We start from the raw sequence: 109,276 nt of genomic DNA on the forward strand, positions 1-109,276 counted from the left end.
TTGGGGGTAGGCAATCCTCCTCCTGGAAAAGATACCAGCTTTGGACAATCCTTGATCTCTAAGGCATCAAGAGATGTGAGCTTTGCCTGACTTTCTTCTGGCATTGAAAGGGATTCCAGATATGCACAATTCCAGATAGAAAGACTTCTAAGACTCGGAAACAATTGTAATGGGAGGTGTATCATGGAATCACAGCTACTCCCTATGCACAGACGTTCAAGTTTAAACTCGAGTCATCTCTACACATGGGAGAAACTCAAATTTCTTGCAGTTTTGAATATAAAGAATTTTCAAGACAGTATGTAGATGGCCCTGAGGAATGGACTCGAGAGAGCAACAATTAATGATATATAAATGTTGTAGCAAACGGTTTCTGCCCATCACTTCTTCAGGTATGAACTCCAGAGCATCACATCCTTCAATTTTAAGGCTATGTAGCCCCGTTACTTCCATCAGTTCTGATACATCTGAAACTTTCATGCTTTTGAAAGAGGATAGTTCTTGCAGTGCATCTTGGTTGGACCAATTGTTGGAGGGAAGATCAGCTTCACCTCCAATGTTTGGAGTCATGTGCAATGAGGATTCCGCACCACCAGTCTTGGGCAATGAAGATTCTGTAGTACCTTCATATTTAAAGACACTCATTTGCTCAGAGAATGAGGCAATTTTATTGTCAGTTATGAACTGAATCTTTTCATGGTAATCTAAAAGCGTTTTGTTTAATGATGCCTCTGTCATAAGTGTAGTCAGAAGTTCCTGAGATTCAGAAATCTCGACTTTTACTACATTAACAAGTCGCTTGGGTAAGTTTCCCTTAAGCTTGGGGCATCTTCGTATACATAGCTCTCGCAAGCAAGGGAATTCTTCACCTGTATCAGATGAAACCCATTCTTCCCATTCTGGCATCCCCTCAAATGTTGAGTCTCCAAAAAATTAAATGGTAAGCTATAGCCATACGTCCCAGAACCCACCCTCTCCACTGCATCCATCATCACGAAGAATTCAGAACCCACCCTCTTCACTGCATCCATCCTCCCCAAGAATTCAGAACCCACCCTCTTCACTGCATCCATCCCTTCAATAATGAGCGCTTTAAGAAATACTAGATCCCCGAGTGGTGGCAAGTCTAAGCAATGCTTGCAATTGCTAAGACGTAGGAAAGTCATGTTACCTAATACACGATCCCCCAGCCATTCTGGAAATTTTGTACCAAAATAAAGATCAATGTGGAGCTTCTTTAAATTTGCAGGAGGCTGTAGCTTTTCAGACACATCTTCATCCTTTTCTGGATCAACGATATCACCACCCCATTCTAACACAAGCTCATCAAGGTAAAATTTTTTTTCCATTCTGGCCTTAGCCGCATCTTCAGCAGAGACCATGTTCTGTAACTTTGAAATGCGAAGTGTTCGAAGATGCAAAAGCGCCCCCAACTCTTGTAGTGCTGAGATGCTTTCTTTGCCCACAACAAAGCCAGACAGTGTTTGAAGACTTTCTAATCTGCTCATTTTTTTTGGCATCTCATTTAAGTCAGTTCCACAAATGTTGAGATGACGCAAGTTAATAAGCTTCCACATGTTTTGTGGCAATTCAGTTAGAGAATGACAATTTGACAATATTAAAGTCTGTAGATTGCAAAGGTCACAAACTGATTCAGGTAACCTATTAATTAGGGTGTCAGAGAGATCGATATACCGTAAATGTTTCAAATCGCCAATGGAGACAGGTAACACAGTGATATGATAACGGGATAAAGAAAGCACTCGTAAGAATCGCAGTTTGGACAACAAATTATGCAGCTCATCACTACTTAAATGACATGATCCATGACCCAGTGGCAAAAAGGTCCTTAAAAAATTGGATTTATCAATGGCCTTAAATATCACTGTGGAATCATATTGGCTTCTGAAAAAAAGTGACAAATGCCTGATACTTACAGAGAATTGAGAAAAAGAATCATCCCCCAATCTGAAGAAATATCTAGAAGAGAATTGAGCAGAAAAGCTTTCCTCCAATCCGAAGAAATATCTAGAAGAGAAACTACGGTCCTCCTTTTCATTGAACATCTTGAAAAGCGTATCAACACCATCACGAGCAGAGCATGATGAAAAATGTTTTTTCGAGAACAATTGATCGAAGTATTCGTAACCAGTATTTTCCATTCTCTGTCCATCTAGAAGACCTTCTGCCATCCATAAAAGGACAAGGTTCTCTTTCTTAAACTCATAATCGTTGGAAAATAATGAACAATATCTAAGGCATTGCTTCAGATTTGTAGGAAGATCATCGCCCGGAATCCTTTTATCGTAAAAACGAGAAGTCACAAGTGTTTTCTGTACAGTCTTCCAATCCTCAACTTGTAGCTTAAATCGCAAGAGAGACCCTAGTGTTCTTACTGTTGAAGGCACACCGTGACAGCGACGCACAATTTCTCTGCCAATAGGTTCTAGATCTGGATATGAACTAGGGATTTGGTTGCCAAAAGCAAACTTTGCAAACAGCGACCAAATTTCATCATATAATAATGGCTCCATTCGATAAGCATTGACAGTACTGATCAATGATGCATAATCTTCCTTGCGTGTAGTTACAGTAACACAACATTTATTGGCAGCAGCTCCTATTAAAGTTGATCGAAAGACTTCCCAGTCTTTATTAACAGAACACACATCATCTAGAACGAGTAAAAATCTCTTTCCCCTAAGGTACTCTTGCAATTTTACTTGGAGTTGGTCCAAATTTAGTCCTGACTGCAAATTTAATACCTTGAGATCAAGAGACTGCAAATTGAAGGACTCAAAGATTGCTTTTGTCACTCTGACCAACTCAAAATCACCAACGCGAAACCAGGCCTTGAGATCAAAATGTTGGCCTACGATGGGATCGTTGTAAATGATCCGAGCAAGTGTGGTCTTGCCCATTCCAGGCTGACCCTGTATCGGAATTACAGACAACTCTTTATTACATGTATCATCGGACAGCAAGATATTCATAAATTCTTCTTTCTTAACGTCCATACCGAATACTTCAGACTCATCCACAAAATAAATAAATCTTCTCGGAGACTCGCCATCCCAGATGGGATTGAGTCGGATCTTTTGTAATTTCATACGGTATACATCGTATTCTCTGCCTCCACTCAAATCGAGCGCATCTCCTACCTTCAAAAAGAAATCTATTCTGTAAAGGATCTTCTCCATTATTCTTTCTTTCTCTTTCGCGTAGATCCATACTGGACTTGACTTGGTCTGAGATTCAGCAGCCAACCTGTGTTGCAAACATTGTTATTAATACCGTTTTGGAGCCCGTTTCGGTTTGTCCAGTGGAATGGAATATTTCGGTACCGACCGATTTCGGTGTACCGTTTCAGGGTGTTTCGGAGTTCTTAAAAAATAATTTATATATATTCTTGTAGAACATAAAATTGTCAATTCTAATAAATAAATAACTAAATATCAAATAATACAAATTATTTAGTCTTAAGTCTTAAGTCTTAAACAAAAAAAACTCTTAAGTCTTAAACATCAATAACTTGAAATATAATATCAATTTAACATCACACAATAAGAAGATTACAAGACAATAACTAAATATCAAATAATACAAGATTTACTCCTCCTCTTTATCATCATCATCCATGAGAGAAGGATCAAATTCATCATTAAAAGAACTCTCAAATATAACTTTTTTATAAAAAAAAAAAAAAAAAAGTTAATAATAGGCCAAATCCGGTACCGGCCGAAATTTGCATCTCGGCCGGAATTGACCGGAATGGACCGAAACGGCCCGAAATTTGACCCGAGGTGGAACGTGGGGTATTCCGGTACCAGTTTGCATACCGGTACGAAAAATTTCGGCCGTCTAACAATGGTTGCAAAGCTTCAGTGAAGATCTCATCCATGACATCCTCTGCTTGATAGAAAGCTTCTTCAACCTTGTACAGCCCAAGATCAACGACTACGCGTACGCTGTTCCTGTTCCATCCCTGGCTCCATTTCTTGCTTTCTAAATCAACCACCATGAAAATTAGAGCCCTAAGCATTATCTTCCACTTCTCCAGAAAGTCATCATTGCGTTTCAGACTTCGAAAGAAGTTTTCGAGTTCTTGTTCTTCAGAATCAAAATAGTCCAACAGCACCCTAAATCGCCCTTTGATCCCCTCGCCAGCCATGTTGCCTTCCTCCGGGATTAGATGTGCTTTTAAAGCCTTTCGCAGATCTCCCAGCAGATTCTTGAAAGCTTTCGTTCAGAGATCCCAAGTTGTTATCTCGACTTACTTTGGTTGCGTTAACTAGCGGGCTAGTAAAAATTAGACGAAGAAGTTGAAGGACAATAGTTAACTAAGAAAGACAACGGTTCTCCAATCTGAAAGCTTTTTTGCAGACTCATTTAGTTGGTTCTTGTAACACTCAAACATAGGCGGTGTAGAAACTAGAAACTAGAAAAAAATTTGGCTGTTTGATAGAGTAGTTTAACCATATATATTTTCAGTTTTTAAATAATATTAGTAGCAGACTCACGCGATGCGTGAAAATTTACAACTATTTTGTAAAATTTTATAATATATGATTTATTCTATAAAATGTACTAAAAATATTATTTCTAAAATTATTTTTCATCTCTCCATTTTTACAAATATATCATTCTATTATTTTGAGTTTTTTTATTATTTAAAAACTTTGGTGCATTTGATTGATATTAGTCTATTATATTTTTTGAGATGAAAGATAGAAATACTATTTTTTTTTTCTAGTAATCTATTTTATTCAAACTTTTGTATAGTGTGTTATGGTTTTTTTTCTATAACTAAAATTTTTAAGTTCCAAAATTAATTATTTGAATTTTTCATTCTCTTAAGAAGATTATCATGATAACCAAACCTCATTGCAAATTTACAATTGATATTACTCAAATAATTTATAGAGACATTCAAATATATAATCATCTCACTTCTTAAATATCTAAAGATTAACTCAAACCAAAACTATAAGATAGAGAGTACATGTGATAAATAACTCAAAAAACACACCACCAAAGTGTATCATCCAAAAGTAGACACAAAAAAATTCATTAATCTAAATTTACAATTGCAAGAAAGAATTAATAATTGAGAGAGAGAGAGAGAGAGAGAGAGAGAGAGAGAGAGAACAATCACCTTTTTTGGAAGAGAATGTGAGACAAAAAATAAAATTATATAAAATAAGATGAGTAGAAAAATATTTTTAAAGAAAAGTGTATAATTCTAAACACCAAATTATCCAAGTCATACTATGTAATAGAATAATAGTAAATCATTATATAATTTCAAAGGATAACATGTAACAAATAAAGAAAATAAAATTAAAAAGATAATAAATTAAAATATAATCAAATCATATCAATCTAAAGTAGAGTAAAACATAAAAATTTATCAATCTAAAGAATCAAACATCCACCAAAATAAAGAATATATATATATATATATATATATATAGAGAGAGAGAGAGAGAGAGAGAGAGAGAGAGAGAGAGAGAGAGAGTATTCACCTTTTGTATGAGCAAAATATGGATTGAATGGAAGAGAAATAACAAACTTTTATAGTAAAAAAAAGGGGAGAAAAAAAGTCAAAATAAAAGGAAGATGAAGGGATGAAGAAAGTGTAAGGTCAAGGTGTAGAGTAGTAGGGAGATAAAAAGGTTAAAATAAGTAAATGTTGGAAAATGTGTAATTGTAAAGTGGCAAATTAATAAGGAGAAAAAAAATTAAAAATAAGAGAGAGAAAATATTGAAAATAGATTAATGATGTGGTGTTGGTGTGGCGCTGATGTGGCTCAATAGGAGCACAACAATATTAAACTCTACGCTTCAGCTTTTAGATATATATAGATTACATGCATTTCCACACATTTTTTCACCTATACGTATTTCAAAAAAATATAAACAACGTTACTAGAACAGCGTTACCAAATGGCTCCTTAGTAACAAGCTACAATAGAAGTGTAAAAAAAAAATGTAGAAAAAAACAAATAACGTTCATTTCTCTAGAAACCTACTTAAAATTTTTTTCTCTTTTTTCTTGTCTTCATAGAAAAAAAAATAACGTTCATTTCAATGATTCTGTCTAAAAAAAGACCGCGTTAATTTAAATTTTAATGTTCACTTTAGAGTAAAATAAGTATAAAGTTGTAATTTACAACTATGTGTTTTGTTTACTTTAATTCCGTGCTAAATTTGATTATAATTTTATTCAATCTTTTGTACCCTGTATTTATTGTGAGATTTGATTGTAAGGGTTGTGTGATAGAGAGAGAGAGTGTGTGAAGACTTAAGCAATTGAAGACTGAAGAGTTTTCGCGGGTAGCTTGTGACTAAGCATCCCGCGAAGTGACCCATGTGACTTGCACATGTTGGAATGCGAAGAGTTAGGACAAAATGGAGATAGCTATGTTTTGCAAGTATCTCGCGGGTAAGGCCTTCCCGCGAGACATTCTGTTTTGCCAGACTGTCAATTCTGATACACACTTTCTATGCCTACACTATTTATACCCATATTACCCACAAATGTTGAGGAGAGCTTCTGAAAGAAAACCCTAGCCACAAACCTTAGGAGTTAGAGATTATTATACCCACAATCCTCTACACAAATGCTTGTATTTTCCTCAACTCCTACCTCTCCATTTCCATACTATTGAGAGGTTGATAGCTCCAATACTTACCACACCCTTTCAGAGTGTCAAGTGAGGTTTTGTTGCTGCTGGGAAGTATTGGAAGAAGCTAAGGATGGTAGATGCAACATGGAGCTTGTTGCGGGATTCGGAGAGCTAGACAAGACATGGTTCCAAGAAGCCTTGTTGGAGTAGGAGCTTAGAGGGTTTAGGTACATTGGGTAGATTAGGCTTGGAGGGTCTCTTACTAATCCATGTATCCCAACTGACTGTCTAGTGGATCGACTACCGCTTGGAGGGCGGCGGAGAGGTTTTTCGCCGAGTTTTTCGATTTCCTCTTCGATAATACATCGACGTGTTATCTTGTATTTGCATCTCTCTTCCCTACTCTTTTACATTCCATTTTACTGCTGTGTTGTCTTGATTATGGATTAGAGTAGCTTATTTGTTTATCCGCTTGCTTTTACACTAGTCCGCACTTAGTATTAAGTTAGGGTAAAATCTATCGAGCCGTAACTTTAATTTGAGGGTCTAAACAGCTCTTGTGTTTTCAACACATTTTCGAACATACAATAAGAAAAAAAAAAAAAAAAAACTCTTAATTTTGTCCCGCGTTATCCCATGTATTCTTTTTAATAAGGATATCTGTTGTCGTTAAAAGAAGAGTCTTTCTAAAAAAAATAAAAATAAAAAAGTGTTATATTTACAACATTTTCATAACAAATTACAAGTGTTTAGTTATTATTGGTTCAAATTTGAACCTACCACTGAGATTACTTTTTTGCCCCATTAATAACAACTAGTAACAATCTGCTACTTAAAATTTGTTATGAAAATGTTGTAGATGATTTCTCTTAGAAGAATATCTAATTATCATCCACTTTTGTTCACATATCTAAGTAAAATTATTAAGAGAAGTGCCACATCTATAATATTTTCACAATACTTTTACAACAAATCATAAATGGATAGTTGTTATTGGTTCTAATTTGAACCTATCATTGAAATTATTCTTTTACTCCACCAATACCTGCCACTTAGAATTTGTTGTGAAAATGTTGTGAACGTAGCATTTCTCAATTATTAATTTTATAATCCTAAATTTTAGGTTATTTATAAAATCTTTCTCCTCTTTTTCTCTCACTTTTTTAAGCACTTCAATTCTATCAAAAATAAACCCAAGTTGATTTATTTTCCTTAAAAATGGTTAGAAAGTCTATCCCTGCTTTGTCAATTTGAGTTAAAAAAAAAAAAAAAAACTTATCCAAAGCAGTTTTTTTGCCAAATCATCCCATGCAGTTACTGTAAACACCGAATTTTGTACCCCTTATAACTCAGGCCCCTATTTCCTAATGATGCTGAAATTCTAAGACCCAAGGTTGGTTTAGGGCTCAATCAGATGTTAAATTGACTTGAGAAATATTAAAATGAAAAATATAACTTTTTATGAGCAAATAAATTTTTTTTAGAAAATAAAAGGCCACGGAAACCTTAGGCCTACGCATGCAGGCACAAACTTGCGCACGCATGTAAGGTTCCAGAAACTATGAAAGACAAGTTTTTTTTGCATTAAAGTTGAGGTTTGGAACAAATCCCACATCATCTAGGAGCCATTCTAAGTCCCTATTTTCTCAATATAAAAAGCCATACATGGTACCTTTTTAAAACATATAGAAATCCTAAGGGAATGCACAAAGATTCACTAGAAATAGTGAATCAAAGAGGGAGTTTTTCACAAAATACCCTAAAGTCAATTTTCTTTTGATTGGGGTCTTTTTTGGCCTCGATCTTTGAGTTTTAAGATTACTAATTAATATTGTATTTGATTGTGAATAGATTGACTAAGGGGAACAATCAAAATCAAGCTTGGAAAGCTTTGTGTTTGAGGTATTGAGTTCTAAACTTTTCTTTTTATTTCTTAAGTTTAATTCTATTTTTGATCTTGTTTCTTTGCTTCTTTATGCTTAAATATGTTTGTGTAGCTTAGTTTCAGTTAGCCTTTATGTTTTTAAGCATGTTAGGTTGTTAGTTTCTTCATTTTGAAACTCTGCTCTGTTTTTTTTGTTTGCTGTGTTTTTGGGCTTGGGTTTTTGAGTAAGCTGGCATATGCATGCATCCTGCATGCGCACGCAAGTTGAAGTATGCGTATGCATACATCTGGCCTGCGCACATAGGCCTATGCATGCACTCGCATGCTCCCATCCAGAAACCCTAGTTCAAGTTTTTTGCCTTTTTTTTTTAGGTTCCTTTCACATGATATGCTTTTGTTTTGACCCTTTTTTTTTTTTTTTTGTAGATATGAGTCTATGTTTCACTATTTATTTGTTTGTCTTCCACATGCTAGATTAGGGTTTCTATTTTCTTGCTTTGATATTATAAACATGCATTTACATGTCTATCCATTGATGCATAGTTGCTGAGATGCAACAAGGTAAGTGAGATAAATCATGCATTGACATGAACATGAATGGGATAGATGTTTAATGATAAATATGAACATACTTGCTTGGATGAGTTGTTCTTGATGTGTAGATGCAATCACATGTTTGCTTAGATCTTTCCATGTTTGTGTTTCTACCATGTATATTTGCTGCTATGATTTGCTTACTGCCTTGGATGAGATAAAATGACATGTGTGATAGATGTATGCTAAGATATGATATGCGATGCCATGATAGATGTTTGTTAGGGTTTTGGGATGATTGATGTCATGTTGTATGCTTAGATGTATGCTAGTGTATGTGTAAGTATAGAGTACAATGTTGGACATTCCTTTAATAGGATTAAGATGTAACACACAATGACTGGAAGTCAACCCATGGGTTGGGCGGTTTTGGGTGCCTAACACCTTCCCAAAACCGTCCCTAAACTCTAAACCCATATTCTGGTAGTAAGACTTAGTCCTTTCATGTAAGAGCACTATGAACATGGTTCCTAGGACATAAAACTAGGTGGCAACTCCAAATCTCTTCTCCGCCCCGATCCACTCAGCCGAGGCATAGTCCTCTTTCCCTTTCCTTTTAGGAGGGAAAAGCCCACTGCGCTCATAGTTACAACTTAAAAAAATAATCACCACTGGTCTTCAATTATCCTTTATTTCTAATCAAAACTTTAGATTCAAAGAATCAAGATTAAGCCACAAAATACATATCTTCACCTTTCTTCCTCTCTCAATATCTCCCTAAAGAATTTTGAAGAATAAGATCTATAATACATAATAAATTTTTCAAATACTTTTTTTCTTTCATTTTATGAACAAAATCCCAATTTTCATATTAGTTTTACTTTTAATTATTTCTTCAAATCATTGCTACTATTCTTACAATCAGCCTATTATTCATCATATTTAACTCTCGATTAATTATTCTTAAAAATAAAAATAAAACTCTTGATTAACTCTTATTTTGCCTTATTTTTTTAGTCCATCTAAGTAAGCATGTGCTTATCTTGCGATGTCATATAAACGAGTCATACCAACTAGAGAGTACCACTGCCTTTATTTTACCTTTGTTTAATTATCTATTTTCTTATATTTATTTGCTTTATATTTGGTGGGAAAGTTCTAGATTTTACTTTTGGTTTGTAGTAAGGGTGTGATGAGATTTATACATTTGTAGGTGAATTTTTTTTTTTTTTTTTTTGGGTATAAATCTCATCAAACCCCTATGAATTTTTGTAATTGAAAAATGTAGCAACTCCTAATTATGATGAATAAAAACTTTTAACCTTTCAAAAATAATAGAAGAGCCTCCTTTGCGTTCTTTGTTCCTTCTTTGAATGTTCTTCGTGTTTTTCGTGTGTTCTTCATCTTCGAAGATTGAAGTGGAAGTTCTTCGAGTCTTTGAAGGCTTGAATCTATGGATCTTCACTAAGTTGCAATCTTTTGAAGTTTCTGGACACTTTTGGACTTGATTCCAATGCACTTTGAAATCTAGAAAGATGACTTGAATGATTTTGCTTCGAATGTTGTTAAGATTCGAAGGTTGAAGTTCTTGGAGGTTTTGGAACTTAATTCCGACAAAGCTTCAAGACTTCTAAATCTCTCCCCATAAGACTAAGACGGGTCTCTATTTATAGGAGTTTTGGGGAGGTGTGATGACACATAATTGGCTATCATTAATGACGTGTCATAATTTAAATGGAGGGATTTTATATCTTGTTCTCCAATGGACACATAGTATTATTTGATTAGCCATAGTGCTTTAATTCAAAATAGCACATGGCGACTTTTAATTAGATTACTTATGTCATTTAAATTAACATGTGCCAAGATTTGATTGGTTCTCAAGTATTCTTTGTAATTTTTATTCTTTGACACTTGACATATTGTCATTAGTCTCTGAATAATGATAGTGACATCGACTAAATAATACGTGACTTCTTATAATTAGCCACATTAAATATACTACATGGATTTAGTGGTCCGACGTGGCAATTTATGATTGGTAGAAAATTTTGCTCTCTATAGAGACAACATCATGAAAAAAGACAAAAAGGAAAGAAGACATAATGTTGTGTAAAACTCCTTCCTAGACTTGAACTCCAACCATCGCTCCTATACCCCACAAGCACTTATACTTATTAAGTGACCATCACACCAAGGGTAACAATAGGTGGGTAAGTTGTAATTTTCTCTTAAATTTATACAAATTCACTTTTCTTATCTCTCAATTTTTCCACTCCCAAAAAAAAAAAAAAAAAAAAAAAAAAAAAAAAAACAAAGCACTATCACACCCACATTCACCCACCCCCCCCCCCCCCCCCCCCAACTCCCCCAAAAAAGAAAGACGCAGCGTCCTAAAACTAAGATAAGAAGAAATTGGCGAGCACAAAATAAAAAATAATGGCAATAATAAAAAGAAGGAAGAAACAAATGAGAGCATGAGACAACATCATGAAAAAAGACAAAAAGGAAAGAGGGCATAATGTTGTGTAAAACTCCCTCTTGAAAACTTGAATCTCGACTATCGTCCCCCACACCCCACAATCACTTATACTTGTGAAGTGACCATCGCACCAAGGGTGTGCGGTGGAAAAGAAGGCATAATATTGAACACTGTTATGAATTCCATTCCGTTCCGGCCGGAACGGATGGAATTTCTCGTATCGGTATATAATCCGGAACCAGAATACCCTTTGTTCCACCTCGGGTCAAAATCCGGCCGGTTCCGGGGCATTTCGGTCATTCCGCTGTGTTTCGGCAAATACCGACCGAAACTAAAGATTCGGCCGGTATGTGTTTTGGGTTTGCTTCACACTTCACAGTTCACAGAGATCGAAGAAAAAAAAAAAAAGAAGAAGAAGAAGAAGAAAAAAAAATTCAAGTCATGGACAAAGCTTAAGTTAAAACTAACTTCTTCAAGCTTGTGTCTCTGTCACTTCCAAAGAGAAAAAGAGGGAGTGTGAGACTTTTATGAGGCATTGAATAAAAAAGCTTTGGAATGTTTCTAAACTCAAAGCCATGGTTTCTCCTTTAGCTTCATCCTTGTTGCTTTGAGCCACCATACTTTCTATTGTTGACATTTCCTTTGCTGGAGAACACTTACCTATTGGGTGTGTTGAGCTCCAGCCTTTGTTTGTGTGAGGAAGACTTAAGACTTAAGGATGCATTTAATAATTAAAAAAAAAAAAAAATGCACGGAGAAGTTTGTGAAGTAAAAGAAAGGAGGAGATCAGATGAAGAGGAAATGGTAAGTGGAAAAATACGTGTGGGCTAATGGAAATGGTAGGGAAACTTCTAGGAAATTTCCTACTTAAAAAACTATTCATAGATACTTAGTTATTTACAACAATGCCATAAGTAAAAAGTTAAAAAATATTTACAGAATTTTTTTATTCACTTCACTGAATTTTTTTTAAGGTGAAAGTTTATACACTTTATTTATTGTATTATTTGAAGAAAAATTATAAATAAAATTTTTTTTAATCCCACTTTATTTAAGATTTTTTAAAAATAAAATAAAATTCATTACTTTATGTAATAGTAATAATATCTAGTTATATATATATATATATATATATATATATTTTTTTTTTTGGAACCCCGAAACACCCTGAAACGGTATGCCGAAATAGGCCGGTACCGAAGTATTTCGTTCCACTAGACAAACCGAAACAGGGTTCGAAACGGAATTAATAACATTGATATTGAACATTGGTGTAGCCTAGGGATAGTTTTGTTCGAAAATGAGTGACTTGTTTTCCTTTGTGTTTTCTCCCCAATTTGGGGTGATAGAGTTTTGGTGGGTTGGAGGGAAAATAGTTGGGCTCTAACAATTTTCTCTTCACCCTCCCAACCAAACACCACTCTCATCCATTTTCTCCTTCTTTTTTTTTTTTTTTTTTTTTTTTTAAATTATCCTCCCTAAAATCATTCCAACCAAACATACCCTAGTTCCTTGTAACTTATTGTCTCAAAAAGTTTAAACATTTAAAAAAAATAAATTTATCAAACATACCCTAGTTCCTTGTAACTTATTGTCTCAAAAAGTTTAAACATTTAAAAAAAATAAAATTTTTCTTAAACGACAGTAGAATAATATTGAAAACAGTTGAGTAACATATGCATTCGAAAGGAGCAGAGAAGCAATACAAGGAGGACACTTTTCCTAAAGGAGCAGAGATGAGAATGATGAATTAATTTATTGAACAACTATTTTAACAAATTGCAATAATCATGGTTCTAAAGTTAAAGTTTGAAAATACTCAAAAGACCCAAAACGCACGGTCAACAATAATGAGTCGGAAACAAAAATGGAAAAAAAGAAAAAAAATTAATGCATTAGTGTACCATAAAATGTATACAGAACTGTGTGCATTGTCTCCCTCCCTTTCACCGGTGTCAGCATCGGCGTGGTCTTACCCTTCGAGCTAACTCCTCCTCTTGGTCAGTAGATGCTTGTGGTTGTACCCTTCGAGTCAACTCCTCCTCCTCTTCAAACCGAGGACATCCAGAAATCTCCCGATTCGTTGAGAAAGGGTGCCTTGGTAAGCTTCCAATGAATTTTGGACATTGTTGTATTTGAAGCTCCTGAATGGAAGGGAAATCTTCACCTCCATGTGCAGAATGTATCCAGTGCCTCCAATGTCGTAACTCCGTAAACTTCAGAGATTTTAGAGACCGAAATGGCTGGAATCCAGTTTGCCCAGTCCCGTAAAATTGATTATCCTCCAACCTTTCTAATCCTTCCATCTTTGTGATGAGGAGTTCTTGAAGAGAAGATAACTGCCCCAGTGGTGGTAAGGACGTGCAATATTTGCAATTGTTAAGTCGCAGAACCACCATGTTAGAGAAAATAGCATTACCTAACCAATTGGGAAACGCTGTACCACCGTAGTTTTCAATGGTAAGCTTCTTCAAATTTTCATGAGGCTGAAGCTTGTTGAGTACTTCATTTACATGATGAGTCGTGGTAGCAGTAGTCCATTTGAAAACCAACTCTTTAAGATATTTCTTACTTTTCAACTCGGCCTTTGAAGCATCTTCAGCTTCGACGACATTCTCCAACTTTGAGATGGAAAGAGTACTTCGAAGATATGAGAACTTGCCCAATTCACTGATATCTGACCCACTATTACTATTTTTGCACACAACAAAATCAGTCAACAATTGGAGACTCGTTAGGATTCCAAATTTAGGCGGCATCTCTTCCAACCTGGTTTCACTCACATTTAGATGACGTAACTTAGTGAGGATAACAATTTTTTCTGGTAACTCAGTGAGGTTAGTACAACTAGACAACAACAACGTCTGCAAATTATACAAAAAACATGTCGAGGAGGGTAACTTATTGATTAAAGTGTGAGAGAGATCCAAGTAGCGTAAATGTATCAATTTGTCAAAAGACTTATCATGCAGACCAGTGAGTGTAGGATAAGAGAAAGAAAGCACACGCAGGTGTTTCAGTCTTGGCAACCACACATCAGCATCCATTCTGCATACGCTGGAGCATTCAATAGTATCTGAAATGCTTAGTGAAAGGAAGGTTCGCAAAAACTCCGTCTCTGAAAGGAACACAAATTTCTCATTGTCATCAAACTGATCCATTAAGTATGCAAAATACCGAGCTTTTTTGAAATTCCATGATGCTTGCCATTCTCAAACTTACAAGAAAATTCTCCAGATGCAAATTGAGCTAAATCATTAAGAAGGTCATGCATCACAAAGCATGACTCGTCAGAACTTGATGGTTGAAAAAATGATCTTGATAATAGCTCACAAAAATACTCATACCCAACCTCTTCCATTGAGTTCTTAATGTTTGGGTGCTCTAAAAAACCGTCTGCCATCCATAGGAGTACCAATTTCTCCTTTTCAAACTTATATCCCTTGGGAAATATGGAACAATAAACAAAGCATTGTTTGAGATGTGAAGGGAGATGAAAATAGCTCAAATACAAAGCAGGAAGAATGCCACTGCAGCCACCCTCATCATTATCAGGTAAATCCCAAATTGTGCTATTGAGTATTCTATACCATTCCTCAGCTTCTACTTTCGAGTGCAAGAGGCATCCCAATGTTTTTGCAGCTAGAGGCAGCCCTGCACACTTCATTACAATTTTCTTACCAATCTCTGTCAAGATTGGATCTTCAGAGTTGCTAGTCTGTGAATTTACTACTCTTTGAAGTGGCCGACTCAAAAATTATTTGAGTTAGCTTGAAAACATCATACTCTTCTGTAACATGAGCCCATGCCCTCGCTTTAAAATGTTTAGTCACATCAGGATCATTATACACAAGCTGCGCAAGGGTCGTCTTGCCAATCCCACCAATCCCAACTATGGCAATCACAGGGACTCCGTTTTCTTGTGAATTATCATCAAGCAAAATTTTTTTTAGCACTGCTTTATCGTTTTCTCTACCAAACATTTCGGATATATCTACTACAGAAGTTGAGGGTAACAATGGTGATGGTTTCCCTCTTACATTTTTCAACTATGTCTTTGAGTTTGGGTTCTATATCTTTATCAAGTTTGGGCATAGAACTTAGATCCAAGAAGCGTAAGAGTAATTTCAGTACCTGATTTACCTTGACTTCAGCTTCCAGCTTGCGTATAGTGATGATCTCGTCCAACAGATCGTCAGCATGGTAGATAGTATCTTTGAGCTCATTGACCCACCACTTTCTCACCTTCAAATTCATGATCTGCTTCTCCTTTGCATCACTGAGCACCACGTCAACCTTCTCCAATACAGTCTTCAGCTTGTCAAGTAGTGTCTGATCGAAACTCTTATTTTGGAACAAGCCATTGAGCAGGGGATCAGCCAACCTTTCAATCACCATTCCAAATAACGCCGAAAGCAATGTCTCCCCCATCATATTCCAATTCCAACCCATTTTTTGTTTTTTGTTTTTTTTTTTTTTTTTTAAATTTTTTAATTTCCTGTTTTGCTGCGGAGGAGGGATTCAAGGAAAGGAGTGAAAAGAAGAGATCGGATTGAGAGGGACGATGTGTGAGAGCCTCTACGCAGTTTGCAAATCGGCTGTTTGCTCTAGTCCACAGAGTATTCTTTGTTAAAGTCTATGGGATGCCATAATGGGGTATTGCACTGTCCCATTAATCCCCCTCCCTTTTATAAATTTTTTTTAATTGATAAAATTTAGTTACAAAATTGGTAGTAATCTAAAATTATATTTTTACTTAATAAAATAAATATTACTATATATTTTGAAAATTTAACTGTTAAATTGCATGTTATTTACTCTCTTAATATACATATCAAATTTTGTGACAATCGGATAATATTTATTATATAATTTATATGATTATATTTTATGCATAATTTTAAATACAAAAACTTGCAATTTAAACAAATGACATAACTATTGATTTTTAATTTTTTAGAAATTTTGCAAGCATGAAAAATATAAAAAGGAAGTTGTAATCTAATGGTGAATTTGTCAAAATTCACATCCAATAAAAATATATTGAGTAAAGTTGTAACCTTAGGCTACAACCAATTTTGTAACTAAATTTTGTCATTTTTTTTTAAAGTTTTAATCTTTTTTTTTTTACTTTAATTTTTATTTTTTTTAAATTTTTCCTAACTCTTTTCTAATTAATGGTCGAAAATTAGGGATAGCAAAATTAATCCGATTTGCGGGTATTTGACCCGACCCTAATGGGTTGGGTTTTACCTGATCCGTGTAACAGTAGGGGTGGGTTTGGGTTTTTATAATCCAACTTGAAGTGGGTTCGGGTTGGGTGCGGGTATTAGTAATACCTGCCCTAAACTTGAACTCAACCCGATTATAGTTAAATTACTAAAATGCCTAACTATATATATAATCCTATTTCTAAACCCTAAACCTAATCAATCTCATCTTAGCTACCTCTCCTAACTCTCAAGCTCAAGCTTTCACTTTGACTCTCTCCGTCGCTGGCTAGTTGGCCACATCCTCACACTCACTCACTTAGCTGGCCACCGGCCATGCCCTCACTCTCACTTTCTCAGTCTGTTGCCGTCTCTCATAGGTTCATCGTTCTCAGCTTCTCATTGTCCTTTGTTGTTTTTTTTTTTTTTTTTTTTTGGTTCGTTACTTGGTTTCCTAAGACCTCTACACGTATATTCTTATCTAAGAACTCTGCTTGGTTAACTTTGATATTGTTGTTGGGCAAAAAAAGTTCTCGTAAGATATTTGTGATTGTTCAAAATTGCTTGATGATGGGCCTGATACCAGTTCCATAAAATTTGTGATATTTGTGCGATGGAGTGTGAGATTGGTTTAACATAAAATTGATTATTTATTTATTTTTTTTAGATTGGACCATAGTTTAGGGGCCTTTATATTGGGCCATGAAGAGGGCATGGCCTGGTGGGGCCCGTGGGGGCTCGTAGGGGTGGGTTTAGGGGTTAAAGAAACCCATTAACTAAATGGGGCAGGTTCGGGTTTTGGGTGGCGTGGTGGGTTTAGGGATGAAGAAACCTGCCCCAAACTTGACCCTTTGCCACTCCTAGTTGAGATTGAAGTTTGTTTTTTCGACTATCAATAAGAACAACCCCTCTCCTTTTTTTCATTTTTTAAAACACTAAACATATTTTACATTATATTTTTATTAAAAAAAATTTTCTTGATTTTTTTAATTGTTTCTATTTCTTCATAGACAACACCAATGTCTACTTTTTTTCCTTCATTCTTGAGAAGCACAAAGAAATTAAAAAAAAAAAAATTAAATGCAAAATATATAGTGTCAGTGTAAATTTACATAGTTTATTAGAGCACTCACATCAATGATGTATAATAGAAAAATGTGTAAAATTTACACATTTTTATCTAAAAAATACCACATCAATCTGTGTATAATTGTGTAAATTTTACAAATTCGCTACTAGGTAAATTTACACTAACACTATTCATTGGTATTTAGTTTTTTATTTATTTGTTACGTATCTTGAAAATGAAGGAAGAGAGTGAATGATGCTTGTGTGTGTGCAGAAAGAAAAACAATTATAAAAATCAAGAAAAATTGAAATTTTAATAAAATGTAGTGGAAAGTAGATAATCATGTATGTGGTGTTTTGAAAAGTGAGTATGTAAAATAATTAGAAAAAAGTATGTTCTTATGTTAAAATATACATGAATTTTTTCACAAGCGCATTTATATTGGTCTTTGTAAAATTAAAAAAAAAAAATTCCATATTTTGCTCAACCAACCCCTAAAACCTCCCAACATCAATATATGTATAATAGTGCAAAATTTATCCACAACTACAGTAACTATGTAAATTTTCATTGACATTATTCAATTTGCATATAGTTTTTTTATACTTTCTTTACATATTACTAAGATGAAGGAAGTGAGTGAACGGTAGTTAATGGTAGCAACTAACAGATTATTAACGAATGACTTAATTGCGAATTAATGAAACTTAAAGGTCTGAAATGACAAAACCTATTAAGGTTTTAGACCCCAATTGAGTCAGATTTTATCAAATGTTAGCCAAATAATTAATTATATTAATTATGCAATATATCTGAATCAAAGTAAACTGTGGTTTCAAAGTAAAAAACTTGGAAAGGATTTAACTTGAACAATTCTAATGCAACATTTCACTAATAGAATAGAAGTTTTACAAAAAAATTAACCCTAAATCTTTTGCATGTTTATTACTAGCATTTTTTTTGGAAAGAGGGTCATTGATATTGTTTATCTCTTTCAATTTGTAACCCAAAAAACATGCCCTAAACTATTCGTTTTTCACTTAGCATCTATTCCCTTAAAATTCTATTGTACTACGACTTAACAAAAATGATTGTCCTATTAAAATAACATTAAGAATTATTCAATTTTCTCCAATACTTCTTAGTTAGTAGCTTAATTGGAAAAAAAAAAAAAGAAAAAGAAAAAAAAACCACTTTTCCTCTCTCTCTCTCTCTCTCTCTCTCTCTCTCTCTCTCTCTCTCTCTCTCTCTCTCTCTCTCTCTCTCTCTCTCTCTCTCTCTCTCTCTCTCTCTCTCTCTCTCTCTCTCAAACGTTCAACTTTTCAATTCTCTCATTCATGACCTCTTAAAGATTTCCTTTACATTTTGTCTAACATTTCCGCTTCTCTCATTTTCTTATTGCATTTTCAAAATGGACCTCAAATAGTCCATTACTCAAAAAACGTATTTTATTGGGGTAATTCTACAAATGACAAATTTTGACTACAAAATTTGTTGTAACTTAAAGTTACAATTTTACTCAATATTTTTTTATTGGATATAAATTTTGACAAATTCACAATTGAATTACATTTTTTTTCTTATATTCTCCATTCTTGCAAAATTTTCAAAATATCAAAGATTAATAGCTAAGTTATCAATCAATTATTTAAATTACAAGTTATTGTAGTATAAAGTTATGCATAAAAAATAAGTTTATGAATCATATAGTAAATAACATGGGCGGTGTTCCTTTATGCTTTGGGGGTTCAATTAACCCCCTGACTTGAATTTTTTTATTTTAATTTTATAAATATAATTTTTTTTATTAGTATAATTTACCTTGAAGATATGTTTGTACACTTTGGTTTAAATCTTGCACACCTTAACCACATATCAGCCCAGCCCAAAATCAAACAACAACATAGATCACAGGTGTCTCTAAGAGTAAAAAGAGAATGTTTGTAAGTCGTAGATGTCTCTCTTTATTATAACTTTATATTATATGTGTGTGAGTGTATGTCTAATACCGATTGTGTGTGTTATTTTTTATTTTTTATTATGCTATTTGTGTGAATTGTGATGTATGTGAATGTGTGTTATGTACTACAAATATAATATAACTTTATATACTTTAATAATTAGAAAATACGGAGGGTTTGTTAAATATGTGTATATTATTTTCATGTTATAATAACTTTTTGTTATAAAGTTAGTGATTCAAGAACCAAAAATAATAAAATTAGTAATTGTTTAAGCATTTTATTAGTTATATAAATACTTATTAGTGTATTATTTATGTATGGATGAGTGTGGCTGTGTAGGCCAATTTAATACAGTGACAATGGGTTGAGTTTTTTCATTTAATTTAAAATATTTTTTATAAAAAAATGACAAATAGATAATGACATATTCATAAAAATTAAAAATGTTATACAAGCTTAATAAAATAAAATGGTTACACTTACCAACATTGACAATAAATAATGACAATTGATAACAAACTATCTTGTAATGATTTTAAAATAGGAAAACTTAGAAAAAAAAAATTATAAAACTTCATATATTTGCGTTTTTTTTTCTTGATAACTCAATATATTCAAATTCTTTTTTTAATTAACTTTTTTTTGGTTTAAGTTTTTTAATGACTCCCTCTGAACAAAATTCCTAAAGCCGCCACTGGTAAATAATATCCAATTGACACAAAATTTGACATGTGTGCTAAGTATGTAAATAACATGTAATCCAATAGATAGATTTTCGAAATATGTAACAATATTAATTTTTTTAAAAGAAAATTATAACCTTATGCTATAACCAAGTTTTTTAAATATGTAACAATATTAATTTTTTTAAAAGAAATTGTAATCTTATACTGTAACTAAGTTTATCAAATCTTGTTATTTTACAAAAAGAAGCATAATTCAACATGAGATCCATACAATAGTGAGTCTCACACTCCCACGCACTAGTGAGTCTCACACTCTCACGTGTTGTGAGAGGGACAGGTCACCTTGCAAGTTGCATAAAGTAAATTGAAGCCTGTATCCTTTATACTCTGTGTGAGTCCCACTCTCTGTCTAGAATGAGTTGTTCTAGGATCACCAAAAATGGCACAATTTTGTGCTTGTTTGCTTCAGGTTTCGAGATTCTTATCTCATGTATGACATATTTCTATCGTGCCATATGAGCCACTTATTGTTGAAGAAAATCTCCATTGTCTTGTCCCTTTCTTGTACTGCAAGCCTTCAACCCCATAATCCATGGTCAAATTTTAGGGGCGATGGTTTCAACTTTCGAGTCCATCCCGCGTTCGGTACTTAGTATCAGTGGCAAAATTTAATGACTCGAAGTTTTGCCTATTGGTATACCTAAGTCAATTTTCTTGCGTGTAGTAGGATCAGGATAGGAAATTTTTGCCACCTTGAGTAGGTACTGTTCCACACTATTCAAACCAATATGGAAAATTTTCCCTCGACCGCTGTCCACATTGTTCACACCAATATCTTTTTGCACAATTTGGGTGGCAAAATTTTCAAATCCTGACCCCGCACCAAGTAGATTTTCTTTGACTCAAATGTGTATTTTTATGTTTTTATTTAGTATATTTAAATAAAAGTTATAATTTAATCCTTTTTATACCTATCCTATTTATAAATTTTTTGGGGAAATTTTATTACCCTTTTTCAAAACAAATTCTTTCTGATGTTGCAGAAACCTGAAGAAAGCAAACATGATACTTTTTTTAATGGACAGAAATTAAACTATTAGTTTCTGGGTAATAAACCTCAAGTTCACGAGGGATTCCCTGAATTCACAAGGAGATAAATTAGAATTCACTAGAGAAAGGTTTGAGAAAAACTCTGCAATTTTATTGATAATAATCTGATTTGCCTTTGACAACTATAAAACATATAAATACTAAGAAAATTAATTCCTATGATGATTAGGAAACATCTGAATCTCTAATTCGCATTAATTATGAGATCAGGTGGCAAAATACCGAATTTAACCAAAAATAGTAAAATTTAGTAAAATGTAAAATAATAAACTATTGGCCTTAAGGGCCATCCTAAAATAGACGAGACTTTATTCCGAATTTTAAATTAAAAGTTATTAAGAAAAAACAAATATTACTATAAATAGCAAAAATACTGTTTTCTAGGCTTTAACAAAGTAATTTGCCTAAATTTAGGCGACGCTTGAGATATCTTGAGTCTAAATCAGAATGTCGTTTCCCTTTAACCTGCTAAAGTTCATGCAATTCCAAGATATCTAGTAGCACCCTCTCTTGATGTTGTGTTGTGACTTTTGGTGCCCCTGCTGCTCCAGGAAGATGTGTGCTGTCTATTCTACATCACTTTCTTAGTACTCTTGCAATTGTCTCCCCCTCCTCAACTTTTTTTTTCTCATCATCTCTACCTTATTAATATCTAAGCATCTTATTAGAGACGGAAAAAACTCCATTTGCCAAGCTCATGCCTCGCATGAGTTTTCCCCTTCGCAAAAAGGCTATTAGCAACACCCTAGATCTGACTCTGCCCTAACCTATTACCATCCCTACACAGCCTCCAAGAATTTTTTTTTTTTTTTTTTAAATCTTGATGGGAAAAATGCAAAAATGCCTTTGAACTTTGAGGTAGTGAACATAACACGCCAAATTTTTATTTTAGTCAATTTACTCCTTAAACTTCACACATTTGCCAAATTAAGACATCTATTTGTCTTCTGTTTAAACTGACTAATGCCCCTAATGTGCATGTCACGTGAAGAAAAAAAAAATTCTCAAGCTAGTAGGGGTGTAATTGGTTCGGTCGGTTTTTTTGTGTTTGACCAACCAAAACCAAAAATTTTGGTTTGTGAAATTCTCAACCGAAACCGACCGAAATAATAGGGAATCAATCAATTTCGGTTTTATTGCAGTTTTGGTCGGTTTGAAAAGGAAGCAAGAAAACTTAGAAAAGTGAAGTGTACCCATTTGAGGTGTTGGAATATGCAACGTGAAACAAAGAAATTTAAGCAAAATATTGCAGAAGAAGAAGCCCTAGCAGCCCAGATGGTACTCTCATGATATTTAGAGACAGACAAAGAAAAAGAAGGGATAGAAATAAAAGAGAAGAATACCATGAGAGACGTAGAGGCTGGCATGAGGAGTAGTCGTGGAGGTCGGAGTGTGGAGGCCGGCGGCAAATGCGGACTGATGAAGGCCGGTGTGTGTGAGAGAGAGAGAGAGAGAGAGAGTGATGGAGGTTGTGTGAGGGAGACAGAGAGAGAGTGATGGAGGCGTGAGTGTGAGAGAGATGGAGGCATGATGGATTGATAAGGTTTTATTAGGTTTTTTTTTTTTTTTTTTTTTTTTTTGTTTTTTGATAAGTTTATTAGTTTTTTGATAAGTATTAGTTTAAAAAGATAAAATCATTAAAATGAAAAGCCAAGGCCCGATGGTTTGATGATCTGATCAGATAAAATGAAAAGCCAAGGTCCAAATGTTTTAAAATAATAATGATGGAGGCCCAAAGCACATATAAACTAAGGGAGGCCCAAAGCAAACCATATGTAAACTAACAGAGGCCCAAAACTCAATATATTTACAAACATTATATTATATATTTAATATAAAATATAATATAATAATATATTCGATTCAGTTTCGGTCGGTTTGGTACATGAAAGTCTGCCACTGAAAACTGAATCGAAAATTTTGGTTTTTAATATAATAAAATCGAAACTTAACTGATTTGAAACCGAACTGAAATTTTGGCAATGGTTTGGTCGGTTTGAAGCGGTTTTTTTGATTCCTCGATTTTTTGTACACCCCTACTAGCTACAACTTGCAACGATTAAGAGAGAGAAGCTGAGAGAAACTAGAGTTCAAAATCTTCAGATAGAGAGAGAAAACCCAGAGGAGATTGAACCATGTGATAAAACCGTTCGTGGACCCACTGCCGATCTCACTGTTCGTGGTTTCTATACATTCTGCTCCCTCTCTATCTCTTTCTTTGTGTTTGGTTATTGAGAAAAACTTGAAGGAAAAGAGAAATTTTGGACTTTTGGGGCTTTTGTATGACCTTGATGTCCATATCTTTTTATGGGTTCAATTTCATGAATGGGTTTCTCCAAATCCTTGCCAATTGTGATATAAAGAAACGCTCTTTTGCTTTCTCACCATGCATTTGATTATTATTTCAATTTGAAACTCATTTGGGGCTTTCAAACCTAGAGTCATTAATTTTGTTTTTAAGCTTATTTTTTAATGCACTATGTGTGTTAGGTGATGCACTAAAAACTTTCAGTGTAAATCAAAGACAAAGCACACTGATTGTCTGCCTAGAAAAAAAAAATTGTTAGTTTGCCAAGAAAAAAAAGAAAAAGAAATCAAAGGGCCGTTTGTTTGCTGAGAAAATGAAAGAAAAAAGATGAAAAAAAAAAAAAAAAGTCTCATCAGCATGTTCAACTAGTGGTGGCTGTCAAATGGTGAGTTCACGAGTGGCAAATCTAGACAGAAGCTTTCCTCTATCTCTCTCTCTCCTCTCTCTCAATCGGTTGCAAGTTGCAGTTGGGAAAATTTAATTTTCACGTGTGTTACATGAGGGACGTTAGTCAGTTTAAACGACAGACCAATAGATTTTTCAATTTGGTAGGCGTGTGAAGTTTAAGGAATAAACTTGCTAAAATAAAAGTTCAAGGGGGTGTTATGACTACTACTTCAAAGTTCGGGGGTGTTTTAGCATTTTTCTCAATCTTGTTTGGTGTGTTCATGCACTCAATTTGAATCCACAATCCTCCTCGCTAGTCGTCTTTTGAGCTTTCTTTCAATGAGGTGTGGTTTGATCTTTTGTAGGCTATTTAATACAAACTCCTCATAGTCAATGACTATTCCATTCTTGTTCCCCAATAATATTAGTGTATCAATGCATATTGAATTCAAATCTTTTGTGTGTCTCTCCATGCTCCACCAATAAAAACTTGTCAAACGGTGCACCTATTTAATTTAAATCATAATTTTCTGCTTTTTCTTATTTTAGTTTCTAAAGACAAATAATAAAATATGAAAAAACCCAACACATTTGACATTCCTACTAGCCACCATCACAACGTTCACTGACACCGCCGGGAAGAGATCCCGACATCATAAGACACGATCTACCATTGACCAGTTACCAAAAATAAATGAGAGGACTGAGTTTGAAGAGAATGCCATGATAAAGGGAACCCTATATATATTGTAGAAATTACTTTGTAGTAGCCATATGAAGATATAGGACTATACCATGATCTTACACACGTTCGCCCTCGCACACTCAGCTCATGGCATGACACAAACTTATGACGTACATCGGTACATGGCCTTATCAATGAGTCAGGCAATACTCTACTACGATTTGTAACTTTAGGCAACCCTTCTTCAGCTTTTTGTGCTTGAAGTGCCTACCATTTGTAATACAGGCCTTATCAATGAGTCAGGCAATACTCTACTACGATTTGTAACTTTAGGCAACCCTTCCTCAGCTTTTTGTGCTTGAAGTGCCTACCATTTGTAATACAGGCATTTCAAGCCAAAAGGCTAATCCAATGAAGAAGGGTTGCCTGAAGTTATAAACTTTTCAATCTTTCAATCAAAATAGTTAACGTGGAACTTCATGATGTTTCTACATAAGTGCACCCTAACGAGTTCAAATTTTCTGTTCCCTTTTCCTGTACCACTCTATGTCCCCTAAATAGAAACTTGCCATGTGTCAACATATTTAATTAAATTAGTAATTTTTTGCATTTCTTTATTTCAGCTGCTCAAAATAAATATTAAAAAGGAAAAAAAAAAAAATCCCAGACTCAACAACAGATCCCCATTGCTACCGCCACCGGTTCACCAACACCAATCCTCACCGGCGGAACTAACAAGAGGTCTTTGGCGTCATCAACGCAGTTATCCTCTGCCAGTAGACCACACAACCAGCTCATTGTCTTCTTCGAATCTATAACCCATATCCACTGCCTCCTTGTCTTCTTCAAATCTCATACAAGTTTTAGCAAGTCAAAAGACCAAAAACCCACTAATGTTTACAATAGATCTCCACCAGAAAAATGACCAACCAACATTTTAGCCCACCCAACAAACCATAAAGAGCCAAACTTCCAGAGAGACCCATTTCACTTTGTGGCCTGAATTTGCAGATCTAGATAAAAAAAATAGGAGCTAAAAGCTTAAGAGCCTTGGAGATCAGACAAAAGAATAGGAATCCAAATGAATGTTGGTGGTGGTGGTGGAGGATGGTCGGCGTTGATGTCCCCAGCGATCTTTTGTTAGTGCCGCCGGCGATTGTTGGTGGTGGAGGATCGGTAGTGGGATGTTTTGGGTTTTTTGTTTTTTTAATATTTATTTTGAGCAACTGAAATAAGAAATGCAAAAGAGTAAAATTTAATTAAATAAGTGGTTATGTATCAAGTTTTAATTTGTGGAGCATAAAATGGTATAGGAAAAATAGAACAGAAGATTTGGACTCTACCCTAACACCCTAACATGCATAACTTATGACGTGAAGCACAGATACCTATAATACGGATTTGAATCATTTCTATTTCAAGGAGAATGGAGAGGGTCCATTTAATGGACGTGATTCAAAATGAAATAAATAGGGTATAGGTTTTGTGAAATCATTAACTCTAGTTTAGTTTAACTATAGTTAAATTTTAAATGAGTTCACAAAATCTAAACCCTAAATTTATTTAACTTTGGATCCAAATACTAACGTACTGAAATGGTTTACTAGGATAAAGTTTCAAAAAACTGGCTACTGGGCTTACAGGCTGATTGGACTTTCAAAACTTGGGCCTTGCACTGTTAAAGTTCGGGGAGGACTCACTGTTCCTACAAGTTGGTCTGCCAAACCTTCTGGGTCTTCAATATTTTTGTGACCCAATTACTTAAAAGTGGGTCTTCAATATTCAAAAAATGTTTCCAAGACAGATGAGCAGCCAAATCATCCACAAGATCATGCATCAGAAAACGTGAATTATTGGCACTTGATTGTTGAAAAAAAGACTCTGATAACAATTCATCAAAGCACTTGTTACCATCATCTTCCTTTCCACGATTTTGCAGAAGACCTTCTGCCATCCATAAAAGAACCAACTTCTCTTTATCAAATTCATAACCCTTGGGAAATATTGAACAATATGCAAAGCATCGTTTTAACTGTGCAGGAAGTTCATCATAGCACTTTCTTAATTCATTTCCATCTCCACTCATTCCTCTAGATAAAGAAAAATGCTTTAGGCGGTCTAATACAACTCTCCAGTCCTCAACTTGTGGCGTAGAGCGCAAAAGAAGCCCAAGTGCTTTTACTGCGAATGGCAGGCCCAAAAAATCCTGCACAATTTGTCTTCCAGTGGTTTCTACTTCAGGACATGAAATAGGCATTTGGTCTCCTAAAGCAAATTTTGTGAACATCAACCAACTTTCTTCATTTGACAATGACTCTATATGTTAAGTACATACAGTGCTAATCTTGGATGCAACTTCTGAATCGCGTGTAGTTACAATAACACAACTTCCATTTGCAACACCTTTCAAAGTAGATTGTAAGGATTCCCAGTCTGCATAGTTAAAACTCCCCACATCATCCAAAACAAGAAGAAATCTCTTTCCCTTAAGGCTCTCTTGCAAAGACTGCAAACTAAACGACTCAGAAATTGCTTTTGTCATCTTATGATTAACGGGGTACCAAGCTTTGATCTCAAAATGTTGACTAACTCTGCAATCATTGTAAACCAGCCGAGCAAGAGTGGACTTACCAACCCCAACCTCGCCCACGATCGGGATCACAGACAACTGTTCACTCTTTACATCATCAGACAGCAAAAGACTAATAATAGCATCTTTATTAGCTTCTCTACAAAACACTTCATGATCATCTACCAAAAAAAATGAAGTTATGGGCATGCTAAAACGCTTTTGTGGATCAGATATTATTCCTAATCCCTTCAAACCAAGTACATCTCCTTGCCCCATAAAGAATTCTAACCTGTCAAGCAACTCCTCCATCTTTTTTATCACCTTTATATTCCATTCCAGACTTTAATGACTTGGTCTGAGATTCAGCATCCAACTTGTGTCTTAAACTTTCAGTGCACATCTCATCCACGAGATCCTCTGTACGGTAGACAACATCTTGAAGCTCGTCCAGCCACAATTTAACAACTGGGTTTTTGTTCTGCTTCTCCTCAGCTTCATCGACCATCACAGTAAGATACTGCAGCACGATCCTTAAATCTTCTAGCAATCCAATTCTGAATTTATTTGTTCGAAAGAAGTTGAGTGAAAGCAAACTGTATAATAGCTCCTGATTCCTGAATTGCGGCTTTCACCGGCGAACCAGCCATGCTACTTTTTTTTTTTTGTCACGAAAGAGTAACGGCAGAAACGGTGAAATGAAAAGCAAATGGTGGACTGGATCGTGGAACAGTAACAAAGATGAGTTCAGGGGCACAACGACTTGCTGAAGCACCACCCCTGTAGTTGTAGTTAGGTGGGTCAAAAAAATCTAAGTTTGATTAGATTTAAAATAAAAATAAAAAATTTGGATGGTTGGGAAAGGGGATTGAATATAAACTAGAATATTTTAACCAGAAAAAAAAAAAAAATTGAATATGCATTGAATTTTTATTTTTTTTAGAGAAAATAAAAAAAAAGGCATTGCATGTGTAATCATCATCCCACATTACCACAATTTCTACATATTAGGAATTATGGGCGAATACTAGTACTTCAACTCACCACCTCTTAGCACTTGGTTCATAGAGATGGATCTCTCCGAAGGCTTCCTACCATTGCACCACACTCACCAATGGTGAATATACATTGATTTAATAAGCTAGCTAAGACCAAAAACCTCGTAACTTAATTGTTTGATACCTTCTGATATTTCTAAAGAAGACATCTAGGATCCAAGTCCTTCAAATTCCAAGTATTAATTTATCAAAAAAAAAAAAATAATAAAAGAATCAAGTTAAGGTATATAATAGTTGACTTAAAAAAATAACAATAACTTCCTCAAAAATAATAATAATAATAATAATAAAGGGACCTTTAGTTGAATTTTATATAATAAAATATATACATATATTTATATGTATGTATGTATATATTCTGTAGCAAATTTGGTGGAACAAAAACATAAAATTTAAGAACATCTCCAGCAGTCTCTCTAAATTTTTAGAGTGTTAGAGGGTAAACTACGAATTTAAGATAGATGGACATTAATGGATAAACTATGTTAAAACCCATTATACCAAACAATTTAACCCAAAAAACTAGGCTAATTAAACAAAAATTATCATTACCCTTTACCTTAAAAAAATAATAATAAACCTATTAATACTTAAGTCCTAAAGTTTAAAACCCAAAACACTCGGCTAATTGAACCCAAAAAATACACCACTAATTAAACCCTGCCCCTTTTTAATTGGACCACACACCAAATGCCTCATCTTATCTAAAAAAAATTTTAAAAAAAAAGGCTGACTTTGGTGGAGCTAGTATATGGTGTACCCAGCATATATGGCAGGTCTCACACACTGTAGGGCCCGCCTATGTGTGAGAGACCCAACATATATGCCGGGTACAACATATAATTTTCGGACTTTGGTGATTGAAGAGTCAAAGCTCATTTAAGAACTTTGACAAAGTGTGTGGGGACTGAACCCCACGGTGCAGTGGTGGCTTGGTGTAGAGCAACCAACAACAATTACTTGCGGAAAATGTTAGGAACATCGAAAATGGCACAAAATTGTGCTATTTTAGGTGGTCCTAACACAACTCATTACTAGCCAATGAAAATAAGCCAAGCCGCCTATATTACTATTGGAGACGTTACAGAATTTCAAGTTTCAACGCTTATTTATTTATTTATTTTTAGAGAGTCTCAACTTATAGTGTTTATTATTGGAGATAACTCTTTATCATCAAATTAAGATAGTAATCAGTTTTTGATATAGGAGAGAATTAAACTCAAGATTGAATCACAGGTCCTTTTATCGATCAAAACTTTGTTTATTAACCATCGCGCACCCTTGATGCGGTAGTCACTCCACAAGTATAAATGCTTGTGGGGGCAAGGGTTAGAGTTTAAGTCTCCAGAATGAACTTCAAATACATATACACTTAGATTAGATTAGAGTATAAATTCTATATTAAAAAAAAAGAATAAAAAAAAAGAGAGAGATAATGTTAACTACTGTCGGTAATTATTAATTTTTTTCTTCCGAGAATGTTGGTAGTTATTAATAAACAAAGTTTTTTTTTTTTTTTCTTTTGAAAAGAGTTAACATTATCTTTTAAATAATATTTTTTAAATTTATAGTATTATTTAATTTTCAGCCACTATCTGGGCTATCGACTACCACACTCTGTGCCTATAGTCAACGAAATAATTAGCCATGGAAAAACTGACTGCTTCTCAACCCTATATCTCTTCCTTTTGAAACCTTTCTTTGCAAAGCAGAAAAAAATGGTTTTGGAAATTTTGGGAGAGTCATTGCTTTCTGCACTCTTTGGAGCTTTGTTTGAAAGGCTGGCATCTCCCCTGGTCAGAAACTTCTTTGGAGACAGGGATTTCGATCAGACACTCTTTGACAAGATGAAGACAGTTCTGCTGACTGTTAACGCAGTGCTGAGTGATGCAGAGGAGAAGCGGATCACAAACATGGCGGTGAAAGAGTGGGTCAATGAGCTCAAAGATGCTGCCTACCATGCAGAAGATTTGTTGGATTAGGGGTGTGCAGAAAACCCACCGACCCGCCAAACCAGACTCAATCCAATCCGACCCACCAGGTTGGGTCGGTTTTTAAGGCTTGGTGGGTTGGGTTGGGTTACAAAAAATATTTTAATGGCGGGTCGGGTTGGGTTTGGGTCATAAAATTACAAACCCGCGAAATCCGACCCGACCCACCCATATTTAATATATATTTAAAATATATTTTATATTTAATAATTTTTTTTAAATCAATTGTAGGGCACTTTTATATATATTAAATATATATTATATATTTAATAATTTAAAAAAAAAACCAGCTATAGAGCAGTATTTCCTCAGTTCCTCCTACTAATACTAATTTAATATATATACATATAATATATATTATATAATTAATAAATTTTTTTAAATAACTAGTTCTTCCTATCCTATATAAAAGCCAATTAGTTCACACAAATCTTAATAAATTACTATTGTTGTTTAGTTATTAGTGTTGTTTGCCTTTAAGGAGTTACATTGATACTAATCTTTAGGTTTTTTTAATATATTAATATATATATTTTTTTCTACTCAATTTAATAATAATAATAAAAAAAATTTGTCAAACCCATGGGTTGAACCCAACCCATGTGGGTTGGGTTGGACTTATGTGATGGATTGGGTTGGGTTGAATTTTTTTTGACCCACCATGGTGGGTTGGGTCAAAAAATCCCCTCAACTCGACCCAACCCGACCCATGCACACCCTAGTTGGATGAAATTGCCACCATAGCTTTGCAATGCGAGTTGGAAGCTGAGGCTAAGGTCAAGGGAAAACAGGTAATGGGTCTATTCTTTACTCATAATCCTAGATTCCTAGTAAAGAAGATAAAGATTCCAGTCTCAAGCTTGATAAAGATATAGAATCTAGGCCCAAAAACATAGTTGAAAGGCTGGAGTTTTTAGTACAACAAAGAGATATCATGAATTTCAAGGAAAGTGTAAGAGGGAAGCCATTGTTGGTTTTGCCCACAACTTCTTTAGTTGATGAATTTGAAGTGTTTGGTAGAGATAAGGATAAAGAGAAGCTAAAAGAATTTTTGCTTTAAGTAACTAGAAGCATTTTTGAGTCGGTTGCGTCAAGGAATTGTAATGTGAAAGACCTGAATGTTCTTCAAGTCAAACTAAAGGAGAGATTGAAAGGAAAGAGATTTTTCCTTGTTTTAGATGACATTTGGAATGACAATTTTATTGATTGGGATTTGCAGTTAAGCCCCTTAAAAGCTGGAGCCTGTGGAAGTAGAATTATTGTGACAACTCGTAATCAAAGTGTTGCATCAATGATGCGCGCTGTAGTTACTTATCGTCTGTTGCATTTGTCAGATGAAGACTGTTGGTCACTATTTGCAAAACATGCATTTAGGACTAGCAACCCTGAGGAACATCCAACATTAAAAAGGATTGGTGAGAAAATTGTGCAAAAGTGTAAAGGCTTGCCTTTAGCTACAAAGTACTTGGAGGCCTCTTGCACCCAGAAGTGGAAGCTGAGGAATGGAATAGAATACTGAATAGCAAGATATGGGAACTTTCTATTGATAAGAGTAGCATACTCCGTGCTTTAATGTTGAGCTATTATCATCTACCTCCAAATCTCAAACAATGCTTTTCTTATTGTTCGATATTTCCCAAGGGATATGAGTTTGAAAAAGAGAAATTGTTGGTTCTCATGTGGATGGCAGAAGGTTTCTTGCAGCATCGAAAAGGTAAAGACACCATGGAAGATGTTGGGTGCAGGTATTTTCATGAGCTAATATCAAGATCATTTTTTCAACCATCAAATCGCAACAAATTGTGCTTTGTGATGCATGACCTTATCAACAATTTAGCTCAATTTGCATCTGGAGAATTTTGTTGCAAGTTCGAGGATGACAAACTGAATGAAATTTCAGAAAAGGCTCGATATTTTGCATGGTCAATTAACCGGCTTGATGGTCCTGAGATCTTTGTGGCCATACAGGAAGTAAAGTCTCTGAGAACCTTCCTTCCACTAGGCTTTTCAAATACCAGTCAATGCTCTGCCTTAAGTAAAATAGTTAGTGATAAATGGTTGCCATTTCTAAAACACTTACGTGTGCTTTCTTTTGCTTGTCATGTGATCACTGATCTACCTGAGACTTTGGGCAAATTGATTCATCAACGCTACTTGGACCTTTCCCAGACTTCAATAAAAGAGCTACCTAGTTCAATATGTTCTTTGTATAATTTGCAGACATCGTTGTTGGCAAGTTGTATTGAACTCACTGAGCTACCAGCAAACTTTGGAAACCTTATTAATTTACGTCATCTAGATGTGAGTGAAACCAACTTAAGAGAGATGCCACTTGAATTTGGAAGATTAAAGAATCTCCAAGTGTTAACTGATTTTTTTGTGAGCAGAAATAGTGGGCTGAAAATCAGTGAATTGGGCAAGCTTGCACACCTTCGTACAATTTCCATCTCAAGGATGCAGAATGTAGTTGATGCTACAGATGCATCAGAGGCTGACTTGAAAAGTAAGCATTGTCTTAATGAATTAGCTTTCGCATGGACCTCTAACACTCATGAGGTACAAAATCAAATAGACATACTTGATAATCTGCAACCTCATAAAAATTTGAAGAAGCTTACAATTGAAAACTATGGTGGTTCAAGGTTTCCCAATTGGTTAGGCAATGCCATTTTCTCTAACATGGTGTTCCTTTGTCTTAGCAAGTGCAAAATTTGTACGTCGTTACCACCACTGGGTCATTTATCGTCTCTTCAAGGGCTCTACATCATAGAGATGGAAGAATTAAAAAGGTTGGATTCTGGATTTTATGGGAATGGCCACTTTGGAGTCAAGCCTTTTCGATCTCTTAGGACTTTGTTGTTTGAGGAGTTGCCAAGTTGGACACACTGGATACATTTAGCAAATGAAGGTGAACATTTCCCCTCCCTCCAACAGCTTCATATACGTGGATGTCCAAAATTGATTGGGACCTTACCAAAGCACCTCCGTTCCTTGAAAGAAATGATGCTGCATGATTTGGATGCTTTGACGACCCTGTCCCAGGAATTGTTTGAAGGCAACTCTAGTTTCCAACGACTGGAAATAGTTAATTGTCCTTCTCTCAGCTCCTTTCCTGGAGGTGATTCTCTCACTAACGTAAAAACACTTTCTATTTGTGATTGTCGAAATTTAAAGCCCTTTCTACTTGAGCATACGATGCACCCATTTAGAGTCCTTGAGAGTTTGCAAATAATGAGAAGCTGTGATTCTCTTCAATCTCTACCATTAGGTTTACTTGCCAAGCTTCAAGATCTTCATATTGAGGACTGTAGGAATCTCAAGTCCCTTTCAATTCCAAACAACCTTCACTTTGATCTCACATTTCTTCGAAAAATGAAATTCAAGGATTGCCCAAATCTGGAATTCTTTCCAGAAAAGGGGTTGCCTCCTCCCAACCGACAATCTCTTTTGATTACCAATTGCAACAATCTGATGCCTCAGAAGGAGTGGGGCTTCCATAGAATGGTGTCACTAACTTTTTTTGAGATTGAAGGTGGATGTAGTAACTTGGAATTGTTTCCGGAAGAGGGGCTGCTGCCCAACACCCTCACTTCTCTTCGTATCAGCAGACTTCCACATCTCAAATTCATAGGCCAAGGGCTTCAGCACCTCACGTTGCTAGGAAAGTTGGAGATCAATTGCTGTGAGAAGCTTGAGTTGATGCCAGAAGAGGGGTTGCCTGCCTCCCTTTTTTCTCTTCATATCCAAAACTGCTCTTTGCTAGCCGATCCTTGCCAAAAGGACGGAACTAAAAAGAGGTTCTGCTCCAGCATATTTTCAAGCAGCAGTCAAAACAAAAAACTTACTATGAATAGTGCACTATCCACCGCCTTCCCCCGTCCCTAAAAGCCCTCCTCTCACCAGCAGCTAAGGAATTCCTGCAGTGGCAAGAAATGTAGTTGATTTGTTGGACAAATTGGGGCTAGAAGGAGCTTACTTTTATCTGGATGACCAGGGGCTTCAGCATCTTACTGCTCCAGTCCATCTCGAAGAGGGTCTTCCATCCTTTTCTTTTATCTGGAGCAGAAAATGCTCTCTGCTGAGACCAAAACTCCAAAATGAGACAATATATTGGTCCAAGATAGCTCATATCTCTTGCATTGAAACTAATAAGGAAGTATAGAAGAGTCCTTTTCTGAAGCAATAAAAACACTATCACCTAGGTAATTTCATTACTCAGTTGATGAATAGCAATTTGACCTGCTAGACATCAATTTAATTTACTGTACATTGTGAAATGATTATTGCACCTACTAAAATAATCTTTTCTTTCCATCATGTATCATAATATATCTAGGCTAATTTTGAAGACTACTGGGGCCACCAGCAAGTGCTCAAATTTATGTGGGTTCTTTTGCAGATATTCACTATCCCTTCCTTCTTTATGTTATGTACAGCAACTGGAGGATTTTTGAAGAAGTCTGGATCCACTTCTGAAGTTTTTACGCAAGTTAGCTGGGCAGTAGTTTTTGTTTTTGTATTCTTATTTTCTGTAATTATGTAATATGTTAGTCCTGAGGTTATTATCATGTATACTGATCAGTTTATCATTGCATCTAACAATTCTGTAGCATCGGCCCAAAGTAGTTTTCTTATATGGGGAGTTATATGCTCAGAAGAAGGCTCTTAAGCAAATGTGCAGATGTCTTTAAAGAATTAGTTTGGTTTATTTTGGAGCTGGAGTTGAGATTGATTCAGTCACACAACAACCCCACAAACCCCCCCCCCCCCCCCGCGGAGAAAAAAAAAGAAAGAAAAACAACAACAACAACAACAAAGAGTTGAGGTTAAAGTGAGTAGGGAGTAATCTGATATAAGTTGATTTTAGTTTGTGAACAGGGTTTTTTAATGTGTCATATAATGGTTAATTAAATGTTTATAATTCATATAATTGATACTAGCTTTTTGGTGCGTATAGTGGGTGTCCATGTTTACATCTTTCATGTTTTTTCTTCCACTGAAGTACTAATAAGAAGAGGAGCATAGAAATATGCCACAAGTATGTCTCCTTTTCTGTGCAAATCTTGTTCAAAAAACAGATACTTAGAAGACTGTAACAAATAATTGGTGACTATGATCGATTATATAACTGTAGTCAATCGTATAAGTCCAGTAATTTTTGTTTGGGCAAGTATGAGTTTCATCTACTTCCCAAAAGAAAATGAGTCTTGAGGTTTTTCCTCCAGTTCTCATACCCAAGCATACATTAGAGCAGATCTACATTTTAATTTCATTTTGCATGACTGTTCAACTGGTTTCCTTATGTTACATGATCTTTTAGAAGTAGGTTCAAGTTTTCTGAAGCTGGCATATAGAAACTTCGCAAATTTTCAGGGTTCAGTGTCAGGCATGTATGTTAAGAAAGTCACTGAAGTTGATACAGATATGTTGTTTTAGCTGTTATTTTTGCACCATTATCCTCTGCACTACTGTATTACCTTTCCTAGCATCCAGAGACTTATCACTTCAAACTATATCTGATAAAATTTAAATCTTCTCAAGGTGGGGCTGCCAGCTTCTCATTCTAGTCTTAACAATTTGTTATTATCCTCATCTAAAACTGCAACATGAACTAGATAAAGGAGAGGATTGGCCCAAAAACATATTTGGTCTATGGATTTTGAGATTTTGTTTAAGAAAAGATAACTGTTGTTAGGTTTGGCTGCTATAATGAAATGCAATTCCAATTTCAGCTATCTACTTACTTGTTCACCAACAAGTACAGCGCTAACATGTGCATTGGAGTCCCCTTCGGCTGCTATTAAGAACTTTCAGGTTTCCAGTTTCAATTCTCTCTGAGGGAATTTTAGGGTTAAGTTGGGCTTCCATTAATTATATTTTATGTTAGTCAAAACAGGATGAATGAAGCTCAGTTTATGTTCCTGGAAGCCTTATTACAGTTTATGTTATTTTATTTGTGCTTTCTTATGTAAGTGAAGAGTGTAGAGCTTTGATATGTGATCCACGATAGGTGGATGTTTCCCTATACAATATGCTAAGAAGCTATATTGGCTTGCCCCCAGCCCCATCCATAGCTGTGCAGTTTCTCTATAGATAATTTGTTAAAAATTTGCTCATGGTGTCTAGAGTTACATATCTAAACATTAATATTTTATTGATTGCTCCTTAAATCTTACACTCTGTTGGGGACTTGAGGTGGAGAAAATTTCATTGGAAAGTGCTCAGCAATTTCACCAACACTATCATCCTGGGAACACCATTCCCCCTCCTCATGTGGCTAATCTCGATTAGTTTGTTGAGAGTACATAGCCGACCCCAAAAAAAATTATATATATAGAAGTATTGTTAACTATATATGCTAACTATGTTGAATCATTTGTTGCACGTTTTGCATTTCACTTGTTCAAGTGTACTCATTCTCAAGGACCTGTTCTAAGCATCTTGGCTACTCTGCTATGTGACCGTGTTTTGGTAATCCTCCAATAAACATGTTTGGACTGTACAACTGTTGTCTTTAAGGGAAATTCACGTTCCCACGGACAGCGGCAACTATTGATGCAATTGGTTGCATGCACAACTTGCTAATGATTCTTGCAAAATCAAGAAGTGAATCTGGAAGACTAGTGTGGTCTCAACCATCCACTCTTCGAAGCTTAATGTCAAAGACAAGTTTTTCTTTGATAAAAGGCCGTGGAATTATCTATTTTTTAGGAGATTTCTTATGATACCTTGTTACTTGATTTTCCTTCATTTAAAGGACGTTTTAGGAGGTTATTGATGGAAAACCATTCCTTGAATCCTGTAACCATGATAGATGATAAGTAATGGTTTGTAAATGTTGAGATGTAATTCATGGAGTGTGGTTGGATTATTGCAAACTTAACTATGTAATTATATCCAAAAACTTTATTTGCAAAATTGAATCTAGCAAATGGGGACTCTAAGCCATTTTAAGTTGCAATGCTACTACAACCATACTATCTCTCAGCTTTGTACTTAAGCTGAGCTTGCCCATTGGAGATATCAAAGAATTTTCTCCAGATTTGGCGGGTATGGTAATGAAAGAAAATATGTGCAGGATTTTTTTTTTTTGAAAGTGAAATCATTGATATTTCATTATAATAAATCAAAATACAGAGCTTCCACCGCTGGTGGGGGGATTCCTCCAACCAAATAAATCCATCCTCAACTCCTCTAGCAAATTTGGCCAACGAGTGAGCAGCTGAATTTGCTGATCTACCTACACAACTAGCAGACACAGCATGCAACCCCGACATGAGGCATTGGACATCACGATACAAATGACCTAGGCGAGACAGAGTACCCCTTGAAGCTTCTAGATTCCGCATAACTAATACGTTATCCCCTTCCAAAACCAACTCCGCGAAGCCTGCGTCCACTGCGAACTCAAGCGCTTTCTGGCATGCTAACACCTCAGCTTCCTCACTGTCATGCACTGGTGGACCCTTTGCAGCCAAGGCAGCCATTACTTCCCCCTTCTCATTGCATAATATCACTCCAAAACCAGATGCGTTAATGTCCTTGAAAATCGCCGCATCGAAGTTAAGCTTGTAACAATCCTCCGGTGGAGTAGTCCATGTTGCGCTTCTCGTTATTGTCGTCTGGACTCCCAAAAGCTGTTGTGCTTCCTTGAATTCTTCCAACAGTTCCACTGCCCTTCTCACCAGCTGAGACAGTTCCTGTATACCTCCTCCATGTGTAACAGAGTTCCTTTGGTTCCAAAGCAACCATGCTTGGATAAGGAATAATTCAAACTCCTCCTGCGTAAGCTTATTCAATAACTCCTTGTCGAGCTGCATAACATCAGATTGTCCACCCGTACTTTTCTGCACTCTTCGTGTACTCTCTGCCTAAACCCCACGAGCCACACTACATTCCCAGAGTGCGTGAATCGCTGTTTCTTTTGTTCTTGTGCATAACCCGCAGGTATCATCGTCCAGAACTTGTTGTTGGACCAAATTCTCCCGAGTAGGCAGGATATCATGACACGCACGCCACCCAAATACCTAAATCTTATTTGGGATGTGCAAATGCCATAGTTTGGTCCACACCGTAGAGTGCACCTCTACCTGAGAGCTCGCCACCCTCATGTCTTCAGCTTGATTGAATTGCCTAGCCACGTGATACCCTGACTTGACTGAAAATTCTCCCTTTCTTGTGTGCAACCAGAAAATTCTGTCAGGAATATTATGACGGCTCAAAGAAATCTGCTTGATGGCTTCTGCATCCTCTCTATGAAATATACGGTCTATCAGTTGACAATCCCACATTTTGGCCGACCAATCTATCAGCTCACACACCCTCCATTCCCACTCTTCTTCCTCCGGTGGGTGAAACACCCTATTGGTTGTATAGTTAGGGATCCATTTGTCTTTCATGACCTTAATCTCAACCCCATTTCCAACCCTCCAGCAACATCCATTCTTCATATTGGATGGGCCGCCATTAAGCTCTTCCACATGTAGGAACTGTTTGGTTTGTCCATTGCCTCCAAGAAACTACACCTTGGGAAATATTTTGCTTTGAAACACCTATAAAGCAGTGATTCCTTTTCTTGTAGTAACCGCCATCCTTGCTTGGCTAGCATTGCCAAATTGAAACTTTGGATATCTTTAAACCCCATGCCGCCTTCTCTCTTTGGTTGAGAAAGTAAATCCCAACTCTTTCAATGAATCTTCCTTTCACTATCCGTCTTACCCCACCAAAATCTTGCGCACATAGTATTTAGTTCATTTCAAATCTTCACAGGCAATTGAAGCACACCCATTGTATAGGTTGGAATAGTTTGTGCTACTGCTTTTATCAGCACCTCATTTCCAGCTTTGGGTAGCATGTTGCCTTTCCATTCCTGTAATTTTTTCCAAACCCTATCTTTAAGGAAAGCGAAAGTTTAATATTTTGAGCATCCTATTAGTGTAGGTAAGCCCAAATATGTCTCAAACCTGTCCACTTCCTTAACTTTCAGCTTATCTTTTATCCAATCCCTTCTTGCACCATCAATGTTACTACTAAAAAATATAGAGGATTTTACAAGGTTTATAAGCTGACCCAAAGCCTTGGCATAAAGCTGCATAATGTCCACGACTTCTTGCACCTCATCTTGCGTGGCCTGGCAAAAAAGTAAAGAGTCATCCGTGAACAAGAGATGAGAAATGCTAGGTGCCCTCTTGCAAACAGCTACCCCATGCAACCTATTATCAGCCTCTACCTTTGACAGAAGTGAAGAAAAGCCTTCTGCACATAACAAAAAAAGATAAGGGGACAACGGGTCTCCTTGTCGAAGCCCTCTAGATAGCTTAATACTACCATAGGCTTTACCATTAATACGGACTGAAAATGTGGGTGTAGTAACACAGCTTATCACCCGGTCAATCCACCTTTTCAGGAATCCCATCTTTTCCATAATACCCTTGAGGAATGTCCACTCCACCCGGTCATAGGCTTTGCTAATATCCAGCTTCAATTCAAGAGAACATGTTTTACCCTTTTTACTGCAGTGCATGGTATGTAGGGATTCATATGCCAATAGTACATTATCAATGATAAGGCGACCTGGTACAAATGCATTTTTGGGAGGGAGAGATCACCTGTGGTAGAATCTTTTTTAACTTGTTTGCCAAGACCTTTAAAATAATTTTGTACATTACATTACAAAGACCAATAGGTCTATAGTCATATATTTTTTCTGGTGATTTTATTTTAGGGATAAGCACAATGTGTGTAAAATTAATGTCAGGCTCCATATTTCCTGTGTTCAAAAAATCTAGTACTGCAAAAATCACATTATCACCAACAATATGCCAAAATTTTTGGTAAAAGAGAGCATTCATACCATCAGGTCCATGTGCCTTTGTTGATCCCATTTGGAACACCACTGTCTTGATTTCCTCTACACTGTAATCCCTGGACGAAATTTCCTGCATATTTGGATCCACCTTGTGTTGTACTGCAACTAGACATTCCTCCACCCGGTCACTATCACCTGCTTTAAACATATTTTCAAAATAACTAAGTGCCACATCTGCCACCTCTCCCACCTCCTCTACCCAAACATTGTCACTGTTCCTTATCCCTTTGATGAAATTCCTCCGCTGTCTTTGTAAGGCTTTTGAGTGGAAAAATTTGGTATTTCTGTCCCCATGTTTAAGCCAGAAGTCCCTTGAATGTTGCGCCCAAAATATCTCTTGCTTATGTAATAGATCATCCAACTCTTTACTGACTTCCAAGAACTCAACTTTATTTTCTTGTGTGCACACCCCTATACCCAAAGTTTCAGCCTTCCTCTGAAGTGCCATGATTTTTTCAGTATCAGGATGGATTTTAGAGGAACCCCATGCATGCAACTCCAACCCGCAGCAAGCAATTCTATCCTTTATTCTTGACAAACCTGACCTTATTCCTTCCCCTTTATTCCATGCTTCTTGGACCACAACATCACAATCTTCCCAAAGTAACCAAGATTCCTCAAACCAAAAGCTCCTTGTGCTCCTAGTATTGAGATTTCTAGTGGGCTTAGTTTGTAAAACAATCGGAAAGTGGTCCAATGCGTGGGAATGAAGGTGCGTAACTATGCACTCTGGATACTTTTCCTTCCAATCCTCCGTTGCAACGGCATGTTCCAGGCGCTGCCTGGTGTTTGCAAGCCCCGGTCTTTTGTTGTTCCATGTGAATGGGTATCCAATAAAACCCAAGTCTACTAAAGAGCATCTTTCAAGCACCTCGCGAAAGTCATCCATCTAGTTGTAGGGTGGAGGCCGACTACTAAGCTTTTCAACGGAGTGCAATGTGGCGTTGAAATCGCCTATGCACAACCATGGTCCATCCACAAACATTGCCAAATGAGATAGCAACGCCCATGATTTCACTTTCTAACTCGACTCCGGCCAACCATAAAACTTCGTCAAAAACCATGCAACCCCATCTTCCTCTACCACCTTTGCTAATATATGATTCTCCGTAAAGTTGATAACATCCACTGCTACTTCCCTCTTCCACAACAAAGCCAGCCCACCCCCTCCATCTGGCTTCTTTACTATTAACTTGTTTGGGAGTGGTAAATTCTTATAGTGTTTTTCAAACCCTCTCTTATCCAAGCGAGTTTCCATCAAAAAACAAACCGTGGGACCTTGATCCTTCAACAATTTTTGAAGGCTTCAAACTGTCCAAGGGTTCCCAAGCCCTTGGCAGTTCCAACTTAAGAGCATCATTGTGACCGGCAAGGGTGTTCCGATACCCCCGCCGCTTCATCGTTTGGTGACCCATCCTGTTTCTTCCCTCTTTTAGTTTTCCTTGCTACTGTGCCAACGTTACTATTTTCCTCCAAACTCAGTAAACACCTCCTTTTCCCCAACACAGTCTTGGCCATATCCTTACTCTTCTCCACAGGCCCACATTCCATACGCTGAATCCTAGTCCATTTGGGCTTTTGTTTATTAGCCCATCTTATGAATAAGTTGTCACATGCTTTGCATCGGTGTGTAGGACCTCATCTTCTTCAAAATTACTTGATATCCCCGATTCAATGACACCGCAATCAATGGCCAAAACTTCGGTAACTCCCACGTCCACCTTGGTATTTTCTGCATTAACTTCTTGAAAATCCGAACCCATTGCTGAATCTCCGCTTTTATCATTATTGCATGTTTCTTGGACAGTAGGGTTTGCCATTGCATCGATATTTGCCAGCACAGTTTGTTGTTTGCCACGTTCGCCTTGTTTCTCCGTCACCCCCTCCTCACCGATTGGTGAGTGGGATTTTCCACGCTTTGGTGGTGACCAGGTTTGAGTTCCAAACGATTTCAACCAGTCACCATATTGGCAAGTCACATTTCCTCCATTCTTCAACACCACGAAGTACCCTGCACAATGGCGAACATCGTGTCCAAGAAGGCCGCAATAGTGGCAAAATATTGGGAGTCGTTCATACTTGTACGTGACCCACATGCGATCACCTTCAGACCTTGTGATAACCCCCCCCCCCTCCGAATTGGTTTTGATATTGGGATAGCAACCTTAACCCTCATAAGCAGATTCTAGAGCTCCTGTTTCTGCCTCGTTTCAACTTCCTCCACCACCCCCAGCCTACACCCCACCTCTGCTGCCACTTTCGGAGAAACCATGTCGAATGGAGCGCCCCAAATCTAAACCCATAAGGATATTGTCTCAAACTTCACATTTGTAGCTATCGTACCCCTCTACCAACGACGTAGCATAAGAGCTTGATTATCAAATGTCCAAGGGCCTCCTTTAAAAACCCTTTCCTTGTCAAATTCAGTGGAGAATTTAAACTGAAAAAGGTTGGACCCAACCTCCACGATCTGAACTTCACCTTACAATCCCCATGCCTTCTTCAGTGTAGAAAAAGCCGCCCTCTTATTGTAAGATTTGCACGTAAGAAACTTCCCAATTAAGCTTTGCGAACATCTTTCAATCTCCTCCTTCCTTCCTTCGTCTAGGACTTTTATGATTTCTTCTTCTTCAGTTGTTAGTTTCATGTGCTCGAGTCCTTGAATCACCTCTTCAACCATCACCCCTAGTAAACAAAGAAAAAGGAAATACAAATCCTCAGGTATACACCAAGGGAGAGAGTGAACTCGTTGAGTAACCAGAGAGAGAAACTCCTACCTAGAGGAGACGTTGTATAAAATATGTATAGGATTGATTCAATGGTTGTTTCACGTTATTACTATGATAGAGAGGATTTTCATAAGTGAGAATATTATAAATTTCTGAAGTTTTTTTTTTTTTTAATTTTTTTTTTTTACCTATCATCTTGTATTCTCACAGCAAACTTCAATTAGTTTATTATTTGTACAAGTAAGAAGCAACTTAATTAAGTGAACTTAATTAGTTTTTGTCAAGATCCTTGTATCTCTATAGATTGACATCTCCTAGTGTCTTCAACAAAGACATTTAGGATTCAAATCTCCTCACGCCCAACTCTCAAATCTTTTTTTTTTTTTTTTTTTAAATCTAATTTTTGAACCTATTAGAATCCTTTCTAACCGAAGTTGAATGCCGCTCTACATAATAAATCTTGGACCAACTCTTGATATTGAATTAATCAATATTGCTACCATATAAAAGCTAGCAATATTCCCTATAATTTGAACCAGTCCAAAGATCTTATTATTGTACGATCCACTCGAGGCTCTAGGAAAGATATGAGAAGCTTAAGTAGGAAATTGTATTGAGCCTAAACATTTGCTGCACCAGTGCAACCATTAGCAGTATGTTAAGGTGGATTAAGTTTTAACTAATGGTCTTTTCCTATATAAAAAAAATTCATTCCTTTTTTTAGATAAAAGATATTAAGAAAAAAGTGCTTGTTGTTATATTGCTTTCAACGTAATGCAAGCTCTAAATAATGAATTGACGTAAAAGCCTTTTGGTTTCACTATTTTTAATGAAAGTATGAATTTCTCTCTCTCAAGAAAGGGGAAAAAATTACACTTTTTTACTCTAAATTATGCACCCATTTCACACATACCATTTGTACTACGAAAATCTACGTTCAGCTCCCCAAACTAAAACTCATGTAAGACTTCGTCCCATCACTTTCTTAATTAAGTCTAACAGAAAGTAATATTAAAAGACCAATTTACCTGCTACCATACGTTTTGAAGGGAAGGGTAAATTGGTTTTTTGATACTAAATTCTATTAGACTTAATCCCCAAAACAGACGTAGGAGCAGGGAGTTATGTGTTACATAATTATAACTTTAAAAGGTTACCTGTGCATTTTGATGGTTGAGTGGACAAAATGTAAAATGAGATATAGTTCAAGATGAAAAAGAGTAATTTCCAAATTAAAAAAAAAAATAAAATCAGAGCACTCAAATTCTCTTATTTTTTTTGGCTTGAATCCAAATATCTCAAGAAAAAGAAATTTTGATTCACACTAGTAGTGTTAATAAATTTTGTCACAATCGAGCTCTTCTAATAATATCTAAATACCACTGAGTCCTGTTCCTGACTCCTGATGCATAAACAGTGATGATTTAAACACTGCCGTTTCAAGCTTGGGCTGTGAACATATTAAAGAAACAAATATTGCTTTGGATCCGTGTCATACACAGCCCAAGCCAAAGTCTAATCCACCAAACGACACCACTTAATAGAGGGAATCAGTTTTTACTTTTTAACCGATTCTAACGGCTAGTCATAGTCTAACTATATTGAGTTATTAGAATCTCTCTCTTTTGCACAGATTTTGTAATCTGTATATACTGTCTTGTATTGATATTTCATATTTTTTTTAATAATAAAATCAATACAAGACAGTATATATATAGATTACAGAAATATCTCTTTGTTATGTCTTCAATCTCCAGTTTCTTAGGAGCTTTCAGCCTTTGTTTTCACAAATTTCATTAAGAATAAGCTTGTGAATTTATGAGTCTAATTTTCTTAAAGTTGTTTCTGAATTCTAATGCTAAACCATAATAATTATAGGGGCATTTTCATTTTCATTTTATTTGTTCTAAATTTCAATTTTTCTTAACAGAAAAAAGTCTAATTTCCTTAGTTTTTTCGAATTTTTAATTCCTAATGCGTACCCTAATAATTTTGTAGGACAATTTCATTTTCGTTTATTTAATTTAAATTTCAATGTGTCAAAAGGAAAAGAAAAAAAAAGGCTGCATTTTGCTACTTTATAATCCACTTTCGCATAGAAGGTAGGCTGCTCTTCCTCTAGCAAACACTCGTTATTCATGACTCTTGAAAGAAACGAACTAGATATAAGATACTTTTATTTGATGGAGATCGAATTTGGAATTGACTGGGTGCAAAACTACAAAAGATGTACAAGAAGAGTAAGCAGCAGCTTGTCCAATTTCCAAATTTAAGCATGATGTGTTAGAGGGAGGGGGCTTGTATTTGAATAACAAGATTTTACGTTGGTTTGGCCAACTACAAGTTTATATCCACAATCAATGCCAATCAAAATTCACTATTAGTTTAGAGTTTCTAACATGAATAGGATACACTCAAACCAACTTTTGTAAAACACCTTTAAACCCTAACAAACTCAAATCAATTTATATCTCATTACACTGAATTTAACACTTTTTTTTTTTTTTTGGTATAGCCAAGTCCATATAAATACAATGGCCAACTCACAATAGAAAAAATAAACAGTTTCTCAAGTCACATCCAGCTTACATACATGTGCATCGTTTTAACCCCAAAAATATATCAAAGTAGTTGCTAAAAGAAATACACTCCACATTCTTTCAAGATTCTTCTCCTAAACATATAAGCCATGCATGCATCTTCAAACTTGTTCTGAATGTTAGAATTGGAAGACTGCAAAACGATTGATAACATAGTAGGAGGCAAATGTAAATTAATAACGGCAGCACCCACGTTGAAACTTAAGCAATTCCTGGTGGCCCAAGAAGTCTACAATATTGGCCTAGATTATGCAAGATGGAAGAAAAGATTATTAGTAAGCGAAATCATTATTTCACAACATACGGTAAATTGAAATGATGTCTAGCAAGTCACAAGATTATTAGTACCTCGCTGAAAGCCCCGCTCATGAGATTACTTCCTCATCAATTTCAATGCAAGAAATATGAGCTATCTTGTACCAATCTTCTCCATTCTTATTTTGGAGTTTTGGTTCCAACAATGGACACTCCTTGATGCAGAGGAAAGAGAGGGAGGATGGAAAACCATCTTCTGGCAAGGACTGGAGTTGGCGACAGCTGCTAATCTCCAGTGTTTTAAGAGACTCAAGTTTCTTTAGGCCCGTGTTGTCCAACTTTTTGAGATCCAAAAGTCCACTGATGCATAGAGAACTGAGATTGCTGGGCAGTAATCCTTCCACTGGAAATGACTCCACGTTTTTACATTCACCTTCAATCTCCAAAAGACACAGACTGGCAAGCCCATGCAACCCCCACTTCTTCCCGGAAATGAGTTTGTTGCAGGAAGAGATCCTGAGTAAACTAAGTTTCGAAGGCAAAACCTGTTTTGAGAGTGATTCAAGTTCTGGGCAATCATTTATAAACATTGACGTGAGATATTCAAGAGTGCCCAACTGATCAGGTAGTTTCTTGAGACTCTTGCAATTAGAGCACCAAATGGACTTCAAATTGGGGGTAGGCAATCCTCCTGTTGGAAAATATTCCAGATTAGGACAATCCCTGATCTCCAAGGCCTCAAGAGATGTGAGTTCTATCTGACTTTTTTCTGGCATTGAAAGTTTCTGCAGTTTTGCACAATCCCAAATAGAAAGACTTCTAAGTTCTGGAAACAAGTGTAAGGAGAGGTCTGTCAGGGAATCACAGCTACTCCCTACACTCAAATCTTCAAGTTTATCCAGCTGTATATTCTCATTTGTGAGGGGAAAATATAATTTCTTGCAATTCCGGATATAAAGAATTTTCAAGGCCATTCCTTCATAGAAAAAGGACTCGAGAGAGCAACAATTAATGATATACAAATGTTGGAGAGAAGGGTTCTTTATCACACTTTTAGGTATGAACGTCAGATTATCACATCCATCAATTTTGAGGCTATGTAATGGCGTTAGCAGTGCCATCAATTCTGATATTTCTGATACTTTCATGCTTTCAAAAGAGGAGTTGGACCAGGTGTCACTCAGAACATCAGCTTCCTCACTTTCCCCACTTTCTTTTGTTTCTGACATTTCCTTCAATTTCTTATTAAGAGTGGCTGACAGTACTCGACCAAAATAGCAAGCACAAGTAATAAATAAGAGAAGTTGTAGCCTAAAACTATAACTTTACTCAATAAAATAAATATTATTACATATGCTGAAAATATAACCGTTGAATTGCATGTTCTTTACACTTTAAATACACGTCAAGCTTTGTTTCAATCGGATATTATTTACTATATGATCTATAAAATTATATTTTATGTATAATTTTAAACTACAAAAACTTGTAATTTAAAAAATTTATTGATAACATAGCTATTGATCTTTAATTTTTTAAAAATTTTGCAAGCATCTAGGATAAAAGAAAATGATGTAGTCTAATGGTAAATTTGTCAAAATTCACCTCTAATGAAAAGAAATTGAGTAAGATTCTAGCCTAATTTTGTAGTTGAACTTTGTCATTTTCTAAAGTTACAACCAATTTTATAGCTGAACTTTACGCATAAGGGAATCCTAAATATTCAAGCTATAGACTTTCTCATCTTGCCACAAGGAACTTATTAGATCCAGTAAGTACAATAAATCAAAAGAATTTTTTTTTTTTTTTTTTTTTTGTATCTACTATGTAGTCTAAAACCAATCCAACACATTAAATATATAAAATGTAACCAATTAATCAACATCAAAACAACTTGTTACAAATAATATATAGGAAATTAGGATTTTGTGGAACCTTGAGTCAGGGCAGATGAGAATTCTGCCTCACCTTGAGCCAAGTGAATTTTTCTTCAATAAAAAGAGAACCAAAAGGATCTTCATCAATGGATTCCTTCGTTCCTGTTTAGTCTCTTTTGTTTTGGAAGTTATTTCTATTTCTATGTTCTTTCTTCCTCACTTTCTCCCCATTCATTTGTTCCTAAGATATCTTTTAATTACTTAATAACTTTGCCTATATAGTAAATAGTAGACATAAGCAATAAATATCAGAGCTACAGATTCAAGCTATAGAATTTCTCATTTTTGAAGCAATGTACTTTTAAAGTCCACATGTTTAGGCTGGCAACCATGAGCAAATTGTAACTTTTAGAACTTAGTTTTTGTCAAGTGTTTAGTCTAGAAATATTCAGAAAAAAGACAAATTAAGTTCTGCACAATTGAAGACTCAAGAAAGTAGGAAAAGATAAGTGTAAAAAAAGTCTCACTTATCTCGACCAATCGAGATGCACGCAGATTAGATTTCTCACTTTCTTTCTCCGCCATTGGATCTAGGGTTTTGATGGATCTTAAGGATATATAAATACAAACCCTAAAGCACGTTTTTACACATTCAAGAGGGCAATGTTTTGTACATAGATCTGATTTTTTTTAAACCCTTTTGAAGCTACAGCTGGAAACCTTTTGCAAACAACAGATTTGGCAATAGAGTTAAGTTGCTGCATCAAATCAATCACAGTTGATGATCTAAACCTTTGAATGGAGTTCTCAAAGTCACAAACAGGAGTATTTGTGTGCAAAAATTTCACAATAGAAGAATCTGTGAATTCGGAGCCACGTTTGGTCACGTGAGTAAGTATTACATGAGGTAGCAATAGATTTAAGGTTAAGTATATTGTACAAACTTTCATTCTATTAGTGAAATGTTGACTTGAGGATTGTTTAGGTTAAATCCTCCCTAGGCTTTTTACTTTGAAACCACAATTTTAAAAGTTTTCCTGGACCATCATTCTTAGTGTTAATGTGATTTGTGATTGTGTGATGTTTATTTAATTCAGATCTAATTGCATAATTAATCACTTTAATTAATTGGCTAGAGATTTGGTTAAATCTAACTAAACTGGGGTCTAAAACCCTAACAATTGGTATCAGAGCAAGTTAACTCCTTGTTCGACTACCTGTCGTGAGTTGATTCTTGACCCCAGATTGTAATGGATCATGGTCATTCTTTGATTGTGCCCTTATGTTTGATGATAACAACTATGCATACTGTAAAGTAAGAATGAGAGCTTTTCTTAAATCTTTGGATGAAAAAGATTGGTTGTCTGTTGAAAATGGGTGCACTAAACTAGCTACTCCTGTAGCTCAATGGACTGATGAAAAAATTGCTGTAGCTAATTACAATAGCAAAGCCATGAATGCTATATTCAATGGTGTTTCTCCTGAGCAATTTAAGAAAATCTCAAATGTTAAGGTTGCTAAAACTGCATGGACTATTCTATTACTCATGAGGGAACAAAAGCAGTTAAAATTAACAAACTTCAACAACTGACCACAAAATTTGAAAACATAAAAATGTCAAAAGATGAATCTTTTGATGATTTTATGCAAAACTTAATGACATTGTAAACTCAGCCTTTAATTTAGGAGAAGTTTATTATGGTCCTAAGATTGTCAGAAAAATTTTGAGACCTAAGGTCTGATGATTTCAGACCTAAGGTCACAAGCATCACTGAGAGTACAAACATTGACTCTTTTTCTATAGAAGAGTTGGTTGGATCACTTTTGACTTGTGAATTAGATTTTTCCTAGACCTAATAAACAAAAGTCTATTGCATTGAAATCTGTTGATGAAGTTGACTCTTCTGATTATGAATTAGACTCTGCTGATGCTGCTTACCTTGCTAAGCAGTTTAAGAGATTTATGAGAAACTCTGGAAATAGGGGATTTCAAAAGAATTCTAAAAGACCTGAACCACTCAAAAAGGAACAAACAGAAAATTTGAAATCTTCTAAAGAAGAATCAAACAATCTGTTAACAATTCCTTGGGTCAGCAATGTTTTGGTTGTCAAGGCTTTGGACATTACAAGTATGAATGTCCCACCTACTAGCTCTTGCAGCTACACTTAGTGATGAAGAGTCTGCTGACTTTGGCAGTGACCAAGAAGGAAACTTTATAGTCTTTATGACTATTTCTAATGAAAATGAGAAAAACAACTTTGAACCTAAAGTTGAATTTGATGTTATTCTTGATGACGATGCAGATCTACAAGATGCTTACAATAGGCTGTGTATAACTGCTAAGTGCTACTCGTTCTAAGAAGAATGCAAGTTGTTCAGTCTAAATTAAATGAATTGAAAATTGAAAATGATGATCTTGTTGTGCAATTGAGTGAAAAGACTACATTGATTTCTGTGTTGAAAAAGAAAAAAAAAAATGTATCCTTGTTTGAAAAAGTAAAAGATCTTGAAACTCATTTGTTGTTGACCAGAGCAAAGCTAGATAGAATTTCTGAGCCAAAACTTGATGATATTTTAAATTCTAAAAAATTGGTTTAGGATTTGATAAGAGTAATATTTCTTCTTATGCTTTCACCACTGGTTCTCGTTTTGTTCCTCAATCTGTGAAAATTGCTTGCCTTAGGATAAAGGAACCAAAAGTTGAAAAACAAGTCAAGGTGCTTGATGGAGGACCATGGTAGCAACCATTGAAAACATATAAAAGGCGTCCTAAGACTTTTAATTAGTTTTTGTGCTAGGGGTATTTTAGTAATTTTACGTTTTCTGGAATGGACTGTGCTATTAGTCCATTGGGTTTTATTTAGTTTTATTTAAGATTAGTTACTTAATTTGGGTTAAGTATTAAAGCCCAAGGGGTCCAAGTTCTAGTCTTATTTGGTTTCCTAGTTGTATTAGGATTAGGTTTCCTGGTTGTACTAGGATTAGGTTTAGTCTTCTATTTAAAGAGTTGTGGTGTTTTCTATTGATGCAGAGATTAATGAATGTTTTCAGAATTAAGAGCTACGCTTTCTTTTATGATTTGTGTGATGCAACCTTCTCCGAAGTGTGATGCCAAGGAACCCTAGGTGTGATTCTTAGGATTTTATCTTTTATTTACTGTTCACGATTACTATTCACAACACTGTTCACAGCAACCCAAATCTTGGAAAAAATAGTAGAACAAACCATTACATCTAGCATATCATCAAGTCGGGGAGTTGGGAATCGATACTTGATTGTAATCTTGAAGAAGTGCTCCTTTATGAAGTCGAGCGTCCTATTTTCGGGCTTTGTTGTTTCTTCTAAAGTTGTGGAGGTAGATTCGGATAAAGTCCAAGCCATTCGAGATTGGCCAATTCCTACTACTTTGAATGAAGTTCATAGTTTTCATGGGTTGGCTACATTCTATAGGCACTTTATTAAAAATTTTAGCACTATCATGGCTCCAATTACTAGTTGTTTGAAGAAGGGTCAATTTGTTTGGACAAAAGCAGCATTGAAGGCTTTTGAAGAAATCAAGCAACAGATGATTGAAGCTCCTGTCCTAGGCCTTCCAGACTTTTCTAAAGTTTTTGAGGTAGCTTGTGATGCCTCTCAAGTGGGTGTTGGATGTGTTCTCAGTCAAGGACACCCAATTGCATACTTCAATGAGAAGCTTGACGATGCAAAGCAGAAGTATTCTACCTATGATAAGGAGTTTTATGCTATGGTTCAAGCACTTCACCATTGGCGTTACCATCTGATCTCAAAGGAGTTTGTGTTATACTCAGACCATGAGGCACTCAAGTACATTAACTCTCAAAGAAAGTTAAACTATCGACATGGTAAATGGGTTTCTTTCTTACAGTCATATAGTTTTGTTATCAAACATATGGCTGGCACAGAAAAGAATAGCTGATGCACTTAGTCGAGTGGTATTCATTCTTTCTTCAATGGCGGTCCAAGTTGTGGGTTTTGATTTACTAAAGAGGGACTATCCTTCTTGCAAGGATTTTAGCATTATTTATGCTGATTTGGTAGCTGGACAGCATGCTGAATATTTGGAATTCTCATTGCATGATGGTTACCTCTTTAAGGGTACTTGTCTTTGCTTGCCTAATACTTCTATACATGAAGAAGTTATTCGAGAGCTACATTTTGGTGGAGCAGCAGGACATTTTGGAAGAGATAAGACCATAGCCACGGTTGAAGACCAATTCTATTGGCCAAGCTTAAAGAGGGATGTGGCTAGAATTGTTCTAAGGTGAAGGGTTTGCCAAGTATGTAAAGGAAAGAAGAAAAATACAGGTTTATATACACCTCTTCCTATACCACATGAGCCATGGCAAGATCTAAGTATAGATTTTGTCTTAGGCTTTCCTAAGACTCTTTGAGGCCATGATTCCATCTACGTTGTCGTAGACTGTTATTCAAAAATGTCTCACTTCATTGCATGTTCTAAAATTGCAGATGCTGTCCATATTGCTAAACTCTTCTTTAAAGAGATAGTCGTCTTCATGGGTTGCCTAAAACCATTGTCTTAGATCGAGATGTGAAGTTTATGAGTTACTTTTGGCGTACTTTATGGAAAATGTTGAATACACAGCTGAAGTTTTCTTCTTCGTTCCACCCACAAACTGATGGTCGGTGATATTCTTTGCTGTCTTGTGGGAGACCAAGCTGCTAGTTAGGACCAGATTCTTCCTATGGTTGAGTTTAGTTATAATAGCTCAGTAACAGATCCACAAGCCGTAGTCCTTTTGAATGTGTGACAGGTGTACTTCCTAGGAAGCCAATTGACTTGGTTCCTCTACCTAACATCGCCCGTCCTAGTGTTGAAGTTGATGCTTTTGCTAAGCATATTTGTGACATACATGATGAGATTAGAAGAAGAATTGCAATGAGCAATGAAAGTTATAAGACACATGCTGATTTGAGGAGGTGGCTTGTTGAATTTGAAGGAGGAGACATGGTTATCGTACAGATCAAGCCTGAACACTATCCTAAAGGCGCCTACAAAAGTTTCATTCAAGGAGTGTTGGTCCATATAAGGTTCTTAAGAAAATTAGCTCTAATGCCTATGTCCTTGACTTGCCAAACAACATGGGAATAAGCAATGTCTTTAATGTTGAAGATCTTACTTTGTATCAAGGTCATGATGATGATGAATCTGCTGATGCAACAATAGTTCGTCTTCCACCAGCCCCAAAATTGAACTAAAAGATTGAAGATATTGTCGATCATCAGGAGGTTTCTACTAGGAGTGGGGGTTACAAAAAGTATCTTGTGAAATGGAAAGGGCATCCAATTTTAGATTGTACATGGATCACAGATGAAGAACTTCTTGCACTTAATCATGATCTTTATGACAAAATCCATGCTTTTAACTTGTCGGGGTCGAGTTCTTTTAAGTCGGGGAGAGATGATGGAGGACCATGGTAGCAACCATTGAAGACATATAAAAGGCATCCTAAGACTTTTAATTAGTTTTCGTGTTAGGGGTATTTTAGTAATTTTATGTTGTTTGGAATGGGTTGTGTTATTAGTCCATTGGGTTTTATTTAGTTTTATTTAAGTTAAGTTATTTAATTTGGATTAAGTATTAAAACCCAAGGAGTCCAAGTTCTAGTCTTATTTGGTTTCCTAGCTGTATTAGGATTAGGTTTCCTAGTTGTACTAGGATTAGGTTTAGACTTCTATTTAAAGAGTTGTGATGTTTTCAATTGATGTAGAGATTAATGAATGTTTTCACAATTAAGCGCTATGCTTTCTTTTATGGTTTGTGTGATGCAACCTTCTTCAAGGTGTGATGCCAAGGAACCCTAGGAGTGATTCTTAAGATTTTATCTTTTATTTATTGTTCACGGATACTATTCACAGCACTGTTCACAGCAACTCAAATCTTGTTTTTTTTTCACCTTTGTTTCATTCCTAAAACCCTATTAAACCTAGTTTCCCCTTGTCCTACGTCAGTGCTATTTAAGTCTAAACCTATTGTGACTTCAACACCTAAGAAGAGGGAAAATGCTAAGAATCCTCACTTTTGTCACCACTGTGGTGCTTCTAGACATACTCGTCCAAATTGCTTCAAGCTTCATGCTGAAAAGAAGGTTGCTTTGAAAGAAAAAGTCACCAAAAGTGAATTCTCAAAATCCCATGCCTCTTCTTGGTGAACTTGTTAAGGCATTGAACTTGATTGTAAAAAATCCAGGTTTTAAAACTGCCTCTTCTGGTCTAAACCTAAATCTAGGAAAACTAGACCTATTCATACTCCAACCAAAATTTGGGTGGAGAAAACTCCAGAAGTTTGAAGTTTGATTTCTTTTGGTCCTGTGCTTCTTTGCATATTCTGTTGACCTTTTTGTTTTCTTTATTTCCTTAGGTTCCATTGCATTTTGCATTTTTTTTCTTAGGTTGTTTTTAATTCCTTAAAAAAAATTTGGAAAATCAAAAAATACCACTTTTTTTTTTTTGAGTTGTGTACTTGAAAGTACATGTACTTATGGGTTAGTTAAGAAATTGATTCTTCTTACTTGTGTAACCTCTATAGCTTGGTTGAGCACTTTATATGCACACACTATGTCAATTAACCAAGTGTTAAATTCTATGTGATATGTGGCAAAAAAATTATGATTAAATTATTTGAGTCTATCATCACTCTCTTTGATGGAAATGACTAAAAAATCTAGAGAGAACGGCATAAATAACTATCTCACCACTTGTCTTTGCCAATCAAAATACCCTAGTGCTAAAATGAAAAACCCGTGCAAATAAGGGATGCACAACACTTTAGAAAATGTAAAAAATAAATAAAATATATGGACTTGATAAAAATTTTCTCTAGAAATTTATGCCCTTGACTGTGCTAATAGCAAAAAGCTCATTTGTTTTTCACGTCTTGGATTGCAAGCAATCATTTAGGAGATGTGGGAGTCATGATTGGTGATGGTCCCCATCAAGTAGATGTGATATAATTCATTTGATTATATTGTATGTTTTGCAGTAATTTATCTCATAATTGATAGCACTTGTACATTGACTAGTGTTCCACACACAAGCATATTCCTTGCTAAATTGGGTACTCAATTTGATTAATTTTTTGGTTATTTAACTCTTGAGTTCATTATTTTTGAGTATAAGAAAATTGGTAATTTTTTGAGATTATATTGTATGTTTTGCAGTCGTTTATCTCATAATTGTTAGCACTTGTATATTGACTAGTGTTCCACACACTCAAGCATATTCCTTGCTAAATTGGGTACTCAATTTGATTAATTTTTTTATTACTCAACTCCTAAGTTCATTATTTTTGAGTATATGCAAATTGGTATTTTTTTTTTTAGTGGAGTTGTGAGAATGTTTGACCAAACTTGTTTTGAGCACATAATGACATATCATGTTCATTTTGTGCATTTTTATGCATTTTTTTTTCTTCATGTTTTTAGTGTATTTTTGCACATATTTCATGAAAATTAGCTATTTTAATCTTTTTCTGGTCTTTGTGCACTCGACTCCTAAGCACAACTGCTTTGATCAATCGAAATTTGCCTAGAAAAACTCCCTCAAGGTTCTGCTAGATCAACACCAACTTGACTGATCGAGCTTTGGAGTATAAAAAGCTGCAGGTCAATCCATGGGTCATTTTTTCACTCTCTTCTCACTTCTCTTCTACTCTCTTCTCTTGCCTCCAATCTTCACATGCGACAAAATCCTCCTTTTCAAGTCAAATTTCTTCAAGGTTTTGTCGTCTAGTGCTTGGTAAGTCATTCTAAACTCTCTTTTTCTTTTCATTTATTTCATGCATTTCATGTAGAAATTAGGGATTTGGGGTTTGAATATTCTTGGAAAATTTTTTTATTTAAAAAAGGTATTTATTAGATCTAATACATACAATAAATCTAATATTATTTTGTTGTATCCAATGTAGTAACAGTCCAACCCATTTCATGGAAAAAATAAATGGTGACCAACTAAGTAACCGAAAAAATTTCTTGTTACTAATAATATACCTTGAGTCATTGGCAATTAGGTACCTAGGAAGGACTGAGGAGCAGTGGTGATTCTGTGGCACCTTCAGTGAGGGGCTGGAAGGCCGAGGAGTCCAAGCCCAAGTCTTATTAAGAGTTTAAATAAAGTCAAATTTTGACTAGGAATAGGTATTAGTGTTCTATTTAATGGGATGTAATGCTTTCTATTGGAAGAAGGATAGGAAAGTTTTCAAAATTTTATCAAAGCTATGAAGTTTTGTTTAGGTTTGTGTGCTGCAACCTTTCTCTAGGTGTGATGTCTAGAAATTTATCTTGTCCTTTTTGTTCTTAAATCCAGAACTCAAACACTTGCTAACAAAGATGGGTTTGTCACCCTTAAACCCTGAAATCCAAAACTTTAAAACCCTACAAAACCCATCCATCAAATAACCCCAAATTACACCCAAACAGCCCGTCACTGTTCACAGGTTACAGTTCACAGCTCCGGAACTACATCCCAAATCTTGGGTCTTCTCCTCTGTTTCATATCCAAACCCCGATATCCCTTCCCTCCATTAAAAATCCAGTTATCCCTTATTATTTTCCAACCTTTTTCCCACTAAACACTAACCCTAATTCCTCAAACTTGAAGCTACACAAGCATTCCTAAATACGATTTTACTTTGCTCCCCTTGACCTACGCCGATAAAGTTTCTTTTAGTTTCTGACTAACTTTGCCAAAATAGTAATTAAAGCACACAAGTAACAAGTAATAGAATGCTAAAGATTCAAACCACAGAATTTCTCAATTCTTACAAAGGTACTTATTAGATATTAGGGACGGACCCAGGTGGTTTCCTGGTCCAATATATATATATATATATATATATATATATATATTATTATTATTATTATACATATTTCATTTTTGTTGTTGGGCCCTCCTTCCAAAACTTTAGGGCCCCTTCTTTTCAATAAGCCTAGTTAGCATCACCCAAATAGCAACTATCCAACCCAAAAACTTAACAAAAATAATAAAAACATTCACAATGGTGATTGTATTTTAGCAAAACAAATTATTTTACCAACAAAGAACCAAAAAATCATGTGTTATTGGATAATCTAAATCTAAATTTTTTGCAACTACAGTAAATTAGAATAAATACCAGTTGACTGTAGCAAGTTGTTAAAAATAAAATACAATATTTTATTAAGATTATATCTCTTTCTTTAATTAAAAAACTCAAAATCTCTCTCTTAATTTATTATTTTAATAAGTTGTTTATATTATTTTAAATGAAGTGATAAAAAAAAAATATAGAACATTTGATATTGGGTGTATTGTAAAGTGAGGTGGTAAAATAGATAAGGTTGTTTTTTGAGGTACTAAAAGCTAAAATTTTTAGCAATACCATTGTGAATGCTCTAACTTCTAAAAAAAAAAAAAAAAAAAATCCCTAGCCAACCTAGTATTAAGAAAAACATTATTTTGTTTTTGTTTTTGTCTTTATTGGTAAATAATTGCATTTTAATGTATTTAGAAACAATGATTTTGTGTATTTATAACTTTTTAATACTATATGAATGTCTATTTAGAGTTTCTTTTTCGATTATAATCCGCCCCCTGCTAGCTTAAAATTTTGGGTTCATCTCTGTTAGATATAGTATGTGCAATAAGTCTAACAGAATTATTTTGTTGTATCAAAAGTATAACCAGTCAAACCATTTCATGAAAAAAAAATTTAACAAATTAACTAACCAAAATTTTTTTTTGTAACATATAATATACCTTAAGTCATGGTCATAAAGGTAATGAAATATTTATGGATACCTTGAGCCACAGGCAAAGAGGATTGTGTTGCACCATCAGTTAGGAGCAGCAGTGATGATGCTGCAGCAACTAGAGTCGAGGGCAATAAGGAAATTTCACCCAAAAAAAGAAGAAAAACAAAAACAAAAACAAGTTGTTTTTCTAAAGTTGCAATTTCTAAAGTTGTTTCTTCCTCACTTCCCTCCCCTCCCCCCCCTCCCATCCTTCTATTTCTAAGGTTTGTTTGTGCCTTAACAAGTTTGCCTACATAGTCAACACAAGCAATAAATAAGAGAGAACTAAAGATTCAAGCCAGAGAAATTATCAATTCCAAGAAATGTTACTTATTAGATCTACTGCCTACAATAAACCTAATATTGTTTTGTTGTATCCAAAGTAGTACCAGTCCAACCCATTTCATGAAAATCAAATGTGACAAATTAATTAACCAACAAAATTACTTGTTAAAAATAAATTACCTTGAGTAGTTGGCACTGAGGTATCTACGACACCTTCAGCCGAGGGCAATAAGGATTCTGCGGCTCCTTGAGTCAAGGGAAATGAAGATTTTTCATCTGAAGAAAGAAAATGATAAGTATTTTTTTCGATAAATTCCTTTTGTTAATACCTATCCAAAAATAAAAATTTGTTCTTGTTTAGTTCCTTTTGTTTCCAAAGATGTTGCTATTTCTAAACATATTTCTTCCTCACTTTCTCCCATTCCTTCTGTTTTTAAGGTTTCTTTTATTGTCTTTGCAACTTTGCCAAAATATTAGACAAGCAAAAATTAAGAGAATACTTAATGTTTCAAGTCATAAAAATTATCAATTCTAACAAGAGGTACTAATTGGATCTAATTCTTACAATATATCTAAAAGAAGTAATTTTTTTCTTCATCAAGAGTAGCACCGGTTCATCCCATTTAACTAACCAACAAACCTGCATGTTAAAAATAATACAACATAAGTCATGGAAAGGAGGTACCTACAACACCTTCCGCCGTTGGGAATGAGGATGTCGTGGCACTTTGAGTCAAGGGCAATGAGGATTTTTCATCTGAAAAAGGAGAAGGAAAAGGATCTACTTCAATAACCTCCTTTCGCTCCACTTTAGTCCTTTTTGTTTCTGAAGTTTTTGTTATTTCTAAACCTGTTTCCTCCTCACTTTCCCCCCTTCCTTCTGTTTCTGGGGTTTCTCTGAGTCTCTTAGAAACTAGCAATAAACAAGAGAATACTAAGGAATCAAATCATAGAATTTTTTTTATTCTAAAAAAAGGTATTTATTAGATCTAACGTACAATAAATCTAATATTATTTTGTTGTATCCAATGTAGTAACAGTCCAACCCAAGTCATGGAAAAACAAATGTGACCAACCAAGTATCCGAAAAAATTTCTTGTTACAAATAAAATTCCTTGAGTCATCAGCAATTAGGTACCTACAAAAGACTGAGCCATGGGCAGTGGCGATTCTGTGGCACCATCAATGAGGGGCTGGAAGGCCAAGGAGTTTGAGCCCAAGTCTTATTAGGAGTTTAAATAAAGTCAGATTTTGACTAAGAATAGGTATTAGTCTTCTATTTAAAGGGATGTATTGCATTCTATTGGAAGAAGGATAATAAGTTTTTAAAATTTTATAAAAGCTATGAAGTTTTGTTTAGGTTTGTGTGCTGCAACCTTTCTCTAGGTGTGATGCCTAGAAATTTATCTTTTCTTTTTTGTTCTTAAATTCACAACTTAAAACACTTGCTAACAAAGATGGGTTTGTCACCATTAAACCCTAAAATCCAAAACTTCAAAACCCTACAAAATCCATCCATCAAATAACCCCAAATTACACCCAAACAGCCCTGTCACTGTTCACAGGTTACAGTCTAGGATGCATGGACACTTCATTTGGGGTGTCGTACTTGTGTCATACCGGTATCATACATACTATTTCATATTATAATTTTTCAAAAATTACTCGTGTCACTATGTCGTATCCGTACCCGTATCTTTACCCGTGTCCGTGTCCGTGTCCGTGCATCCTAGGTTACAATTCACAGATTCAGAACAGCATCCCAAATCTTGGGTTTTCTCCTTTGTTTCATACCCGAACCCCAATATTCCTTCTATCCATTAAATATCCAATTATCCCTTATTATTTTCCAAACTTTTTCCCACTAAACACTAGCCCAAATTCCTCAAACTTGAAGCTACACAAGCATTCCTAAATATGATTTTACTTTGCTCCCCTTGTCCTACGCCAATAAAGTTTCTTTCACTTTATGACTAACTTTGCCAAAATAGTAATTAGTGCACACAAGTAACATGTAATAGAATGCTAAAGATTCAAACCACAAAATTTCTCAATTCTTACGAAGGTACTTATTAGATATAGTATGTGCAATAAATCTAACAAAATTACTTTGTGTTATCAAAAGTATAACCAGTCCAACCCATTTCATGAAAAAAGGATTTAACAAATTAACTAACCAATAAAAATTTTTGTAACATATAATATACTAAGGGTCCGTTTGGATACAGCTGAAAACTGAAAACTGAAACTGAAAACTGAAAAACACTGTAGCGAAATAATTTTTAAATGTGTGAATAGTATCGTGGGACCCATTTTTAATGAAAAAGTTGCTGAAAAGTGAAATTTGTGGGTCCGTAAACAGTACACGATGTGCTGTGATTGGTCCAAAAAAATTTTGAAAAGTCAAAGTTTGCGGCTACTGTTCATTGAACAGTGCATGAACAGTAGCCGCAACACCCAAAACGCTCCAAAACGCGTGGAAAAAAAAAAAAAAAAAAAAAACCAGACAAAACGCAAACGCAACAATTTTCAGTCGGATCCAAACGCGCTCCTAGGGTCCGTTTGGATACAACTGAAAACTGAAACTAAAAACTGAAAAACACTGTAGCAAAATAATTTTTAAATGTGTAAATAGTACCGTGGGACCCATTTTTAATATTTTTTTCTGAATAAAGTGATTGTGGGTCTCATGAACAGTGTACAAACAGTATATGCACAGTAAAATTTGTCTCCCGCACAGTGCATAAACAGTAATTTTACTGTTCATTCGCTGAAAAAAAAAAAAAAAAAAAATCTTGAAACGCACTCTAAGTCATGGTCATAAAGGTAAGGAAGTATTTACGGATACCTTGAGCCACTGGCAAAGAGGATTGTGTTACACCATCAGTTAGGAGTAGCAGTGATGATTCTGCGGCACCTAGAGTCGAGAGCAATGAGGAAATTTCACCCAAAAATAAAAAAACAAGAGGGTTCATTTTTGATGAATTCCTTTTGTTCCTGTTTAGTCCCTTTTGTTCCTGAAGTTGCTATTTCTAAAGTAGTTGTTTCTTCCTCACTCCCCCCCACCCCCCCACCCCCACAAAAATCCTTCTATTTCTCAGGTTTGTTTGTGTCTTAACAAGTTTGCCTACGTAGTCAACACAAGCAATAAATAAGAGAAAACTAAAGATTCAAGCCAGGGAAATTATTAATTCTAAGAAATGTTACTTATTAGATCTACTGTCTACAATAAACCTAATATTTTTTTTGTTGTATCCAAAGTAGTACCAGTCCAACACATTTCATGAAAATCAAATGTGACAAATTAATTAACCAACAAAATTACTTGTTAAAAATAAATTACCTTTAGTAATTGGCACTGAGGTATCTACGACACCATCAGCCGAGGGCAATAAGGACTCTGGCGCTCCTTGAGTCAAGGGAAATGGAGATTTTTCATCTGAAGAAAGAAAATGATAAGTATTTTTTTCTATAAATTCCTTTTGTTAATACCTATCCAAAAAAAAAAAAACTTTTTTTCATGTTTAGTTCCTTTTGTTTCCAAAGATGTTGCTATTTCTAAACATATTTCTTCCTCCCTTACTCCCATTCCTTCTGTTTTTTAGGTTCTTTTATTGTCTTTGCAACTTTGCCAAAATATTAGACACAAGCAATAATTAAGAGAATACTAATGATGCAAGTCATAGAGATTATCAATTCTAACGAAAGGTACTAATTTGATCTAATTCTTACAATATATCTGATAGAACTATTTTTCTTTTTTCTTTTTTTTCTTTTTTTTATGAAGAGTAGTACTGGTTCATCCCATTTAACTAACCAACAAAACTACATGTTAAAAATAATACAACTTGAGTCATGGGAAATGAGGTATCTACAACACCCTCAGCCATCGGGAATGAGGATTTTGTGCAGGGGCGGCTCCACTTGTAACTCAGGGTGGTCACAGGACTACCCTAACTTGCCAAAAAATGTGTATATATATATATATATATATATATAGACACACACTAAAATAACCTATTTTGACCACTCTAATGAAAATATTGACCACCTGACTTGAGAATTACAAGAATTTAGGTTCAATAAAAATAAAAGTAATGCTACATTCAAAACATTTTTATTTTAATTTCATAACAAATAAATTGGTTACTAATACTAATTTGGGCCCAATATTGACATCACTTTTTAACCTATTAATAACAAATTTTTGTGTAAGATTTGTTTTTAAAATGTTGTAGATAATATAATCCTTAACATAATCCAAAAATAATTCTAGCCCCTTAAACATAATCCTTAACAAAAAAGCCCAAATAAAAACAACAAAAAAGCCCAAAAAACAACAAAAATAATCCCAAAAAAATAAACAACAATGAGTGAACAAATTATTTAACCAAAAAAACCTATTCAAAAAGAAAACTAATCATTCAAATTTGTAACTTTTTCAACTTATTACATTAAAATATTTTTATTTTTATTTTTCCTTGAAAAAAAGACGCAAGAAAAATATTGTAGTATGAATTCTCTTTAGCAGAACCGACAGTTATGTTCTTTTTGGCTATGCAATTGCAATAATTTTGCTCTCCTTAAGTCCATTTTCATTATATGATTACAATATCCACAATTGGGATTGATATACCAATTTTATTAAAATTAAAGCTCAAAAAACCAAAATAAAACAAACAATTTTAAAATGTCTAAAATACAAAATAAATCAAAGTAATAAAGTCAATACATATATTTTTAGACTCTAGAGGTAGATTAACGTAAACTAAATTTTAGCACAACCAAAAATTAATAACATTTGCTATCAATATTTTTTTCCTTATAGAATCATTATTATATACAATTAATGGTTGGACAAGTTAAAAATTTTAAATTTCATAGATAACAATTTAAATGATTTTTTTTTTTTCATTTGTTTCAAATAAACTTATATTTATTTTCTAAGTAGATATTTTATATTTTTACATAAATATAAAAAATTATATATATATATATAGGCATTTAGTTATATAAATATGTAAATGTATTTCATGTATATGCATGAAATTACAAACTAGTAAATACATTAAATCAAATATAGTTAAAAAAGTTACTGAAGGTAAGTCAAACCCTTATTTTGTATAACCCTAGTTTACAACTACAAAGGTTAAGTCATTTTGTAGTTGTCTTCTGGTTATATAATATATTATAAATCCAGTTTAAAACACTAGAATTACTATTTTCGTGTGTGTTCTAATAAATATTACTGATTACTCACTCAAAAAAAAAAAAAAAAAAAAAAAAAAACCCCTATTACTAATCAAAGCCATTTGATGAATAAATTATGACCAATTAATTAACCAACAAAACTTGTTACAAACAATATACCTTCAATCATGGGCGATGATGATCCTGTGGCACCTTCAGATGTAAAAGAAGTCACTTCATCGTCACTTAAGAACACAATCTTTTCACGATAATGTAAATTGTTCAATGATGCCTCTGTTGTAAGTGCAGTCACAAGCTCCTGAGATTCAGAAATCTCAATTCTTTCTACTGAAGGAAGTTCCTTGGGCAAGTTCCCCCTCAGCTTGGGGCATCTCCGTATACAAAGCTGTTGCAGGCAAGGGAGCACATTTGATGGAACCCACTTTGTCCATTTTGACATCCCCTCAAATGTTAGCCTCTCCAAATACCTAAACCCCCTATGCATCCGCGTAGGTGGCTCAGTATTGAAATCAGGACCCACCTCCTCCACTGCATCCATGCATTCAATAATGAGGACTCTAAGTTTTTGTAGTTTCCCGAGTGATGGCAAGGTTGAGCAACTATTGCAATTGCTAAGACGTAGGAAAACCATTTCGTTGAATATCTCCTTACCATCTAACCACGAAGGAAATTTTGGACTACAGTAAAAGTTAATGGTAAGCCTCTTCAAACTATAACTAGGTCTTAGCCCTGCAAGCACCTTTCTAGCATTTTCTGGATCAGCAGTATTTTCATCCCATTCCAACACTAGCTCTTCAATAGAACGCTTGTCCACCAAGGGGGTACCATGTGCAACGTTCTCAGAGGTCACGTTCTGCAACTTCAAAATGTGAAGTGTTCCTTCAAGACAATTAATATCTTTTAACTCTATAAGAGAGCCACTTTTTTTGCCCACAATAAAGCAAGGTAGTAATCGGAGATTTCTTAATTTATCCATATCTCTTGGCATCTCACTTAAACCGCTTCCACTAACATCAAGATTAAGCAAGTTCACAAGTTTTGACGTGTTTTCTGGCAATTTAGTAAGAGAATGACAATTCGACAATATCAATGATTGTAAATTGTGGAGTTCACAAACCGATTCAGGTAATCTCTTAATTGGAGTGTGAGAGAGATCAATGTACCGTAAATGCTCCAAATTGCCAATTGAATCAGGTATCTCAGTGATATGGTAATGAGATAAAGATAGCACTCGTAAAAATTGCAGTTTGGACAACAAATTCTGCAGTTCAGTAGCACGTAAATGACGTGATTCATGATCAAGTGGCAAAAAAGTCCTTAAACGTTTGGCTCTATCTATGGCCTCAAATATCACTGAATTTTCATATTTGCCCCCAACAAGTGACAAATACCGAGTATTTAAAGGCATTTCAGAAGGATGATTATCCTCCAATCTGAAACAATACCTCGTAGACACATAAGCAGCCAAGTTATTCATACACATCCGGAAACTTGATTCATTGTGACTTGATTTCTGAAAAAAAGGCTCCAATTCAATGATATTACTAACCTCTTTCACTGTTTCCCATATTGAGTTTGAGTGCGGTTTCAGAAAACCTTCTGCCATACATAAGAGGACTAACTTCTCCATCTCAAATTCATAATCTGGGGGAAATATGGAACAATATGCAAGGCATCGCTTTAGATCTTCAGGAAGTCTTAAATTAGGTACAACGTTAACATTTTCCCTTGAATCTTCCCTTGAATCTGACGAAGGCTTCAGGCGCTTAAGTATAGCTTCCCACTCCTCCTGTTGTAGCTTAAAGCGCAAGAGAGACCCAAGTATTCTCACTGATGAAGGCAAGCCATGACACATCTGTACAATTTCTTTGCCAATAACTTCTAGTTGTGTATCTGGAGTAGGGTTTTGGCCTCCAAAAGCATATTCTGCAAATATCGACCAACTTCTTTCCTCTGATGGCTCCATATGATAAGTATTGACAGCATCCATCATTGGAGCAATATCTTTGTTGCGTGTTGTTACAATAATACGACTTCCATTTGCGGCAAATTGGAAAGCAGATCGTAAGGCCTCCCATCCTTTAGAACTAGGAATCCGTTTCACACCATCAAGAACAAGTAGAAATCTCTTCCCCTTAAGGTAATTCTGCAATTTAAATCCAAGTTGTTCCAACTCTAGTTTGTCGAGATCATTATACTTTTCCTTGAGATCATTATTCTGCCAAGTGAGGAATTTCAAAATTGACTTTATCACCCAGTCGAAATCATCTGGAACGTCAACCCAGGCCTTCCTGTGAAAATGGTCGCTTACTCCCTGCTCGTTGTAAACAAGCCTAGCAAGAGTGGTTTTCCCTATCCTACCATTGCCCACTATGGAAATCACAGGCAACTGTTTATCATTTGCATCATCTGACAGCAAGATCTTAATAATTTCTTCTTTATCACGATCCATACCGAATACCTCAGACTTATCTACAAAATAATTATAATCTATTGGATCTAACTCATCTACAAAATAAATATAGTCTGTTGTACCTAGAAGTTGCCTTTGACTCTCCAGTTGCTCGATTTTATATTTTCGTCCAGCCAATCCGAGTACATCTCCTGCCTTCACATAGGATTCTATACAGCGACGGATGTCCTCCATCTTTTCAGATAATTGTCCATAAGCTACAGTGTGAATCTTATCCACGAGATCCTCTGTATTAAAGACAGCTTCCTGAAGCTCCTCGAGCCACAGTTCAAGCACAATTCTCTCGTGCTTCTTCAGTTCAAGCAAACTTCTCTCATGCTGCTTCTCCTCATCATCAAGCGCACCTCCCTCGTCCTGCTTCTCCTCATAATCAACTTTGTACCGCTTCTCAAAATTATCGACCATCTCAGCAAGTGTCTTCAACAATTTCTCCCACTCCACCGACTTCTTCCGCAATTGTACTTCCAATATTCTGGAAAGATGTTCGTCCTGTTCTCCATGGATTTCTAATAATTTGGACAAAGAAGATATCCGAACTGTACAGCCTTGGAATTTAACAATTTTCTGTTTTCCAAAGATTTCGGATAAAGAGGAAAAAAGCGATTCCAGCCGCTCAATATGCCATTTCACCAGGTTCCAGCTGTAATCCATTTTCGTGAAAGAGGGTTAGCAGAAATAAGACGGCGAAGTAAAAGGCATATACGACCACGAATGAAAGAGACGGTATTCAGCTTTTCAAGTATCTCGGCGGATTCTTGAAAGATTCAGGCAAAGAAGGAAGAAAGCTAACTTCCGGGATCAGAAGGTGTTCTGTCGACTTTGACTTCGTTACATAACGTAACGGAATAGCAGAATTATGCGGGAAGTGAAGGGCAAATAGTGGAACAAAAAAGAGATTCGGTTCAAGCGGAGATGGTTTCACATATCCGAAGTCAAGAAAGAGAGATAGTAGAAGGTGAAAGCCAAATAGTGGGGAAAGAGATCGGTTTTCACCTTGGGAAGTTTTGGACGATCGCTCTCAGCGGATTCTGACATAGGATTCAAGCAGATATGGAAGAAAGGGAAAGAGAACCGGTGAGAAGAGAGAAGAAAAAATAAGAAGATAAAAACGGCACAGGATAAGAAAAGAGAGGAAAAATAAAAAACTGAGGGAGAAACGGCGGAAAAGAGAGAAGACATAAAGATGCCGTTTGGAGTGGGCGGTCAGCGTTTTTTCAGTTTGCGTTTTCAGATTTTTTTTTTTTTTTTTTTCCTGTGCGAACAGTAATATCACATGGATTTACTGTACAGGGACAAAATTGCTGTTTATTACTATTTACAGTACTGTTCACACATTAAAAAATATTAAAAATGGGTTTCACGGTACTATTCACAAATTTAAAAATTATTTTGTTACAGTATTTTCAATTTTCAGTTTCAACAACAATAAGTTCAATCCAAACGAATCATTTGGTGGGGTTTGGATTAGGCGTCTACGTTTACAAGTTTGCGTTTTTTTTTTTTTTTTTTTTTTTTTTACATGTTTCAGGGAGTAATGTGGCTACTGTTCATTAACAGTAGCCGCAAAAATTGACTTTTCCACAGTGAACAGTGCACTCGTGTACTGTTCACAGACCCACAAATTTCACTTTTAAAAAATGGATCCCACAGTACTATTCACATATTTAAAAATTATTTTGCTACAGTGTTTTCAATTTCAGTTTTAGTAAAAATAAGCTCAATCCAAAAAGAGGGAAAGGGAAAAGATTTTTTAAAATACAGGAAGAGAGAGAATAAATAAAACATTATTTTTAATTACAAATTTGGAGGTGGTTAAAGATGACAACCTAGCTCACTAGCATATGGGATGAAAATGTATATATATAAATATATATATATATATATATATTTATATATATACATTTTGCATCTTTAAACACTATTTTATCAATTTACTCTATATTTTTATTTTTATTTTTATATGCAACTCAATAAAATAATATAAATTACTTAATAAAATAATAAAAAGTATTATTCTCTCTTATTTTTCTCCCATTGTCTTTTTCTCTTCACGCATAACTACAAGATTAAAAAAAAATTTTCTTGTTGCATATATGCAACCTCACTATTCATAGGTAGCAAGTTTTTTTAAGCATAGAAACTTGCATGGAGTGGGTTTTTGCTGTTTTGGATTGTAAAATAGCAATTGGGGGTATTTACACCCCTACTGTTAGTGCTCTTAGCTCTATTTCTAAATTTTTTAAGTATAGCTTGTTTGTAGCTTGCATTTTTTTAGTATTTTAGTTGCTAGCATCTTTAAATGCTTTACAAGAAGTGATAGTCGATATTTTAATTTTTTTGACAAAACTACACTATTTGTATTTGATGTATATTTGAAGTTTACCTTACGAGCGTAATTGGTTCCTCAAGTTCTAAAAGTGCATTATTAGTCCCTTTAGTTTTAAAGATGAGCAGTATTAGTCTATCTTTAACTACTATTAGAATTATTTATATGGCTAATTGAATAGTGACCCAAAATTTTTTTAACTAACAAAATTACAAAAATTATTTTACACGTAACTGACCCTGTTCCAAAATCAAATTTTTATCCTACTCGGTTCTAAATCAAACCCAGCTTGGCCATCCCCATCTAATTCTAAAACGCAGGAGATAGAAGATCTCTCTTCACCTTAATCAAATCTTAACCCTACAGCAAAGCCCTCATCGCCTCAAACAATCCAATAAGAAGAAGAAGACATGATGGGCTCCGTTGTTGGCTGGCAGTGCACTTGTTTCTCCTTGCTCCTCTAACTAACGCTACACCAAAAAAGGGTGGTCCAAGAAGGACTTCCCTCTTTCTTTCTCGAAGAGATCAACGACATTGTACCTTGTTATTATCTCGTATAACATGTGCTTTGATTGTTGATTATTTAATTCCGCTCCTTATTCATTTGAAGATTGTTGGAATCTGGATCTATATTCTTACTTTGTCTACTGTTTTCTTTCTTGATCATTGTATAATTGAATTGCAAGCCAAAATTTTTCTTTATAGTTTGGGATCATTTAGAATTACTGCATTGTGAAGACTAAAGACAGAGAAATTCATAATGCATAAGCCCAATCTCAAATTGAGTCAGTCGGCATTGAGGATTGCACTATGGGATTCGATTTTTGGGCTATCTGAGTTTAATCACTTTCTCTCTCATTTCAGAATCTGATGGCTGTATCAAAAAAAAAAAAAAAAAAAAAAAATCTGATGGCCAAGTGGGGTTTTGATTTGAAACCAGATAGAATTAAAATTAGATTTTGGAACCGGATCAATTTGCTTCTTTGTTTAATAATTTTTGTAAATATTTTCATTAAAGAAATTGATAAGTTATCATTCCGTTAGCCATATAAGTAATACATTAATAGTAGTTAACAGAATAACTAATATTGCTCATTTTAAAAACTTGAGGGACTAACAGCACACACTTAAAACTTGAAAGACCAATTGCACTTACATTATAAACTTTAGGGATTAATAGTATAGTTTCGCCATTTTTTTTTTTACTAAAAGTGGTAGCCAACATCCTTGTCACCGTGAACTACAACTTATTATTGTGGTATCAACAAAAAGAGGCCAGATAAAAAAATGATAAATAGTTAAATATTGTGTTTATAATATTGGTTTACCTTGCTAATATAATGTAAATTAAAAATTACTCAAACAGATAATTACAAGGGGCCGTGATCATTTCTTTGCATATAAATTGTACAAATGACTAATAGGAGAAGGCAATCAATTGCACTTAAAAAAATAAATAAATAAATAAATAAATAAATAAATTCAACTTATCATTTTTTCCCTCCATTGTTATCTCACGTTAAAATATTCTATCACTTTTTAAATTTTTTGATCTAGTCTTAAGTTACAATAGTCCTCTTTTCCCAAAATATTTTTTAAAAAAAGTCATACAATAGTCCTTATCATTAAAGGATATGTGAAAAAAATTTAACAAATGAAGTTGCCACGTGGATGCTGCTCGATCATTGTTCAGCTTTTAAAATTTATCTTCCATTGATTTCTATTTTGGTGATTAAAGAGAATATTCGCGTGTAATTTTAGTAATATGGCTTTTTAAATAATACACATAAATAGTTTTATAAATCAACAAATATATTTGATAACTCTTATTTAATTGTAACTAAACTTTTTCTTTTATAAAAAAAATTAAAAAAGAAGCTCCAAAATAACTCACTTGTACTCATTCTCGTCAACTTGATAAAGGTCTAGTTAATGCACAGTGGGTGGGAGAGGAGTTTTGGATAGGGCCAGGTGTTTTCTACTTGGGCCTATTGAAAACTTATCTCTCCAATTTGGAGATATTTAAGGAGAGAAAATAAAGGACGAGAGGGGTTTTAGAAAACACCAAAACTACCCCTCCCACCCATTGTGCATTAACTTCATTACTCTTTTCTTCTTCTTCTTCATTTTTTTTTTTTTTAAATTTTGGGATGAATCAAGCAGTAGTTTTTTTTTCCTTTTTATTTTTAATTTTGTCAATGTGTTTTTTAAAATCAAATAGGCAATGGTTTTGGCTTTGTTTTGATTTTTTTAAATCAAATTGTAGGTTTTGGTTTTAAACAAAAATTCAAATGGTGGCTTTCACCTCTAATACAATATATTTAATATCATGGGAGTAATATATACAAACAATGTTTTTGTCCTCTTATTTTTCTTTCAACCAAACAAATGAGTTTTCCAACTCTCCACTTTTCCATCCTTCCAACCAAACACCATGAGAAAAAACTAAAATATTTTCAATCCTCTCACTTCTCCATTCCCTCAACCAAATGGATCCTTAATGATACCTCTACTGAATTTGCTCGTTGTGTTGGAGGTTGAGTAACCTAGCTTTGGATAATTAATTTACTCTTTTTTTTTTATCATGCATTTTCCTCAATTTGATCTCGAATCCCCAATTCTAGGTAAAAATGTAGGTGTGGGGAATCAAAAGACTCTAGAGTGGATGACGATGAGGCGACAATAGGTAGAGTCCATTGACAAGATAAAATTTCTCAAATCCGTTGTCTGAGTTGTGTCTTATATAGTGATGTAGCTTCAATTAGTTATAAAATTATAATTTTATTTCTCCACTTATTTTTAACTTTCTTGGTTGTTGGTATATGTATCAAGGTTTCTTTATGTTCAATCTTTTTGAGCTCAACTTAAGTTGTCAAGAGCCTCGTAACTCAATTGGTTGATACATCATTGTGTTTCCAACATTAACATTGATGTGACATTTATTCAATCTATATTACTCCCAGCATCCAGATTTCTAGGAATTTAATGCCTGACAATGTAACTATTTTTATGTTTGGTTTGATTAGAAATCTAATAAAATATTGAGAATACGAAATTCTTATATTTGATTTATTCATAGGAATCTTATAAGTATTATTTATTTTTCCCAAAATATCTTTTGATTCATATCAAGTCTCTTTTTTATCTCTCCAAATAAATCACAATTAAAAAAATATAAACTATAAATCTTGACAAATTCAACAAAATTATAGTACAACATTTTATAAATGGCATGTATAATACAAAAATAATTATTTAAAATTGTAAATTTATAATTATTATTAGGCAAAAATACCATTTTGTCCCTATATTTGGGGTCACAGTCAATTTGGTCCTTAGATTTTAGTAGCACTCAATTTAGTACTTGTTATTTCCAACTTACAAATTTGGTCTCTACTATTAATTCACTAACAAAAAATGTCTATGTGGCTAATGGATTGAACAGTTGGCAACTTCAAGCTTATGTGGCTTATAAAAAAAATAATATAAAACTAGCCTCTGAGCACATGCGTGAGAAAACGTTAATAATTTGTATCCATTATAATTTGTGATTACTACATTTTCCAATCACAAAAAAACCTAGGAGTGTTTTTTTTTTTTAAATAATAATAAAGTATTAGAAACATAGGTTTTTTTATAGGATAAAAAAAACAACGTGGGTTGTTTAACTTATTTTTCTATTTAAAAAAGTATATTAAAAGTAGAGTTGTTTTGAAAAAGTGGGTTAGTGGGAGAGTGTTCCTATTTTATAAGCAATGTTTGTTGGCAACTTTTTTCGATTGTATGAAAATGCCAATTTCAAAAAAGGCCAACAAAACATCACCATGAAAATGTGCAATCATTGAAAATGGTCTTTTATCCTAGTTTAAAATAAGAGGTTAAATAGTGGCACAAAAATCATGAATTGATGCATAATTCAAATGTAACAACAAAACTCCAAACAATCATTCTCCTCCTAGCCAAAGCAAAAATTATTCTCCTCCAAAACCCCAACTATCTAACATAGCCAATTTGCTTCAAAATAAAGGATACCATTTAACCACATATTAAAACAACTTTAAATATAACAACTTGCTAAGCATGGCCTCCAAATTATTTGAAAATTAAAGATTTATCAACCAACTAATTATCGCCATAGTCTCCATATTCACACATCCATTTCTTGATAAAAAAATAAAAATAAATAAATAAATAAAACTTTCTATTCTTCCCATATGTTTCCACTTGCATTTCCACGAATTAGGCTTTATGTAATGCTACAAAATAAGTAAAAATTCTTCAAATCCCACGTTCAGAAATAAAACATTTCATTCATATAGCAAATTTCAACAAAACCCACAAAAAAGAAGGAGTTTTGATCTTTGGGGGGATTTTTTCGCCATTTAACACCAGTTTAGGAACAATTTTGTTAGTTAGCAGGTTTTCGAAACCATTTAGAAAACTAGCATCTCCAGTCTAAAAGACTTGAGTTCAATGTAAAAATCGAGCCTGTAACACTCGAGTCCCAAGCTGATGTGGAAAAAATTTTCCACATGGAACTCAAGTTCCATATAGCTGAAAGAAAAGAAGAAGGTGTATAGACTGAGTGAAGAAGAAAGAAGGCATCCAATAAAAGTTATGGTGGTTTTGGTGAAAATAACATTGACGGCGTTGATGTTTTTGTCTCCGACAGAATGGTGCTTCCTTTGTAGACTGAGATGAAGTCCAAGGAATTTTTCCCTCTTTAAGAATGGAGGCAGTGAGGATTTCATTTCAATCCATTTGATTCATATTTATTCAGTTTTTCATCTCCAATACTATCTCTCTTTCTTTTCTCTCTGTTTTTCATTTTTCCACCTTTGTTACTCTAAGCTCTTCTTTTAAGCTTTGCCTCCTGTTTACAATTCAAAATTAAAATTATCTGAGAATTTATTTTTCTCTCTATTTTTACTTTTCCACCATTGTTAGTTTATGCTCTTCTTTAAGCTTTAGTTCTCGTTTTCTAGGTTTCTTTAAGCTTTGTTTCTTGTTTTGTTATTATTTTCTGGGTTTCTTGAGAGAAGATGTGAGCATGTTTATTTTTGGGTTTGTTGAGAGGAGATGAGAGCAAGTGTTTTATGGGTTTTGCTAAGGGAACTTAAGTCTTAAAGACTTAAGTTCCATGTGGAAAAAATTTCCACCTAAGCTTTACTAGCACATTGAACTCGAGTCTCTGAGACTTGAGTTGCTATAGTGAACTCGGGTCTGACAGACTCAAGATGTTTTTTTCCTAAATAGTTTGGAAATGATGCTAACTAATGAAATTGTTAGCATTTTGGTGTTAAATTGCAAAAATCCTCTTTCGGATTATAAACATGTTGGGCAACCTTTAAATCATTGTGTAGGACGACCCAGTCTTTTGGGTTGGAGAAACGAACAGCCTAAGAGGCGATCATCGAGGCCACTCTTGCCTTCAATGGCACCGTTTTCAATAGCCCCAATTTAAACAGTTCGAATTCAACTATCATGCTTCTTCACTGTTGTTAGATTTAGAGAAAGGCAAGAGGAAAGTAGAAGGAAGGGTTGTAGAATGAGAAAAGGTTGCTTTGGCACTTTAGAGAGAGAGAGAGAGAGAGAGAGAGAGAGAGAGAGAGAGATAAAGAAAGAAGTTGCAAGAGCTGGGAAGGAATATGGTAGGTACAAATTTCTAACTTCCTAGAGCCAGAATGTTGTGTTTGTTAATTGATTTTTAAGGGAAAATGCTAGTGAGAATTAGATTAAGAGTTTGAAATTGTAGGTTTTGGCAGAGATGAAGAGAGAAACTGATGACAAGAGTTGGGTAAAGAGAAAAAACGGATGGGAGAGGGATTGTAGACAATGTAGAGTGCGTTTGTGAAAAAAAAGTGTTTGTTTGATATTTTGTAACTACTGGACAAGTGAAAATATAACTAAAACATTTCCTTTTATTCCATGAAAATGCACACTATTTAGTGTTTTTAAAAGTAAACGTGGCAATAATTTAAATAGTCATATGGCACAATGAGAGTAGTCAACAAAAATCAAATGTTTCGCTTTATATTATATTATACTAGATTACGTCCCGCGCAATACGCGAATACTTTATAATTTCATTTTGAAATAATTTCTAACTAATTTTTATGATCCATTAAAAAAATTTAATCTTGTGGTATAATATTTACATAATTAGCTTCAATTATATTATATATTAAAAAAGCGGAAAATAAAAAAGAAACATAAATTACTATAACATAATTAAGAATATGTGTGTTGCGTGAGTGAATTCACAATTATTTAATTATTTTGGTTAAGTTACCTGCACAATTATTATTTTTACATCCTTTGAAAGAGAACGAGCATATAATTGGTTTGGTTTGTGAGTATTAACCTAACTCCTATCTAGCAATGAATGGTTTGAGAAATAGATATCAAAACTATATATTTCATCAACATGGGGCAAAAATTCCCTTAAATTGCCAAATCATTATGAAGTACATTCCTCCAAGTAATTCTTGAATCTTTTCAGCTAGCTACAACAAAGATACTAATTCTCAAGAAGCTACATGGTATTGATTTTTTTAATAAATATACCCGCTAGTGCTCAAAAGAGAAGTAAATTCCTGTATGTAAACCACCAAATTATGCCCAACACATTATTTCTCAATCATTGCATCACTATGGAATCGAGTCCAGAAGGAACATAATTTTCTTTAACCACAACCATCTTTATAAAGAAAATGAAAGGGGTGATATCTCACCATTGTGCAACTTATTAATAGAAGTGTAAGGATTCATTTATAATGAGTTTCCAAATCTTTGAAGCTTCTAATATATGTTATCTATGGCCAAATGCACTAAGAAATACATCCTTTGGCACCAAGACCAATATTTCTACTTGGAACTCTCATTATGTATTCTCAAGAATTTACTGGATACATACCAAGACCTAACACCCTGAAAATGTCTTACACATAAGGGACATTTTTGCCACCATGAATTTTCAATCCAAGTGTTGCAAATATGTCATTAGTTATTGAAGCAGAACTCAGATAGGTGCAACTGAAAACAATACAATTATTGGAAATTTGTTAAGTCCTTGAGGACCATGATCCAACCAATTTTTTTTTAAAAAAAAGTTCAAAGATTGGAAGGATAAGAACTAATATTAACAATTTTCTTATAGAAATTTATAGAGCCTAAGTATTAACAACCAAATTGATGATATGCATCTGGCAAGTTCTAATATACCTAGAACCGATCCATCAAATATATATATATATATATATATATATATATACACATACCTAGAACATAAAATTATTAAAATTTCTAAGGCAGCCATAAAACACATGAAAATTTTGAGTAGGGAAGACATGGAGTGGAATATATACATCATATATTACAAAGTTAATTTTGGACTTTGTAAATGTTAAGCCCTAGATGGGAAAGTTACTTGTATCTACATAAAAAATCTTGTGGCTTCTTCAACATCCAAAAAAAGTCATGAACACATATACCTTTGCACATGTTATATTGCACACACTACCTTAGAGTCTTAAACTTCTAGTTATGTCCCTACACTTATTTTACGTGACTATTGTTACCTGGACCCTGTTAGTGATAGTAGCATTTCTAGAACAAACAGCAAGGATAAGAAGCTTAAGGATGATAATGGTTGATTTCAGAAAAGAGGGCTCAAGGTTGAAGAAGACTGAATTGAATTTGGGAGTTACCGTTGGTTTTCAAATATGGAGGAAACACACCGTTTCACTAAAGGATGTTTATTAAAACGCTCCATTTCGTATGTGCTGTTACTTAATTATTGGTTAAGCAGAAACAGTGTCGTATGATATGCTAGAAATGCAGTTGATTTTGGTGCGAAGATCAGTTAGTTTAGTTTGTTTTTCTTTTCCTATTTTCACGAATTGGATCCGTATAATGTGAATTTATTTGTTATTCAGTTATAGACAGATTGTACTATAAATTTGTTTGAACAAAAAAAAAAAAAAAAAAGAGATAGAGAGGGAGAGAGAGAAAGAGACTAAATTTCATACCACATCAAGAAAAACCCTTCTCTGTCTTCTTTGTTAACTTCAAAGTTCAACCGAAGCCTCTCCCTATTGCCTGTACCTTCTTTGTCTGCAATTTGTTTTCTTGCTCTTCTCACTTGCTGCCTTGTGATGTCCCTTGTACAGTGAAAAGGAAATCTAATATAAACTAATCAAATCTAACCCGAAAGCCTAAATATAAATGAAGCTAACCAAAATACCAAAACCTAAATCATATTTAGTGAACTAATTTTAAAAACATAAATACCGGCAGTCTAAAAGTAAAATTAAGGCTGAAGATTGTGGTAAGACAATCTCACAATGGCGGTTCCTAACCTTTTGATTCTGTAATCTTCTTGCAAAATACCCACCATCTTATCTATCAGAGATCTTTGTGAATTTGTGCTTTGACAAAAGGATGGAAAAAACATATCGACAAATGCGTTTATTTGAGGAAGAAAATAGGTAGTTCTAATGGCAATTAGCTTTGGACAAATGGGTTTTACATTTGTGTGAGATGTAGTGTCTAGCTTTGATTATTTAGACGTGTTTGTCTCGAATAACCTTTTGCTTTTTAACTTAAACATTGTGGAGTTTTAAGTGGGTTTTTTTTTTTTTTTCCTTCTATATGTCAAAACAGCTATATTGATGAGGCCTTGTGATTATGATGAAGACACAACAACCAACAACCTATTATTGATATAGCACATCAATTAATAAATCAACAAAATAATTAAACATACAAAGGACACATAAACAAAAAAATAGAACTCTCACTAAAGTGTTTGACTTCCTTAGACAATGTAGCTCAAGTCATAGTAAACATTACCTATATATATATATATAAAAGTAATTGATGGGAAAAAAATTTTTTTGAACCTCAATCCTAAAGCCCACTTGATGTATTTTAAAATGAAATAGAATTTGGTGAATTTTTAATAGAATACAGCATTGGTTCATTAAAAGACACATATTAAGCTATTATTATTTCTGCACATGCATAAACTCCAAAACTTCATGGATGTCCCATTTTAGAGAAGGAAAACACATAACAATGCACCCAAAATTTTCCATGATTAACATTTCATAATGCTTAACGATATGGCATGAAGGGAGTTCTAAATAAGAAAACTTAAATAAAAGAATCCACCCATACATAAAGGCATGGAATATTCATTGATAATTGTCAGGTGGAATGTTCATTGTCAATTTCTACTTTACTATTCATTTCGAAGTTTTATACTAAAATTCAAATTAGTTTCACGGTGCTTGGTCTTATATTCATAATTAATTCAATCTGATATTAATGGCCATTTATAAGTGGCAATGGAACTAAAAAAAAATTAACTATATAAAAATCATCTACCACTAAAAATTACTGTATTCCTGTTTTTGTCATATATCCACCAGTTTCAAAACTGGGCAAAGTTGTACATTAAGGAATCAATCCTTGAGAATGTGCACATGTTTAGAATTTTTGAGGGGAAGCACTAATATTAAAAATTAGATTCACTAGCTACTTCTAAGAGGCATCTGAAAAATTAATTAATCTTCATGTTGATCATGGCAATATACAATTAAATAAATATCTCGAAGAAAATTCAAATAAAATATATGTAAAGAAACATCTAGTAGAAGTCCTATAAACAAATAGAAAAGAACAGAATAAATCATATAAGAAATGTGTAAAACAATATGTGCCTGTTTAGGTATAGATTGTTGTAGAGAGAGAAGCACCATCCAACAAAGAAGACATGGTTGGCAGCATAGTATGCAGATTGTAAAATTAATCACAGAACATCCGAGAACCATTTTAATCCTAATATCTAAAACAAAAACAAATAGAAAAAAAATCCTAACCCAAATAACTAAATGAAAACAAAATAAATTCTAACCCAAATACCTAAAAATCAGACCAATCCAACCAAATATCCAAACATAAAGCATATTTAACATTCAATTAAAAAAAATTACTGGTGATGGTTCCAATAAAGTGGAAACTATAACTAGTAGAACTGCTAAGACTTGGATTGCTTCCAAGGATTTGCCTTTCCACCTATAAACCCAGAAAAAGAAAAGCTAAAGAAAAACCCTTTAATTTTTTACTACACAGATTTGAAATTGAAACCAATCAATGACAAATGAATTCTACAATTGAATCCAATAGACAGTTAAATAAATCTAAATTTGTACTTGATAAACGCTGAATGAACAAATTAGAAACTCTTCTCCAGGAATGTTCATTCAGGAAGCGTAAAGAAATTGAAGAGACCGAAAATACTCTCTGCTTTGTAATCCACAAATTACCCAAAACAATTTTAACTCAAAAATCCAAAACCAAACCAAAGCAACACATATACCCTAACCATAAACCAAATCTAATCCTATAATTGATAATAAAAAAAAATCTAACCCAAATGCCTAAAATTTGACTGACAATAGTTAGCATTGCTGTAACAATTCAGTAGGGTTCAGACAATGTTCATGCTCTTTTTCATTTAAGCATCCACAACAATAATAATCTCTAAGAAAATGCATCAATTAACCTTTTTTTTAACCTTAGTAAAATACATATATGTTCAATATACAAATCTCACCAATAATGGAGGAATTAAAGGTTCTCTAAAGAGACTGCATCAAATTTTTTATTTTTTATTTTAAAAACATTAAAGCAGAAATATTTTCAACTGGCAAAATTCCCTAATAATGGAGAATTAAAAGGCTTTCCGAGATATAACTCCAAAAGTAAATGAATTTATTCTGTTCTAGCATGTTCTTATGTTGCAGTTATCCATGATGATGAGCCCTAATTATTATCCATTTCCCTTCATATTGACTCCTAGAAATGTGCTACAAAATTTCAAAGATTAGTGGCAGATGGGAAGCCAAAGATTTTTTTCTAATTAAAAAATGATAAGTCACTAACCAATTTGAGTCTTAAGAATTGAAAATGATCTCTACCATATTTAGATGTACCAAAATCAAGAGTTCAAAATATGGTAATCCAGTAACAATAATTAAATTGAAGATCATAATTATAGCATTTGGCAATCATAAGCTCATAAAGTACTGTCTTCTGTGTTTTGTAATTGTAGTTGTAATGTGAACTTGTAGACATGTTAACTATAGGTATAAGTAGCACTTCATGTGTGGGAATTACTACATTTTTTTCGTAAAACATAAATCATGCATTTTCAACAATTACAGAATAATCACTAAAAGCAAGACAATGTAATCATTGAGTTAGACTGAATTGGAAAACCTCACAAACACACAAATAAGCCAACTTGATTACAAAACATAACAGACAAAAAAAAAAAAAAAAAAAAAACTCTAACTATCTATTTGGCTATCGGAAGAAGATTAATGGAATCATAATAGTGTTATAGGTCAATTGAATCCAGAACAAAAACCAATTCAAACCTGAGTCTACCCACACCTAAATATGAAAAAAACATCTTGATCTACCTTAATCGGAAAAATCTTCAAATTAGCACTTGAATCAAACCATTCACTTACAAACCGACAACTTTGAGTACAACACTACTTATTTAATAGGAAGAATAGTAGCCTGAGCCTATATGCAAAAATTAGTGAAATTAAGATGGATGCACAGAGTTCCAAAATTAAGATACCCAAACTTGTAATAAATATTTGGTTATTTGGGTTTCGTCACACATTCAAGCATTCATTCAAATACAAAAACAATAAATAGGCTTTTAGGATAGAGAAAAATTATAGTGTCATGAAAAAATAAAATCCCTAATTGTCAGTCTTCCAAAGAGAGAGAGAGAGAGAGATTGGCATTAAATTATAGACAAATTTCATATTTGCATATTCCTGTTTCTTCTATTGAGGCGAACATTTTCAGTATTGCATTCAAACTAATTAACCAGAATTGATTTAAACAATAGGGGATGTTAGAGATATATATTAGACATATTAGCCCAATGTAATAGGCCCAAGCCCAATCCTACTTGTACTAGTAGTCTAGGGTTTAGTTGCCTATATATACTCATGTTAGGGTTCATTGTAATACAGGTTATTGTACTACACTCTTATACACAATAAAGATATAGCCCTTAAGGGATTCCTCCGTGGATGTAGGCCGTCAAGGCTGAACCACGTAACCCTCGTGTTCTCGGTGTTCCTATTATATGCTTCCTCTTCCGCATCCATTCTAGCATACACAACATGGTATAACACATCGCGATGCTAATATTTAACAGGGGATATATTGTATGGGTTTTTCTTTAGAAGAAATCAATAAGAATAGCAATTGAATATAAACATAGCAAACACAATAAGAGAAGTAGAAGTTTGGCCAAAATGTAGTTTTGTTTCGGCTTTGGAGTTGTGAAGGTTATGAAAAGGGGCTAGAACTGATAATATTTGAATTGAAGACTGGAGATATTTCATGGGTCCCTAAAACAATTCTAGTGAATAACAAAGCATTAACATTTGCATAGAGAAAAAAAATGATATCAAAAAATTAAAACTAAACAAAGAGCGCGATAAATTTTTTGAACAATAAAAAATAATCGGAGGGAAATAGAGACAAAGCCACTAAATTTCATACCACATTAAAAAAAAACCCATTGTCTTCTCCGTGAACTTCAAAGTTCAACCAAAGTCTCTCTCTAATGCCTGTACCTTCTTTGTTTACATTTTTTTTCCTGCTCTCTTTGTTGCTGTTTGACCTTGTACAGCATAAATGAATCTAATATAAATCAATCAAATCTAACCTAAAAGCCTATATCTAAACGAATCTAAACAAAACACCCAAAAAAAAAAATTACTAGTAGCGGGTCCGGCAAGCTAAACCTTGTAAGCGACATGAGAGGCAGTCTTTTGGGAATGGAAAATAGGTGATGGTTAGAGGCAGATTTGAGTGAAGATTTCTGAGATTTTGAAGGGATTACTTGTATCAGTGAAGGTATCTACTTTTAATCGAGAGTAAAGGTTTTTTTTTTGAGAAGCAAGAGTGAGGGACTTTATCGGTGTTTGAAGAAATGAATCAGTGAATGTGAACGTATGTGCGGTTTGGATTGAATTTATATGATTTGACCAATGGATACAGCATATGGCATTGACGTTTTTGCTGTTTTGGGTTTTTAGACGCGTGGCAGATTTTTAAGTAGAATTTGATCTTCTATGGTGTTTCCCTGGAAGAAAAAAAAAAAAAAAAAACAGAGAGGAAAACATACTAGGAATTGAAATATACAATTGCAGTAAACCCTAATTAGAAACCCCCAACTCCCAAAATTAATAACAACTAAATAAGTATCTATCGGGTTTTGTTTTCAGTGGTGGGGAAACCGATGGTTCCAAAAAATTCTCTTTTAAGCTATCGGGTTACGGCTCCGACGAACTCTATTCTCTTTCCCCTTTCCTTTTGATTGCAATTTACTGATTTAAGTGGTTTGTTTTCTTTTATATTGAAGGCTATCAAAAGGTGTTTTAACCGTGTGAAACAGATCAAAAGGTGTTTTCCAAATCAAAACCCCAAAAAAAAAAAAAAAAAAAAAACTATGAACACAGATATTAGAGAACAGGGAAAGGCTTAGTAATATAAATAAATAAATAAAAAATCAGAAAATTGAGAAAACAAAAATTTTCATGGAGAACCCAAAAGCCCAAAACAAAAAGGAATCAAAACCAAAATCAAATCTAAACCTATCCAACAAAAAAACTCAATAAAAAGTAATATTTCATACCCAAATCTAGAAATATGGAGAAAAACGTACCGGAACCGGTTTTGATGATTTGATGGTGGCAGATATATAGCCTAACGGTGTTGATGCCCATAGATTTTTCTTTCTGCTTGCAGCAGCACTCAAAGTCTGGCAAAGGAACGAAGAACTATCTCTGTATGCTACATTTTTTTTTTTTTTGGGGACAATTGCAAGCCTTTTAAATGTATTTTAACCGGTTATTTTTCCTTTTATACTGAGATGCTATCAAATGGTGTGATAACCTAACGAAACAATATAATTTATCCTTTTTTAATTGCAAGCGTGGTAGAGTTTTAAATGGCCAACCAGTGCAACGTGCGGCTGGTTTAACTTAAAACCTATATACGTGGCAACATTTTAAGGGGCCTTTTTTCCTACATCGCAACACCTTCTTTGTAAGGTCACAATTTGGTTCCTAAGCCCAAAAGGTAAAAGGATTTAGGCCAAAGAGCCCAATACAATGAATTTGTAGAGAGTGGGTCAGAAAACTAGGCTCTAATGAGTTGGGCAACAATTATAATGGATCCAGATGACAAGAAAGGAAAGATGGACTAGTTTCGAGGAGATCAATTCTTGTATATAACCAGTCCATCTTTCCTTTCTTGTCATCTAGATCCATTATAATTGTTACCCAACTCATTAGAGCCTAGTTTTCTGACCCACTTTTTACAAATTCATTGTATTGGGCTCTTTGGGCCTAGATCCTTTTACCTTTTGGTCTTAGGAACCAAATTGTGACCTTACATCCTTAATTGCAGGAAAATGCTTTTGCTGTTATATATAGTATATGATATGACTAGTCGTGGATCCTGCACGTTACGCGTGATAATATTTTTAAGGTGGTCTCATTAAATTTATTTTTGCAGTTTGGACTAATTTAATAAATAGTAATGTATTTCATAATTATATTTTCATAAATGTAATATATAATTTTTGTCATACCAAAATTAAAAACAATACAATTTTTCTTAGGAATTCAAAAGGTTGAAAAAATATTTACAAGATTTTGTGTATCATTAAAAGTAACTAAATTTGGAAATTATTTTTTAGTGTTTTAAAAAAAAATTTCACACCCAATTTTTTCTACTGTACAATCAAAAACACCGAGAAATGTATAAAAAAATTTATAATAGTAAAAAAAACTACATTTCAAATAAAAAAGAAAAGGAAAAATAAAACTCACATCAAAGTCAAATTCATTCTCCTAAATATGTAAAACATTTCAAATGTAATGTGATCAAGCCAAATATTCAATGCATAATCAAATTCAAAAAATTTACCCTATTATACATAATGATTGTAATCAAGATAAATATTGTGTTAATGCTGTCATAATCTAATCTAACATTTAATCCAACATGCGAAAAATGAATAGATAAATAAATAATTTTAAACTCAAAATTGAATTTCTTTTCTTAAAAATCTCAAAAAATACTCTAATGAGATAAAGAAGATGAGCAATACAAAATATTCGTAAATGCTTAAAAACAATTACTCACACATTTAAAAACATCATATAATAAAGTTATAACAATTTGGTGCTAATTTGTTAAACAATATATTTACAAACCATGAAAGGAAACTGCACAAAGACCTTTTTCTTCAACTGCACTAATTGTTCTTCATCTTATTGTCCAAACTATCCTACTGTTTTCCAAATAAACTAAAACCTAACAATAACACAAAATATGGACATATTATAATATAATTTTTCCCAAATCTGTTCAATAACATTAAAAGTATTTAGTGTTGTAAATAAAAGGATAAAAAAAATACTTGCATCAGGAAACACATATGAGTTAGTCAATAATAAGACAATGAGTGTACAAATTAACTTCATAAAAAATCCAACAAAAAATGAAAAAAAAAATGAGAGAGAGAGAGAGATAACCTTTTTGTGTGGGAAAATAAAATATACATAAAATGGGAAAGAGTGACAAATTTATAGTAAGAGTATGAGAATAAGAAGAGACAAAATAAAGGAAGATAAATGGACAAAATTATATGTAAAGTTAAAACCGTTTAAGAAGAATATGTATAGACAATACTTAGTTATAACATTAAAATTAAAGTAGATAAATATGTAATGTGAAAACCGCTTAAAATGAATTTGTAAAGCCAATGTATTATATATTTAATAATTTCAAAAAATTTTAAAGTAAAAAAATAAAATAAAATAAAATAATGATGTGGCAATGACGTAGAGAATGAGGTGGCTTAATAAGAGCGTAGCAACAATAAATGCTACGCTTCAGCTTTTAGATATACTAGTCGCTAACCCGTGCGATGCACGGGAAAACTATTAGAAAATAATAAAGTATGCATATATTAAAAGACAATTTAAGTTCATGTGTGCTTGCAAGGGATATATTAAAAGTCTTATCTTTGAGACAAAGAACTAATGTAAACAAACTAATCTTACATAAAACAAATTAAAAAAAAAAAAAAAAAAAAAAAAAAAAAAAAACATAAAACTGATGTCACGGGAAATTCAGCCACATAGTAGTAATATGTAAATCTCTTAAAACCTAAACCTAAACCTATACTTAAACTTAAGGACTAAATATTTATGCGCCTTCTCTTGCTTTCCTGATGTATTTGGTTAAAAACATAAAACTGATGTCACGGGAAATTCAGTCACATAGTAGTAATATATAAATCTCTTAAAACCTAAACCTAAACTAAACCTAAACGTAAGGACTAAATATATAAACAAACTAACCTTACAAAAGCTGAACTTTATAAGCTAAAATCTATACCGTGAGTTGTAGATCTTGAATGCTATACCGTGCGTTTAGGGCTTCCTACATCTGGAGAGAGAGAGAGAGTTTGCAGAAACCAAAGAAAATCTCTCTATAGCTTAAGAAACACAATATACTAAAATCAAAGAGATAAAATTTTCAAAGGACAAAATATTATAGATAATTTAAAAGAATTTTGATTTAATTCTTGAACACCGCAACTCCATAAAATCCATACTAATAATAATATTTTATGATAGAGCAGTTAGAATTTTGGTTTAATTCTTGAACACTGAATTGGAAATTGATTATGTGAGTATTCAATGGTAAACAAAGTACTATGTATTAATTAATATATAAACAAAACTAACCTTACAAAAGCTGAACTTTATAAGCTAAAATCTATACCGTGCATTGTAGATCTTGAATGCTTTAGGACTTCCTACGTCTGGAGAGAGAGAATTTGCAGAAACCGTGGCTTTATATTTCTTAACTTGAGGGAAGGTAAGGTTGCTAGGATTTTGTAGATCTTGAATGCTTTAGGACTTCCTACGTCTGGAGAGAGAGAGAGTTTGCAGAAACCGTGACTTTATGTTTCTTAACTTGAGAGAGGGGTAAGGTTGCTAGGGTTTTGAGGGGTTATAATTTTTATTTATTTTTTATTTTTTAAATATTGTGCTGACGTGGAAAATTGTGGTGTCATTTTTTATTTTTTAAATATTGTACTGACGTGGAAAATTGTGGTGCCAGCAAAGGCTTCGGTTTTATATATATATATAGACTAGTGTTTAACCCGCGCAATGTGCGGGATCATTTTATGAATTAGAAAACAATCAACTTAATATATTATACTTAATGTGATCACAACCCAAACTTTGGTGGTATTTACAGAGGAGCCTGACAAATTACATTAAAATAAAACAGACATGCCTTTTCACAATTACTTGGAGCCAAACAAATTAACCTTTAATGCAATATAATCGCAATCATGTTGAAACAGTCTTTGAAGGCAAGAGTTATGAAATAAAATCTGAACATAATTAAATGAATGAATTTAGCATACATCAAGAGCGTTACTTTTTTAATTTTTTATGCAATGCTAAGCTTATATTCACCACCAACGCCACTGCAATTTTTTTGCATAGGTGCATCTACATCAAATTGTTGAAACAATCGATATGCATAGTATTCTCTCATTGTAACAGAATCAGTTGTATCGGATCTTATTCCATCTACATTACTATACAAAATGCCAAGCCTAAAGCCATCCTCGCAAGGAAGGAACAATACAAATCTAACCCAAAAATCTAAAACCCAGCCAAAAAACCTAAATCAAAACCAACCCAACCAAAATACCCAAAACTAACTCATATTTCTTAGTTCATAACCAAATCAAAGGAAAAAAAAAAAAAAAAAAAAAAACAAGACCAAAACAAATGTGTGATTGCATTAAAGATAAATTAATATAAATGAATCTAAATGCTTAGAAAGTTGAAGAGACCAATTTGATACCGATAAGGTCTAATAAATAATAATGGTGACTTCTTAGAATCAAGCATGCTATCAACTATAGTCAAACCCAAAACACTATTATGCCATGATAAAAAATAAACTGTTTTTTTAAATGATAATTTCCGCAATTTCTGAACATGTAGGCAGGTTATATTCTCTTCCATTTGTAGTTCGGGAGCCAATAAGATGTAATCTTAAACGGTGAATATCAGTATCAATGAAACAGTTTCTAGACATCCAAAATATCTTCACCAAACTGTTTGATTCATCAAAAATTTGGACCAATGCATCAACAATAGATGTATCAAGGTCACTATTAATTTGACCACTGCTAAAGATGTTCATTCTATATTAAACTTCATTTTCAGTATCATAGAAATATAATATTTCAAATTGTGGATCTTGACCATCATTAGGAAGAAGAGTTCCAATTCTATGGTGGTTTTGGCCATTAAGTTTGAAAATGTAAGGGCCTCTTCCATCATTAATTCTATTATCCACCTTGCCACCCATAGATGTCATCACGAACATTGCATTATAACTTCTGATTAGAGTTCTGAATGTTTTAGATCGTTGACTACCAAGAGGATCTAAAAGCTCATCAATAAGAGGAGGTGCTTTCTTAAGCAAAGGCAACTTAACCTTACCCACCATACAAAGAGAGAATTTTGGGTTCCTAGGCCTCTTAGATTTGACTGTTCTCTCTTCATACCATTAAAATTGAACCGCAATACACGCATACATAAGAAGGCAGGCCAAAATTCCAAGGTTCAGTAAATTTTCCTATATGAATTTTAAAATATGAGAACAACAATAATGATGTAAACAAAAATGAATATCAAATTTTTTTTTCTTGTAAATTTAAGTTAAGTCATTTACTTGGAAATTCTTCACAACCACTCTCATTTTCGGATTCATGGATTTCTTGAGGTACATCACAATAATTGAATCCATCTTCTACCAAAGTATCATCTGTACTTATGTTCAATCTAGTTTCTTCATAGGAATGATCCATGTCAACATCAATATCTAATAATCAAATGTGAATTGAAAGTTTTATTTTCAAATTTTTATGAAGCAATGTTTAAAGAATTTATAAATACAAAGTGGCATAAAGAGACAAATCTCTTGACACATAAAAGTCCATATTTGTACCAGGTGAATGCAACATAGAGCAGTCATGAGTTAATTCCGTTCTATCCCTCCTTTTTTTTTTTTTCCTCTTTTCAGCAATGACCATTTCCCTGGATTCCCTAGCCTGGGTAAGTTTATTTTGTAAACTATTTTTTCTTTTATGCCATTTTCTTTTGGATCGTCTCTCAAACATTAGCATCCATCTTTTTAGGCGTGCTTCTCTTGCATTTTCCATTTTTTTTTATAAGTTAGAGATGACTGATCTGAATTAACATGTGGGGGAAAATATGTCATTATAAACACAAAATTTATGATAAGAGTCAATATAAATGAGATGCTACAAACTGGGTTCCTATAAAACATGTGATTGTGTGTTATATAATTAATTATAATTATTTAAAATTCAGAAAACATGGTAGGTTTATATAAATGAAACATTACAAATTTTGAATCAACACCCAACAAACACTGGTGGAGAAAAATGCAAGAGACCGAAATACATATATAAGCAATGCTGTCCCAATCTGCAACTATGTTTGATCATATCTAAAACAAATTCATAAAGTACTAATATACATCATTGACATAGTCAATCTTTCTTTAAAAGACTGATTTTCAATTGGTAATCTTAGTCATAGTTAATTTATGAAGTTTTCTACTAAAACTAAATGTTGATTAAAGAGTAATTAACACTGCAAATGTTTGATACCCCTTTGTAGCTTCAGCTTTGTGGTCATGCCACATTGGCTGCTACACACACAATCTTTGAATGTATTCTACAGTGTGGAACACAAAGAATAAGAAGTGTCCTCCAACCAAACATGTTCTACTAAATGAATTACATGCAAAACCTGTCAACTTAAAAGCAACAACATTCATTGTTTTATTAATGAAAATTCACACACCAACAACCATAAAGTTACAATAACAAAATACATTGAATTCTGTAGTTGCTATTTTTCCTTCTTCAATCTTTCTTCTTCTTTGATGCATTTTGTTTAGTAGCATTGTTTCGTTTGTGAAGCATTTGAATAGGCATGCCATCATCTTATTTTCCATCTTCAGCAGGTATGGATATATGTTAAGAAATCACATTGGGTTGATTTCAAAATTTTAGCAAGTAATAAATATTGATTTCGGAATTTAATCAAACAAATTGGAATCAAAGAGAGACTATATACCAATTAGGAATAGCTACCACATTGAATTCAAACCAATTAGGAGCAGCTTTTGTTTTATTTTTGTGGAACATAGTTTTTTATTTATAATGAAAATATTATAATTTTACAGGTCAATTCAATCCAAATATTTGAGAAAAAAAAATGGAAAATAATTATACAACAAAAAAGGGCATGAGTAACAATGAAGAAAACCCAATTGGATGGCAAAACAAAAAACCAATCCCTGATAAGCAAACAACACTGGTTACAAAACATATAACATAGGAAAATAAAATAAATAGATGCAACTTATGCATAGGTTAGTGCTTTTTAATTAACTTTCGTATTTATTTGTTTCTAATTTCAGCACAAATGAAAATCAATTATAATGTCATCAAAGGATAAATATAATTAACAAATTAGTAAATAACAGAGTACTAGAATTGTTCTTCCATGAAATCTAAAGACCAAAACCAACAAACACCAAAAAAGAATAAATGCTACAAAGACCACAAACCAAATATAAAACCTGGTTTGAAATTGAAATTAATGATTACATAATTATCACTAATAGAAATTCAAATCCTTCAAAACCAACACAATGTAATCATTGAGCTACACTGAATAGTAAAATTGCACAAAAACAAATAAGCCAAATTAATTGCAAAGCAGAGCAAACATAATAATAAAGACCCATGGACTAATCAAAAACATTAATTGAAGACAATTAGTAAATTAGTGGATCAATAGAGGTACATTGAATATAGTTGTTCTTTGGTCATTCAAGTGGAACTAAGAATGAAAGACATTTGTATAATATTTTATTTGTTTTTAAAATAAAAAGCTTTTTCTATAGATTAACAAACTAATCGAAACATTAGTGTGTACACCACACAACAATCTTGAGTAAATAATCCCTAAATATTCAATGACATAATTTTAAGCAATATGTTGGCTATTAAATTTACCCTTTTTTTTAAAAAGGCATTAATCAAATTCAATAAGTGAAAAAAAAAAAAAAACACACACACACAATTTACTGCCAAAAAAAATTCATTCATTCTTTAAAACAAATATACATTCCTTTAAATAAATATACAATCAAATGGAAAACATGACTTTTTAGCACAAACATTAAAGGGGTTTTAGACTTTTAGTTTTAGATTGCTTGAAAAAGGTTTTTCAGAGAAGAGAAAAACACAGACATAAATGCAATCAAACATGCAACTCAACCAAGGATCCAATCAACATTTTAAACTCTCAAAATCATCTTTCACAAAAAAAAAAAAAAAATGTTAAGCACAATGACCCCAAACACACACACACTAAACAAGTCTAACCAATTTTATATTTCAAAAACAAGTCAAGATAGTTTAGTGAGCATACGTTAACACATGTATTCCTTGTGATGGCCAAATCACATTGTACCTACACATGTATCAAGGGTAGCAAATAATATTGCGTGTTGTGTGTGAAAAATATCGCAAGATTGCATAAATGTATACATGTTATGACAATTTGAGATATGCGAAAATCACTTTAACTCACACACAATTATAACTGTTTGATGGGGACTATCACCTTCGAGGTACATCCTATAACTCCCACATCTCCTAGAATACACGCTTACAATCATATATAAAGCATTTTGATATTTTTACTTTTATTTTTCTTTGCATATTTTTCTTTTAATAAGCATATCATGCATGGGCATATAAGAGATAGAAAAGAAATACCCAATGATGTTAAGCATTTGACATTGCACTTTTGCTATGCCGAAGCATACAGATGTCATTTCATGATTGGCGGGCAACAGTGGTGAGATGGTTATTTATGCCTTTCTCTTAGGATCTTCGAGTCTTTCCCGTTAAAAAGAGTGATATTGCTAAGGACATATTTTGTGTAATTGGCTTATCCTTTGACAAAACACACTTTACTTGTATTTGAATAGATCTAGGATATGTTTAATACTTCAAGAAACCTTGTTTCAAGTTCAAGTGTTAAAGCCATGCAAGTCTGTCCAAGAATCAAGTGAGAAAGTGCTGATTTTTAAAGCTCGATAGCTGCTCGACACCTCTTGACAGCTAGGTTATCTATCGAGCTTCTTAAGGTGTTTCTTATCACAATCTCAACACCTTCTCGATAGCTGGTCGATCGATCGAGAAATCTTCTGTCTCCTCGATAGCTTCTCAACACTTGGTGGATTAATCAAGATGTTCCTCGACACCTGGCTCGACACCTACTCGACACCTTATTTGTCGAGCTTTACGAATTTTAGATTTTCAAATCTGATTTTCGGCCCATACTTATGTATTTGTTTAGGGTTTCCTTTCTCACAACCCTAGACCTATATAAGGCTTATTTTAAAGGCCGTCACAAAAGAGAATACAAGGAGAACATATAAAAAAGGTGACCGATGCCTTATTCTCTCTGAAAGAAGCCACTGTATCTTTGTGCCTTAGGATTTTGTAACCAAGTGCTTCTTGATCTTCATTGTTGATGAAGTGAAGAACTTTGCAGCCAACAATCTTTTCTAGTTGGTGATTAAGTCGCGTATTGGGATCCGCACAATTGGTTAGTCACGTACTGGGATTCATGCAAAAAGGGTGGCGTTCATATATTGAAGAGTTCAGAGGTTCTAAAGCGGTAGAAGGTTTCTGCTGTGAGTTCATCTATGGGGATTGTAGAGTCTAGGGACAAAGGTTTTGTACTAGATTTGAAACTTCTCTTTACTATAGTGAATTGCTTTTCGAGAAGGTTTCCCCCTAGGTTTTTTACTGTGAAACTAGTTTGTTTCATTGGTTTTCCTGGGTTATCATATCTTGTCTTATTTACTTTTTCGTTGTGCATGATTTTGACATGATATTGATGTTTGTTTGTTTTAACAAGTTTTATTGATAATAAATCTAATTAACAACTTGGATTTAAAACTTGTTAATTTTATCAACCGGGGTCTAAATTTCCCAATAGATACGAGTGTTAAGTACAAGAGATTACTTAATCTCACTCATCACAAACACAAGCCACAAAGCTCACTTGCTTAGTGGTGCATAGAGATGCTCATCTAAAAACTAGATTGACTTAAAACAATAAAGCAAAACACATAAGTAATGCACAAACAAAAACATGAAAGGGAGAGAGAGAGAGAAGAAGTGACAGAATCACTTGGAGCCCTTTTCCTTCCACACCTTGGAAGAAACTTTTCATTTAGAGAACCCTTAATTCGGCAGTGAGGGGGAAGAATTAAAATCGTTCAAATTCGAAAGGAACATGAGGGCTTTGAGAAGATCTCCAAGAGGAGCGAAAGAGGATGGAAGCTGATTCTAATCTTCCGACGTAATCAAGCTGTTGCTCTTTTGAGTGGCTAGCCACTTATAGGAATTAGGTTGAGTATGTCCAGCTGCGCCACAGTGATGACAAAAATGCTGCTTTTTCTATTTTGTCTTTTGAGAGTTTCCCTTCTTAGCCCTAGGTTTTTTAGTCTCATTCTTAGCAAGTTTAGAGGGTGCTACTAAGATAGACTTACCTTTATCTATGTTCTCACTAGCTAATTCATTTTTAATTTCATTGTTCTTAGTTTCAACATTATTAGCAGGAGGAACAAAAATAGTAGCACTAGTAGAAGTAATACTAGGAGAAGAGAAATCATACCCTAAACTAGTTTGATCGGAAGCAGATTTCTGAAGACTGAGCATCTCATCGTGCTTAACACTTGAAGTTCTTTCCAGCTGAGCTCTAACTTGGAACAGTTCTACCTCAAGCTTCTTGGTCTTTTCAACCAAGAAATTATTCTGAAACTTTAGTGCTCCAATAGTCTGATTTGCTTCATCAAACTTTATAGAGATTTCTTCCCGCTCAAGCTCCACATCACTAAGTTTCTTGGTGGCCAACCTATACAACTTCTCATGCTTTTCTGAGACCTTGTATAACTTTGCATAGGCTGTGTGGATGTCATCTTGTTCATCCATCTTCTCAAACTTGGACTCTACCAATTCCTCTTTTTCATCCACGTCTTCAATAATCCCTTCAGTAGGATTTACGGTGGCGGTGAAGGCATTTAGGATTCCATCATCCTCATTATCAGAATCATCCTCAGGCTCAGTGTCACTCAACGTAGCAGCAAGTGCTTTGCTTTTCCCAATGGTCTTGAGATAAGTTGGGCACTCTTGTTTCATATGACCGAAACCTTGACACCCAAACCACTTTGGTCTTGAGGGAACAGTGTACTAACCACCATCCCTAGCATCCTTCTTCCCCTTGTCTTGGCTCTTGAATTGAGAGGAACTAGATTGCCTACAGTCCTTGTCGAAGCCCTTTGTATTGGCATTCTTCATAAACTTCTTGAATTTCCTGGTGATGTAGGACTTCATCTTAGAATCTTCATCATCAGAAGACTCATCAGTATCACTGCTCTTGGCCTTTAATGCCACGCTCTTGCTTTTACTTGATTTCTCGATCCTTGTCAAACCCAACTCATAGGTATGCAAATTTCCAACTAGCTTAGTCAAAGGAATTTTGTCGATGTCCTTTGATTCCTTAATCGCGATGATCTTGGCATGGAATCTTTCGAGTAGAGATCTGAGTATCTTTCTCACAATCTTGGGTTCAGGAATGGTTTCCCCAAGATTAAATGCTGAGTTTACTATGTCCTTGAGCTTGACATAAAACTCATCAAACGGCTCATCCTTCTCCATCTTGATCTCTTCAAAACTTGTAGTGAGCCTCTGAAGCTTCAAATCCTTGATAGCCTTAGTTCCTTCATAGGTTGTCTAGAGAATGATCCATGCTTCCTTTGCAGTTTTAGTAGATGATATCTTCTTGAATTCCTCATTAGTGACTGCACTGAATAGAGCATCTAATGCCCTACTATTGAAGTTTGCCACCTTGATCTTAGCATCATCCCAGTCGGCCGATGCTTCTGTAGGCTTGGTCTAGCCTATCTCCACAGCTTGCCACACTTTCTCATCTAAAGACTGCAAGAGCTCTCATGCGTACTTTCCAGTATGCATAGTTAGTGCCATCAAATAAAGGAGGTATAATAAGAGACTGCCCTCTATTCATCACAAATAGGGGTCAATGGATCACACAGTAAAGATTAACCCTAATTAGAGTGTGCCTGCTCTGATACCACTTGATAAGCCAAAAACGTACTGACCCCTTGTGATGAATTAATTGATTAATTATCCAAGTTTATTAATTAATCAAATTAACATGCAAAGCGCGTGGTAGCACAAACAAATCACCAATTAAAATAAGTATGCAACGGAAAATAAATTGACATGGTGATTTGTTTATGAATGGGGAAAACCTACACGACAAAAACCCCACCGGGTGATTTTAAGGTCACCACTCCCGAGAACCCACTATTATCAAAACAAGCGGTTACAAGTAAAGGAATCCAAGTACCTTATACCAACTTATAGTTGAACCCTTACCCCAATACCCAATTGGACTTGTTCTGTAGTGACAATCTCTCATTTTCAATGCACGGCTCCCAGTATGTGACTAACCAATTGCGCTGATCCCAGTACGCGACTTGATCACCAACTTGGGAAGAATGTTGGCTACAAAGTTCTTTAGTTCATCCAGACGATGAAGATCATGAAGTTGCTTGGTCACAAAACCCTATGGTGTACAAACATAACAGCTTCTTGAAGAACTAGGGCAAACTAGGGCAACTTGTGTCACCTTTTACAACCCTTAAAATAATCCTTATATATGTTTAGAGTTGTGAGAAAAGAAAGCCTAAACATACATTCACGGATTGGATGAAAAACAGTCCTGGAAAACTGAACTTCATAAACCTCGATATATACCCTATCTGTCGAGCAGTTGTCGAGCTTCGGGCTGAAATAACTTTCTTTAAATCTTGATAGATGCTAGTTGTCGAGCTTTAATGAACAACACTTTCTGACTTGATCCTTGGACAGACTTGCATGGCTTTAACACTTGAACTTGAAACCTTGTTTCTTGAAGTATTAAACACATCCTAGATCTACTCAATTACAAGTAAAGTGCGTTTTGTCAAAGGATTAGCCAACTACACAAAATAGTGACATATGTTCCTAACATTGAACACATATGTCCTAATAGTTGAAGATAATTTTGTTCTCCCAAAAAATTAAACAATTTCTAAAATTATTTTATCTTTCTAACTTTACAATATGTCATTCTATTATTTAGGGTTGCATTTGATTGATATTATTCCTTTATGAAATGGTCAATGTTATTCGAAATTATGTTATAGTGCACTATGTTTTTCTATTTTTTTCTTGTGCAATTAAACTTTTTAAGTTTTGAATAAATCATTCAAATTCCTCATTCTTTTAAAGAAGATTATTATGATAATAAAAAATCATAACAAAATTGCACTTAATGTTACTTAAATAATTGATAGACACATTCAAATGCATAGCCAAGACTTTTTATTTATTTTTCTATAAATTCAAATTCTCATTTACAAAATAACTAAGTAACTCAAACAAAAATTAAACCAAAACTATAAGAGGGAGAGAGATTAATTGTGATGGAAAACTCAAAAATATAACACTAAAACGTATTAACACAAAATAAAGTTATAAAAAATACAATGATTCCTCAACCTAAAGTAGAGTTGCAAGAAAGAATAAAAAATCGAGAGAGTGAGAGAGAAACAAATTTATAAAAAATAAGATAAGAACGAAAAGAGTAAAAATATAAGGTATAGTAATAAACATTAAATTATTCAAGTCATGCTATATAATATAATAATGATATATTTTTATATACTATCTATATATTGTAATAAGATGACATCTATTAAATCAAAGGAAAATAATACCATCATAAAAATACAAAACTAAATCACATCAATCTAAAGTAAAGTTCTAAAAAACATAAAAATTCATCAACTTAAAGTAAGCTTTGAAAATAGCTAACGTTGATAATATTAGACTAAAATAATTCAATAACCTGCAACAGAATGTTAATTATTCAATAACTGAAAATATACTTGCATTTTTTTTATAGTGTAATATGAGGCTAGCCATACCACATCAACCACATTATAGGATGTAAAAAATTAAAAAAATATATATAAAAGAAGGAAAATAATTATGAAACTTTTTAATTCACAATTATCAATAATACTTTGGAAAGGAACTCATAATCTCAACCAAAGAAAAAAAAAATGAAATCTTAGAAACTCATATGGTCTAGGCATATTTGATAACTCAAAAGGATATGCATCTCAAAATTTGGCACAGTTAATCGGTCATGTTCAATTTAGGCCAACTATATAGGTTCTTTACTTCAGTTCAACACATAACAATGATAACATAAATAACAATTGTAACTGACAATTAACAGTGGTGTACTTAGGCTTCCCAAGTATTAGTGGTATACTTATTCCTTACTCCCATGTCTACATCAGATTGGCTGAAATCACAAACATGAATTCTATAATGTGGCTTGATGCAAATGAGTTGCAAACAAATATTAATAATAAATATGAAAAAAAAAAACTCTTGAAACATTGAATTATGATCACAAAGGATTGGGAGTGGACCATGATTTCTCTTGCACAACAAATCCATAGGAGTCATATAATACGAAATCAAGACCACCAAAAAATGAAAAAAAAAAATTTGAGAGAAAGAGAGAGAGAAACAACATTTTTTTTTGTGAGAAAACTATGCCCCAAATGTGAGAGAGGATTGAAAATTTATATTAAGAAGATGAGACTAAGAACCAAAAATAAAGGAAGATAAAGGGATAGAAGAAGAGAGATATTAAGATAGTTAGTAGTGGGAAGATGAAAGGGTAAAAGGAAGGGGAAAAGATTTTAGAGTGTGTAATAATAAGCTAAGAAAATTAATAAAAGGAAAAAGAGTTAAAAGAGAGAGAGAGAGAGAGAGAGATGGAAGTAAGTGGATGATGTGACTACTGATGTGTCTCAATAAAAGCATAGTTACAATAAATATATATAGACTAGCTTGTAACTCCATGCATATGCATAAATATACTTAAAAAAATACAATAAAATGCATAATATAATTCTTATATATATAATTTAAATACTATAGATAGTCATTTTTATATTTTGTTAACTCTTTAAAAAATTTTGTAACGATATTATTAGGTATAAAATGTAAATTGTCCATTTTTTTAAAATTATTGTGAAGCACTTTTTATTTATTTATTTATTTTTTTACGATTCATTTATTCTAGACTCTTTGGTTTTTGTACTTAATAACTCACTTGGATGAATATTTATGATGTGGTCCCACATTTGATTCTAAAATTAAGAAATAAAACTCTTTAAGAATAAATAATTTAGGACACAATGCGCAAAATTGAAACTTTAATTTGAAATTCTAATTTTAGTTTCTCTCAGCTTCACCTATTATGAGGATTTTGGCCTTTTGCCCTTTCTGGGAAACATATTTGGCATAATGCCCCTGTTTCGAAACTATATAGGGGCGTGCCCTTGTTTGAATACTCGATCTCCGTAACGGCGAGTTACTTTAGTAACTCGATTACGAAGAAACCGAGTTGTGGGCAGCTGCTTGCCACGCTGGTGTTCCAGCTTGGCTTTTGGGCAATAAAATATTCCAGCGTTACTGTTTGGAACTCGTCAATGGGGAAAACGAGTACTTAAAACCCGAATAACCGATAATCAAGTTATTCGTTTTACTCGGTTCTCATATAACCAAGTTTTATGCTATTCTGACGTCATTTCACATCAGTTGTTCACACGTGAAGCTGAACCTGATTAATAGGAAATCGAGTTATTAATAGTACTCGGTTCTTTTATAATCGAGTTCTTCTGCTATATCTACTTCTCAAGCAATTCTCCTCATCATTTTCAGATATTCTCCTCATTCTAAGAATTTTCGGTCAGAAGTTGGTGTTATCTCTCCATCATCTCAGGTTTACCTAACTCATTCTCTTCTTTGAAATACATTGAGAATTTTATTATTGTGTTGGTAAACATAGTTGTAGATATTATAAAAATTTATCAATCATAATGCATGTTTTTTGTTAGAGTATAATTTTCATTTAATAATTTGTATTACTTATGCTTTGGTGTTTTCTTGAATGAGTGTTATGTGTATTTTCTTGAATGGTATTTTAGAGGTATATTAGTTGTTTGGTGTTGTTTGATGTTACAAGAAACGTACAATAAGCTATAGAAATGGTGATAAATGTTATGTGTGTACATTGGGTTATATTGCGTGTTATGTGTGTAATGCTTATGGTAAAATTTGAGTGTTCGTATTTAATTTTTAGCATGTAATAGTACACAAATTGATGAATGTCTTTGTCATGTACCGGAGGCGGAGCCGGGGGGGGGGGGGGGAGGAGAGGGGGCAAGTGCCCCCCTTGACTTGTCCAAAAATATTCCATATGTACTACTATTAGGGAATATTTAGAATGCTTTACCCTCCTTGATGCAGAAAATAAACACAAATCAGGAAAAAAGCTTCCTGGCCCTGCTGAAATAGAGGGAAAATGACAAGCTTACCTAAGTCAATGACATCGTGTAAGGAAAAAAAATAGGAAACAAGGAAAAAGTTTCGTGACAGAAGCAAAAATAATTAGAAGAATTTCCGTTAGGCACAATAACACACACCAAGAGCTTTAACTTGTTAGCTGTTAGCTTTTAATTATCATGCACTTAAGCCTAGCATAATAATAATGCATTGTAGTGTCTTTCTTATGTCAATCGATAGTCCTATATTGTACAAATTTTTTTTTTGTTTTTTGGTCCTCAATTTGTTGACATTTCAGTTTTAAATTGTGGGTTTATGCTATGAACTAAAATTTTAATTAGCTTGTAAAATAAAAAGAAAGTCGAACTTTTCCTATAGTTTCAAAAACAATCAAGAAAAGATAGTGAGATGTGTATACAACTTTGCAAGTAAATTGCTATATTTTAAATATTTTTTAAAATTTATTTATTTCCACAATTTATTTTATAGTATTAACTTAAATGTGTAAATATAGTTTACATAGTTTTTGTATGACACTTATAGTTGTTTTTATAATTTTTTTGAATATATATATATATATATATAAATTTTTTTTTTTTGTTAATATTGACTTCTAAGCTTGCCCCCCCTGAATTGAAATCCTACCTCCGCCACTGTCATGTACCATCTTATGCAGCATTACATTATTTACCAACAATTGATGCACACTGTTAACTTGATCAGTTGATGTTATTGTATTCAGTGTCAATGTCTGGTTCTGGCAACCCACAACTCTATAGGCCTCACGATGTGTTCACTGCTATGGGTCGTTGCTGGGTATTGGAAGATGAGTTTAGCTATCCAATCAATCCAAATCTGCGAAATAGTGCTTATGTTCACAATACCATGAGACAGGAGTGGGATTGGTTATTTCGTGAACAACAAATGTTTTATGATGAGTTGACTGGTTTTAAGTTGCCAGTGCCTCGGCGACTCGCATCGCAGATGCCTAGAGACACGATTGACGAACTTCGTAAAGCATTGAACCGCATAAGAGAAGAAAATAATCGAATGAAGATATGTTTTAATCGATATCGAACCCAAGTCGAGATTCGAGAGTCAGTGGAGGGAGGGTGGTACGAGTACGCACAATTCATGCAATCACTTCTTGCTGATCCCATTTATCAGTCAGACGTGGAGATGTCAGATGAAGACTAATCGTGTCGTGGTGTAATTAGACTTTGTTATTTAACTATTTTTGTTAACTATGTTTTAAATGTATGTGGGTCACTGTTGTTGCATTTGTACTATGTAAACCTTATTATTGATTGTGAGGACCATGCACATTATTCGTAATCTAGTTTATTCCCACAGAACGCATAAAAGTCAAATATTCCCACACATGATGTTTTTCAATAAGCACCTAGAACATAACAATAAGCACCTACAACATAACATAGAAAACTTAAAGTAACTTACACGATGTCACCAATATGCATGCATTGCATATTGAACACTAATGCTACTAACATTATTGACTTAACCTAGACATAACACACATACCACATAGGCATTCACTCTGACAGGTAGTCCTCGTAGTTGAGGACATTGTTACGTTCCGTCGGAGTGAGTTGCCGGTTCGTGGCGGCGGCCAGCTCTTCCGCTAGCTGTAGCATGTGATACCTGGACCTACAGAGTATCATCAGATTATTCTCTTTTTTTTTTTTTTTTTTTTTTTTTTTTTTTTTTTTTGTCACTACACGCTCATACTGATGCATATTTTGTCGTGATAGTGTGAGTGAGACATGATCAACAAGAGGCGCTCCGATTCGCACAAGATCGTCGTGCAAAGCGTTGGACTCGTTCACACGAAAGTCCCACTCCCGCCGCAGTCCGGCATAGTATTCCCTCTCGTCGGAATCTCTCTCCCTCCTATAGTTATCTGGAAAACGATGTAGCATCCAATTGTGCATTGACATTGGAAAATGTGACTTATGATCGGTATCTATAGATGTTTTGCAAGGGTAGATGTAAATGGGAGTGGGACTTTATATAGGAGTTTTGCAAGGGTAGATGTAAATGGGACTAGGACTTTATATAGGAGTTTTGCAAGGGTAAATATTCACGTGGATGTGATTATATGTAAGGGTAAATATTCACGTGAATAAAGATGATATGTCTCGACATTGTATTGTTTAGTAAGGTGTTGAGGAGCACATACTAACTGCGAACATGACTTGGCTATACAGTGGCACCTGTTGGTGCACGTGGTTCGCTGAGGCAACTGTTTGATATGGCTATAGCTTATGCTACAGTAGAAGGCAGGTGATGTGTACTGCAAAGGAGGTTGTGTGTTTATTCACGTGAAGACTATTCAGCATTCCTATGCTTCATCTGACATGATTTGACGAGACAGTGCCGAGTTGCATTAAATGTTTCATAAACTTTTCAAGGATGCTCTGCATCATTGAAAACGGTGCATTGCAAAAATCTGCATATTTTTGTATTGACGAGCGTGTAGGTGATATGACTGGATAGGGTTCACGTGAAGACTATTCAGCATTCCTGTGCCTCATCTGACATGACTTGACGAGACAGTGCCGAGCTGTGTTAAATGTATCATAAACTTTTCAGGAATGCTCTGCATCCTTGAAAACGGTGCATTGCGAAAGGATGCATATCTGTGTGCGCATGTGCGTGTAAGTGATATGACTGGACAGGGTTCAACAGTGTGACACACTGTTGAGCAGCACATGCAGCACTGCAAAGTGTATAAGTAGAAATGGTGGACAGCTCACCCCCAAAATTAATGCATAAACTTTGAAGGGATGCTCTGTATTTTCACGTGAGTGTGGATGGGTACTTGTGGTCAGGGTTCAACAGTGCTGAGCTATCCATGGTAGCTACACTCACTGTTCCCTATGGTGGTATTTGGCAAGTGGGATTGAAGAAAGTTGATAACAACATTTGGTTTTGTAATGGTTGGCAGGATTTCGTTGAATACCATTCTATCTGTTATGTTTATTTTCTAGTTTTCAGATGTGAAGGAAAATCAAGCTTCCATGTTCTTATATTTGATAAGACTGCCACTGAGATTCAATATCCACCCAATAACAACTGTAAATTGGAAGATCATCAGCTAGAAATAATAGACTTATATGAAGATGATAGAAACATATCCCTTAGCTGATTTGCCTATAAAACATGAAGCCAGACAAAAGTTTGTTACGAAAGTAACAAAAAACTTTCTTCTACATAAAGAGGAAGACAGAATGAGTGGTTGGCCTGGTTTGGATGAGTCTGTATGTAATGTATTTATATAAAGTAGGCCAGTAGTAGAACTAAGATACACGGATTCAGGTATATGATACAGCAACTGATGGTGTCATATATATGAATTATTTGTATTATTGAATCATATGTGTGGTTAGTATGTGTGGTTTGGATGAGTCTGTATATATTGGATCTATTAAATTTTCCTACAAGTAATGTGCAATAAATCTAAGTTGGGTGATGAGTGTTATGTGGGTAACATTTCAATTTACACAGAGAGAATATTGGAAACATCAACATATCTAAGCAGAGGACATTTTCCAACCAAAGCACAAGAATCATATGTAGCAACAAAGAACAACAGGGAAAGAATGAATTACGATTTCATATACACTTAGCTAATCCATTGAAAACATTGCAACATACTGACATAACAATGTAATACAGTACCAGTTTCACGGAATGCATGTTGGAAGGGAGTATTATCTTGAACAAATGTGTGTTTTTACACCTCGCCGGTGATGGTCTCAGTTGGGCCCCACTCTACTTCGGCGAGTCCTTGCTTTAGGAACCATATGGTTTTTCTGTGAAAGAGTGGTTGGTGTGTGTGGTTTGGAAGAGTCTGTATTGTAGAATGTATGAAATTTAAAGTTTAAATTTTCATATGTAGCAACAAAGAACAGCAGGTAAAAAATGATAAACTGATTTCATTTAAACTTAGCGAAAACTAATGAACAGTTTCTCTTTAGTAATGCAAAAGTTGAACGTACATAATCATCATTTGTCAGACGTTAAGAACAACATTTTGTATTGCACAGAATGTGTAGACATTAACAACAACGTCTAATGTTCGTAGGTAGAAATTTCTGGAAGTCATCATTGCTTGAATCTGAGAAGTCTGAAATATCTCTTTCATCATCTAACGCAGTAATTTCATTAATAGACTTCATGGCTCGCTCTTGCGCCTTCCCCTTTAGATGCTTCCTAGCTTTTTGGATTGCGTGAAAACGGTCTAGTCGCCTTTGCATTTGATTGTTCTCTTGTTCAAGACGCGCAAGTATGTTGGCAGGTTCATCTCTAGGTAACTCGGCTGAGCGTGCCTTAGGAACTCGTAACCCGTGCCATCGACAATACACCTCCAACTCACACCTCTTCTCGTATAGGGTTGACCATGGTGGTTCTGCTACGGTGAACTCTATTGCGGTTGTATTTGTACTTAGTTTTGTGGGTTTGCCGACCATGATGTGTCCGACGCTTCCAAGACTCTCGTACGTGTATATTGGCATATTAATGAAATCTCTCTTCTTTTCGACCCATTTCTCTCCATAGTGGTCTATGTATGTCTGTAGTTGTTGATCTGCTGGAGCTTCTGATGATCCATATGTTGAAGTAGATCCAAACTTGTTTCACATTTTACGATTTGACATTGAGACGTTGCGACTCATAGCTTACTCAATCTACGAATTTAGTGGGAGTAGAAAGAAAGTCATTATTGTGGTGCATTTATAACCTCATTTCATGGTTCAAGCATTACAATCAAAATTTAGTAGAGCTTGTCATGTCAATACAGGCTAGAAAAACACTGTATGAAGAGGGTCATAACTGTTACCAATGTCATGTGTCTAGATTCTTGTGGGGACAACACCAATTTAAATATTAAATTGGTGTCTAATTTTCCTCCATCTGTCTAAATTTAACTGGGATCAATTGTAATTACGCTACTATTGCTGATAGAAGTTAGGTGAAAGTTAGTTGTGCTCCTTTTTTATTTATTTTTTTCCCCCACACCCGTGTATTTTCAGGTTCACCTCTCCTTCTACAATAATCAAAACCCAAGATTGTTCCTCTCCTACTCAACTAACGGTGCATGGTCGCAGTTACCACACTGATTAAGCCACCTTAACATACAGCTCCCCTATTTTTTAATGAATGCTATTTATGTATCTTATATAGGAAGAGGTTCTCCATCTATTCCGATTTTACTTTTCTTTACAACTTTAATGGTCCTGGTTTATGCTCTGCAAAACCAATTCCAACCATTCCTAAGGTTTGATTACTCATTTCTTTAATATACCTAAACTTTCGTTCCTTTTTGTCAAAAAATTTTGTTGTCTAATTATATAATTTGATTGTTTTTCTATGATTGATGTTGTATGTTTATTTTCCGTTTCATAACAAGTTGTAAGGAAACTGATAATTTTAATGGTCCTGGTTTATGCTTCCTAAGGTTTGATTACTTCTTCCTTTCATCTGCTTATGCTTTCGTTCGCTGTTGTGAAAAAATTATATTGTTTAATTGTATAATTTATTTGTTTTCCTAGCATTGATGTTGCATGTTTATTTCCTATTTCATAGGAAGTTGCAAGGAAACTTAGAATTTAACTGCTCCTAGTTTATGCTATGCAGAATGAATTCCAACCATTTCTAAGGTTTGATTACTCCTTTCGTTCATCTGCCTATGCTTTCCTTCCTCTTGGTGAAGAATGTTTATTCTGTAATTATATAATTATTTTCTTTCCTATGATTTATGTTGCATGTATATTTTCTGTTTCATAACAAGTTGCGAGGAAATTGTAGTAGTGTTTGAATTGAAATTGAGAGTTTTGATAATGCATTAATATTTCCATGATGTATTTCAAAAAACTTGTTTAGAAAACAAATTTCAAAACAGATTTGGTTCTACATCTTCTTCTTCCCCTGATTGCGTAATAGTATATTTACAGTTTTATGTGTGTACATGCCCGGTAACTTATATGATAAAGGGTCTTTACACAGCTTATTGTCTCAACAAAGGTCGTCATCAATGTTTTTACACTTTATGGAAAACTCTGTTGCCAATTAACTGAGGCTTTTTAACTACTTATTTCCTTACCAAAGGCTACCTCTTTGTTATTGGTCAATTATTCCTATGCCTTATGTGACAAGTAGTTAGTTGTGATTTTCCATAGTACCTGCTTATTTTGTTAACAAAGGTCAATTTTTTCCCCTGTTTATGTTGTGATTGCAGTGTGGTTAGTATTTAACCCTAATAATGTATAACAAATTTCTTATTCTCTTAAAAAAGGTTAGCTACTTTTTTACTGATACTATTGTTATTATTATTGGTTAATTATATGACTTCTTGTTAATATGATTTTCGTTAGAGCTTTTAACATATTCGTTTTTTATGGTATTGACAAACTACCAGAACTTTGTATTTTCCCAGTTATTTAATTTTCAAGTAACTAACAAATATGGTGAGTGGTTAGCGGTAATGTTGTGTTACTGGTTCGATAATTATGGAACAAGTATATTATTTGAGATAGTTATGGACGAAGCACGAGCTAGAAGGTCAAAAAGGCGTTTGATTTAAAAAAAAAAAAAGAAAAAGAAAAAAGAAAAAGAGGTATCCGAACTCAAGTAGAGATGTGTTGTAGAAGTGAAGTGGACCCTGGCAACCTATTTGATGGAGGCATTGTGTTCATCATTGGCCAATTTGGTGTTTGGTTTTAAGGGAATTAGGCTGCTTGAAGTGGTAATTTACGCTACTTTTTCCCTAAAGTAATTTACACTACTCTTATTTAGAGGGTATTATGTAAACAAGTTTTCCATGTAATTTACGGTATTTTTAAAAAAAATGTAATTTATGCCACTTTATTTTAGAGGGTATTATTATATTATATATTTGAGATTCAATATTATTTTACCCAATTTAACCCTCACCTAAAGTGGTTGTTATCTAAGAAATTGTTGTAAACATATTTCTTTTGTAACATAAATTATATTTATCATTTGTATAATTCTATGTGAAATTCAATTTACATTTCCTCTTTTATAGACTATTACTTTACTGCTCCATTAACAATGTTACGTGCATTTTCTTAGTTTTAAGGGTAATTGATATCTTTGAAATCTAATCTCTTTTTAAGTTTTGTTATGGGGGTGTAGTAAGTGGCTAACCATTATTGATTCCTTCACCGGTGAAATAAGTATATTTCGAATTTCAACTCTTTTTCACTTTTGTTATGGATGTGTAGTAAGTGGGATTTTTTAAAATGTGTAGTTTTCCTTATTTTCATAAACTTTTAAATAAGGATAGGGTCACACGAATTCCCCACCGTAATCTTAAAATTTTCCCTAAATATAAGGATATGGATGGAGAAGTGGAAACACAAAACAAATCAGTGACCGGAAACAGGAAACATAGGTATTAATTATGAAAAAAAATCTATATAACGTTCATCGAAAAAGTATAAACGTGTATGAGTACGGCATAGGAAATTTAATCAAATACAACTATAAACTAGGCTTTTAGCACGCGCGTGCTCAGAGTCTCTTCAATTTTTTGGGTAAGGGTTAATTTACAGAATTTATTGTAATATTGGATTATTATATTTTCCAATCATAAAAAAAAAATAAATAAAAAAGAATGAAACAAATAAAAAAAACATATGGGTGTGATGAGTATTATGTGCGGTGAATCACAATGCCGTACTTTTTTTTTGTTTGGAAAATGTAGTAATCCCAAATTATGATCAATGCTTTAAATTAATCCTTATCCATAAAATTAGAACAACCTCTGTGCACGTGCGTGCTCAGAGGCTAGTATGTGTTTAATCTACTTTTATGATCTCTTTTTATTTTTTTGGTGTAGCCATTGCATAACTAATCGATAATGCATATAACGAGGTAGGTTCCTTTCTGTTATCATTTCAATGATTGTAGTTTTTCTTCAAATATGCATATCAACATTCCAGTTGAAGGAAAAAAAGAAAGAAAGCAAATGATCATTCAATATAAAAGTCATCACACATTGTGAATATGGTCATATTATCATAAAATTAAAACCATGTTTGTGGACCTTGAAGAGTACATATAATAATATACAAATACTTGAGAATCACATAAAAAAACTTTCATACAATCTATGGAAGCTACAAATTAACCCTAAAGCTCCTACGCTACAATCCCTACTTCCCCTGTCTGTTATGTATTGCCAAAGGCAATCATCAAGAGTCAGACGGTGGCGGAGGTGGAAAAGCACTGCTGTACTCTGAAAAATCTGCTCTCAACGCAGCAACCTCAGCAATAAGGCCATCTAAAAGCTGTCCATGAGCTGCTTGAGTCGTCATAATGGTCTCCATCATAGCACGAAGAGATAGGGGAGGAGGAACGGTGGGGTCTGCAGCTGTGCTGTGAGCATGTACCCCATCATCACCAATGTCAGCAACGGTACCTGTAGGATCAATAGGACTCTGCTCAGCATGATCGTCTCCAGTGGTGGACTGTACTCGTGGCCTTTTTGATGACCCAACACTCGGTCCAACACTCCTCTTTTGTGCAGTCCGCTGTTTGAGAAAGGTGGCTCCTATAGGGGCTGTGATGTGGATCAACTCTAGGGAAGGAAAATTCTCTACCCCTACATAGCATAGAACCCTATAGATGAAAACTGGGAAGAATAGACCATGCTTCTACTCTTACTCCTATGCGCCCGAACAAGCGTTTCATAGAAAAGGGAAGCAAAACAAATGGACGCATCAGTGACGAGGGCATACAAAAAGAAACACCTCTCTCTAGGAATAGTATGGACATGGGAGATGGGGAAGATGTTGTGACAAGCTATCCTAAATAAGATATAATTAAGCTCGGTTAAGTCACTCGAGTTAATTCTTGGCTCAAATCCCAATGTCATTGATCTTCCGCAAAGAAGAGTCATAACATCAGAGATTTCAGGACGGTTCGAGTATGAGTATGGATAAGTAGGTGTTCTAACACGAGGTACATCAAGAGCATTGGATATATCATTCTTAGTTATGACAAAGTATCGACCTCGAATCCAAGTAGCCAAATCATTATCAGAACGAATTTCGAGATTGTTATAGAACTCTCTAATCAGTGCAACTAGAGGGGGTTGTAAACCTTTACATAGAGACAACCAGTTCCTACACTGTAGATTCCTATGGATAGCAAGTGGTAATTCATCTAGATTGATTTCTCGTTCCGGCCAAATTGTCCAATACTGAATTACATTTTCAAACCTTTGCGCCTTTGTAACCATTTCAAACGTTGTTTCATCAAACACAATTGCAGGCTTAGATGAGGAGGCAGACACTCTTTTGGCTTTGGTTTTAATGGTTTTAGACTTCTTAGGAGCCATAACTAGGATGTACAGGTGGGAATGAAAGCACAACAGAAAACCAATATTTAGAACTACGTTAGAGACAAATAAACACAATGTACATATGCATGACAAAAAGACTGCATGATATTGATGCACAATAAGCGTCAATGAATGAATGCATTGAAATGAAAAATTTTCTGTATGTACATGAACATTGACCCATACAGTCAAGTTATTTGAGAACCATGCAAACCCACAGTGTACATGGTGCAGCAGGTGTAAAACTAGCCACTACCATCCATCAATGTCTTACCATGTGGTCAATTTCAGGCAATTATACCCAATTCAACAAAACCCCAAATTCCACGAAGAACAAGATTGGCGAATGAACCAACATGCATACCAAGATGTGAAAATTTTGAATATAAACGATAGAGAACATCTCGCCAACATGCATACACAGCAACCCATGAACCAATTCAGATCAAATGAAGCAATACATCAAAATCCCGAAATTTCCAATATGAAGACATGAACTCTAATTTTTCATTTCTCACAAATCATGCGTTCTTTGCAATTAAAGGGTAGAAAACGTGTGTACAACATCCATACAAAAAAACCCATTACCTATTTCATGTCAAAACACCAACACCCATGAAAATCCCCAAATTCCATATTAACACATGAACCCTAAATTGAATGGGCTTGTAGAAATCAGCTATGTTTATGTAATTAAAGGCTACAAATCGTATGAACAACATGCATATGTAAAAACCCATGACCCATTTCAGACCACAACACCCAAAATCATGAAAATCCCCACACTTGCATAGTTCGAAATTTCAGCTTTCACAGGGAGATTAATGCAGGATTTGAAATTAATTTCAATGGGAAGAAAGGGTAAAAGAGTCATACTACAGTTGAGGATCGATGTTTGGAACCCGGGAAGTCGCTTACGAGCTTGAGGAATCGAGAGCAATCGACTGCTGCTACTGTGGGAGTCCAGTGCATCCACACAACATCAGCTATGCTTTTTTTTTCTTTTTATGAAACAACAGTTAACACTGAACTGTGTAAATGAGGAACCACATAACTCGATAATGGAAAAATCGAGTACCCTATTACTCGCTTAACGCAAAACCGAGTTACATAAATTGGACCGATCGTCCACCAATCAAGTAAGAATCGATTCTTACAGACAACTTTGGCTGGAGTTGTGATGGATCGCAGATCTACTCGCTTTCAAGGACAGCGAGTAATACAACGTACTCGATAACTAAATTATCGAGTTACTTAAAGTAACTCGCTTTCTCGGAGAGCGAGTAGTTGTTGGTTATATTTTTCAGACACCGGTTAGTACTCGATAATAGTATCATCGAGTTTTATATTATGACCAATCGAAACCAATCGGACAACAATCGGTTTTTTCAGACAATCATGGCTGGACTCATGACTTCCTCGATTGGTCGTGCAGCAATCGAATAACAATCGATTCTTACAGTCACACATTGCAACACACTCCTATGCATTTCGATGGGTCGTAGCCAGTTCGACTGATCAGTAATTCTCCAGTAATACTCGATATTTCTGAAGTCGAGTTATAGATTTAACTCGCTTAATAGAAGATCGAGTAACGTCTTGTTCCAATGTGTGTTCAGAGATGACTACATGGTACTCGAATCAAGAGTAAAAAACTTCTAAAAAAAGTACATTTTAAAGGTCCAATTTAAAGGTGATTAAAAGTACATTTTAGGCACACACACAAAAAAAAAAAAAAAAAATGTATTTGGTCTACTACTCCCAATAAATTGCATTATGAGTTATTTCTAGAATCATAACTTTTGTGCCACAATTTTGATGTGATAGACTGTTATTTGCTTCCTATCACTTTCATATAAACTTCTAACTTTTTCTCCAACACTCACAATTTGTGGTAAAAATTGTAACACAAACATTGTGTCCCTACATTTTCTCTGTGACTTTTTTCAACTCAAATTATGTTGCATGACAATAAGATAACTTAACTGAAATGACTCATGGATATATTTGAAATGACTCATGCAAGACCCAATTATTTTGAAATCAACATACAAAATAAACGACAAAGTCTGCTATAAGTACTAAAAAATGGACATGATGATGAT

At 34.3% G+C, this 109,276-nt stretch overlaps 5 protein-coding genes, 1 long non-coding RNA gene and 1 pseudogene across 10 annotated transcripts in view; 1 reads left to right on the plus strand and 6 right to left on the minus strand.

Annotated features, from left to right (window-relative positions):
* The window catches only part of LOC126722606 (putative disease resistance protein At3g14460), a 4,682-nt gene extending 511 nt beyond the window's left edge, over positions 1-4,171 (minus strand). Inside the window, exons 1-4 of the mRNA XM_050425751.1 lie at positions 3,828-4,171; positions 840-3,267; positions 369-756; positions 1-202 (exon numbers count right to left, since the gene is read on the minus strand). The exon at positions 1-202 is cut by the window's left edge and continues 511 nt beyond it. Of these exons, the coding sequence (XP_050281708.1) occupies positions 1-202; positions 369-756; positions 840-3,267; positions 3,828-4,171 (3,362 nt within the window). The remainder of the gene's footprint in view (positions 203-368; positions 757-839; positions 3,268-3,827) is intronic.
* Positions 4,172-13,485: 9,314 nt separating this feature from the next.
* Positions 13,486-15,197, minus strand: LOC126722607 (putative disease resistance RPP13-like protein 1). Its single transcript, XM_050425752.1, has 3 exons — positions 14,708-15,197; positions 14,587-14,648; positions 13,486-14,394 (listed from the first exon to the last, which is right to left on the minus strand). The coding sequence occupies exons 1-3, from the start codon at positions 15,195-15,197 to the stop codon at positions 13,486-13,488; spliced, it is 1,461 nt and encodes a 486-aa protein (XP_050281709.1).
* A 9,689-nt stretch (positions 15,198-24,886) lies between these two features.
* On the minus strand, positions 24,887-28,026 carry LOC126722608 (putative disease resistance RPP13-like protein 1). Its single transcript, XM_050425753.1, has 6 exons — positions 27,843-28,026; positions 27,285-27,700; positions 26,676-27,155; positions 25,643-25,792; positions 25,025-25,216; positions 24,887-24,931 (listed from the first exon to the last, which is right to left on the minus strand). Exons 1-6 carry the CDS (start codon positions 28,024-28,026, stop codon positions 24,887-24,889), a joined length of 1,467 nt encoding a protein of 488 aa, XP_050281710.1.
* A 2,268-nt stretch (positions 28,027-30,294) lies between these two features.
* On the plus strand, positions 30,295-34,452 carry LOC126722609 (putative disease resistance RPP13-like protein 1; annotated as a pseudogene).
* A 4,870-nt stretch (positions 34,453-39,322) lies between these two features.
* LOC126722610 (uncharacterized) lies at positions 39,323-41,324 on the minus strand. The gene is made up of 3 exons (XM_050425754.1): positions 40,421-41,324; positions 39,531-40,140; positions 39,323-39,455 (listed from the first exon to the last, which is right to left on the minus strand). Exons 1-3 carry the CDS (start codon positions 41,322-41,324, stop codon positions 39,323-39,325), a joined length of 1,647 nt encoding a protein of 548 aa, XP_050281711.1.
* A 4,316-nt stretch (positions 41,325-45,640) lies between these two features.
* LOC126723761 (putative disease resistance protein At3g14460) lies at positions 45,641-66,815 on the minus strand. Of its 4 annotated transcripts, XM_050427552.1 has the most exons (7): positions 63,362-66,815; positions 61,335-61,430; positions 58,677-58,904; positions 58,172-58,267; positions 57,714-57,782; positions 46,113-47,283; positions 45,641-46,006 (listed from the first exon to the last, which is right to left on the minus strand). In XM_050427552.1, the coding sequence occupies exons 1-6, from the start codon at positions 66,324-66,326 to the stop codon at positions 46,130-46,132; spliced, it is 4,608 nt and encodes a 1,535-aa protein (XP_050283509.1). In that variant the 5' UTR covers positions 66,327-66,815; the 3' UTR covers positions 45,641-46,006; positions 46,113-46,129. The 4 variants fall into 4 exon arrangements, with proteins under 4 accessions (XP_050283509.1, XP_050283510.1, XP_050283512.1 ...); XM_050427553.1 differs by lacking the exon at positions 57,714-57,782; XM_050427555.1 differs by lacking the exon at positions 57,714-57,782 and having other exon boundaries at positions 45,642-46,006; positions 46,113-47,241.
* A 7,484-nt stretch (positions 66,816-74,299) lies between these two features.
* LOC126723763 (uncharacterized) lies at positions 74,300-81,952 on the minus strand. 2 transcript variants are annotated; one of them, XR_007654456.1, is made up of 4 exons: positions 81,773-81,952; positions 80,605-80,725; positions 76,032-76,163; positions 74,300-75,036 (listed from the first exon to the last, which is right to left on the minus strand). It is a non-coding gene; the product is annotated as an uncharacterized LOC126723763 (long non-coding RNA). The 2 variants fall into 2 exon arrangements; XR_007654457.1 differs by lacking the exon at positions 80,605-80,725 and having other exon boundaries at positions 81,773-81,949.
* Between the last annotated feature and the right edge of the window lie 27,324 nt (positions 81,953-109,276).

Source organism: Quercus robur, chromosome 4 (assembly GCF_932294415.1).
Source record: "Quercus robur chromosome 4, dhQueRobu3.1, whole genome shotgun sequence".
NCBI classification, from domain to species: domain Eukaryota; kingdom Viridiplantae; phylum Streptophyta; class Magnoliopsida; order Fagales; family Fagaceae; genus Quercus; species Quercus robur.

What these genes read in the sequence shown, in the direction of transcription:
- LOC126722607 (XM_050425752.1), bottom strand. Translation starts at nt 15,197, where the DNA reads ATGAAGTGTGCAGGGCTGCCTCTAGCTGCAAAAACATTGGGATGCCTC. An exon ending in TGGAATTTCAAAAAAGCTCG is followed by an intron (nt 14,649 to 14,707) that starts GTATTTTGCATA and finishes TGTTCCTTTCAG; the next exon opens with AGACGGAGTTTTTGCGAACC. An exon ending in ATACTATTGAATGCTCCAGC is followed by an intron (nt 14,395 to 14,586) that starts GTATGCAGAATG and finishes TATAATTTGCAG; the next exon opens with ACGTTGTTGTTGTCTAGTTG.
- LOC126722608 (XM_050425753.1), bottom strand. Translation starts at nt 28,026, where the DNA reads ATGGTCGATGAAGCTGAGGAGAAGCAGAACAAAAACCCAGTTGTTAAA. An exon ending in TTGCATCCAAGATTAGCACT is followed by an intron (nt 27,156 to 27,284) that starts GTATGTACTTAA and finishes CAAATTGTGCAG; the next exon opens with GATTTTTTGGGCCTGCCATT. An exon ending in GTGTTGGTGAACCGGTGGCG is followed by an intron (nt 25,217 to 25,642) that starts GTAGCAATGGGG and finishes TACAAATGGTAG; the next exon opens with GCACTTCAAGCACAAAAAGC.
- LOC126723761 (XM_050427552.1), bottom strand. Translation starts at nt 66,326, where the DNA reads ATGGATTACAGCTGGAACCTGGTGAAATGGCATATTGAGCGGCTGGAA. An exon ending in CTCAGTGCCAATTACTAAAG is followed by an intron (nt 58,905 to 61,334) that starts GTAATTTATTTT and finishes GTTTATTGCTAG; the next exon opens with TTTCTAAGAGACTCAGAGAA. An exon ending in AACGGCGGAAGGTGTTGTAG is followed by an intron (nt 58,268 to 58,676) that starts GTACCTCCTTTC and finishes TTCTTTCTTCAG; the next exon opens with ATGAAAAATCTTCATTTCCC.
- LOC126722610 (XM_050425754.1), bottom strand. Translation starts at nt 41,324, where the DNA reads ATGGATGACTTTCGCGAGGTGCTTGAAAGATGCTCTTTAGTAGACTTG. An exon ending in AAAGGCACATGGACCTGATG is followed by an intron (nt 40,141 to 40,420) that starts GTATGAATGCTC and finishes CATTTGTACCAG; the next exon opens with GTCGCCTTATCATTGATAAT. An exon ending in AAAGTTAAGGAAGTGGACAG is followed by an intron (nt 39,456 to 39,530) that starts GTTTGAGACATA and finishes CCTTAAAGATAG; the next exon opens with GGTTTGGAAAAAATTACAGG.